This window comes from Tasmannia lanceolata, unplaced genomic scaffold, assembly GCF_043159265.1.
Source record: "Tasmannia lanceolata isolate RefF3 unplaced genomic scaffold, GAP_Taslan_0.1 ptg000003l, whole genome shotgun sequence".
Classification (NCBI taxonomy): Eukaryota; Viridiplantae; Streptophyta; class Magnoliopsida; order Canellales; family Winteraceae; genus Tasmannia; species Tasmannia lanceolata.
In genome coordinates this window covers 37,106,010-37,250,188 of record NW_027518680.1, presented here as the reverse complement: position 1 = coordinate 37,250,188, position 144,179 = coordinate 37,106,010, and the positions used below count along the sequence as shown (strand labels likewise).

Genomic DNA, 144,179 nt, shown 5'->3' with positions numbered 1-144,179 from the left:
ACTCATAACCTAGCTATCCTTAGGTGTCATATCTTTCATTTCTTTTGTGTGTGCTTCTTATTCATCTCCGAGATATGCATGATTAGCTAGACGTTATCTCGGGGATATTCGTTCCCATTTCACATGATTTTTGCCCAAAACTCCTCAAAGTTAATAATAAATGGCATAAGAGACCAGGTGCTCGCACTTGGGCGAATCGGGGGCGCCTAATCCCTTCCCCATTCGTCATCAGGCACGGACCTTTTATATCTCTGGTTATCTGTTGCGACAGAGCACAGCATGGGATCCAGGGCCCACTTCCTTGGATGGCGACTCTTTCTTTGATTAAGGTGCGTCTCGAATCCGGGCTAGTCCCCGAATCGAGAGGTATCTCACTTGACATCGCCGCTCATGCTGTGAGGGGCACTCTTTCGAGAGTTCCTTGGCGGAGCTCTCCTTCACGTGGATGATCCCGAGACTCGCGTGGGGGCACGTCCCCCCGCCTCTCTCGGATCGGGTTCCACAGATTGGCGACTCTGCTGGGGAGTTTTTGAAACATTGCCTAACTCTGTAAAAATGCCATTTTTATTAATTTTGAAGAAATTTGGGTCAAAACCAAGTTAAATGAGAACTTTATCGTTAGAAATCCAGGGGCACCAAGTAGGTGCGTAAATAAAACAAGGGATTCACACACTGCACATCATACATTGTCATATTCTTTACTTCTTTCATTATTTTCATTATTGGCATCAGGGAATAGATATGACGCGCACCAGATGGGAGCCGTTGTATCTATTTCCGAGCTATGCGCCGGAGCTGCAGCCGTAGACACTGGGTGTGCTGGTGTTCTACAGCAGCCGATGAGCAATGAACATACTTTGTATAATGCTGGGTGTGCTGGCGTTATACATCAAGGGTATGGTCATAAGCATAGTACCCTGCAGAGATGCCTGGGCCCTACTTTTATTTCATTATATTATGTATGTATATATTAGTTGCTCCCTTTAGAACCAAAATTAGGAAACCCTTGCTAGGACACTATATATATGTACTCATATAGGACGAACATGTGCGACCAGCATATGTGAGCCTAAGATAGAAGTCAGCCTACTCATGTAGTGTAGAAGGGTAAGTCACACCGTGGTTACCCGCCGCGTTTTCTAGTACACTCACAAGCACTTTTGAGTCAAGATTATCTTGGCTCCGCTAGATCAGGTTAGGGCTGGTGCCCCTGGTTAGGATATGTATGTATATATGTACGTGTATGTGTTATATTTATTCTCAGATTAGGACCTGTATCCTAGATTAGGTTTCTGTATCTGTCGCAGTCGTGCATTCCTTCAGACCTGATCGATGACCCTTACTCTTGCTCGGTTGTCAGCTAGATCGTGATTTACCCTGTGATCTCTTATCATACGGTCACCCCGGTGTCTTGGGTTCATGTGTTTGAGTTGTTCTGTTCTATTATCATCGGGTAGAGTCTATTCCTTCTTTCAGTTTGGGTATGGCCGACGGTTTTGTTCACCACCTTTCATGGTCATGGTCCAGTCCTTGATTCCTTATTTTCCTGATCGGTCTTTGTGCTAACCTGTTAGACCAGGGTCTGTCTGCCAATAGAATTTTCTGGTCTAACTATCAGCTACATAGTTTCATTCTCCAGTCTTCAAAATGGTTAATCGTTTTCCCTGGTCTTTATCCTGATCATGGTCTATGTTTTGTCCCCCGAGTGTACAGTGGTGTTGTCCCTTCGTACATATATTACTCGCTGAGCCGATGTACGGTTTCGCCATCCTCTTGCATATACCCTATTTGTCAAGTCGATCGTTCAGACCAGGACTTCTTTTGCAGTAGGTATTCTAGGTCTGATTCATCCTATTTGCACTCCTTCGATGCAGTCGATAGTATTTCTTTTACCTTTGTTGAGACTATATCTGTCGTTTTGTCTTCAGATTGTACAAATCTCTTTGGTATGTCCTGTTTTGTCGATTGGTTAGATCAGAACCCTCTTTTCCAGTGAGGGATTCCTGGTTCAATCAATCATATGTACATTCTTTCAGAGTCACCTGGTTAGTGGTCTATACTCGTCACTCTCATAGCCATGGTCTATTCATGTGTCATAGATCCGTGTTGTGTGTGGATATTACTCATTGGTTAGATTTTCGCTACTTGCATGCTCTGTCTTAGATATGGTTGATGGCTTGTCCGCTGTCTCTATGACCATGATCTATCATTATCGATCCTCTTGATCATACAGTTGTCAATGTCCATCATCAGATTTGAGATCCAGTCTATGACCTACTTCTGTCATTTTGTGGCCGTGGTCTACCTTTCTGATCTATTCGAAAGTCTATGATTATTGATGAACAAAATCATTGTCACCAGTTGTATCCTTCCCATATGATCGGTCAAAATTATCCCTATTATTTCGTTATTCAGGGTTATCTTCCCTCTCTTCTGATCTTATCCTATCTGTGATTAGGTTAAATCATGTCGAACAAAGTGATGAGGGTTTGGATAAGTGAGTCAATTCGAGCTCTCCCGCGCGAGCGTGCACAGTGGAGTACGGCCGACAGGTTCATCAGCACGTTTAATAATTTGAGCGCATCCGGTGTGAATTGGCAATTTCTTCAAGCAGCTGCAAGACTCTGGGATCCTATTCTTCATGTTTTTCAATTTGGTCCCTTTGAAATCTGTCCTATATTCGAGGATTGGTGCGCCTTATTAGAACTCCCACCTGAGGGACTCTGGATCCAACCTTCGAGTATAGCGTCTCCTCGTTCCCTTTTCTGTAAGCTTTTTGAGAACCAAACTGTTGATGCTATGCCCTATTTCAAAGACACGTACGTGCAATTCGATGACCTCATTGAGCGTTTTTCTAAAAACGTTGACCCTATCGATTCCCGTTTTCAAAATTGTAGACGCAGTGCCTTAATCTTTGGTGTCCTTGCACGTCACGTTGTCCGTGAAGACTCCAGTATTGCCCCTGTGACCTTACTGAGTGTGGTCGATCAAATTAGTGAAGGAAGGAATCCTGTCCCACTCATGCTAGCAGAAACCTTCTCTGGGCTGGATCTTATCGCCCGGCAAGAGGTGAAGGATAATTTCCATGGGTGCGTCAAGTTACTTTATTTATGGCTCTGTGAAAAACTCACCATCCTTCGGCCACAGAGTTCCCTTCAGTACACCCTCAAGGATCATCTTTCGTGGCAACCAATGGCCAATAAACCCCAATCCATTGATGAGTGGCGTAATTGGTTGCAACACGTGGAGAAGGATCAATTTCACTGGGTGAGTCATTCATGCTTACATGTTATCACTAGCACCTGCCCACACCCATTTGTGTATCTTATGGGTTTGGAAAAGTCAACCTTTTATGCTCCCACTCGTCTGCTTTACCAGATCACGGGAAGTCCATGTCCTCCCGGATTTGTAACCCCTCCTCCTTGCGAAAAGCTTACTCCCGATCTCATAAAGTCTATTGTAGCTGCTTGGGGAAACAAGGTTACCGCTAGGAGATTTGCTCTATCATCTAAAGTCCATCGAAAGGAGTTACCAGAAGAGCCTGCGGGAAAGAGAGCTCGGATCATGGAGCATTGAAGACCATTTTCCTACAATTGTCATTTTAATTTCAAGTTTCATTATACTCATTTTGTTCCATCTACTTGTAATTAAAAGTGACATGTTTTATCAATCGTAACTACAGTTTGATTTGTGATCAATGAAAATGTGTTCTTTTCTATTTTTCTCGTCTTGAATTTATGTAAAGTGTTCCATCTCAATTATCAAATGTGCAATCTAACTTATTAACTTCCATTTAGGAGTCTTAGCGGGACATCATCGCTCCTAAGAAAGCCAATTCAAAATCGGCCTGGTCCCGTCAGTCTTCAGATTCCAGGCTGAATAGACTTTCTCTTTCCCCAGAATCCTTTACTTCTCCTGCGCCGCTTCTCCTTGGTCGTCCAGAAATTCTTTCACCCATTTCACTTGCATCTGAATCAATGGAAGGGACCGGTAACAACAGTCCTGATACGAATGAGATGATGAAGGCTATTCTTCTTCAGCTGAGTGCCATGAAGGATGATATAGCCCTCCTGAAAAATGATCGTCTTTCTACCTCTAAAGACCCGGCCAATCAGCAGCCTTCAGTTATACCTTCCGTTCCTCTTGTTTCTCCCAGGCCAGCTGTATTGCCTGAAATCGAAGACTTTGATGAGGGCCAGTACGCAGCAGAGAACTGTCTTCCTAACCTGGGAAATCCTGATAAAGCACAGGAGTTGGCTGACCAAATTGAGAAGCTGACTCGGGATATGGAAACCATGAAGTGCCAAGGTCCCAAAAATTTGGATATGTCTGAATTCATGATAGCTCCAGGGGTCGTACTTCCGCCCAAGTTCAAAATGCCAGACTTTGACAAATACGACGGAATGGGGTGCCCTCGTAGCCATCTTAAGTCAGTCATTCCTCTGTTGCAGCAGCACGGTTTATCCCCAGAGCAGATTGCTTTGGTGTTCCCTAGAACTTTGACTGGGACAGCGAAGAAGTGGTTTTTGCATCTGAAACCAGAAGAAAGCAGGACCCTTGAAGGTGTAGCCAACAAATTTGTCCAGCAATTCTCCATGGAAGAGGGGATTGACGTGACAAAAAGGGATCTGAAATCGCTGAAGCAGGGGCCCAATGAGACCTTTACTTCCTTCATTCGGCGATGGAGGAGAAAGGCAGCACAAATGACCCACAAGTTGCCAGATGACGATCTTATCAAGATTGCCGTCAAGAATCTTTCCCCCTTTTACTTTCCTCACATGTCAATCCAGTACTTCAATGACTTCGATCACCTGATCAAGACCGGGACAAGAATCGAAGATATATTAGCTAAGGGCGGCCTGAGAACTAGGACCTCCACCTCAGATGTCAGAGAGGGAAAAAGGCCTATGGCGCCTCCGAAGGAAGTCAACAACGTGAATACTGCTCGTCCAGTTAGGAGAGAAGGTCCCGGAGGAGTTCGTCCGGAAAGAACTGAGCCCAGACAATTCACCCCTCTACCCTATTCCCTATCTGTGGCTCTCAAAAAGCTGTTGAGGGACAAGAAGATCACTCTGCTGGAACCCCGAGAAGCCCCAAATCCTCTCCCGAAATATTGGAGAAGGGATCAGTATTGCGAATTTCACCAGAGTGTTGGGCATTTGACTGACAGATGTATGGCACTAAGGCATAGGATCCAGGATAAGATCGAGGCAAAAGAAATTGCGGTGGAAGCTCTTCCTAATGTCACCAGGAATCCATTGCCGACGCATGCTATGCCTCCTCCGAACGTCTTTGCCATTCTTACTGAAGAGGTTGTCCTGGACTATTCCCGTATATGTGCCGTTATTTCTGATGAGCCGTATATCTTGGGATGGGAATCCGATGATGAAGAAGTTAAACGCGAAGAGCCTTATGTCTTGTCCTCTACGCAAGAAGTTGGGGAATCCTCTGGATGCCCTTATGTCCTCAGATTCGAGGGGGAGGAAGAGAAGAGCGAAGTCCCATACGTCCTCAAGCTTGAGGATGAGGATTTGCTTCTGTTGAATGATCCCTGTGATGAGGTTCGCCATGTTACCCGTGGTGGACGTTTCTTTAAGCCCCCTGAGTTGAGAGCAGAGAACCCTGCTGAGATCGCCAGAGCAGTTGTAAACCAGAATCAGAGGCTGAGTCCTGAGGAAGATGAGGACATTCTGTTGAAGCAGCTTAGGAAGACCCAAGCTAATGTTTCTATCTGGGGTCTGTTGATGTCATCGCCTAAGCATCGTCAGGTTATACTTCGTGAATTGAATACAGCACAGGTGTCTGTGAATATAACCCCTGATGAGCTGGTTGGGCTCGTATCTATGGCCAGATCAGCTATGACCGTGTCCTTTTCTGACGAAGATCTGACTCCAGAAGGTAAGAATCATACGAAATCCCTCAGAATCACCGTCGTGTGCAACAAGAAGAAGGTGCCAGAGGTTTTGGTTGACAACGGGTCAGCTCTGAATGTGTGTCCTTTGAGCACCGCTACTGCCTTGGGGTTTGGGCCAAATGACTACATTCCGTCAGAGCAGGGGATATTGGCTTACGATGGGACCAGAAGGGATGTCATTGGAACTTTGGTCACCGAAATCGAGATTGGAGGTGAAATGTTTGACATAGAATTCCAAGTTCTGGATATCAAGACCTCTTTCTTTCTCCTTCTCGGCCGACCTTGGCTTCACAAAGTCGGAGTGGTTCCTTCCACTGTCCATCAGAAGCTCAAGTTCGTCAAAAATAACAGAATTATCACAGTTAGAGGGGACCCAGAACCAGAGGTTGGGCAGATTTCCCAAGAGCAGATCGGTTCAAGCACCATAGATGTCAGTCTGACTGGGTTTTCACTTGAAGTTTCAACCATTACTATGGAAGAAGCTATGAACGAGGAAATTTTGTTTATGTCCAGTGCAAATGCGCAGGTAGCCCGAATAATGCGCAAATATGGGTATATTCCTGGAACTGGTCTGGGGAGAAGTCTGCAGGGTTTAACTGAGTGGCCCGAGCTGAAGGTCGCAAACAATCTGTTTGGGTTAGGATATGAACCCACCAAGAAAGAGATCAGAGAAAGGAAGCAGTACATGCTGAAGTGGGCAGAGCTGCGTCGTCGGGGCCTAGAGCTGCCTATGGGACCATTCAGCCTGTTGATGAATGGTAGGTTCAGGAAAGAAGGAGCTGATCGCCCATTCTGTGGTTTCCCTGAGCCGTGGTTTGATGAGTCTGGGAAAGAGTTACCAGGTTTTGAAATCTTCTCCGCTGACGAATTGCCAGACGAGTACTTCCATGGACAGATTGTAGCTGTCGAAAAGCAGGAATCTGATTGGGCTAAGAACTTAGAGCCGCAGCTTCTAGACTCCCTCTTCGAGGTTGAGGCACCGGTCATTGCTATGATCGGAGAAGATGCGCGCTTCCTGAACCCTAAGGGCCGAATTACCCCAGCTGAGGTACCCCTCGATAACTGGACTTCTCAGGTCATTCCTCAATTAGTTCTTCAGTGTGGTCATGTTTCTCCAAAAGAGTCTAAAGTTTCTGAGTATGTGTCTGTTTCCGAGTCAAGTATAAAGTCTGTTATTTCTAACAATTCTTTGGATGCAGGTACCTTAGGAAGCTTAGACATTCCTGGTGTGGGTGGCGAGTCCTCCGGTATAGATGCTGTCTATGAAGATGAGTCCGTCATAGAATATACTGCAAAGTCCATACATAGTCCAGTTGAGTCAGGTGTCAACATTTCAGTTGACGATACAAACTTTCTTTTTGAGCATACTGTAAAGCCTGCTGTGGGCCAATTGATCAATGATGTAAATTTTGATTCTATGAATGAAATGAAAGACTCGTTTCAGTATCTTCCTGTCTCTGACTCTGTTTCTGCTTCTCAAATTGATAAAACTAATAACAATGATCAAGACTCCCCCTCTTATGAGGACGCCGACGAAACTCCCCCTGAGATCAAACACATGATCACTCAGGAGGAGCAGCGTCGGGCTAAACCACTTGAAGAAGAAATTGAAATCGTCAACATAGGTGATGAAACCTTAATCCGGGAAATACGGATTGGCAAAACGTTATCCCCGGAGGAGCGTGAAGAATTAATCACTTTGCTTAAGGAATACAAAGAAGTTTTTGCTTGGTCCTATGATGACATGCCGGGATTAAGCGAAGACATTGTCCAGCATCGTCTTCCCCTAATCCCAGGTGCCAAGCCGAAAAAGCAAAAACTTCGAAAATTAAAACCAGAATGGGAATTGAAAGTCCATGATGAAGTCAAGAAGCTGTTAGATGCAGGCTTCATTCAAGTGGTTGAGTATCCGGAATGGCTGGCTAACATAGTACCGGTGCCCAAGAAGGACGGAAAGGTCAGAATGTGCGTGGATTTCAGAGATTTAAACAAGGCGAGTCCCAAGGATGACTTTCCTTTGCCGAGCATCGATCTCCTGGTGGATAATACAGCTGGTCATGCTTTGCTATCCTTTATGGATGGGTTTTCCGGATATAATCAGATCAAGATGGCCCCTGAGGACATGATAAAAACTGCGTTCACCACTCCGTGGGGAACATATTGCTACAAAGTGATGCCGTTTGGGCTGAAGAATGCAGGAGCAACCTATCAGAGGGCGGCTACCACCTTATTGCATGACATGATTCACAAAGAGGTCGAGGTTTACGTCGATGACATGATCGTTAAATCCAAGACTCGACCAGAGCACGCCGTAGTCCTGAGGAAGTTTTTCGAAAGGATCCGGAAGTATAAGCTTCGCTTGAACCCGAGCAAGTGTGTATTTGGGGTCACTTCAGGGAAGTTGTTGGGGTTCATGGTTAGCGAGAGAGGGATCGAGGTAGATCCTCAAAAGATCAAAGCAATCCAAGAGATGGAACCGCCGAGGACCGAGAGGCAGATCCGTAGTTTCCTGGGAAAGGTTCAGTACCTAAGGAGGTTCATAAATCAGTTGACAATGACGTGTGAACCCATCTTCAAGCTGCTAAAGAAAAATTCTCCGAAGAAGTGGAATGATGAGTGTCAGGAAGCATTTGAGAAAGTCAAGCAGTGTCTAACTTTGCCTCCTGTCTTGTCGCCAGTTATTCCGGGTCAGCCACTGTTGCTGTACCTATCTGTCACCGACACAGCTATGGGTTGCATGTTAGCCCAGCAAGATCCTGAGTCGAAGAAAGAAAAGCCTATCTACTATATCAGCAAGAAGATGCTGGAGTACGAAATCAAATATTCTATCTTGGAAAAGACTTGTCTGGCACTAGTTTGGGCAACTCAGAGGCTTAGGCATTACCTGTTATCAAACAAGGTTCTCTTACTCTCACGGATGGATCCGTTGAAGTACTTGTTCGAGAAGCCCGCTCTCACCGGGCGAACATCCAGATGGTTGCTGCTATTGTCTGAATTTGATATTGCCTATGTGACCCAGAAATCAGTTAAAGGGCGTGTGATAGCTGAGCAGTTGGCTGATGCGCCTATAGATGAGAATGCCGTTCTGACGGCAGATTTTCCTGATGAAGAGATCATGGCTGTAGAAGAGGAGGTCCAAAGCACCAGATGGTTGATGTATTTTGATGGCGCTGTGAACAACCGAGGTCAAGGAGTTGGGGCAGTGTTGATATCTCCGAAGAAAGAGTACATCCCCGTGTCCATCAAATTGCAGTTCAAGTGTACCAACAATGAGGCCGAGTATGAGGCTTGCATTGCTGGTCTTGAAGCAGCCTTGGCTCTGCATATTCAAGAGATAGATGTTTTCGGGGACTCGATCTTGATCATTTGTCAGATCAATGGTCAATGGAAAACAAAGGAGGATAGATTGATCCCGTATCACACGCACCTGGATTCCCTGGTCAGGAGGTTCAAGAATGTTACATTTACTCATCTGTCGAGGACGAGAAATCATTTCGCGGACGCTTTGGCTACACTAGCCTCAATGTTGGATATCTCTGCATCAATGGAAGTTCAGCCTCTGGCAGTGCGGTTACAATGGGCTCCAGCGCATGTGAACGCTATAGAGATAGCAGCTCGATGTCCAGATGGAAAGCCCTGGTACATTGATATAAAGAATCTCATTTTAGGCCAAGGGCACCCCCCGGAAGCGTCAGGAAAAGAGCGGAGGTCTCTCCAGAAGTTGGCGGCTAACTTCATTATCTGCGGCAATGAGCTCTTCAGGAGGTCGTTTGATGGAATCCAGCTTCTTTGTGTAGATGAAGATCGAGCAGCTAATCTGATAGAGCAGACGCATGAAGGAGTCTGTGGGCCTCACATGAACGGAAAGATGTTGTCAAGAAAGATCCTGAGACTTGGGTACTACTGGCCAACTATGGAAGCTGACTGCTTCGCATTTGTGAAGAAGTGTCATAAATGTCAGGTTTACGCCAACCTCATTCATGTGCCGCCTTCTGAGTTACATTCTCTGACTTCGCCGTGGCCGTTTTCAGTCTGGGGAATCGATATTATCGGAAAGGTGTTTCCGAAATCTTCAAGTGGGCATGAGTACATCCTGGTAGCCATCGATTACTTCACTAAGTGGATCGAAGCCGCATCGTTCGCATCGCTGACTTCAGCCTCAGTTGCCAAATTCATCTGAACAAACATCATCTGCAGATATGGGGTACCGCATGAGCTGATCTCAGACAATGGATCGCACTTCAAGAAAGAAGTGGTACGACTATGTGAGGAGTTCAAGATTAAGCATCACAAGTCCTCACCATACAGGCCCCAGACAAATGGAGCCGTCGAAGCTGCAAACAAGAACATCAAAACCATCATCAGCAAGATGACAGAGACGTACAGAGACTGGTCAAATAAGCTACCATATGCTTTGTGGGCTTACAGAACGTCGATCAGGGCCTCTACGGGAGCTACGCCATATTCCCTAGTGTATGGGATGGAAGCGGTCCTACCAGTTGAGCTGAGAATTCCTTCGTTAAGGGTAATGATGGAAGCTGGTTTGCCAGAATCAGAATGGGCAAGGGCCCGGTATCAGGAGTTGCAGATGATTGATGAGAAGAGGCTCAGGGCTCTGTATCATGTCCAGGGATATCAGCGTCGAATTGAGAAAGCCTTTAACAAGAAGGTGAAGATCAGAGATCTCCAGAAAGGTGACCTCGTTTTGAAATCCTACAGGGCACCGGTCCATGATCCCCGAGGGAAGTTCAGACCAAACTGGTCGGGTCCTTACATTGTCGATGAAGTCCTGCCTGGAAAAGCCGTCAGACTCCTTGATCAAAATGGTGAAAAACTAACAGAACCCACAAACCTTGATCAACTTAAAAAGTATTATGCCTAAGACACCAGAGGCCGCCCTTGGTCGATCTGAGCTTCAAGTCCAAAAATCCAATTGAAAAAAAGAGAAAAGTCAAAGACCGTTTGCAAACCCTTTGAGCCAATAAGCAAAATCAAAATTTCTTTGTCACCCTCAAACCAGGGGCATCTTTTATGACTTACGCCATAAAAGACGCAAAGCCTGAACTACGCCATGACCTGATCCCTTTCCACAGGGTACGTAGGCAACTTGACAACGTCGGGTTCGGTCAAATCTTTCAAAATTGCTGAAAGGAAAGAAAAGAAAAGCAGAAAGCAAATCTTTCAAAGCGGTTGAAAAAAAAAAACAAGGGAGAGAACTTTCAAAAAGAAAAAAAAAAGAAGTCAAATCAAAACAATCTCAACCCAAAGTCCCCAATAGGCGAACTACGCGGACCTGATCCTCACTCTTTGGAGGTACGTAGGCTATCTGGAAGGGTCCAGATTCGGTCCAGTCAATGCAAACACCCTGATCCAGTTCTTTCAAACCCTAACCCACCTAAAAGTCCTCCTGGTGTGATAAGGCAAAGTTTTGTGGAGAAACAGAAAAAAAAAAAATAATAATAATGGAGTCTTAGACCTGTTAGACTGAAAACCCGAAAGGGCGGTCTAGGCAAAAGTTAGGGTCATTCGCCCGCTAAGCTGAAAACCCGAAAGGGCGGCTTAGGCAAAAATCAGGGTGCGGAGCCTGCTGGACGGAAAACCTGCAAGGGTAGGCAGTCCAGGCAAAAATTAAGGCAAGCGGTCCGCCAGATTGAAAACCCAAAAGGGCAATCTGGTCATGGCAGTGACTTCTCGTAAGGGACTAAATTTCAAAAGCTAGCAAGACTTTCATACCTGTATCGGCATCACTTCAAGGTCTGAATAGTGCCGGCAAGGCTTCCTTTGATATTCCTCTAAGCTAGGGGTTAAAACCGAGCAACCCAAAGGGTATAATAACCATGATGTAATACCAGAAAGAGGCGGAATCACCTTAAAACGCGGTATTCAAAGAGTTCTAAGAGTGGTAAGCTGTACCATCTTAAAACAATTATCAAATTGAGAAGCAGATTCAGTCTTTCCTGAAAGTCAGTCTTATAACTCGGTCGCGTATTCACCAAAAAGTCCTTTGTCAAGCAGTTGTCAAGGTCATTCTTTGTCAAGTCAAAGTCATGTACTCAATCGAGTCAAGCGTGTCCCAAAATGACCTGTTTGGTCCAGTATCCTTTCAAAAGCTGGGGTATCAGATACCAGAAAATGAAGTCGCATCTCCAGATGGCGAGATGACCTACATGGTCTAGAAGCGCGGCAAGCTCTCAGGCCCATTTGAAATTCCTGCAGCAAGCAGGAGGTTGAAGATGTGTCAAGCAGAATCAGTCTGCTTGGAAGTTGAAAACCATTGCAACCTGAAGTTCTGATAGCTGGCAGAAAATTGAAAGTATTTCAGGCAGAATCAGTCTCTTGTGCATTTTGAAAGCCTTTGAGGCCCGGAGCCCCTGCAATTGGCATAAAAGTGGTAGACCTTTCAGCAAGGGTCAGTCTCTTGCACCTTCAAAATCTTTGTAACCCAAGTTTCATAAAAGAAAGCTTGAATCTGTTTGAGTTTTGTTAAGACTCCCGAGCTGGAAGCGAAATTTTACTAGGGGCATCTTTTATGTCCTGATGAAAGTCAGACCATAAAAGATACCCAGCATGCATTGATGTTTGAGATATCAGCTTTAACAAATCAAGATTTGAGAAACTTGAACACGTCGTTCAAATCAAATTTTCAAATTGGGAATGATCCCCCTGTTGATCTGTCAAGATGCTGTCTTCTCAGATCCAAATTCAGGAATGATCATGATGCTGTCTAATCACTCCGCTGTGTTCATCTGTTAAGATGCTGTCTTCTCAGATCCTACTATAGGTTTGATCATGATGTTGTCTAATCATTCCGCTGTGTTCATCTGTCAAGATGCTGTCTTCTCAGATCCTAATTCAGGTTTGATCATGATGCTGTCTAATCATTCCGCCTTGTCGATCTGTTAAGATGCTGTCTTCTCAGATCCCAATTCAGGTTTGATCATGATGCTGTCTAATCATTCCGCTTTGTTCATCTGTCAAGATGCTGTCTTCTCAGATCCTAATTCAGGTTTGATCATGATGCTGTCTAATCATTCCGATTTGTTCATCTGTCAAGATGCTGTCTTCTCAGATCCTAATTCAGGTTTGATCATGATGCTGTCTAATCATTCCGCCTTGTTCATCTGTCAAGTGCTGTCTTCTCAGATCCCAATTCAGGTTTGATCATGAGGCTGTCTAATCATTCCGCTGTGTTTATCTGTTAAGATGCTGTCTTCTCAGATCCCAATTCAGGAATGATCAAGATGCCGTCTAATCATTTCGCTTGTCCCAGATCCTAATTTCGGTTTGATCATGATGCTGTCTAATCATTCCGCTTTGCAATCTTCAAATCCCTGAGTGGCTTAATTAGATGCTGTCTAATCATTCCATTTTGCAATTTGTGAGAGTCTGTCTCACTCCCCCTTTGAGAGTCCATCTCAGTTTTCTTTTCGAGATTCTGTCTCGTCAATCCATCTTATCATTCCCTCTCGATGAGAATCCGTCTCGTCGCGTCAATCCATCTTATCATTCCCTCTCGATGAGAATCTGTCTCGTCGCGTCAATCCATCTTATCATTTCCTCTCGACGAGAATCTGTCTCATCGATCCATCTCGTCACCCCCTTGCATCCCTTCCGTTCGAAATCTTGGGCCAGTCAAAATGTGTTGTCTGCTCGGCTTTGGCTTCCGTGCGACAAGCACACTCTGCCAAAGAGGGGCATCTGTAGACACCCCATTTTGACAAGGCCTTAAATTCCCAAAAATTAAATAAGAACTTCAAAATCTAGCGAAATTCCCAAATTCCTGAAGGCCTGGGCCCAGAATGAGGGGAAGGCCTGAGTCTTTGAGTATCTTATGGCGCATATTTCTGGGTAGAAATCCCCAGGAGGTTGTTAGTATTCTCGAGAATCCCCCTGCAAAATTTCAGGGCAATCGGGCGAAAAATGAAGAACAAGACGGGCGAGTGTGTGCCATCATCCAAACTGGCTGTGCTCATATCATTCCCCTCGTCCAATACAAAATGAGGGTGCGCCCATGTCGGCCCATTGGTCAATCGGTGTAAAAATTCGGAACAGGTTAGCGCGGCTATCGAAGCAGGGTAGTATTGGTGCTATCTCTCTTTATTACGAAAGAGGGGGTTGAAAACAACCAAGTGAGGGTGCTCATTGATGGAAATAAAAGCAAGTAGGGCATAATGGCAATAGGGTAAAATCACCTTGTCCTAGGGGTATTTTAATAAAATGGGCATTACTTTCTTTGCAAGCAACATGCATGGGCCATTGGATTAAGAGATGAGGTGTAGGGTCTAGATTAGTTAGAACATTTTAGGGTTTTAGGGTTTCTAGAAAGGAATGCTTGTGGATGAAGTAGATCAAGGGTGGAGATCACCCAAGGGAAGGAAGATGCCACATAGATGGTTGGGATTAGAGCTAAAGATTCAACCCTAAGTATAAAACAAAGAGATTTCTTGCATGAAGGGAGGAGATTCAAAAAAAAAAAGAAGAAAAAAAGGAGGGAGGGAGAAGAACCCACAGCCACCATCTTCTTCTCCGGCAAGCCCGCCGGAATCCGGCAAGCCTACAACCCATTCCATCTCCACCCTCCAACCTCCGGCCCAAACCACCGAAACCCATCTCACTCTTCAACCTCTGTAATCTCCCTCATCCCTAAAAAAAGAAAGGAGGGAAAGAAGCAGAGGGGAAAACAGAGAGAAAGAAGCAGAGAGAGAGAGAGAGAAGCAGAGAGAGAGGAGCAGGGAGAAGAAAATCTTTCTTCTCCGGCGAGTGGTGCCGGAATCCGGCCCCCATTCCATCTCCGGCCGTCCACCATCTTCTTCTTCTTTTCTCCACCACCGAACCCCACCCAAACCATCCTCCTCCACAGCCGCAACCTCCACCCTCAACCACCACAACCACCAAACCCACACCCAGCAAGCTACCCATCTTCTCCGGCAAGCTTGCCGGAATTCGGCAAGCCTACCGTCGGCCGGCAAGCCTACCGTCGGCCCTCACCTTCCTCTTCTCACCCATCTTCTTCCACCTCTCCCTACTCCGGCCACCCTCCACCTCCTCCTTTTTCTACATCTTCACCCTCCACCTCCAGCCGCCCACCGATTCTAGCCACCTCCACCTCTGCAAACCAGAGCCACTACCAAAACCCATTTAAACAAAAAAAAAAACCAGTAGCCCATCTTCTTCCACCTCCAGCCGAGCCTCCTCTACAGCCACCCACTTTCTTCCCTAACCCTCCACCTTCTTCTCCTTCTCCAACCTCTAACCTCCATTACATCCCTCACAAAACCCGAAATCCATTTTCGAAAAACCCACCTCCTCCTCCATCTTCTCCGGCAAACCGCCCCCGCTGCCACCACCATCAAACCCCCAGCCACCCATCATCATCTCGAAAATCTACCTCAACCCCCATTAAAACCGCCCATCACCCCCACAATCTCTACCATTTCACATTCTTTCTGCAAATCCAAAACCCAAAGAAAAAACTGAGAAACAGAGGAGAGAAAAAAGAAGAAGAAGAAGAAGAGGACCCACTCCGGCCGTGCCTCCCCCCCTTTTTTTGTCTCCATCAGCCACCACCACAACCCTCCCCGTTTCCTCCCTTCCACCACCCTCGGCACCACCACCACCATTTTTATTTTCTTTATTTTTTTTTAAAAAAAAAACCCAAACCCACGAATCCGACCCACCGGCCCTCCTCTCCTCCCTCATCCCCATCGGCCACCATCACTACCGGCCACCCTCTGCCCTTTTCCCCAACCCATTTCAAAAACCCAAATTTCGTCTACCTCCCCCACAGCCGCCGCACCTCCCTCTCTGCTGTTGGCGATTTTTATCAAAAAAAAAAAAAAAAGAGAGAGAGAAAGAGAGAGAGAGAGAGAGAGAGAGAGAGAGAGAAAGAGAGAGAGAGGAGCTCGTTTTTTTTTTAATATATATAAATATAATAAAAAAAAAGAAAAAAAAAAGGGGCTTTTTCCGAAAGGGAGCTCGAGCTCCACTTTCCGGGCGCTATCCGATCAACCCCGAGGCCCCATCTCCCCATTTCGTTGTCCGCCATCTGCTCTTCGCTTAGGTAACTCAAATATCTCATCTATTCATTTATTTTGTGTTTATTTATTTATTTATTCTATTCTTTTTGTCTCTCTAATATTGCATTGCACCTGTGACGATTGGTTTGGCTTGCCTGCTTTGGTTTTGGGTTCTAATAAATATGCCATGAGAAAGATTAGATAAGGATGAGTGAATATTCTTGGAAATGGATTTTGTGATAAGGCCAGTCTTTGAAAAGGGTTTTTGTATGGAGTTATAATGCCAGTTTTCTTCATTTAGATTTAACATTACTCCTGCAATTTCATCTATTTTATCAAGTCCTTAGTCCCTTATAGGTTAGCACTGGCTTGTCTGGTGTACAAGTTGCATATTCATGTACCTGAAAGATTGTGTAGAATTACTAGGCTTTTGGGTAACTGTCTCCTGAGAGAGTGATTTCAAAGGGGCTGGTATCCTGATTAGGTCCATAGCGCAGCCTTGTGGTCGCTTAATGATATGAATTCAAAGGTGCATGTGATAACGGTGGTATCAAAAATAGCAACTGCCATGATACTGAAATTTGCATGAACTGACTTGTTGCATTGGCATTTAATTAATCTTTTCCAATTATTTGGCAAATGCTCGGTGGAGTGATGGAAATATTATAACTGATTAGAGCATCCCTCGGGTAATTAAACAGTCAGGATAGGTAAAATATCCTTCATTTCATCCTTGCATTGGCATCTCCTCGTCTTAGGATCCCTTTGACCTTCATCTATAACTCTAATTCTATTGCCCTATGCCGAGGCGTTAATCATTCCTTAAGATTTACCCTGCTTCCAGCATTATCCCCCAGAGTGTTCCGTTTCCTTCTTCGAGTCTTAGAATTCAGCTGATTCCAAGAAGTTTCCGTCGATTCGGCAATGACAGAATGCTTCTTGAGCCAACCCCTTCCCTTCCTGCCTTAGAGTTTTCGCAGGTTAAGGGATTTCTTCCTTTTTTAGAGTCTGTCATAGAGAGTTTAGGAGTCTGTCCTTCCATCTTTCAGAGTCAGTCTTCAGCATAGAAGTCAGTCCTTCAGCCTTTCAGGAGTCTGTCCTATCATCATGGGGGTTAAGATTATGTCCATCCTCTCATCAATTCAAGCGATTTTTATCCGCTCTTGCAAGGTATAGGATGCTGTCCAACCCTTGCAGAGTCGTGTTTCTGTCATTTTCCCCGCAAAGCATAGGATGCTGTCCGACCTTTGCGGGATATCGGGAGTCTGTCGTACCCTTATGATAATAGAGTTGTGTCCTCTCGTGTCAAAAAAAATCCAAAAAAAAAAAAACATTTTTAAAATACTTGAAAATTCAAAAACATCTAAAAATCAAAAATCTCAAAATCTCGAGTCATTAGGAGTAGTCAATTCCGAACTACGGATGGCTTGATCCCTAGCTGAGGGGTACGTAGGCAGCTCAGGCGTGCTGCTGGCATCCTGAGTGCAGTCACCATTTTGCAAATATTTCCCCCAACTTCATAACTTTCACAACTTCAAAACCTTCCAAAACTACAAAAATTCTTCAAAATAACATTACCAACAATTTTCAAAAGATCTTCCCATAGAGTTAGGAGTCAGTCCTAGACTTTTGGGGTGTCTTAGAGTTAGGAGTCTGTCCTGATTTGTTGCTTTGTCATGTCCGGTCGTGTGAGTGTCCCTAGAGTTAGGAGGCCTCAGGTCGTGGTCGGTTAGACACTTAGTCGAGCCGATGGCTAGACTAGAACGCGCTTAGATAGCCCACGGTTTTCCTTAGGACACACAGCCTAGTCACACCTAGGGTGTAGGGTTCACTGGCATTAGTTAGGGCATACAGGGAGTCCTAAAAATTACCATTCACTTGAACTTAAGTAATGTCGCAAGAAGCTTTAAAAACTAGTCGGGTCTAGTTAATCGAGTCTAGGATAGCGGTTCTAGAAGGTTAGGCATTGTAGTTTAGCATAGGTCGCCGAACTACGTTGGCTCTGATTCTTCCCGAGGCCGGGATACGTAGTGCAGCTAAGATGGATGGCCATCTTGGTCCGAGTCAATTATCGCATTAGAGTTTAGAGTTTGTCGTGTGGAGTCGTGTTGTGTTGTGTGTTTTGCTATGTTTTCTTACTTTCATGTACAGATCCTATACTTTTAGCTGTAGCATGCATGTGTTTGTCCACCAGAACATAGACACCAATTAGGTATGACACTCATAACCTAGCTATCCTTAGGTGTCATATCTTTCATTTCTTTTGTGTGTGCTTCTTATTCATCTCCGAGATATGCATGATTAGCTAGACGTTATCTCGGGGATATTCGTTCCCATTTCACATGATTTTTGCCCAAAACTCCTCAAAGTTAATAATAAATGGCATAAGAGACCAGGTGCTCGCACTTGGGCGAATCGGGGGCGCCTAATCCCTTCCCCATTCGTCATCAGGCACGGACCTTTTATATCTCTGGTTATCTGTTGCGACAGAGCACAGCATGGGATCCAGGGCCCACTTCCTTGGATGGCGACTCTTTCTTTGATTAAGGTGCGTCTCGAATCCGGGCTAGTCCCCGAATCGAGAGGTATCTCACTTGACATCGCCGCTCATGCTGTGAGGGGCACTCTTTCGAGAGTTCCTTGGCGGAGCTCTCCTTCACGTGGATGATCCCGAGACTCGCGTGGGGGCACGTCCCCCCGCCTCTCTCGGATCGGGTTCCACAACCACAATCCCTAATCTTAGATGCACAATGGAATTGGTAATGACCATTGATTCCACAATAATGGCATCTAATATGAGGGTTAGATAGACTAGTCCTATCATAAAATGTATGATTAGGTCTATGACTACTCTTCTTCAAGATTATGTCAATAATTTTGTCACCATTTAGGAATCCATGGAGACATAATCTTAACCTTTCATTTTCATTATGAAGATATGTTATTTGATTTAAAAAATCATTAAATTCATCTTCATAAGATTTGGAAGAGCTTGCCACATTTTGAAGTTTAACAATTTGGCAAGTTTTCTCATCCAAACTACCCTTAAGGGTTTCAATCTCAAGTTTAAAATTTTTAATTTTTACTTTAGCTTGTGATATGGAAGAAGAAGATTCATTTTTCAAAAGATCAAGTTTTTTTTCTAATTTTGAAATAGATTTTTTTTTAACTTTATTTTTTGAAATTTGAGAATGCAAGGTAGTGCACAATTCATCATAAGATATTCTTTCACTATCACTACTTGATGAATGACAAGAGGGGTTAGAATTTACCTCAACTTCATGGGAGAATGCCATGAGGCAAAGATCATCCTTATTAGCTTCCCCTTCACTTGAGCTCTTTCCCGAGGTGCTAGAAGCATCCCAAGCGGCTACAAGACCCTTGTTCTTCTTCCAATCCTTTTTTCCCTTGTACTTCGAGGAAGATGACTTGAGAAGTGGACACTCCGGTCTCTTGTGTCCCGTCTTCTTACAATTGTAACACCTTAATCCTCATTCTCCTTCATTTTCTTCTTTCTTCTTCTTTTTATCCTTTTTGTGTTTCTTTCTCCATAAGCTTTTAAATTTTCTTAACGCTTCTTCCTCATCACTATCCGCTTCACTTGATGATGAGTCCGTCTTGGAGGCCTTTAGAGCTAGAGATCGACTTTCTCTTTCTTTCTCTTCGGCTTCTTCTCTTCTTGACGGCTAGTGAGGAGCATCTCATGAGTGATAAGAGATCCTACAATCTCCTCCATAGTTAGCATCTTGAGATTTTTTGATTCTTGGATGGCGGTGACCTTTGGATCCCAATAAGGAGGAAGTGACCTAAGCAACTTACTCACAAGCTCATCAGTAGGATAAGATTTACCAAGATTAGCTAATTCATTAGAAATTTTAGAAAATCGGGTATACATATCGGAAATACTTTCATTTTGATCCATTCTAAACATTTCATATTTACTCTTTAACAAGTTTATTTTGGAATCCTTGACTTGTGATGTTCCCTCATGGGTAACGGCAAGAGTATTCCAAATAATCTTGGCCGAATAAAAAAGAGCTACTCTATTAAACTCCTCCGTAGATAAGGCGCAAAATAAAGAGTTTATAGCTTTGTAATTTAAATTTGCATGCCTTTTCTCTACACCATTCCATTCTTCAAATGGCTTGGAAGGCAAAATGTAACCATTTTCTACAATGTGCCAAAGCTCCACATCTATCGAAAGAAGTTAGATGCGCATCCTTATCTTCCAATGTCCATAGTTGGACCCATCAAAGAAAAGAGGTCTAGTTGTGGAATGGCCTTCCGGAAGTCCGGTTCCATTTTTGTTTGCCATTTCACAAATAGAAAGTTGCCAAAGATCTTATGATTTTTCCCTTGTGAAAATTTAAAAAAAATTTACCAAAAAATTTAAGAAAAGAAAATCTTTTAAGAGCCAAGGCTCTAATACCAAGTGAAATTCCAAGGGTGGTCCCTAGTATGGCAACTTATGAGGAGGTAAAATTTAGGTTGCTAACAAGTTTTAGACTTTTGAAAACTCTAACCTAAATTTTGAAGATTAAGAGATCAAGAATGAGAATTAAGCACACAAGTTAAATCTAAAGTGCAATGCAAATAAAGAGCATGAGAAAAGAGATAGTGCACCCGAGATTTAAAGTGGTTCGGTCCTCAAAATGCGAGGCCTACTCCACTCCACCAACCAAACCCGTTGATGGCTTCACTATATGATCTTCTTAACTTCGGCGAAGATCGGTGCCGAATACAATTCCAATTGCTTTAACCTTGGTGGCAATCCTCACCACAGAGAGTGGGCTCTGCCTCTCCGAACACTTGCCCAAATACAATCTTGAGAATAAGAAAGAAAGAACAAAAAAAAAATCCCTCACAAGGGTACACAATGTTTGTAGAAGATGTACAATTTGAGCCTAATGATCTAAATCCTAATCTTAGAGGATGAGAGGCATAAACAAGCTTGAATCACTCTTAAGATGTTCAAATAGAGTTTTAGAGTGTTAGGATGGAAAATTGGGAAGGTGGGAATACCCATATATATAGAAAAACCAAATATGACCGTTTGAGGGGCATAGTCCTAATTCTGGCAAAGTTCCCAACGGTCACAAATTTCTTCCGGTTATAGTGTTCTCGGAGTTCCGAGAAATTCCTCAGAGTTTCGAGAATTTATCTCGGAGTTCCGGGAATACACACAGAAGTTGGAAAAAAGCTACTGGACCAAATCTCGGAACTCCGAGGATTTCTCGGAGTTTCGAGAAGCCTATGTCAAGCAGATTTTCAATTCTTGTTTTTAGGCTTCCAACTTTACACCAAGTTGGGATTGTTATGAGGGTTCCAAAGAGTTGGAACACCACAAGGACAATCACTTAAACATATAGGGTGTGTGTTTATTTACTTAATTTATGCCTCTTAAAATCTAAAGCTAGGATTGGATCTTATACATTCTAAAAAAGACTTAAAATGGTCTTCACTTGCAATGCTTCAAGTCTTCATGCGTCTTGGATCTCCGATGTCTTTGGCCTTCACAATGTGGTCCAATGAGAGCTTCTTGGCCTCAATCCAAGCAATCTTGTCTTAGCACAATTAAGATTTACAACTTAGACAAGCAAACACATTAGTGATCTTAAATCACTTGTGTATTGGAATCATCAAAATAAGATAGGAATGCCAAGGTGGGAACCATTGGGCTTACAAGTACTTATACTATAAATGAAACCGTACAACATATACATCAGTAGCACTAGAGATTTTAGTAACAACTCTACCTTCTTCTTGTCGGACACATAGTATTATCTTCATATGAAAATCATGCTCTAAGACAAAAATTTGCCTCTATCACATAACTGAATGAAGTCTCCGTGTAATAAACAAAATTAAAAAAAAAAAAAAACTGAACTAGTTCTCCAAATAATCACTTAGTTAGCATTGATAAACAAACAGGTCATTCAATAGGATGTATATTCTGATAATCAAAATAATTTTTTCTACTTATAAAAGTTGATTATCTTCATATTGCCTTCAAAAGTACCTCATTAAGACCAAATAACCTGAAAACATCATCATTATCCAAGTATCATCTAGCAAGGCAATAAAATTAGAAAATAAGCTAACCTCTTAGCATTTGCCCTTTTTTTTTAATTAGCACCAATCTACTGCTCGATTGAGCCTAGTTTCACATGCCGAGAATCCATAAAGGTTTTGAAATCCATCAAGGCAGCTCAAATAGAAATTCAGATGTCATGATCTTCAATGAATAGAATTTTAAACCATACAATTCTGGATTTTAGGTTTTCCATACGAAAGAAACAGACTAGTGAAGTAGACTAGCCAGATCAGCAAAATGGTTCCTATTCATTTTCACTCTAACAAGTTTACAACCGTCTAAAATAAAGATGATTCAAACAGATCGATTCTATTGTGAACTATTTTCCAAATCATAACAGTAATGAACTAATCAAAAGCTTAACACTATCATAATTAGCAAAATTCTCATTTAAACTATGATTTGCAGAGAAATAAAGAGGAAAAATACCTGATGAAGAGATCATTTGGATGCTATTGATGGAGGCTTTACTCGAGCAAAGTATGATTAGAACTCCAAAGCTCACTGAGTTTTAGCTGAATCATCTGACATTTACTAAGGCTTACACAAACTTGCCGATCTCTTGATTTACTCGATCCACTCCTTTGATGCTCAAGGAAGAAGATCAGATTTTCTCACTCCTCTCTTTTCCTTTTTTATTCTTAAAAATCCTTTCTTCTTAAAAATCCGAAGCTTTCCTCTCTGTTGAAGATGTGCATTCCTCTTTCTTTCAGCTCGATTTGGAGTATGTTCAGATTTTCACTCTTCCTTCTATTATTCTCCTTATGCTTCAATCACCCTTAGCAGATCTTTGATTTGAAGCTAAATTGGCTGAGATTTATGACTTGATATTTTAGATAAAATGCTAAGGTTTAAATGACAGATTTTGAGTCTTATAAAGCCTGAATTAGTGGTGGATAGATGAAAGAATGAAACTGTGAGAAGAATAGCAAGAAAATCGAGCAAAGATCCAGCCGGAATCCTATAAGAGTAGCTGGAGAAGATGAAGAAGATCGGAGAATCGAGAGTTAGGGTTTTGAGGAAGAAGAAAAGGGAAAATGGGATTTTATCAAGCTCTCTCTCTCTCTCTCTCTTGATTAGGAAAATAAGAAAACTTAGATTAATGAGAAAGGAAGCCCGATTTTGTATTTATAGATGATATGAGTGTTGATATTGGCACTCCAAGTGGATGAGGCGCGCGGTTTGCACGGAAAAAATGATGGGCGCACGACCGAATCGTGTCCCATTCAGATTTCGGATTTGCACTATACAGCATAATTCACCCCCCTTCTAGTTGCACTGTGTTTCCCATCTCCGCTCGTTCGCTAGGCAAACGTGCTCGGATTTTGACAAAATTTTGCAGGGACCTTAGTGAGACCCTAACCTATTCTAAGAAGAAATTTGGGACACTAGATCCTTAATTTGGAAGGTTTTTAATCAAATCAAGTGTATAAGGGTTCGGTCAAAATGGGGTGTCTACAGATGCCCCTCTTTGGCAGAGCGTGCTTGTCGCATGAATGCCAAAGCTGAACAGACAACACATTTTGATCGACCCGAAAATAAGGTAAAACAAATCTCTTAGGTTTTCAGTTATAAGAATGATATTCATAAAGGTACACAACAAAGCAACTCTGCAACAAGACCCTAAGACTGAAAACAATAGGGAAAACACCTCTCACTAACTCTCAAAGTAGTAACCATAACATCTTAAAGAGATAGCCTCTCACTAACACTTACGACTCAACTATCTAAACCAGTCCACAAGGACTAATATTAAAAACAAACAAACACAAAACACAAACACTTTTTTATTCTTAACTAAGGCTTTACCAAAGCAAACACAAAGCAATCACTCAAAGAGTACAAATCAAACAAGTACAAACCGAATCACTCCATACAAGTACAAACTAATCATTCAAAGAGTCTTTTTTTTAAATCACTGTACGAAAACTAAACACTCAAAGAGTTTTGTTTTTATGAGATGTTAAAACTTTTTCCAAAACAAATATGGTGCCGCATAAACCAGTTCCATATAAATCTAGATTCGTATGGTTCTGCACAAACCAGATCCATATGAACCTCCTCTCAGATATACCAAAATAAGCATAAAACCAAACACTCAAAGAGTTTTTTTTATATGTGGTACCAAAACCTTTTTCCAAAACAAATATGGTGCCGCATAAACCAGCTCCATGCAAATCCAGATTCGTATGATTCTGTAGAAACCAGTTTCATATGAACCTCTTCGCAGATATGCCTGACTCATAACCAGTTAGGTAGCGACACATTGCGAATCATCTTTGACTTATATGGTGCTGCATAAACCAGCTCCATACAAGTACAAAATCAAACACTCAAAGAGTTTTTATTTTTTATTATATATGAGATTGCAAAACCTTTTTCAAAACAAAATATGGTACCACATAAACCAGCTCCATCCAAATCCAGATTCATATGGTTCTGCATAAACCAGATTTGAATGAACCTCTTCTCAGATATACCAAAACAAGCATAAAACCAAACACTCAAAGAGTTTTTTTTTTTACTGAAACTTTCCAAAACATGCACAAACCAAACACTCAAAGAGTCCTTTCATTATTATATTGAAAAACTTTTCAAAACGTTTGACAGAAAAGATCAACTCTTACCGATTTAATGATGGACCAGTCATCTCTCACATAGAGTAATTGAGAGTTCATGATTTTGGTCAAAGACCGGACTCAAGTAACTTGAAGAAATTTTCGGGTTTCAACCCTTTTTCAAAGGTGAGAAACATTCAGCGAAGGTTTAAAGATTGCCAGAATGAATTCTAGATTCCGCTGGGGAAAAGAATATTTAAATATCCCCTCTTGTGTTGAATAAAAACTCAAAATAGGGGAGTTTTATGTTTGTCTTTTTCCTTGAAAAAGGGGGAGCTTAAAATTGTAAATTTCATCCCTTTGATTTTCTTTTATCCCCATCTTTTTTATAGATGCGAAAGGGGGAGAAAAATCTAGTGTAAGGAAATATATGTGTGCTTTTATTGGAAAATCTCTTGTGCTTGTCATCATAAAAAAGGGGGAGATTGTAAGCCCAATGGTTCCCACCTTGGCATTCCCATCTTATTTTGATGATTCCAATACACAAGTGATTTATATCACTAATGTGTTTGTTGTCTAAGTTGTAGATCAAGAATGTGTAAAGACAAGATTGCTTGGATTGAGGCCAAGAAGCACTCATTTGACCACATTCGGAAGGCAAAAGTCGTTGGAAATCCAAGACTCTAGAAGACTTGAAGCATTGCAAGTGAAGACCATTTTAAGTCTTTTTTAGTTTGTATTGATCCAATCTTAACTTAAGTTTAAGAGTCATAAATTAAGTTAAACTCACACACCTTAAAAATGTTTAAGTGATTGTCCTTGTGGTGTTCCAACACTTTGGAACCCTCATAACAATCCCAACTTGGTGTAGAGTTGGAAACCCAAACAAATAAGAAACAGAATTGAAAACCTGCTGCATATAGGCTTCTCGGAGCTCCGAGCTCGGAACTCCGAGAAATTCCTCGGAGCTCCAAGATTTGGTCCAGTAGCTTTTTTCCAACTTCTGTTTGTATTCCCGGAACTCCGAGAGAAATTCTCGGAACTCCGAGAACACTATAATGGGAAGAAATATAGCCGTTTGGAAGTTTGCCAGATTTACCACTATGCCCCTCAAACGGTCATATTTGGTTTTTCTATATATATATGGGCATTCTCTACTTCCCAATAATCAATCCTAACACTCTAAAATCCTATTGGAATATCTTAAGAGTGAATCAAGCTTGTTTATGCCTCTCATCCTCTAAGATTAGGATTTGGATCATTAGGCTCAAAATTTGTACATCTTCTACAAAGTTTGTAAACCCTTGTGAGAGATTTTTTGTTCTTTCTTTCTTTATTCAAAAGATTGAATTTGGGCGAGTGCGAAGGGACGCGGAGCCATCCCAAGAGGGCGAGTGCGAAGGTACGCGGAGCCATCCCAAGAGCGAGTGCAAGGAGACGCAGAGCTTTCTCCGATTCGTGGCAAGTCTTGCGAGGCGGAGCCGAACCAAATTGTAATTGGGTTGATTCCTTGCCATTAAAGGAATCCATAGTGAAGCCATCAACGGATTTGGTTGGTGGAGTGGAGTAGGCCTCACGTTGGAGGACCGAACCACTTTAAATCTCGGGTGCACTTTTTCTTATCTCTTGCTTTAAATTTGCACTGCACTTAGGATTTAATCTTCAAATTTGGGTTTGAGTTTTGAGTTTTCAAAAGATTAAAACTTGTTAGTAACCTAAATTTTACCTCCTCATAAGTTGCCACTTGGGCCTACCCTTAGAATTTCACTTGGTATATTTGGGTGTCCATTGAGCACCTCTTCTACCCATTCAGGCCCTGTTAGTTTCCCATTTCTACAAGGTTGTTTATTGATGTAACAGAGTGCATCTTTGGTTGTTAAACGAGTTAAAAAAAATCCATGTTATCGTTGTCGTCGTCATCATGGTCATCTACGAACCTTTCCAACTCCATTTGGCCTGTAAATCTCATTTGAGATGTTGCAAAAAATCAATAGAATCATTATATTAATATGACATGATGATTATTAATACAAACCATGACTAAATAAAATTGAAATAAATGAATCATAGTCGAAATCATAGTCAAATCATATTACAACCCAATATAGATTAAAATCACATTTAAATATTGATCACAAAAAGAAACATAAACTAATAAAATGTAGTAACCAGAATCAATGTCAATTTATTAATCTAATCAAAATTAACTAACTACAAAATGAACAATAGACAAATAAAGTAAATGTTAGTTCAACATCCGAAAATAGAACAACATCTTCAACTAAAATAAGATAGCAAATAAAAGAAGCCTAAAATTGTTAGAGCCTAAGATCATTGCTTTAGAAACAATATCCTCCTCTCTGGTGGAGTCATAATGAAAATCTCTCGTTGAATCGCATCCTTAAACATATCTGTCCCCCTCTTGAACTCCTCATCTGATACTTCCATTGTATTCAGGATTTCCATGCATTTGGTGACAGAAAAGAGCTCCTCTATGCGTTTTGTACCGGCCATAGAAGAACATTTCACGCTATAGTATTCAGATCTAGATTTGGAGCAATCTGCAAATGACTTATATGCATCATCCATATGATTGATTGTTGACTTTCCCCTATGAATAGATGACGGCGTCCTATCACGCCTGTGATGGGGAGACTCCAAATCATTATGTGCTTCTCCGTCGTTATTATGTGGTTCTTCGTCATGTGTGCAGGGTACATGTCATCAATATCAGCTCCAAGGTCTGCATAAACATTAGTTTCCTCATCATCACTAGTAGGTGGGTCCTCTGCATTTCCCATGGCTCCTGTGCACCCGTGGCAGTAGTATCACCAAATACAAGCTGCAGCTCCGGCCAACGAGGACATCCATTCTTTTTAAACTTTGAAGCAACAGGGTTTGCCTGTAGTAAGTAATCAATTAATTATTTACGTACAAAATTAACAAGGAGTTTAGACTATCATTTATAAATTTAAAAGTCAAACTTACCAAAAGATATGTGTCCCAAACAAATTCCTCTGCGGTCACCGTCTCTGTCACTGGATGCCAACCAAAACCAGTTACTTCAAGTAGCTTTTTGAATTCTCTATAATCCTGCCGTAATTTATTAAATTTATTTCTAAACTGTTATTGATTATAGCTGTGTCCAGTCCTCTGTTGAAATTTTTGCTTTATCTCATTCCAGCCCCTCTTATTAAACGTTGAGGTATTTCTAGTCCCTTTCTTCACCTGATCTGCCATAATCTCTATTAATATATCTTTCTCTCTTTCTCTGTCCACCTGGCTGTCTCTTGTTCTTGAGTATTTTCCTTCTGAGTCATACCAACACTGCTTTGGGTTCCCGCCATTTAAATAATCTAAGTAATAACAACAAAAATACAATAACTATAGAAACGGACAAGGTTCTATCATTACGAACCCGACGATTTTGCGATTCAATTTTATTTAGAAACGAACTTTTTTCGCTCCAATTTAAGCGATTTTGAAACAGAAAAGGAAACAATAAATCTGATTCCGATTTCGTCAGATTTTACTTGTCAAACATGATTTTTTTATTTTTCTGATTTTATAAACACTAAAAACGGAAAAAACGTTTTAAAAGAACGGCGCCAAACACACCCTTAGTTTCTAATTTGGTTTGTTTCCTCTTTCACAGTCTCTCTCTTTCCAATTTCACATGTGTTGCTTTAATTAAAAAAAAAACAAATCAAACAATAATATTCTAAATATTATTTGAATTCCAAATTGATAATGGCACACCACATGGGGCGTGTGGCAATGGGTCCCACCCAAATTCTTCCTGTGTGGGTCCACTTATCCAATTCAAATTCCCATTGCATTTCACATGCAATCCAATCCTATGCAATAGGATTAAAGCTCCAATATAATTTATGATATTTCTAAAATACCCTTATGGTTAATACTTAACCATTTTGGTATTCCCAATGTATCACATAGTGCATATACACTATATACATTGTATATATCCTTTCAATGCATCCAATGCCACGAAACTAGTTCGTGTAAGCAACTAAATAAATGCGGGACCTCTATCTAATAGATTATAATAGGTCAACCAAGTAGTGAGCGGGATCGTAGCAGGGATTCAACGGTAAATCCTGTAGAACCCACAAGTGGCCCCACTACGATTATTGCTCCGTAGGTAATGCTACAATCGCATTGAGTCAGTGGCCTCCATCGAGACGTAATCTTGAAGATAACCGTCAAATCATCATACCCGTAATCACATCAAATGTGCAAGTCTTTTCTCCAAGTCCACATCTACTGACTTGAGTCCTACAGAGGGTGGACATCAATCCCCTAAGCTCACTCATGGTATACCTTTTAGTCAAACAGTGTTGGCCTGCAAATGCATTTGCTAAAACCATTTCAAAACTTATTTTATGAAATCCTTTTGATATACACTTTATCAAATCCACCTGGCCAGGTATTTTTCTAGGCCTACTGCTCGAACCGAAACAGTAGATGTTATCCTATAAAATAGGAGGAGAATTCCATGTCGAATATCACTATTGACCTCGAAGGTTTGTCCAATACACCAGTATTACCCTCTGGTGACTCCAAGAGAATCACAGTTAGATAGACCAAAAATGAGACTCGCCAATAGACCAATATCCCTTAGGTCAAAGGACATGTAAAGGGTCATGTCTGGTAGAATAGCTCAACTGTCTCCTGTTCACAAGCTATTCTAATGTGATCATGTTCAGTACACAATCTCATTGTCGTACCCATTCTATCTTGCTTAGGGTCCACTACCCGAGCGATTGAGATAAGTTACTCCACATCTCGTGCATGTTGGCAAGATAGATGTTAGTCGTATAGAGGAGGAGGAGGTGTCCAACCTCAACCCCAACTAGGAACTATTAAGGTCTGCAAAGAACCGAAATCACATATCTCTTTGCTCCCTAGGATCTGTGAATCCATGAGCATGGGTTTCCTACTTTGCTACCTAAGGACAAATACGTGTCAATAACAAGTAGCATGTCACACATATTTTACTTTTAGTACCCATAAATTGTCATGAAATAAAAATTTTATTGATTAAAATGCGAAATATACTGGACTTTAGGGCACCAACTCTAGCACAAAGAACTTTTAAAGACCTACAACTTTATAGTTTACGACTTTTCCAAATTTGCCCATCTAATAGTCCAAAAATGAAGTCGAATTTTGGCCACTAGCTTTGTGGAGGAAATGCACCTGCATCAAAGTGGGCCCCACATGCAAAAAGCCCAGCCTAAGCAAACTACGTTTTTAAAAGGTTGGGAACATTCGCAATGATAGTAGGAAACCTCTATAGCTTCCCACTTTGTGTTAGTTTCCAATATTCAAATTCTACTTAACTAGTTTTTCCAATTTGAGTCAAATTGAGGGAGAAACTTTAGGAATTTATTAAAGTAGGAAACCAATTCTATACAAATCATCATAGCAGAGTTTTGGAGGCTAAAAAATGGCTAAAGAATTCGTACTTCCTCGGAGAAACATCCGGACTATCTCTCTCTTCTCCTGTCAAGTTTTCTCTCTTTATCTCCTAGTTTTTCAATTCTAAGATGTCTTCAGAAAACCTAAAGCTCCATCAAGAAAATTCAAATTCCCATCCAAAGGTACTGATATATATCAGTATATATGTTTAAAGAAAAGTTCTTCAACTATCCTTCGCGCAATTTGAAGGAATCCATCGGTTCAACTTGCGAGTATGCGGTAATCGGATCGTTCGTGGTCATTCGAGGAGTAGATCCAGCAAAGGCTGATATTACGGTCATTCACAAACGTAATAATTCTAACTCTTTGTTTTATTTAAATCACTATTAGATCATCTAAACCCTAGGATCCTGGGTTAAAAGGCGAAATCGACGAGAAAATTTTTGTTCTACGCGAGTCGTAGTTCCGCTGAGCGTAGCGATTTAGCCTGGGGGTGTAAACCTTTATAACAACATGGCCTACAATTTCTTCTATTGGATAGTAAGACAACAATTTTTCTAGCAGATAACAAGACCAGATCGGGAAATCCTTAATCATTTTTTTTCAGGAAATATGCCCGATCCGACACTTGCGTATCTGTTTTTTGTGATCCCTACTCTGTTTTATCATACAACTGGTTTTTTTTCTACTGAACTAAAGCGGAATTTAAAGAATTCACTGCCAATGAATACTTTCAGAAGAATGGAAATATTGAATTCGAATGACAAATGATAGTCAAGATACGGAAATGTGTTTTTCAGTTCTTGTGTTTTTATCACCATGAAAATGTTCAGATGTGAAGGATTTATACAATCCTCTTTACTTCAGAGGCCTCGTTGATACTTTGAATTCACAAGAATTAATGTGGTTTGTTAAACTGTATGGGAAATTTTACATGCTTTTTATTTCCTTTTTGATTTCCTAGTTTTAGTTGAAAATGGAAAACTAGTTTAATTAAAGTACGAGACTTCCATGAAAGTCTATAAATGTACCCAAATGTAATGAAAATCCAAGCTTTGAATTATGGATCAATGATTTGAATTAGGTTTGGAGAAGAGTCTCCCTTACCCTTTTTTCGTTTTGGAGGAATGATATTCATGATTTTTGCTTGAAAATCAAGAGTCTTTCTTGTTTTATGCATGTTTATTCAACATCTTGTTGAAAGCAAGATTGACCTTGTGATAATGAAATCTCTTTTAGGTTTTTTTTTAATGAAAACCTCATCATCATCCACCAAGTTGCCACTTTAACTCCTTCAAACTCCCATGATCACCTCTTACAAGCAGCCGCAAACTTCACCACATGCAGGGTTTGTTTTCCTCAGCCACTATCCATGTTTTATGTTAGCCGAAGCCTGAGAATAACAACCCTGAAATAACCTCTATTTCAGCCTCTATTTCCAGCCCCAGGTTGCTTTTGGCTTTCACACAAAAAACCCAACCCCGCAGCCTTTCCTGCCAAACAGCTGGCCATCCCAACACCATCTTTCACCCTTTTTTATCAACCGCAACACACCCCTCGCCTCCGTATCTTTTAAAATCCCCAAATGTCGCCAAAATACACCGACCTTTGGTGATTTGCACCATTCTCCCATCTTGATTCTCAGCCATCCTTCTAATAGCCTCCTTCCTTCCTTTTCAACCTCACCCAAAATACCACCATATTTATGGGAAAGATCTATAATATTTAGGGGAGACAAACTTGCATAGAAGAAAGCCCACCTTCATACTTTGTTTCAGCCTTTGAATGTTAGCCAAAATACTTCGCATAAATCCTTGCCTATTTCAGCCAATTTTTATCACCTAATATTAGCCAACCGAGACACAACTATTAACACCCGCTTGAATCTTAGCAACCACCTAAGAATCCTTGCCAAACCACCTTCTTGTTCTTGTAAACGGATTACGACCACCCTTCTTGTCCCCATTAACAAGCCAACCAAATTTTGAAAACCACCCAAGAGACCTATTTATGCTAACCAATTTTCCTTCAAAACTTCGATTCAAGAACCTTTCCTGAATAAAACCATACCCCTCTTCAACAATTCCAACTGCTCTCCCAACAATTCCCCATGTCTTTTTTCAAAATTTCCATAGCCCTTCTCCTTCCCTTTCTCTACAATACCATCCTTCCCTTTCTCTCTAGACAATAAAAGCTTCCACTACATCAATTCGGTATCAGAGCGCGCACCTGATTTTTTAGCATTAAAGTGGTCATTTATATAATCGAAGGGTTCTGATGACCATCGTTTTGAAGAGCTTTGTAACAGAAGAGTCCATCTACAGATGAATGGATTAGATAGATATCCACAATCATAAACTTTGAAAAGCCCAAAGGCCCGACTCCCTATTCAAGTTTCTATGGGTGAAATCAGGTCGTTCAAATCCAAACCATAGCCAAGTTGTTTAGAGTTGGTTTGCAGTTGAGCAATTAACAATCAGAATAAAAGATAGGGAAACAGGATTTGTTGTGAATTATTCAATATGATATTTCACCAACCCTATTTAGATTGACTTTAATAAGAAAATATACCAGCTGGGTATTGTAACTTTGTGCTTGCCATGTTTAGAGTTTGATGACTAGATCGGTTGATGCACCAGATCCTGGTCGTCTATAGCACAGAAAGGAGAATGAAATAGAGAAATAGAATAACATTTGAGATAAAGGTTCCACAACTTCATAAACAACACAATGACAGTACCCATTTCATATATAGAAGTTGCATTAAGTACAGTTACAACAGCAGCCTGTAAAACTAGGGCTTGGTGAGAAAAAAACAACCCAAGAGGATCGTCATGGCAGGGTGAAAAGAACCTACTGCCATTGCCAAAGCCCATAAATCACCAGGCACCAAACGAACTGCCTAAAGCAACAAAATACGGAGGAGGCAACCCCCTTTATAAAACCAACATCCAGGACGACACACAACAGCACTACTTCACTGAAAGAGAACAAGGCTCAATCACATGGGAAGTAAGACTCCATTGACTACAAGACAGCAAAAGCTTAAACCTACGCATAGTGGCATACGTCCACAGTGAGGCTTGGCTAAAACATCAAGTAAAGCACGACTAGTACTCAACCAGAAAAATAAAATAAAAGAAACCTTCAAATCCATGACTTGGTAGCTCTATTCTCAAGAACATTGGCAATCAAAGGAAGCTCTCATCAATGAGAGCCAAAAACCAAACAGGTTTCCCTAAATAAGGAACCCTGCAAAAAAAGGGAGAGACGCCAAAGTCCCTGAAAAACCAACCAAGCCATGGGAAAAGGAAAAGGCCCATTACTGAGATGAGTCCAAAAAACCTAACTGAAATGCTAACCAAGTAAGCTGACTGTATAGGATATTGATACTTCTTCTGCTACTACTTTCATCTCCATCACCACTTTTTAGTTCCTCTAGATCAATAAAGGATGTCACACCTCCAGAGCTGCTCCTCGAGCAATCCCACTGTGTTCCTGCTGATTAAATTGCAGTGTTGGATATTCAACCCTGCCAGGGATCGGCCCATATTGCGCAAAAAAGGAATGCTTTGGTCTGACAAAAGAGAGCAACCCGAGAGGGAGAGGGTCTGCATGTTGAGCTGCTTAGCGCAGGCCAGATAAGCAATACCCATATCAGTGATGGCAGACGTTGATACATCAAGATCAACGAGCGAACCACAGCTATGTGCAACAGCCGCCAAACTCTTGTCAGTGATCTTCCTGCAACCATCAAGATTCAGAAGTTGGAGCGTCTCCCCATGTAATGTGGCCATAGCCAAAACCACTGCGTCCGAGATATTGATGCATCCAGCAAGGTTAACCCTCTCAAGCTCTGACTCACAGCTCTCAAGCAGGGAGAGGAGCCCGGAATCTGTGGCCCTGCAAAGACCACCAAGGTCTACATGCTGTAAATTTGGGCACATTTTCCCCACAATCGCTATGCCAGCGCTACCAAAACCAGGGCAGCTACGAATGGTCAGTGATCGGAGAGAATTGCAACGAGGGAGGGCAGTGAAACCCAAAACTGTATCTATAACTCCGGTGCATTTTACCAAAGCAAGCGCCTTCAATTTCATGCCACAGTTTGAAAGTGCATTAAGAACACCACACTGGGTGATCCTATTGCATTCCTCCAGATGTAGGTTTTCGAGGGATATGGCCAATTTAGTAAAAACATTCAGCCCATTGTCAGAGAAGAAGGAACACCTGCGAAGAACAAGGTGTTTCAGGTTTGGACAACCATATCCCAAAGCTTGGAGTGCGAGATCCGTCACACCCTGGAATGAGGTCACTGTAAGGGACTTCAGCATTTGCAAACCAACTCCAGTGCCCAGCGCCCAGAAACCTCGTTCACTCACGTTCTGTAGGCCAATGAGAGAAAGATCAGTAACAACCAATCCATAATGTCCTATGACAGCAAGAGAGACATCGGTGATGTTTGTGGCCTCAAGGTTGATCTTTTTCAGGACAGTAGAGGCAGATGATACCAGACTACAAACTCCTTGGTCCCCCACAAGAGGGCAGTCCTTGATGGAAACAGATTGTAGATTTGGGCAACCGGCGCCAATAGACTGCAGACCTTCATTCCCAATCATTGAGCAAGATTCTATTGATATATCAGTCAAATTTGGACACTTCTCCGCAATAGCAAGCAGAACCTTATCAGATATCGAAGGACATTCGCATAGGTCAAGCTTCTCTAACAAAGGGCACCCATTTGCGATTTCTGATAGACCTTCATCGCTGATAGAAGCAACATTCCACAGTGAAAGAACCCTAAGAGATGGACACCCACGAGCGATTGCAGAAAGACCAAAATTGGTGACTCCGCGAGTGGAATTGCTTCCTCTGATCAGAAGATTTCCCAATCCACCAAGGCTACAAGTGCCAACAGAAATAGCAGCAAGTCTCATATCTGTTGCTTTGTTCCCTTCCAAGCACCTAGTAAGATACCCATCATTCTCAAATTCCTGTTTTTCATTCCCCAAGGCAGAATTGATCTCTTCAATGGCAGTAAAATCCTGCTTCAAAGAAAGGGTTGGTTTTTCACTACAGATTTCAGCCCTGCGAAGGCTGCACTGAAGCAAAAGCCAACGCTTGGAAACACAGGCACAAGCACTCCTCTCTTGGCCTCCAGGCAAGCATTTGAAAATCTCAAAGAGGCATTCATCTGGAAGAACTTCAATGGAGCATTGTTTCTCTTGCTCAACCCTTTCTCGGAAAACAAATGGGGCATGGATGCGGGATTTCTTGCGAGGAGGGCAGTAAACATCAACGCGAGGACTGCGAGACAAAATGATGCTTGAATCTTTGATATTTGAGTATAATGCACCAGCAGGGAGGAGATCCTCATCACCTGAAAAGAAATATACAAAACCCAATTCAGCTCCAACCCATTTGCCTCTGAAACTCTCAGTAAGGGGAAAAGGCAACACTAATAATCTTTTACCACGGCAACAGCAAAGCGTTAAGGCCCTGTTCATTTGGTCCCTCATTGTTTGAGATTATGCTAACAGATTGTGAGTCCAAAACCAATTATTGGACTCAAAATTAATCGTAAATTTGAGTCCAATAATGGGTTTTGGACTCACAATTAGTTAGCATAATCTTAAACGAACAGAGCCTTAGGATTATGAAAACCGATTGTAAGTGCCAAGCCAATTATTGGAGTCAAAATTAAGTTTAAATTTGACTCCAATAATCGGTGTAGCACTCCAAATCAGTTGGCATAATCTTAAATAAACAGCTCCTAAAAGGGTCTCCTATTCGCCTCACACAGACCTGATCTAAAAAATCAACCCTAATCTGGCAAAAATACTCAATAAAAAGGCTCATGAATACAGTCAAGCAAACTAGATGAGCAAACCTCTCTCTGAGAACCAGGGTAAACCAAATAACCGGTCCACAAATAAAAGCAGGAAAAAAAAAAAAAAACAAAAACAAAAACAACAGCCAGCCAAATATCAGATGCCTATAAAAATCTTCAATACAAAAAAAAGAAAACCAATAACACCCGATCCACAAATAAACCATGGACTTACAAATATAAGATAAATAAGACGATATGATCCAAATCCATGAACATCAAATCAACCACTCAAACCGCCCCAATCTAAACACACGGATATTGAACCCGAAAATCCAAATAAGAAACAAGAGGTATATAAACGAGGACCATAATAATCATTAAAAAAATTAATCCAACCAGATATACATATAAGGCGCTAACGGAAAGAAGATCTGCATAAGCAAAAAAATAAAATAAAATAAAAATAAAACCACAAAATTCAAAACACGAATATAGGAAGAACTAAAATCCGAAATCCAAACAATCACCAAAACCCTAAAAACCAATCTACAATCTCAAATACCGTTCCGATCAACAAACAACACCAAAACACCACAACTTCCATAAAAAAAACCCATAGAATCAACAAATAAAAACCACTAACCATCATACAAACCCTAATTCCATAAAGAAAAGCACTCTTATCCAAAATCCTGACAATCACCAAAACCCTAAAAACCAACCTACAATCTCAAATACGGTTCCGATCTACAAACAAAGCCCAAACTCCACAAGATCCATAAAACCAAATCATAGAAACAAAAACCAAAACCTAATACAAACCCTAAATCCATAAAGAAAAACACAAAGATAAAAACCTTACCACCATAGTTGACGAGCGTAGACATGTATAAAGATGAAGAAAAGCCTTGGATTCGAAACAGTAAAGATCCTCAACAAAAAACCCTCGTTCGAGAGCAAAAAAAGTGAGAAGGAGCAAAACCGATATTAGATCCAAAACTACAGAAGCCAAAAGCATCACAGAATTAGATCTCTGGTGTTCATAAGAAACCCTAAAGAAGGGAAAAAAAAGAACCCAGAGAGGAGAGAAAAGGGGAAGAATCTGTTTCTATCCTCTCTATTCTTCGCTTTTGCCCTTTAAAAAGCTGTCCTCTTCTGACGCATTACGCCCACTCTTCTAAAGTGCAATGTATCCGTCCCAAAACCGCTTTCCCTTCCTCCAATACCAGATACCGGATACGGCTTTTGTTTTGGTACACTCGCCTCTTAAGTAGTGGTTTTGTTTATATGCAATTAATCGTATTTAGTCAGTAATTACTAGCAATTTATCGTGTCCTAATCCTATTCCCATTTTTGAAGAGGAATGCTAAACAGAAGAACGACTTTGTAAAAACCTGCAGCAAGGGTGGGTTTATAGGATCCAGGCCTTTGTAAAGACGCATTCTTTGGCTGGTTTTTGCGGATAAGAGAATAACTACAAATAAAGTCACTTTCATGATCAATATTTTGGGCGGTATAGGGTGACATGTATGTGAATCAAGACCTTTGATCTTGTTGAGCAGAAAATAAATCAAAGGTATAGATTTACTTTGAAGATTTCTAAACAAAATCAACGTTTTAGATTCTATTTGTAGCATTCTAAATATAAGCAGAGTAAAAAATCTTTCTTTGGCTCAGATTTTGTCTTATTCATTTAATTCATATGTGGTGGCTCCTCTCACATGCAACAGCCAAATCACGAAATGCCTTCCACTGTGCCCCTAGCAAATCCCATTTTAACAATAGTGAAAATTTAATACTCATGCTTCTGGGCGTGCTGTATATTTTATGGCATTCGGGATTATTTTGAGGATTTGTTGAGGATTTTGGGGGATTTTGTGGGCCAAGGATTTGTTGAGGATTTTTGGGGCACGGGGAGAAATGTATGTAAAATCAAGGCCATTGATCTTCTAGAGCATCATTAGACGATCCTTATTGTCTTGGTAGCTATCCCAAACGGGCATCCTATGGATAAGACAAAGGACTAGAAAATCAACGGTTTAGATTATCTTTGCAGAAACCCTAACAAAATCAGTGGTTAGATTTTTCTGGACGCAATCTAAATATGGGTTGATGGATCAAGAGCCTAAGATCATCCAAGTAAGGTGTTCTTCATAGAATTCCCCATATCAACGGATCTGATTTGGTACAATAGGCCGAAGACTAAGCCTCTTTTAGGAAAAGGAGGGTAAAAGTGACTTTCATTTTAGCATTTTATTTTTATTTTAACAATAGTGGGATTTGAATATGCATGCGTATGGGCTTGATGCATATTTTATGGATTTTGGGATTTTTTTATGGATTTGTTGAGGATTTTAGGGAGATTGAGGGAATCGTCAAAGGGGTTTTAGACTAGGTTACCATTTACGTACATGGATGCTGCTGGACAATTGAATTATGATGCATGCACCCTTGTCTTGAACTTGGAATGAATGTTAGACTCAATGGATCTTAAATAAGCTGTTGAACACCATCCCATTTCTCTATTATTCTACAGGTACCCACACAAGTCCACTTGCATTTATTTATTTTGAGTGGGAGAGAGAGATTGTCTCTATACTAAAATAAAAAAATAGAGGTATTTGCTAGACAATTTTGCGGAAAGACATTTCCCAGTTCACTTTGCAGGAGACAACAGCCAGCATAGATGAATTAAATGAAGAAGACAAAATCTGCTATAAAGTAAGAATGTGTGGCTGTTGTCTCCTGCAAAAGTGAGCCGCGAAATGGCAAATCCCAAACATATACCCACTTTGGATTAAACGCAAAAAACACCCATTTGAATTCCTTTGTCTTTTTATTTTCAGTGGGGTTTTTACAAGATAAAAACTACACATCAATTTGGGTCTTTTTCCTACCTCACTATAGAGGATCAGCAAACCCCTTTGTTTATCTCCATTTGGGTGTTTTTGTAATAGAAAAACAGCTCATCAATTTGGATATTTCTCTGATACATTTATCTGTTTTTTATTTTTTTTTTAAATAAATTGTTCTAATACATTTATCTGTGGTAAAACACAAACACGCCTATTTCAGTTCCTTTGACTCTTTCTATCTCCATTTGGCTGTTTTTTAAGAGAAAAACAACTCATGTTTTTGGATCTTTAGCTTATATTTATCCATTTGAAGATAAAAACACACCCATTTGTGATGGCGTCTGAATCCGGGTCTGCGATCGCGCGGTCGGTAGAGGGCCTCCGCGGGGTCTGCAATCACAAACAAAGGGGGTCAGGGGGTCCGGGGTGGGTCCCGGACGACCACTTCGACACCCAAGTCAGATCCTTCGACCAATCAATATAAAGAACAGCGAGAGGGGGAAGGGAGTTTCAATCAGGGTTACCAGGGGCAGCACGCGGGCTCTTTTCTGGGTGTGTGAGTGAGTGGGTCGGAGGGGACTAGCAGGGAGAGTAGGATTGGGTTCCTAGCCTCCTCTGTTGTTGCCTCGCCTCTTTTTCCGGTGTCCGGAGTGGAGAATGGGTAAAGTCCTCTTTTCAGCGAAAGGGCCTCTCACTGTTCTTCCTTTTCCTCCCTTTTAAAGGGAGGCGCGCGGCCCCTTTCATCATTATGTAGAGAAAACCTTCTTTCGCAGGATTGGGCTGTCCTCCTGCTTTGCCGGCGCGCATGGCTTTGGCGGTCATTTCCTTCCATAATTTGTGATGATGAGGCTTGGGCGGCGAAAGGGCGACACGTGTCGTGAATGTGTGGTCTTTGCCGTTTTCCAACGCCATTCTTCATGATGGTTGGGCTCTGCTCGTGCATGGATGACACGTGGCGATACCTGGGAGCGTAGCCGTATTTGTGTCCATCATAACTCCCCCTTACTCCTTTGGTCCATTGAATGGGCCAAGGGAGTAACGTTTTGTTTGAGCGAAGTCATGATGAGGATATTAACGAGGGCTCCGGGGTACGAGGAGACGTGCCGTTTTCTCCGGCGGCTGTCCTCGGGAAGCGGCAGCGTCGTTAGGGAGGTTGCGTTGTCTCGAGGCACCAGGATTTCGTACCCGAGTTTTTAAAAGAAGGGAATTATCCTGGTGCCTTTTTTCGTGGCTCTGCGTCGTTCTTCTTCTCTCCTTCTCAGTAGGGGTTTTTTTCGTATCTTCTTTAGCAACATGTCCGGTTCTTCTTCACGAGTTAGGGGCAAGGCCCGTGTCCTCCAGGAGTCGTCGAGTGACCCTGACTTGTCCTCCAATTTTTTTTTTTTGCTTTCTTCCGGCCTTTCTTTGCCAGAGATGTCGTCGTCTTTCCAGGGTCTATCCATCAGTGGTGGGGGGAGAGTCGCTACCGAGGGGAGTCCTCCCAGCAGTCCCGAGGGTAACCCCGATGGGTTGGGGCCCCTGCAGGCATTTCCTGAGAGGAATCCGCCTCCAGGGTTTTCCCCGCGTTCTCCTCTTCTTCCGTTTCACGAGGGGGAGTCACATGAAGCTTTTGTCAATCGCCACCGGTCTTTTTTCTCCCATGTCTATCGTAGGGAGATGGCGGTTTGCAGTCGGATGATTGACATGGAGCGGGAGATTGCGGCCTTGCGGGTGGAGAATGAGCTGTTGAGGAATCGGGTACGCTGGTTAAATGACCAGGCCCGGTTCGCTGAGAATCGCCGCTGGGGGAGCTCTTCGGAGGGAGTTTCTTCCTTTCTTTTTTTTTGTTAGGGGCCTTGGGAGTTCAGGCCTGCGTGCCTTATGTCTTTATTCCCCCCCTCTCTTGTAGGCCCGTGAGCCAGAAGGAAGTAGTTTATGAATGGCTCTCTTTATTTTTGTTTCCTTTGTCCATCTGTTACAATCTTATATCTTATGTTTGCCTTCTTCTTGCGTGTTTTTATCATCGAACGTGGTTTTTTCCATCTTGTGGAGATGTATGCCGGACCCTTGTGATGGGATCCGAGCCCTTTCCTTATGAACGTGGTTTTTTCCATCTTGTGGAGATGTATGCCGGACCCTTGTGACGGGTTCCGAGCCTTTTGCCATTGAACGTGGCGAGGGTCTATGGATGGCTTGCTGGGGAAGTTACTTCGTGGGTAGGGGTAGATACGTCCTTTCCGTATGGCGCTTCGACTTATGGTGGTTCCCCTGGGGTTTCCCAATCGGTGCCACGTGTTCGTGTCCCATCGGATTTAGAAAGGGCGGGAGTTGAAACGACGTGTGTCTAAACCCTAGCCCTTTTAAAGCCTTTTTGGGGATTTCATTCTTTACTTTATTGCTTCGTCTTCCTCGGGTGAACAGGTTTTCCTCCGCGGCGATTTTTTTTTTTACGCGTTGCTTATCCACCAAACTTCTTCCGGTGGGTTCCGTATCTTTTATTTCATCTGCGATTTGATAGTTTACGATGTCTGTTGTGACTGTTTCTCAGAGCCCTTCTTCTGAGTCGGTGGAGGTGGTGGAGAGGGCTCTGCCAAGAAAAAGGAGGCGGTTATCTTTAGAGGGTGGGGGCGTCGCCTTTGAGGATGTACAGCAGCCCACGGAGTTGAGAGATAGCTCCGGGGCCTCTGGGTCATCGGTGGGGGCCGCTCCCTCGGAATCTCTGGCTCGAGTTTTTTCTGCTCGTGAGGCGGAGGTTGGGGATAGTCGGTCTGGTGCTGTTATTTGCCCCGGTCGGGTGGCGTGTTTCAGGAACACTTTGGGAGAAGGGGCGGCAGAGAAAATTAGGAGGGAGTTCCACATTCCCGATGATTATGGGATTAGGGTTCCTTCCTTTGTAGAGAGTGTTTGTGGGGGTACCACTGAGGAAGAGGTAGCTTTCTACGTGGAGGCTTTTCGGGCGGGGGTTAGGTTCCCGCTCTTGGGTATTATAGTAGAGGCCCTTGAGTTTTACCGGGTGGCTCCCTCCCAACTGGCGCCTAATAGTTGGCGTACTCTCTTGGCCTTTGTGGCTAAGGCGGGCCTTCACAGCGTTCAACCTACCCTTCCGCTGCTCAAGGCCTGTGTTGCCCTTAGCCCGTTGGTGAAGGGGGAGGACAGCTGGCTATATCTGACCCAGCGTCCTCGGGTGACAATGGCGGCGAATTTGCCTTCCTCCATCAAAGGGTGGAAGGAGGAGTATGTGTTCATCACCCCTCCGTTGGACACTGGCTGGGGCTTTCCTCGCTCTTGGAGGCGCTCCGTTGAGTGGCGAAGGAAGTCCCTCCCTGACGAGTCTGACTATAACAAGTTTGACTTGGGGAAGCTCGCCTCCGGGGAGGCTATCGATGTTTCCGAGTTCAAATGGGAGAGGAGCCTGAAGAGGCTTGGCTTGCTGGGAGCTGTGGAGAAGAGGGCCCATTGTACGGGCGAGGGAATGGGGGAGAGTTTCGCCAGTCCTCGTGGTGAGCCCCTCCCCTCTTTCTCTCTCTCTGTTTCGCCATTTTTTTTTGGTTGCTTTCCCTCGTTCTGAGCAGTTGTTGTTTTCCCTTTTTTTTTTGTTGGCAGGAGGTATGTCTTCTTCCGGTGACGCTGGGAAGGGAAAAGGGGTAGCGGTGGTGACGAAGGGTCTGACGAGTCAGAAGAAGATCCCTTCCGATTTCATGGCCGCGGCCAGGTTGGGCCGGTCACAGGCAAAACTTGCGGCATCCGTGCCTTCTAGCCCCCCTGTTCGAGCGGTCGGAGAAAAGGGGGCGGCTAGGCTTTTTCCTTCGGAGTCGGAGCCGTCCGCCAAGAGGGCGGCCTCTTTTGGCGCTCGACAGGGGGATGTCGTTCGTGTGGCGCGTCCTCCTGTCTTTGCGGAGGACGTGCCAAGTCGAATGGAGGGGGCGGTTATGACCAAACTTCTTCTGGAACGAGTGGTGCTTCCTCCGCAGAGCTTCCAGGTGCGAGGAGAGCTATTTAAGCCTGACTGGAAGATCGGTGTTGAGGATAGCGTTCTTGCAAATCCCCGGGTTGGGGTGGAGCTGGGGGTGACGACCGCCCTTCCTGGCGACGAGGCTGAGTTGGAGGGCTATGATCGCAGGGCCCTTGGGGCTCAGTATTTTCAATCAACATCTTGCGTAAGTACCGGGCGGCCAGTTTTCTGTTTGTACGTTTCTCTTTTTGTCATTTGGCGAACGCACGTCTGAAATTTTCTGATAGGTTGCTTTTGCAGTCCCAGAGCTACGCCAGGAGGATGGTGCAGTGCCTACTCGAGGATGAGGCTGAGATAAGTGCCTTTGCGGAGCGAAACCGGTGGCTAAGTGAGGATTTGGACAGAGCCCGGGCGGAGAGAGCGACCTTTGATGATACTGTCGCTCAGCTTCGGGAAGACCTCCGGAAAACCATGGAGGGGAGAAGTCGTGCGTCGGACAAATTGGCGGTGGCCTGGCGAACGCACACCCGGGAGCTGGCGAAGGTGTGGGAGGAGTGGCGTGGCTCAGAGGAGTTTCTTAAGGCTGCGGCTGCGTTCAGCGTGGATGTTGAGATTGATGCTTTTGCTGAATGCCGGCGGCGTGTCCACGAGGTTGATCCTTCGTTTCCCCTGGACAAACTGATGCACGAGGCTGAGGCCGATCCTCCGTCGGTACCAGCAGAAGCACCGGAGTTGGTCGATGAGGAGGTGGCTGCTCTGGTGGATCCTGTAGTTACCGAGACCTCTGAGGGGGCTTAGTGATGCCAGGATGTCTTTTTGGGTCTTATATTTTACCTTTTCTTGTGGGTCTGTAATAACTTTTGAATTCTCCTTCTTCTTCTCTTCTTTTCTGCTTTCTTCTTTTTTTTTCTTTATATACACGGTGCGCTCTGGGTTATTCGAGCCTTTGGAATTTTAATCTGATCGTCGAGAATGTTCCTGGTGCACCCCGTGGGGTGTCTTTTTTTGCGGAAGGACTATCTTCCCCTCGAGTGATCAGTTCGGGGTTAATGGGTCCCGCCTGCCCTTTTAGGGGGAGGTCTTTTCTTCATGGGGAGTGTTTTAGGGTATTCTCGGGGCATCGGCCCCGATGCTACCTCTGTCTCGCTCCCTGTCTTCTTTCGGGTCCCTCGTTTATCATGGGCCGGAAAGTGGAGATACGTATGCTTTAAGTAGAAACGCTATTCCATTGATTCGTTTAAGGAGAAAAGATACATCTTTGCCTATAAAGACACAAAAAGAAACAAACAAACATTCGTCATGCTTTTAAAGAAAAACACGGAGCTTACCCTGTTCTTTTACTGGTAAAATTCTCGGAGGTTGTCCATGCTCCAACTTCGAGGGACTGGGGTCCCGTCGAGACGTTCTAGCTGGTAGGCCCCGGGGCGGAGTGCTCGAACGAACCTGTAGGGTCCTTCCCATTTAGGTGCGAGTTTTCTGGTGTTGCGGGGGTCGGATCCGTTCGGGCCTTTTTGGAAGGCATATCCATGGAGAATATTCGTTCCGCGTATGCCCGCTGGCCGGCGGTTGTCGGCCCTCCCGCTGCTGGCCCGCCCGTGATGATATTGATTTTCCCGATAATGGTGGACGGCTGTTCGTGGGCCTGCGGTTGCTCGGGGGGCTCCTCTTTCCGGGGGCGCTGGTGGCGGTGCGTGTCGCGTCTGCTTCGGGATCGGCGTCTGCTTCTTGAGCGATGCCTGCTAGGGGATCGATGTCGGCTTGTGGATCAGCGACGGTTGTTGGACCGGCGTCCATTGGGTGATCGGTGCCTACCTCTGGGCTCGTTGGAGGGATGCTGGACCTCGCGCAAGCTTTCGTCAGGACTCCTGAGATATTGATTTAGGTGCCCTTCTTCGGCCAACTTTTCCAGTTGGAGGCGGAGGTGGAAGCAATGGTCAGTTTCGTGGCCGTGGTCCTCGTGGAATTCGCAGAATTTTCGGGCGGACCTCTTCTTTGGGTCTGTGGCCATTCTCTTAGGGGGGGGGTCAGGAGACCCTGATCCCTGATGGCCAGTAGAACGTGGGAGAGTGGGAACTTTAGCGGGGCGGTTCCCAGTCTCTCGAAGACGGGGACGGGGTTTCTGCCCGCCTGCCTTTCGTCGGCACGTGGCCTTATGGCCCTTCAGCAGTCGTTTTTCCTTTCATCGGGGCCGGGCTGATTCTGTTCTCGAGCGCAGGCTTCTTCTGCTCGTACGAACTTATCAGCCTTGGATTCAAGTTCCTGTAGGTCCCGTGGTGGCTTGAGGGTGAGATGCAGCTTGAGATTCGGATCGGTAGTGGCATGCTTTAGTGTGGCGACCGCTATTTGGACGTCCATGTTAAAAAGTTGGGCTAATTCGGCGTTGAACTTCAACATGAAGTCTCTCATGGTCTCGTTTCTTCCTTGTCGGAGGGCTAAGAGGGCATCCGCTGGATCATGGTGGAGGCGGTTGTTGGCGAACCTTACGTTGAACTTCCTCCCAAATTCGTGGAAGGATGCGATGGAGTCGGGCTCCAATCTCATGTACCAGTTGTTGGCGGTTTTTCTCAGTAGGGACGCGAAGGCTCTGCACATGAATCCGTCCGATGCGCCTCGGAGCGTCATTACCCTTTTGTAGGTTTGGAGGAACTCGAGGGGGTCTGTGCTTCCATCGTACAGATTGAAGCAGGAGAGGTCTATGCCTGCTTCTGCAGGGGTTTTTAAGACCTCCGAGGTGAATGGGGATGCCGTCTCCCTTTCCCACTCATCGAGGATGCCGTGGGCATAGGGTTTTTTCATTTCTAGTTTTACCTCCCGGATCTGTATTTGTAGGTCAGCTATCGGGTCCACTCCGGGCGGTTGTGCTGAGGTTGCCACTTCTTCTGCCCGAGCCAGGGGCGGTTCCTGGAGGCGGGTAGCTTGGATAGGGGGAGCGCGGCTGTTTGTAGTGAAATACTCAAGAGGGGGGGTGAATTGAATTTAACTCAATATTAGGCCTTTTGAAAATTATCTATAAACCCTAATTGGAATTTTTCTTCACTTAATTAAATATTTGGTTAGTGCAAATATAATTGAAAGAACAAAGTGAAATGCCAAACCAAAACAATAATGGAAATGCAAGAGTGAGAAATGACACACCGATATATAGTGGTTCGGCCAACGGCCTACTCCACTCTACTCAAGGTCGCACTTGAGGGATTCCACTATTGGAGACCTCCACGATGCCCGGCTCCGAGGCGGTTACAATTCCAAGGGATATTAAACAAGGATGCCCTTACACCTTTACAAAGACTCTCCTTCTCCGCCGAGTTCTAAGCGGTTGCTCTCTAGGGAATTAAAAAGGGAATGCCCTAGCCACCTATACAAGATATGGAAGATTTGATAGCTTGGCTTCTTCTTGAAAGCTTGATGCCCTTTGTAGTTCCTTGATTGCTCTTCAACAAAGATTGCAAGTGATAGCTCTAAATCCAAACTCAATAGGTTCACAAGTGAAAGGCAAGTTTGGGAAAAACCAAAAATCTTAAGCTTGAAAGGGTTGCAAGTTTGCTTGAGTGCTTAAGAGGGTTTTTCAAAAATCAAGAGAGAGGAAATAATCCTCTAGATATTGTATAAATAGTCTCTCCTCAAAATATGACCGTTTGGGGGTGTAGATAACAAAAATCAAATTTTAATTCAAAACCCAACGGCTCTTTTTTGAGCTGTCGCAAGGTTCTCGGAGTTCCGAGAACCATTCTCGGAGTTCCGAGAATTCTCGGAGTTCCGAGAAATATTCTCGGAGTTCCGAGACAACGGCCAGAAGAAATAAAATTTCTACTGGACCATTTCTCGGAGTTCCGAGAAAATGTCCAGATGCTACTGGACCTTTTCTCGGAGTTCCGAGGGAACTCTCGGAGTTCCGAGAAGCCTAAAAATCCGCAGTTTTTGATTTTTATTGCTTGTTTGATTTTTAGCTTTTGGAACTCAACTCCTATGGTTATTTTGGAATGTTTATGAGGGTCCCAACATGTTGGTCCACCACATAACCATTCACTAATGCATTTTAAGTTCTTAAGTGTTCTTTGAAAACCAAGTTGAAAACACTTTGAAAAACGTTTTGCCTTGACTTGAAAATCTAAAGAGAAAGGATGTACAATGATACCTATGTAGCTTTCAACTTCTCTTTAGTCTTGGTCTTCAATTGATCTTCCATCTTGTGTATGCTTGCTTGAGAGATGAGGTGAGCTTCACTTAGCTCCTTTGACTCTTGTATGGGATATCTCCAAGCATGACCATGTTGTGTGTTGGTTTCTTCAATGATCAATCCTATCTCAAACACAACACTTCAAAGCAAATTGATTAGTATTCAAAAACACAATCAATTATGTTTAGAATCATCAAAACAAGATAGGAGAGTAGACCCTTGGGCTTACAATCTCCCCCTTTTTGATGATGACAAACAAAATTGATTATGAGGTGTGTGTGGAGTGACATAGTAGGCAAGTGAATACTAGAACTCCCCCTCAATATATGCACACATATAAATGATACAAGTTATAAGCATGAGGTGCATATAGTAAATTTGAATAGATAATCAATTTCAAACCTTCTCCCCCTTTTGTCATCGACAGAAAGGGTGTAAAAAAAAATTTAGGAGTAGATAACTCCCCCTAAATCAATGCTTATGGTATAAAAATATTTAACCAAGTAATGCACATATACCTGTTCATGATCGAGATGTTGACATATGTCAAGATGTTAGGTATTTTAATTAAAGTGAAGATACCTCTCCAACTTAGAAAAACTAAGAAGGCTAAGAATATCAATTGAGTGATTTTTAAGATTAAAAGTTTGACATCTCATTCATGCAGATACTACCAAACAAAGATTATATATATAAATACTATATAAATAAGCTGGTTAAAGGCACAAAGTATTTATTTGGCAATTTCTTTAATTTGATCCGCACTCCAAATGTTTAAGGCACTTCGGATATAACAAATTCTATCATCACTAAGGGGTTTTGTAAAGATATCCGCTAATTGATCTTCAGTGTTGATATATTTTAAGCAAATATCCCCTTTTTGTGAGTGATCTCTGATGAAGTGGTGCCTAATCTCAATGTGTTTTGTTCTTGAGTGTTGTATGGGGTTTTTTGTTAAGCATATAGCACTAGTATTGTCACATTGGATGAGAATATTTTCCATTTTGATTGCATAGTCCATCAATGTGCTTTTCATCCATAGGACTTGAGCACAGCAAGCTCCAGCTGCCACATATTCTGCTTCTGTTGTGGACAGAGCTACTGAATTTTGCTTCTTACTAAACCATGAAACAAGTGATTTACCCAAGAATTGGCAAGTCCCACTAGTGCTTTTCCTATCTACTCTACATCCAGCAAAGTCTGCATCTGAATATCCGATGAGAGTGAAGGAAGATGATCTTTCATACCACAGTCCTAGACTTTGGGTTCCTCTTAAGTACTTGAAGATCTTCTTAACTGCTGATAGGTGAGATTCTTTAGGATCCGATTGAAATCGAGCACAGAGACAGACAGTAAACATAATGTCTGGTCTGCTGGCTGTCAAATAGAGCAAACTACCTATCATACCCCTATACAATTTCTGATCCACAGATTTGCCAAATTCATCTTTTTCTAGCTTAGCAGTAGTACTCATGGGAATTCTTGATGTCTTACTGCTATCCATGCCATACTTCTTTAATAACTCCTTTGTATATTTTTCTTGATTTAAAAATATTCCATTTTTGTATTGTTTAATTTGGAGTCCTAAGAAGTAGGTTAACTCTCCCATCATGCTCATTTCAAATTCATTTTTCATTAAGGTTGCAAATTCATCACACAATTTTTGATTAGTTGAGCCACAGATGGTATCATCCACATAGATTTGGACAAGGAGGATATCATGATTTTCTCTTTTGATAAATAAGGTTTTATCCACCTTTCCCATCTCGAATCCCTTTTCAACTAAGAAAGTGCAAAGCCTCTCATACCAAGCTCTAGGAGCTTGCTTTAATCCATATAAAGCTTTATCAAGCCTGAAGACATGATTTGGATGTTTGAAGTCTTCAAAACCTGGAGGTTGCTCAACATACACTTCCTCTTGGATATAGCCATTTAGGAAGGCACTTTTGACATCCATTTGATATAGTTTAAATCCTTTATGAGATGCATATGCCAAAAGTATCCTAATAGCCTCCATACGGGCAACAGGAGCAAATGTCTCATCATAATCTATCCCTTCCTCCTGATTGTACCCTTGGGCTACAAGCCTAGCTTTATTCCTAGTGATAATTCCATTTTCATCCAATTTATTTCTATACACCCATCTCGTGCCAATGACTGGATGATCACTAGGTCTAGGTACTAGCCTCCACACTTTGTTCCTTTCGAATTGACTTAGCTCTTCTTGCATGGCCATCAACCAATATTCATCCTTTTCAGCTTCCTTGATGGATTTTGGTTCTAATTCGGATAGGAACGCCAAATTGTTACTCACACTACGATAGTATGATCTAGTTCTTACTGGCAATGTGGCATCACCTAAAATTTGGGATTCAGGATGATCTACCAATGTTCTCCTATCCCTAGGCAATGAGTCATCAATTTCATTTTCTACTTCCTCACTAGGTAATGTATGACTTGTTGATGCATGAGGAGGAGCACTCAATTTTGGAAAAAGATGTTCAATGGGTTCATCCTCATCATGTGGCATTTCTTGTGGTGTTGGCTCTCTTTCATCAAATGTCACATGCATGGATTCTTCTACTACTAGGGTTCTCCTATTAAATACTCTATATGCCTTGCTATGAGAAGAATACCCTAAGAATATTCCATCATCCGATTTCCTATCAAATTTGTGTAGATTATCTTTGATGTTTAAAATAAAGCATTTACATCCAAACACTCTAAAGTAGCTTATATTTGGTTTCAAGTTTTTCCAAAGCTCATAAGGTGTTTTCTTAGAAATTGGCCTTAGATATACCCTGTTTATGATATAGCAAGCGGTGCTAACCGCTTCCGCCCAAAAATATCTAGGGAGATCATTTTCATGCAACATAGTTCTAGCCATTTCTTGGAGAGTTCGATTCTTTCTTTCTACTACTCCATTTTGTTGAGGTGTTCTAGGTGCGGAAAAATTATGTTTTATGCCATGTTCATTACAATAAGTGTCAAAATGTACATTTTCAAATTCAGTTCCATGATCACTTCTAATGTGGGAGATGGCAATACCTTTTTCATTTTGAATTTGATTGCACAATGTAAGAAAGTTTTCATAAGTTTCATCTTTATGTCCTAGAAATATGACCCATGTGAATCGTGAGTAGTCATCAACAACTACAAACACGTACCTCTTTCCACCTAGGCTACTAGTCTTCATTGATCCAAAAAAATCCATATGAAGTAGCTCCAAGGGGTAGGAAGTTGAAATCATATTTTTAGGTGCAAAAGAGCTTTTCAATTGTTTTCCTAATTGACAAGTTCTACAAATGTGATCCTTGATGAATTTGAACTTAGGCAATCCTCTAACACTTTCTTTTGAGGAGAGGGTCGAAATGAGATCCATTCCGGCATGACCCAACCTCCTATGCCATAGCCAAGAATCCTCACTAATGGCATTTAGACAAGTCACATTTTGGAGTCTAAGATCATCTAGTCTAATTGTATAAATGTTATTGTCTCTAGACCCTATGAATTTTACTTCTCCATTTATCTTATTTTTAACAATGCATTTATCGGGATTGAAGACAACTTCAAAACCATTATCACATAATTGACTAATGCTAATAAGATTATGGGACAAGCCATCAACAAATAGTACATCATGTATGGGAGAGGTAGAGTTACCTATGGTGCCTTCACCTTTGACTTTTCCTTTCTTATCATCTCCAAAGGTAACGTCTCCACCATCCTTGAGCGATAGGGATGCGAATTGAGTAAGGTCTCCGGTCATATGTCTAGAGCATCCACTATCAAGGTACCATGTGTTCTTCTTGTTATGGCTTTTAAGGCATACCTACATATGAATAGGCAAGTGAGATCCCTTAGGTACCCAAATCTTCCTAATCTTGCTATGTTCATTTGTTTTCACATTAGAGTTCAACTTAATCTTATCTTGTTTAGCATGTAAGCAAGCAACCTTGTAATGACCTTCTAGACCACAATAAAAGCAAATTTTGGTACCGCTAGAAGAAACCTTTTCAAGTTTAGTTTTATAGTTGGATATTGTAGTGTTCCATTTATGTCCAAGTCCACTTTTGTCACTTGACATTCTTTGAAGATTTACAAGCCTATCCAATTTTAACGAACTATTTTCAAATTTTTCAAAAAGTTTCTTTAGTTCATCATACTCAAAAGATAATCTACCATTTTCATGCTTTAGATTGTTGTTTTCATTTGAGAGTTCTTGTCGGTTTTTATTTAAGATTTTGATAGAAGCATTTAACTCATGAATTTCTACTTTGTATTTTTCATTCTTATCATCTAAAAATTCATGATCCTTTTTCAACCAACCAAATTCTTTTGTCATGTTAGCAAGAGAATTTTCAAGAGATGCAATTTTATCAAATTGAATTTCAAGTTCATCATTTGCATTTTGTAGGGAATCAAGAACTTCTTTTAATACAATAACATCATTTAAAGTGTTTACCTCATTGTTGTCGTTTGTTGAGGCCATGAAGCATACGTTCCTTGCTATCAAGCAATCTTCGCCATCATTTTGTTCGCCTTCGCTTTCAATTTCTTCATCCCACGTGGCGGTCATTCCTTTCTTGCCTTCTCTTCTCTTGAAGCGGTTGTTTGAAGTGGGTTCATTGTTGAGTGGACAATCCGGGCGAATGTGTCCAAGCTTCTTGCAACCGTAACATCGTGGTTGAGAAGATCCATCACCGAGTTCTTCTTTCTTCTTGAATGGAGGGTTTGTCCTTCTATTTCTCATCCCTCCCATGTTCCTTTGCAAGAATTTGATCCTTCTTGTTAGGAGGGCAACTTCATCTTCCATGTCTTCTTTTGCATCTTCATTTTCACCTATATTACAAGCAAAAGCAATTCATTTTCCTTTTTCGATTTTAGTTTCAATTTCGGGTGCTTTTGTTTTGAAAATCATTTCATGGGTGATCAAGGACCCTATTAGTTCATCTAGGTTCAATGTGTTCATGTCCTTGGCTTCGGTGATTGCGGAGGTTTTGGATTCCCAAGACAAAGGTAAGGACCTAAGGATTTTAGTCACTAAATCTCTATTGGAAAATTGTTTTCCAAGACCCCTTAATCCATTTACAAGATTGGTGAATCTAGTGTACATGTCGGCAATTGTTTCATCGGATGTCATTTGAAAGAGTTCGTATTGCCGAAAGAGATGGTTCATTTTAGATTCTTTTACTTGATTGGTTCCCTCATGGGTGACTTCTAAAGTGTCCCAAATTTCCTTAGCCGAATTCAAATTTGATACTCTATTGAATTCTCCGGGAGATAGAGCACAAATAAGAGAATTCATGGCTTTGGCATTATAATTCGAAGCTTGTTGTTCGGCTTCGGTCCAATCATTTAAATTTCTTGTGGGTAAGATGTATTCATTATTAATTGCTCTCCACATTTGATAGTCTTGGGTTAAAAAGATTTTCATTTTGGTTTTCCAAAAACCATAGTTTGTTCCATCAAAATAGGGTGGCCTAGTGTTTGAATAACCTTCATGGTGTTGAGGGTAGTTTGCCATTTTAGAATCTTTACTCTAGACCGGTTAGGGTTTTCTAAAAATTAGAGACGAGGCTCTGATACCAATTGAAATACTCAAGAGGGGGGGTGAATTGAATTTAACTCAATATTAGGCCTTTTGAAAATTATCTATAAACCCTAATTGGAATTTTTCTTCACTTAATTAAATATTTGGTTAGTGCAAATATAATTGAAAGAACAAAGTGAAATGCCAAACCAAAACAATAATGGAAATGCAAGAGTGAGAAATGACACACCGATATATAGTGGTTCGGCCAACGGCCTACTCCACTCTACTCAAGGTCGCACTTGAGGGATTCCACTATTGGAGACCTCCACGATGCCCGGCTCCGAGGCGGTTACAATTCCAAGGGATATTAAACAAGGATGCCCTTACACCTTTACAAAGACTCTCCTTCTCCGCCGAGTTCTAAGCGGTTGCTCTCTAGAGAATTAAAAAGGGAATGCCCTAGCCACCTATACAAGATATGGAAGATTTGATAGCTTGGCTTCTTCTTGAAAGCTTGATGCCCTTTGTAGTTCCTTGATTGCTCTTCAACAAAGATTGCAAGTGATAGCTCTAAATCCAAACTCAATAGGTTCACAAGTGAAAGGCAAGTTTGGGAAAAACCAAAAATCTTAAGCTTGAAAGGGTTGCAAGTTTGCTTGAGTGCTTAAGAGGGTTTTTCAAAAATCAAGAGAGAGGAAATAATCCTTTAGATATTGTATAAATAGTCTCTCCTCAAAATATGACCGTTTGGGGGTGTAGATAACAAAAATCAAATTTTAATTCAAAACCCAACGGCTCTTTTTTGAGCTGTCGCAAGGTTCTCGGAGTTCCGAGAACCATTCTCGGAGTTCCGAGAAATATTCTCGGAGTTCCGAGACAACGGCCAGAAGAAATAAAATTTCTACTGGACCATTTCTTGGAGTTCCGAGAAATTTTCTCGGAGTTCCGAGAAAATGTCCAGATGCTACTGGACCTTTTCTCGGAGTTCCGAGGGAACTCTCGGAGTTCCGAGCTCGGAGCTCCGAGAAAAATTCTCGGAGTTCCGAGAAGCCTAAAAATCCGCAGTTTTTGATTTTTATTGCTTGTTTGATTTTTAGCTTTTGGAACTCAACTCCTATGGTTATTTTGGAATGTTTATGAGGGTCCCAACATGTTGGTCCACCACATAACCATTCACTAATGCATTTTAAGTTCTTAAGTGTTCTTTGAAAACCAAGTTGAAAACACTTTGAAAAACGTTTTGCCTTGACTTGAAAATCTAAAGAGAAAGGATGTACAATGATACCTATGTAGCTTTCAACTTCTCTTTAGTCTTGGTCTTCAATTGATCTTCCATCTTGTGTATGCTTGCTTGAGAGATGAGGTGAGCTTCACTTAGCTCCTTTGACTCTTGTATGGGATATCTCCAAGCATGGCCATGTTGTGTGTTGGTTTCTTCAATGATCAATCCTATCTCAAACACAACACTTCAAAGCAAATTGATTAGTATTCAAAAACACAATCAATTATGTTTAGAATCATCAAAACAAGATAGGAGAGTAGACCCTTGGGCTTACATGTAGCCTGCCTCCCGCTGTCCCGTTGGTATCCCCTAGTTGCGGGGGGCAGAGGGCTATTTGCTGACGGGGACGGCGTCCGGCGAGTCGGTGCTCGCTTTCACCGGGGACGGCATTCCCCTGGTTGTTCCTCGTTGCCTTCGTCATAGTCCTCTGTCTGGTCCTGAGTTATCGGGGGCCTCTCCGAGGCCGGAGGAGGCAAGCGTTGGAGTAGTTCTCGGCGAAGTTCGTTGAACATCTCCATGGTGGGGACCATCTGCGGGGTGCTAGAGGAGGGTTGGTGTTGGCCCGAGGGCGGTGAGTTGGGTTCTTGGGAGGTTGAGGTGCTGGTTTGTGCGCGTTGAGCCTGGCTTCGGGTCATTACCCCTATTTCTTGCTGTTGGGTGTGGTTTCTCATCGCCATAAGGCGTTCAGTACTCGACGAGTCCCACGGATGGCGCCAATATGATGGCGTCTGAATCCGGGTCTGCGATCGCGCGGTCGGTAGAGGGCCTCCGCGGGGTCTGCAATCACAAACAAAGGGGATCAGGGGGTCCGGGGTGGGTCCCGGACGACCACTTCGACACCCAAGTCAGATCCTTCAACCAATCCATATAAAGAACAGCGAGAGGGGGAAGGGAGTTTCGATCAGGGTTACCAGGGGCAGCACGCGGGCTCTTTTCTGGGTGTGTGAGTGAGTGGGTCGGAGGGGACTAGCAGGGAGAGTAGGATTGGGTTCCTAGCCTCCTCTGTTGTTGCCTCGCCTCTTTTTCCGGTGTCCGGAGTGGAGAATGGGTAAAGTCCTCTTTTCAGCGAAAGGGCCTCTCACTGTTCTTCCTTTTCCTCCCTTTTAAAGGGAGGCGCGCGGCCCCTTTCATCATTATGGAGAGAAAACCTTCTTTCGCAGGATTGGGCTGTCCCCCTGCTTTGCCGGCGCGCATGGCTTTGGCGGTCATTTCCTTCCATAACTTGTGATGATGAGGCTTGGGCGGCGAGAGGGCGACACGTGTCGTGAATGTGTGGTCTTTGCCGTTTTCCAACGCCATTCTTCATGATGGTTGGGCTCTGCTCATGCATGGATGACACGTGGCGATACCTGGGAGCGTAGCCGTATTTGTGCCCCATCAATTTGCATTCCTTTTAGTCTTTTTTTAATCACCATTTGTGTTTTTTAAGATAAAAATAACTCGTCATTTTGGATTCTTGGTAAAACACAAACACAACCATTTGAATTCCCTTTTGCTCTTTTTTATCAACATTTGGGTGTTTTTAATATAATAAAGCAGAGAATAATTGTGGGTGGTTTCCTTGAAAAGCAAGGAAACCAAAAGCAAACCACACAGCAGAGACAACATATTTATGTGGTTCGGCAATGGCCTATGTCCACGGGAATGAGCTTCTTCTTCTTTAATAACGGCAACAACAAGAAGTTACAAGCGATAACACAAAGATGAGAGAATAGCTCCTCCAAAGAGAAGGGAAGTCGAAGCTTCCTTCGTTTTCCACCGAAACCCTTACTTTTTGCATTGAATTTCTCTACTTTTCCTTTTCCATTTTAGAGCAACCATTTCCCTTTACGTCATTTCTATTTTAGATGTAAAAGGGGTGCGTACTTACAAGGTTTTCCATCGTTGAGGCAGGAGCATCCCCTTTGGCACTTTCACAGCAGCCTGTGTTTGCTCTGTAGTGTAGTTTACCCTTTTGTTTCGTGAGCCTTAGACATGTATGATGGGACACAAATACAGCGTCGCTCTCAGATATCGCCACGTGTCGCCCATGCACAAATAAAGTCTAACCATCATGAAGAAAGGCGTGGGAAAACGGCAAAGACTACACAATCATGACACGTGTTGCCCTCTCACCGTCCAGGCCTCATCATCACAAGTTATGGAAGGAAACACCCGGCAAAGCCACGCGCGCCGGCGGAGCAGGGGGACGGCCCAATCCTGCAAAGGAAGGTTTTCTCTCCATAATGATGAAAAGGCCCGCACACCTGCATTTAAAAGGAAGGGAAAGGAAGAAGAGAGGGGATCCACGTCTTTAGGAAGACTTCCCCCATTCTCAGCTCCCGCAGAACAACGGGAGAAAGAGGCGAGGCAACAACAGAGGAGATTAGGAACTCAATCCTATTCTCCCTGCTAGTCCCCTCCGACCCACTCATTCACACACCCAGAAAAGAACCCGCATTTTGGTCCTTGTAACCCTGATCAAACCCCTTCCTCTTCTCGCTGTCCTTTATATTGATTGGTCGAAGGATCTGACTTGGGTGTCGAAGTGGTCGTCCGGGACCCACCCCGGACCCCCTGACCCCCTTTGTTTGTGATTGCAGACCCCGCGGAGGCCCTCTACCGACCGCGCGATCGCAGACCCGGATTCAGACGCCATCATATTGGCGCCATCCGTTGGACTCGTCGAGTACTGAACGCCTTATGGCGATGAGAAACCACACCCAACAGCAAGAAATAAGGGTGATGACCAGGAGCCAGGCTCAACATGCACAAACCAACACCTCAAGCTCCCGGGAGCCCAATTCACCGCCCTCGGGCCGACACCAGCCCTCCTCCAGCGCACCGCAGATGGTCCCCACCATGGAAATGTTCAACGAACTCCGCCGAGAACTACTCCAACGATTGCCTCCGCCGGACCCTCCGGCCCCTGGGAGGCCCCTGACAACGCAGGACCTGACGGAAGCCTATGACGAAGGCGGCGAGGAACAGCCCGGGGAGCGTCGTCCCCGGCGAAAGCGAGCACCGACTCACCGGACACCGTTCCCATCGGCGAATAGCCCTTTGCCCCCCGCAGCTAGGGGACACCAGCGAAATGACGAGAAGCAAGCTACGCTAAGCCGCGCTCTCCCTGCCCGGACCGCTTGTTTCCAGGAACCGCCCCCAGCACGGGCAGACGAGGTAGCAACCTCAGCGCAACCACCCAGCATGGATCCCATAGCCGACCTGCAAAGGCAAATCCGAGAAGTAAAACTGGAAATGAAGAAGCCTTATACCCACGGCATCATCGACGAATGGGAGAGGGAAACGGCATCCCCGTTCACCTCGGAGGTCTTGAAGACCCCAGCAGAAGCAGGAATAGACCTCTCCCATTTCGGTCTATACGATGGAAGTACAGACCCCCTCGAGTTCCTCCAAACTTTCAAAAGGGTGATGACACTCCGGGGCGCGTCGGACGGATTCATGTGCAGGGCCTTCGCCTCCCTGTTGAGAAAAATCGCTAATGACTGGTACATGAGATTAGAGCCCGACTCGATTGCATCCTTCCACGAATTCAGAAGGAAGTTCAGCACAAGGTTCGCCAACAACCGCCTCCGCCACGATCCACCGGACACCCTCTTAGCCCTCCGGCAAGGAAGAAACGAGACCCTAAGAGACTTCATGTTAAAATTCAACGCCGAATTGGCCCAGCTTTCTAACATGGGCGTCCAAATAGCGATCGCCACACTGAAGCATGCCACCACCGACCCGAATCTCAAGCTGCATCTCACCCTCAAGCCACCACGGGACCTGCAGGAACTCGAATCCAAGGCTGACAAGTTCGTGCGAGCAGAAGAAGCCTGCGCCCGAGAGCAGAATCAGCTTGGCCCCGATGAAAGAAAAAACAACGACGGCCGAAGGGCCATGAGGCCACGAGCCGAGGAAAGACAGGCGGGCTGGAACCCCGTCCCCGTCTTTGAAAGACTGGGAAGCGCCCCACTGAAGGTTCCCCTCTCCCATGTCCTACTAGCTATCAGAGATCAGGGTCTCCTGATCCCCCCCAAGAGAATGGCCACGGACCTAAAGAAGCGGTCCGCCAAAAAGTTCTGCGAATTCCACGGGGACCACGGCCACGAAACTGACCATTGTTTCCACCTCTGCCTCCAGCTGGAAAAACTGGCCGAGGAAGGGCAACTGAATCAATATCTCAGGAGCCCTGGCAAAAACTCGCGCGAGGTCCAACATCCGCCCGACGACCCCAGAGGCAGGCGTCAGTCACCCAGTAGGCGCCGGTCCAGCAGCTGCCGCCGATCCACAAGCTAACACTGATCCCCGGGCAGGCATTGCTCCCGAAGCAGACGTCGATCCCACAGCAGACACGACACGCGCCGCCACCAGCGCCCCCGGAAAGAAGAGCCCCCCGAGCAACCGCAGGCCCGCGAACAGCCGCCTACCATTATAGGAAAAATCAATATCATCACGGGCGGGCCGGCGGCGGGAGGGCCGACAACAGCTGGTCGGCGGGTGTATGTAGAGCGGGTGTTCTCCATGGAAATGCCATCCAAAAAGGCCCGGGCGGATCCGCCCCATCAAGATCAGGTCATCACTTTCTCCCACGAAGACCACGACGGACTACAAACCCCGCACGACGACGCGCTGGTCGTCAGGCTAGTTGTCGCCAACTTCGACATAGGAAAGATCCTGGTTGACACGGGAAGCTCCGTCAACATGTTACACCTCGGAACCTTCGAAGAAATGAAACTTGGCCAAGAGAGGCTGGGACCCGCAGAGTATTCCATCTACGAGTTCTCCGGGGCATCGGTGCGGGTCAATGGTAAAATCAACTTACCCTTGACTTTCGGGACATACCCCCTCCAAAAGACCATCCTGACCACCTTCATGGTTGTGGACATACCTTTCACCTACAGCACCATCATAGGGCGCTCCGCTCTAAGAGACTTGGGAGAGGTAGTCTCTACCCCCCCACCTAAAGATGAAATTCCCCACCCCAACCGGAGTAGGGGAAGTCCGGGGCAGCAGATGATAGCACGCCAATGCTACGCAGCAAGCCTAAGAGGAACCAACGCGCCGGCCGAGAACTTCACAATCGATAGTGAAGACCCCCGGCAGCGGGCCCCGCACAATCAGAGGAGAGCCCGCCGAGGAGCTAGACTCCATCCCCATAACCCAAGATCAGCCGGAGAGACAAGTCCGGATCAGTTCCTTGCTAAAAGGCACCTTGCGAGGCCAGATGATCGACTTCCTCAGAGCCAACAAAGACATGTTCGCATGGTCCGCTAAGGACATGCCCGAGATACTTAAGGAGTTGGCCGTTCACAAGTTAAACGTGAACCCGACCCTTAAACCCGTCCGGCAGAAAAGAGGAACTTCGCGGTAGAATGTTAAACTCACATAAAGGCCGAAGTAGAGAAGCTACTACAAGCCGGGTTTATCAGAGAAATCCAGTACCCCGAGTGGCTGTCCAACGTTGTCATGGACAAAAAAGCTAGTGGAGGCTGGCGGGCCTGTATAGATTTCACAGACCTAAACCGGGCTTGCCCGAAGGACCCCTACCCCCTCCCGTGTATAGACCAGCTCATCGACGCCACATCCGGGCACTAGCTCCTCACCTTTTTGGATGCCTTCTCGGGTTACAATCAGGCAAAAATGCAAGAACCAGACATCCCGAAAACAGCGTTCATTACCGATCAGGGCGTCTACTGTTACACCGTTATGCCCTTCGGGTTAAAAAACGCGGGCGCCACCTACCAGCGGCTCGTAAATAAGCTATTCCGGGCGCAAATCAGAAGGAACGTAGAAGTGTATGTTGACGACATACTGGTGAAAAGTTTGGAAGCCTCCAAACACATCTCCGACCTTCAGGAAACCTTCAACACCTGTGGGACCCGATCCCGTGAGAGGGGTGGGGCGCGAGCCGCCATGCCTTCTCTTTTGGTCTCTCGTACCCACGCGATTGGCGTGTGCATTTTTATTGTTGATTTTAATTCATCTTTTATGTGAACTTGGGATCTCTAAGACAATCCGGATTCCACACAAAAGAGACTGACAGAGTCGCCACCTAGATGTGAGATCTAGGACCCATAATTAACCAAAAATCTAGACTCGCTACCTGGTTACGAGAATGGAAGGTGTGGGGAGTTATCCACCACATGCACCATTCCTGCCCGATAATCGGTCTTCAATTCCAGTAGTTAACTCTTTTGAATTTCTTTTAAATGGCTCATTTAACTCTATGTTAGTGTGCGAACTATGTGACATGCATCCTAAAATCTAATTTCAATGTGAATCCTAATTGTGTATCTTGATTTCTTAATTTGTCTGGATTCAATCTAAGTGAAAGTTCTCCTAAAATTCTAATTTCATGGAAAGTCCTAAGTGATTTAATTAAGAATTTAGAAGAAAATTAATATACAAAACCCCACAATTTGTTGTGGAGCCGACTCGCGGTTGGTATGCCATCAGACATCCAAGCTACCTACGTACCCAAGCCTCACTGGGATCAGAGTCGACGTAGTTCAGTGCACTTAAGCTAAGCTACTTATGCCTAACTCGACTAAGACACCGACCTAGACGGGATTGACTGTTTCAACAGTTTTAGGAGAAGTTATTTAATTCAAGTTGAGGATTTTATTATCCTAGGATTTCATCTAAGATGCTATATGATTCTTATCTAAATGCAAGTTATTCCTTAGACTAATGCAGGTTAGCCTACATCCTAGTTTACTAGGCTTGTCCTAGGGAAAGATTGGGCGACTAGTGTAACTAGACCTATGGTACGGTTGCTATCCATAGCAAGCGTCCGTGATGAGGCTGGACTCCTAACTCTAGGACTCCTTAAAACCTAAGACTCCCTAAAACCTAGGACACGACCTGACACCAGTGTTCCTAAATTGGGCTCTAATGGTTCTTATATCGGAAACCATTATCCAATGGTTCTGAAAGACTCGAGACAAATCGATTCAAGTTCTTGAAGTTAATGAATTTCATATTTCAAAGATTTTCAGTTTCTGGACATTTAAGGATTACTAATGGCTCTAGGGTTCACCAATTTCCGCCTAGAATAACATCCAAGGAAGGGAATCGTGCGCTCTTTCCTTGTGCAATTTAATACTTAAGTTATAGCATCTTATTGCCTGGCATATCTCAGGATTTCCGTGGACAGTAACCTCGGAGCCAACAACATGCTATAGCTTAAATGTTCAAATTGTCAAAAATCGAGTGCAATAGGGATATGATTATGGATGCACTGGCCATTTTTCCAGGGAAATCTAAAGATCCTAAAATTTCTGTTTTAATGGATTTAGGAATTAATATATGACAAAAATTCAAGGTTCTTTAGAAACTTTATGATGATTTTTAATTAATTTCGAATTTTCAATGGATTTTATCAATTTTAAACTATATGAGTGATTTTACAAGTGAAATTATTGAAAATCAATTTGAAATGAATTGAAACTTCTACAGCAGCAAGACATGATGGGATGTAGCTTACTGGAATATTTTTACAGATTTTTACATTCAGCTCATATTTAATTTTGATTTAACAATAACGAGACCAGATTACAAAAATAACACAGAAACTACTAGAAATAGAAATCTAAATTCATTGAAATTTCTAGAGTAGTAAGATATAAGTAAAAATAGCATGCTGTGAGATTTTCATGAACTTTAGAAACTATTTACTATCAATTTCGGATTTTTCAATTTTCAGACCAGATTATGAATTAACACTACATCCCATAGGAAACAAGATCCAAATAAATTGAAATTTTTACAGCAGCAAGAAATATGAAATATAAGACTACTGTAAAATTTTGTGAATTTTAATGGGGATCTGATGTCAGTAAAAATTCTCACAAAATCTGATAATTTTCAAAGAAAGCATTAAATAATATATCAAACAGAATCCAAAAATTCTTTAAAATTCATGGTAGAATGTATTAGTACCATATTAGTTTCCCACGAAATTTCATAAATTTTGGAATCCATTTAGTATATATTTTATTTTTCTTCGTCGAAAAGATATTTTTGAAGAGTTTTTCATTTTTAAAACACGATTTTCGAGGAAATTAAGACTCCGGAAAACATCCTTTAATCTTGTTCTGATATTGTGAACACAAGAAAAATTTAAAATTCCAAAAAATAGATCATCCTGAGATGGCTATTTTTTCGAATTTTGTAATTTCTCAGCCATTATTTTAAATAAAATTCCACTCATCACTCAAATTTTTGAAATCCTTTGCTTCAATGTCCGATCCAATCCGATGGTTATTTTAGTCTATTTAAATAGATCAGCGTATTAAATTTCAGGACGAATCGGAATTGAAACCCTCATGTAGATCGTGATTTTGAGCACACACATATAATATTGAATTAAATTCAATTAAATGCTAAAAATCGTGCAAAAATACATAAAAAAATATCAAATAATCCTGGAAAAATCTGAGAATAGTGCACCTACCTGTGATGGAGATTTTGGGTATCCTTTGCATAGGACAAGATTTGAAGGCGGGGATATGGAGGATTTCTCTAGTAGTTTTCTTTGAGTCTTCTTCCTCTTTTTTTTCTCCTTTTTTGAAAGAAGAGAGCATGGGTATTTATAGGTGAGGGATGAGCCAGGTTGCCATCTTTAGGGCTTAGAGGTGTAGGGTGGAGATTGAGTGATGGAAAAATGAAGGGGAAAGAATGGCCAAGATCGGATTTTTCTAGAATATTCTCCCTCTTATTTGGCATCTTCCATTTAAGCCATGGCTATGTTAAAAATGGCAGGCACTTATGCGGCCAGGATCAAGTACTAAAGATTTAGAAATAATTCAAGGTCCAAGATGATGCCATTGTCCTTGGAATCTTTGTAGATTTTGGAAGCAAATTTCAAGGTAAGGGAAATGTCCAATTTGGTTGCCTTTGTAGAGAATGGCAACGATTTGGATGGTTGCGATTAACTGCAATCTCCATGTGATCGAAAGAACGGACGAGATCGGGTCTCCAAATATCCTGAAATCTTTGCAATGATATGGAATAAGATTGGGTGGTTGAGATCAATGTCGATCGAAAGAATGGACGAGATGATGCCTCCAAATCTCCTAGAATCTTGTAAAAGATTTTTCAAATATTTTGAATGTAAAAATCAAAAAACGCGGTTTTCAGGAGATTTTGAAGTCCGATTTCGATAATTCTTTCGCCATTAAAATCGTTGATTTTTCCTCTTTCATTTAAGCCCAATGTTGCCATAGAAATATTATTTTCAGAATTTTTGACCAATGCGAGCCGTCGGTTTTTAACAGCGAATCGTTTTTCCAACCGTTGATCAAATTGACGATTCGATTGATCCAACCAACTTAATCAATTTTTGATGAATGATCCTAACCTTTGAAATATGAATTTTGACAACAATTAAAGTACTGAAAGCACCGTTGTTGATAATTTGGTTAAATTATTTCGACGGCTCTTGTTCACCCACATTGATCTGTGATTTTTCACTGGATTTTTGCTCAATTAAGTGACACAATGTTTAATCTGAATTTGAGATTAACCTTGATCGATCATATTTTGACTAAATGATCACAAATTCTTAGTAAGGAAAGACACCCAGGTTAAGATCTGCCCTTGATCTAATGATTTACGGAAATCGGGTCTCGGAATGGAATTAGGTCCCGGGCTGTGAAGTGACCGTAGCTTATTTTGTCCCGATTGATGATCCGTAAAGTCAGATCGAGATATTAATGACCTAAAACATATAAATCCATGATAGAGGAGCTCTCACATGGATTTAACGCACTAAATTCACCAATCAGGGTATTTTTCAATTTTTTGGATCTAATCATCTCACCAGGTACATCTCTTTATCATTTCGGTTTTCTGAAAATTTGAGGATGCATACTTTACCAATGAAATTCCACGGATCAATATATTAGGTTATTGTTGGTTAAAGTGTAGCAAAATGAGGGTGTCTACAACACCCTGCGACGAGCCCGGATGAAGCTGAACCCCGCAAAATGCGCCTTCGGGGTAACTTTCGGAAAGTTCTTAGGGTTCATGGTTAGCTAGAGAGGGATCGAGGCCAACCCCGAAAAGATTCAGGCCATCCTAGACATGGAGCCCCCGACAACAACGGTGGAAGTACAGAGGCTCGCCGGGCGAATCACCGCTCTCGGCCGATTCATGCCCAAGTCGGCGGAAAAATGCCAGCCCTTCTTCAAACAACTGAAAAATATAAGAGAGTTTGAATGGACCCCGGCCTGCTAAGAAGCATTCGACGCCTTGAAACAGTACCTCCAGACACCGCCCGTACTCGCCAAACCTGAGCCGGGAGAAGAACTATTCCTGTATCTGGCCATCAGCCCCCCAACGGTAAGTGCGGTAGTAGCCAAACAAAGCAACAAAGAGGAATACCCGGTGTACTATGTGAGCAAGACTCTCCACGGTGCGGAGGTCCGATACCTAAACATAGAGAAATTTGCCCTCACAGTCGTCAGCGTCGCCCGAAAGCTCCGCCCCTACTTCCAAGCCCACCCCATAGTGCTTCTGACTGACCAGCCCCTGAGGAAAATTCTCCAAAAACCAGAGACCTCGGGCAGGATGGTAAGTTGGGCCGTCGAGTTGGGAGAGTTCGACATACAGGTCCGACCGAGGCCGGCTATTAAATCCCAAGCCCTCGCTGACTTCATAGTAGAATCTACGGCCCCAGCCACGGAACCAGCAATTGTGGCGAGGGCCCCACCGAACAGACGACTCGCGAAGACATGGCCCCAGACTCAGCGGAACAGAGCGACGAGATGCACTGGACCCTGCACGTTGACGGCTCAGCAGGCCAAACAGGGCGCGGGGCGGGAGTGGTCCTCCATGGCCCTGAAGGATTCACGCTAGAATACGCCCTCCGGCTCGATTTCAAAGCCTCCAACAACGAGGTTGAATACGAAGCCTTGCTAGCAGGGCTAAGTCTAGCCACGGAGCTCAGCGCGGGAAAGTTGAAAGTCTATAGCGACTCCTAGCTCGTCGTCAACCAAGTGAACGAAATATACGAAGCCAAGGGCCCCAAGATGAAGCGATACCTCTAGAAGGTAAAAGAAAAGCTACAAAGAATGAGGGAAATTGAGATCCTCCAGGTACCACGAGGCATAAACAACCGAGCAGATACGTTGTCAAAAATGGCCTCGGAAGAAACCTATGACTTCGGCACCGTGCTCACAGAGATACTGCCCCACCCCAGCATCGACGAGGTACAAGTCTTAGAAATTCCACCAGGACCAAACTGGATGGACCCCATCATGCGATACCTGAAAGATGGAATACTACCCGAAGACAAGCTGGAAGCCCGGTGCCTAACCGCAAGAGCTGCCCACTACGTGGTCCACGAACCCAGGCTGTACAAACGGTCCTACACCTGGCCGTACCTCCGATGCCTGGTACCCTCGAATCGGAGTACGCACTACGGGAAGTACACGAAGGAATATGCGGAGACCACGGAGGCAGCAGGATTCTAGCTCAGAAAATCGTGAGACACGGCTACTTTTGGCCTGACGCCAAGGAATTCATCAAGAAATGCAGCCCGTGCCAGAGGTATGTAACCACCCCCCATCAGCCGGCCACCCCATACACTGCAATGGCAGGGCCCCTGCCCTTCGCCATGTGGGGTATGGACCTGCTCGGGCCATTCCCAAAAGCCCCTGGGGGACACACGATGTTGTACGTCGCCATCGACTACTTCACCAAATGGGTCGAAGTTAAAGCCGTAGCCAAGCCCAATTCCAAAGCAACAGAGAAGTTTTTCTATCACGACGTGGTCTGCCGCTTCGGCATTCCAAGAATGCTCGTAACGGACAACGGACCCCAATTCGCCAGCGCAGAGTTCGGCAAATTCTGCGATAACCTAAGCATCGAACACCGTTTCGCCTCCGTAGCGCACCCGGAGGCCAACGACCAGGTGGAGGTAACTAACCGGACCCTGCTCCATAGCCTCAAGAAACGACTAGGAGAAGCTGGAAAAAACTGGGTAGAAGCACTCCCTAGCGTCCTCTGGGCCTACCGAACAATGCCACGGACCGCAACTGGGGAATCCCCTTTTAGCTTAAACTTTGGGGCCGAAGCGGTCATTCCGCTAGAAATCGGCCTCTCCAGCTTCCGCACGGAGAACTATGACGAGTAAGGAAATTCCGAACTCCTCTGGAACACCCTTGATCTCGTACTCGAGAAAAGAGAGCAAGCCCTCCTCCGAACCGCCTCTTACCAGCAAAGGGTGGCACGGTACTACAACGCCCGAGTAAAAAAGCGCTCGGTAAAGCCCGGAGACCTAGTACTACAACGGGCGGAGGTATCCGACCCCCGCAACGCCAGGAAACTCGCACCTAAATGGGAAGGACCTTACAGGGTCGTGCGAGCGCTCCGCCCCGGGGCCTACCAGCTAGAGCACCTCGACGGGACCCCAGTCCCTCGAAGTTGGAGCATGGATAACCTCCGAGAATTTTACCAGTGAAAAGGTAGGGTAAGGTCCGTGTTTTCTGTTAAGATATGACAAATGTTTTGTTTCTTTCCTTTTTGTGGTTACTAGAAGCAAGGCTGTGCATTTCCTTTTACAAAATCAATGGAATAACGTTTCCACTTGATCCATGTGCATCTCACTTTCCGGCCCCCGATAAATAAGGGGTCCGAAAGAAGACAGGGAGTGAGACAGAGGTAGCATCGGGGTCAACCACCTCGAGAATACCCTAAAACGCTCCCCATGAAAAAGACAGGGAGTGAGACAGAGGTAGCATTGGGGCCGATCCCCCCGAAAATACCCTAAAACGCTCCCCATGAAAAAAAGACCTCCCCTTTAAGGGCAGGCGGGACCCATTAACCCCGAACCGATCACTCGAGGGGAAGATAGTCCTTCCACAAACAAGACGCCCCACGGGGTGCACCAGAAATATTCTCGGCGATCAAATTGAAGTTCAAATACCAAAAGGGCTCGAATAACCCGGAGCACATTGTATATGTAAAAAAAAAAACAAAAAAAAGGGGAGAAAGAAGGAGAGAAGAAAAAAAGGAGAATTCAAAAAGTTATTACAGACCCAACGTAGAAAAGAAGAAACATAAAATCCAAAAGGCATCCTAGCATCACTGAGCCCCCTTAGAAGCCTCAGTGACTACAGGATCTACCAAGGCAGCCACCTGCTCCTCGACTAGCTCCGGTGCTTCGACTGGTACCGGATCCTCCGGAACGCCTCCCTCGGCCTCCTGCATCAGCTTGTTGAGAGGGAAGGAAGGATCGACCTCTTGAACCCGCCGCCGGCATTCAGCAAAAGCATCAATCTCAATATCCACGCTGAACGCGGCCGCAGCCTTGAGAAACTCCTCGGAGTCGCGCCATTCCTCCCGCACCTTCGCCAGTTCCCTGGCATGCGTTCGGCGAGCCACCGCCAATTTGTCCTCCGCATGGCTTCTCCCTTCTATGGTTATTCGGAGGTCCGCCCGAAGTCGAGCAACAGTATCATCAAACACCGCTTTCTCCGCCCGGGCGTTGTCGAAGTCCCCACTCAGCTGCCAGACTCGCTCCTCAAAAGCACCTATCTCAGCCTCATCCTCGAGCAGGCACTGCACCATCCTCCCGGCATAGCTTTGAGACTGCAAAAGCAAGCCATCGAAAAATTTCCAACTTACGATCTCAAAAACAACAAAAGAAAAAAGCACAATCAGAAAAACCTGCCACCCGGTACTTACGCAAGATGTCGACTGAAAATACTGAGCCCCCAGGGCCCTACGATCGAAGCTCTCTAACTCAGCCTCGTCGCCAGGAAGGGTGGTTGTCACCCCTAGCTCCACCCCAACCCGGGGATTCGCAAGAACGCTATCCTCGACGACAGTCTTCCAGTCAGGTTTAAACAACTCTCCTCGCGCCTGGAAGCACTGCGAAGGAAGCTCCACCCGCTCTAGAAGAAGCTTGGTCATAACCGCCCCCTCCATCCGACTTGGCACGTCCTTCGTAAAGGCAAAAGGACGCGCCGCACGGCCAGCATCCCCCTGTCGAGCACCAGAAGGGACAACCCTCTTGGCGGAAGGCTCCGACTCCGGGGGAGAAGACCTAGCCGTCCCCTTTTCTCTGACCGTTCGACCAGAAGAGCTGGACGGCACGGATGCCGGAAGCCTCGTTTGCGACCGGCCCAACCTGGCCGCGGCCATAAAATCAGAAGGAATCTTCTTGCGGCTCACCATACCCTTCGTCACCGCCGCGATCCCCTTCCCCTTACCAGCATCACCGGAAGAAGACATACCTCCTGCAAAAAACAGGAGAACAACAACCACTCAGAGCGAAGGAAGACAACAACTCAAAAAAAATATATGCCTAAGGGGCATATGGACAAACACAGGAAAAAAGGCTCACCGCGATGGCTGGCGGAACTCTCCCCCATTCCCTCGCCCGTACAGCGGGGCCTCCTCTCCGTGGCTCCCAGCAAGGCGAGCCTCTTCAGACCCCTCTCCCACTGGAACTCGGAAACATCGATAGCCTCCCCTGAGACGAGTTTCTCCAAGTCAAACTTACTACAATCGGACTCGTCAGGGAGGGACTTCCTTCGCCACTCAACGGAGTGTCTCCATGAACGAGGAAAGCCCCAACTAGCGTCCAACGGAGGGACAATGAACACATACTCCTCCTTCCACTTCTTAATGGAAGAAGGCAAGTTCGCCGCAATCTTTACCTGCAGACGCTGGGTCAGATACAACCAGCTGTCCTCCCCCTTCACCAAAGGGCTAAGGGCAACACAGGCCCGGAGCAGTGGGAGGGTAGGCTGCACCTTGTGAAGACCCGCCTTGGCCACAAAGGCCAAAAGAGTGCGCAAACTATTAGGTGCCAGTTGGGAGGGGGTCACCCGGTAAAACTCAAGGGCCTCTGCTATAATACCCAAGAGCGGGAACCTAACCCCTGCCCGAAAAACCTCCACGTAGAAAGCTACCTCTTCCTCCGTGGTACCTTCACACACCCCCTCTGCAAAGGAAGGAACCCTAATCCCATAATCATCGGGAATGTGGAACTCCCTCCTAATCTTCTCCGCCGTCCCTTCTCCCAAAGTGCTCCTAAAGCACGCCACCCTACTAGGACGAATAACGGCACCAGACCGAATGTCCCTAATCTCCGCTTCATGAGCAGAAGAAACTCAAGCAAAAGATTCCGAAGGAGCGGCCCCCACAGATGACAGAGGCCCCGGAGCTATCTTTCAACTCCGTAGGCTGCTGTACATCTCGAGAGTCACCGCCCCCTCCCTCTACGAACAACCGCCTCCTTTTTCTTGGCGGAGCCCTCTCCACGACTTCTACCGACTCAGAAGAGGGACTCTGAGGAACAGTCACGGCAGACATCGTAAACTATCAAATGTCGGATGAAATAAAAGACACAGAACTCACCAGAAGAAGGTTGGTGAAGAGCAATACGTAGAAAAATCGCCGCGGAAGAAGGCCCGTTTCACCCGAGATTAATCAACACACGTCGATTAATCTCCCTTCCTTTCTAATCCGATGGGACGCGCACATGTGGCACCGATTGGGAAACTCAAGGGAACCGCCAAAATCGAAGCGCCATACTGAAAAGACATCGCTACCCCTACCGCTAAGTAACTTCCCCAGCAAGCCATCCCTAAACCCTCCCCACGTACGATGGCAAAAGGTTCGGGACCCATCACAAGGGCCCGGCATACAAATCCACAAGATGAAAAATACCGCGTACGGTCGGGAAAGGCTCGGGACCCCATCACAAGGGCCCAGCATACAAATCCACAAGATGGAAAATACCGCGTACGGTCGGGAAAGGCTCGGGGCACGTCACAAGGGTCCAACGTACAATACCACCAAGCAAAAAAATACCAAGCACAGCGACAAGGGCTCGCGTCGCGCAAGAAAGCAAACATGCGAAGGGAAAGCAAACATAAGATACAACTCGTAAAAAGTCGAAAAAAAAGCCATTCATAACTATTTCCTTCTGGCCCACAGGCCTACAAAAAGGGGAAAGTGAAAACAAAAAGATAAGGGCACGCAGGCCCGGGCCCCCAAGGCCCCCAACAACAAAAAAGGAGGGGAAAAGCCTCCTCCTAAATCCCGCTCACCCACCGCCCCCAGCTCAGAGCGACTGGCCGCTGAAAGAGTTCTCCGCATCGGAAAGCTCCTTATCACTGTGCTCCTCCTCCGAAGAGCTCCCTCAACGCCAATTCTCAGCAAACCGGGTCTGGTCATTTAACCACCGCACCCGGTTCCTCAACAAATCATTCTCCGCACGCAAGGCCGCTATCTCTCGATCCATGTTGATCATCCGGCTACAAACCTCCATTTTCCTATGATGGACATAAGAGAAGAACGAGCGGTGGCGATGAGCAAAAGCTTCATGGGACTCCCTCTCATAAAGGGGAGGAAGATGAGAGCGCGGGGAAAGCCCTTGAGGCGGGTTCCTCTCAGGAATCGTTTACCTAGGCCCCAACCCGTCAGGGTTAATCTCGGGGCTACTGGGAGGACTCCCCTCGATAGCAACTCTCCCCTCGCTACTTATAGAAAGACCCTGGAAAGACGACGACATCTCCAACGAGCCCGAAGAAAGGTCGAAAGAAAGCAAAGAAGGGGAAAGGAACGGAAGGGTAATCTGCATACAAAGCAGAAGAACTCGCTCCTTATAAACCCTATGGATGACTCTCGGGCAGGAGAGCGAAGCGACTCGCCTACGCGTGTCCATTGCCCATTGGATGGCCAACCGGCACCGCATAATGACACCGTAGTTCCGCGGGAAGGAGCCACCGGACGAAACGGCACGTCCTCTCGTACCCCAAGGCTCCCATACATGCTTTCGTCACGATATTCCTTAAACTAGGTAAACAAGCCTGCTCCCTTGGACCAGTCAAGGGACCAAAGGTAGTATTATGATGAGACATAAAAAACGGCGCCGCTCTCAGCTTTCGCCAGGTGTCGCCCGTACACCCATACAGCCAAACCTTCGTAAAGGGAGCCGATGGAAAACGGCAAGATCGTATGAATTCGACACGTGTCACTTCCTCGCCGCCCAAATCCCACCATCACAAAGCACTTCCGATTCCTCCCCACCGAATGAGAGGGAGGGCCCCGGAGGTAGGAAACCAAGCAGAGGGGCCCGACCTCAGTCCCACCAAAGAAAAACGCGAGCTCAGGCCCGAGGCCCCGGCGCAAGGCCACGGCGCACGAACACAGCAGGCGAAGGAAGTTAAAAGCGCTAGGAAAAGGCTCGGAATCCCGCGCAAGTTCGGACAGAGCGTCACAATTCCTCACAACAAAGATAATCTATACCAAACAGATGGAAAAAGCAACACAAAGAGACACAGCACGAATTCATAAAGATCATCCATTCACACCCTCCTGGCCCACAGGCCTACAAAAAGAAAGGGAAACAAGGAACAGAAGCAAGGGCACGCAGGCCCCAAAATCCCCGATAGGAAAGGGGCAGAAAGAAAAACACGTAGAAAAACAAGAAAGGTCAGGGACTAATCGGAAGAAGACTCCTCTCTTGAAGGGTTCCCCTCCTCCTCCCAGGAGCTCTCCAGCAGGGGGTCCACCTCATATTCAAACAGCTGCTCATTGAGGAAGCGAACCTTTTTCTGCAAAGCCTCGTTCTCCCTCTTCAGATCCTCGATTTCCTTACCCATCTTCGAAACACGGCCACGCAGTTCCGTTCCCTGACGATAGGCTCGGGAGAAAAATGACCACTCCCTGGCGACACGGGAACGAGACGACTTGTCTTCCCTAGCCAGGGAGGAAAGGCGAAGGGGAGGGAAGCCCGAGGAAGGGCTCGAGGTCCTCCTAGCCTTCTTCCGACTAGCCGCAAGGTCCTCCTCCGGATCAAAAGACAAGTCGGGGTCACTCGACGATTCCTGGGGAAGACAGGCCTTGCCCTGACTCGCGAAGAAGAACTAGACATGTTGTTAAAGAAGGCACGAAATAACGCCTACTACAACAGAGCGCCAGGGTAATTTTCCTTTTTAAGCTCAAGAAAGGAATCCTGGTGCCTCGAAACAAGGCAACCCAGCTAACGATTCCACCGCTTCCCGGGGGCGGCCACCGGATAAAACGGCACGTCTCCTTGTACTCCGAGGGCCCCATAAATGCCCTCATCATGACGTCGCTCGAACGAAACGTTACTCCCTTGGCCCATCCAAATGAACCAAAGGAGTAAGGGGGAGTTATGATGGGACACAAATACGGCGTCGCTCTCAGATATCGCCACGTGTCGCCCCTGCACAAATAAAGTCTAACCATCATGAAGAAAGGCGTGGGAAAACGGCAAAGACCACACAATCATGACACGTGTTGCCCTCTCACCGTCCATGCCTCATCATCACGAGTTATGGAAGGAAACACTCGGTAAAGCCACGCGCGCCGGCAGAGCAGGGGGACGGCCCAATCCTGCAAAGGAAGGTTTTCTCTCCATAATGATGAAAAGGCCCGCACACCTCCCTTTAAAAGGAAGGGAAAGGAAGAAGAGAGGGGATCCACGTCTTTAGGAAGACTTCCCCCATTCTCAGCTCCCGCAGAACAACCGGAGAAAGAGGCGAGGCAACAACATAGGAGATTAGGAACTCAATCCTATTCTCCCTGCTAGTCCCCTCCGACCCACTCATTCACACACCCAGAAAAGAATCCGCGTTTTGGTCCTGGTAACCCTAATCAAACCCCTTCCTCTTCTCGCTGTCCTTTATATTGATTGGTCGAAGGATTCGACTTGAAGTGGTCGTCCGGGACCCACCCTGGACCCCCTGGCCCCCTTTGTTTGTGATTGCAGACCCCGCGGAGGCCCTCTACCGACCGCGCGATCGCAGACCCGGATTCATACGCCATCAATGTAGGCGTAGTTTAGGCAATCTATGTTGTTATATTTTCTTTTTAGTGTTTTAGCTTATGTAGGGGTCATTTTGTCATTTCCTTCAGTATGGCTATATAAGGTCCTTTCCCTCTCATTTATATATATTTTTTTCTTTTTGTTATAATTTGATTTGAAATTGAATTTGGATCTAATACATTTCTGTAGATACCCCATTTTGTCAGGATCGGACTAATGAAAGGTTACCGCGTTGATGATTCCTATGATGAGTCCCGAAACTTCTCTGGTCTTTCTCTCGATGCTTCTCTCGATATTTCTCTAGGTTTACAAAACTACCGAAAAACTAGTAACCCCCGCAGCCAATTCCGCATTCAAAACCATCCGAATTCACCAAAACCTTTCCACCAAGTCTTGAGTTGGTCAAACCGAGATCCCGGAGATCCATCCCCTTAGCCTGTTAGCACACGACACCCTCCCTTTTACAGCAACCCTAGATCCCAAAGATCCGACCCAAAACTCTAAGAAAACTCCACCCAGAACCACTCTTTGGGAACCTAGATAAGCTTTCTGGGAGCCAAGAACCTATCTCTGGGAACCCAAGAACTACAATTGGGAACCCCGAACCAATTTCTGGGAACCCAAGAACCACAATTGGGAACCCAATAACTCTCTCCAGGAACCTAAGAACCATAATCGGGAACCCAAAACCACTTCTAGGAACCCAAGACCGCAAACCGGGAACCCATAACCACAACCCCACCTCCCCCCCGCTGTAGACACCCCCATTTTGCTACGCTTTAAAAAGTGAAAGATTCGGTAGTATCATCGAGTCTTGAGTCCGTATTCAGCATTAGATTAGGCATCTATGCATTTTAGGGTAGATTTCACCTCATTATGGGAGTTTGAAGTTGATTCGCGATCCTGAAGGTCTCTAGGGGGTTCCTTTGGCCTCTGGAAGATGAAAGTTTAAGTTTCCAAGCAAATGAAAAAAACCTGCTATTTTTAGAATTTTCAGGGTTTCCCTCATTTTTGCCTATTTTGAACTGCAGGGGTATGTTGGTCATTCCCGATGTGTCTCATTTGACCCCCGAGTTATATTTGAGAAATCTTGAGTGATTTTACAAATTTTGAAAAAGCTGCTATTTTTAGAAACTCATGGGGCTTCCACATTTTCATCATCTTATGGATATTTCAATCATTTCTCATATGTCCAAAACCATCTCGAGGGTACGGCTGATTGATTAAGAGTAATTTCGTAAGATTTGGGAAACCTGCTAAATTTAGATCTCTCATGATTTTCTCTTAGTCTTGCACTTCGGGGGTATTTTAGACATTTCCAAACATATCATATTTAGTCCCTAAGTTGTGAGTCCATTCATAAATTTTCGAAAATCTGCTATTTTTAGAATTTCTCAAGGTTTTCCCTAATCTCGCCAAATTCTAGCACCTCGGGGTAATTTGGTCTTTTCCTGTGTAATTCTTTTAATCCCCGAAATATGTCTGAGAGATTATGAATGATTTCCTCAATTTTGGAAAACCTGCTAAATTTAGAATTTCTCAGGAGTTTCGCTTAATTTGGAAATTCTAAGTGTTGAGGGCATTTTGGGTATTTTCAGGGGGTACTAAATGATCCTGTTTGATATTGCTCATCAAAAGGACCCAACTTTAAAAGTTTCTATTTTTGAAGTTTGATCACAAAGACTTTCCATTTTTAACATTTCCCTTTAGGGGTGAACCAATTTAAGGTTATTTTGGTCACATTTGGATGTGTAATTGTCAAACAGGGGCATTTTGGTCCGAAAAATTATTTTCCCAAAAAAGATGGTTCGATCATGTGTGAGGGATGCAACATAAATGTCAAATAGGTTGGGTCCATATATAGAATGTTGAATTTAGAAAGATTTTATTGAATTTTTACGGAAAAACCCGAAACCCGTGTGAAATGGCCCATTGGGCTAAAGCCCGTAAAGATGGAGCTCATGTGGGTTCACCCATATGGGTCGACCACCATGGTGGGCGCCCCACATGGCTAACCCACATGAATTGAGCATCCAACATTGATGATGTCACAATGGTGACATTATATTTGTTAAAAGAAAAATAAAAAGAATAAAAAAAAGAAAAGAAGGAAAGAAGGAAAAGAGGAATGATTGCTTAAAAAAGGTTTTCTTCCAAAGAAGCAATGTGGAATAGAGAATAGCATGTCTTGATTGACAATAAATTAAGATTGGAATCAAATCCAATTTTGAAATAAGAAAGAAAGCAAGCAAGAGGGGAAAATTGGAAACAAACCAAAAATGAGAGCTCTCACATTGAGAACTACAATTTCTCTCTTAACCCTAGCTTTTTTGTATAAAAATCAAAGCAAACAATCCTAAAACAGATTGGAAAAAGATCAAAATTCATTTTTTTCTCTCTCCTCCCAAGAAGAAGAAAAAAAAATCTCTTTTCTCTTGAAGTGTGATCTCTCTCTCAAGGGCTTTTCATAAAAGGAATTCTTGAATTCCTTCTTCTTCTCCAAGGCATCACACAATCAAGAATTATTGGAGTGTTCTTTGGGTCTTCTTTATCATATAAAAGGGTGCGACAAAGCGTATACCTCGGATCTACGCACCCTAGAGACAAGGAGCGCGATCAACGGTAGGATCTTTATCTTTGTAATATCAAAAGTAGAAAAGCATGCTAGGGTTTTACTTTTGATAAATCAAATCAATGATTTTTTTCTTGAAATTCCATTATGTTATAATATAGATTATGAGTTTTCAAAATCCAAAATTTGATCCAAAAATTAAATTTCCTCCATGTAATAATGATTTTCTTTCGTTTTTTATTCAGTATGGATTTAAATCGGATTATCAAAGCAAGTGTTAGAAAACGTGGGTTTCTTTAAAAAATGATATTTTTTGGGATTTCTATAAAATAAAATACTACTGGAAACTTAATTTTCAATCACGATTTGGCCGTTTTAATTTTCATTCTAATTTTCAAACAATAACTCCGAAAGGGGTTATTTCTTGATGAACGAATCCAAAAGTATATCAAACCATGTCCAAAATTTATAAAATATTATTTCCAAACTAATGTTTTGATTTCCAGAATACCCAAAAATTTTCAGATATTTATGAAATTTTCTAATCCGATTTTAAATTATTTTAAATTTCGGCCATTTTTAATAAATATCAAAATATTTTAAAAATTAATGAAACTCTCCAGAATTAATTTTCAATAATAAATTGAATTTTTCATGAGATTTGTTTTTTGGAAAAAGCTTTTTTTATTTGTTTTCTAATCGCTTTTTCGTTTTACGTGCCGTAATTCGTTTTCGTATTAAATTAGTAAATTTTTGAAATTTTTCTTTACAAACCAGTAACTTAGGTTACTGGAATGTTAGATAAAAATTTTGAATTGGTCTTGCAAAGTTTTAATATGGTTTTGTAATTTATTTTAATAAATGGGTTTCAATTTCTAGGAAACAAATTCCCCTTTTCTATTTAAAAATTGATTTTATGGAGGAGATTTAATTTTTGAGTTTTGAAATTTTGATAGAAAATTTTATAATCTATTATATATCTATTGGAATTTTTATTTTATTTTAGGATACTATTAGGTTTGCTTTTTAAGTAATTCTTTGGTTTCATCCGATTTTTGTGTGAATTTCAATTGGCATCAAATCCTAATAAACGTTCGTGAAAGTCATACAGTATTCGAATCTCATGATTATCTTTATTCTGTGAAAGTTTGGATTAATTTGAAATTGATATGCTACAAGTTGTTGTGTTAATCTATAATCTGATTTAAATTTTGGAAAATCAGAAATTGATATCAAATTTTAATGATAATTCAGGAAATATTTCCAGTAAGCTACAATTATCCATATCTTGTTACTGGAAAAGTTTTAACTGATTTGGAGTTTGATTGCTTAGGGTTACTGTATATTCCTAATAATCTGGTCTTAATGATATTAAATCACAATTTAATAGCAAATCAATACAAAAGTCAGTAAAAATATCCAAAAAACCTTAAATTTTCATCATAAATTCAATCCCTAACTTTTTGAAACAGAAACCTTAGGGTTCATAGATTGCCTTTGTAAATTGGCTATGCTGTGACAATTTAACTGCCGAGATCGTAACCATAATCGTATACTAATTGCGATCGATCCAGCATAATTGGAGTGCGTAAATTATAGTATGATATTGGCTCCGAGGTCCAGTGTCCACGGAAATCCTGAGAAATATGCCCGGCAATAAGATACTATAATTTACGTGCTAAATTATACAAGGGTTGAGAGCACGATTCCCTTCCATGGTTGTGATTCGATGTCGAAATTTGTGAACCATAGAGCCTTTGGTATTCCTTAAATATTTAGGAATCGAAAATCCTTGAAATCTGAAATTCATTAACTACAAGAACTTGAATCAATTCATCTCATGTCTTTCGGAACCGTTGGATTACGGTTTCCATCGTAAGAACCATTAGAGCCCTATTTAGGAACATTTGCGTCATGTCGTGTCCTAGGTTTTAGGGAGTCCTAGAGTTAGGAGTCCAGCCTCATCACGGGCGTTTGCTATGGATAGCAACCGTGCCATAGATCTAGTTACACCAGTCACCTCACTTTTCTCATAGGACAAGCCTAGTTAGGATGTAGGTTCACCTGCATTAGTCAAAGGGATGTCTTGCACTTAGATAGGACCATATAGCATCTTAGATGAAGTCCTAGGATAATAAAATCTTCAACTTGAATTAAATAATTTCTCTTAAAACTGTTGAAACAGTCAATCCAGTCTAGATCGGTGTCCTAGATGAGTTAGGCATAAGTAGCGTAGTTCAGGTGCACCGAACTACGTTGACTCTGATCCCAGTAAGGCTTTGGTACGTAGGCAGCTTGGATGTCTGATGGCATACCAATCACGAGTCGGCTCCACAACAAATTGTGGGGTTTTGTATATTAATTTTCTTGTAAATTCTTAATTAAATCACTTAGGACTTTCCATGAAATTAGAATTTTAGGAGAACATTCACTTAGATTGAATTCAAACAAATTAAGAAATCAAGATACACATTTAGGATCTACATTAAAATTAGATCATAGGATGCATGTCACATAGTTAGCACATTAACATAGAGTTAAATGAGCCATTTAAAAGAAATTCAAAAGAGTTAACTTTTGGAATTGAAGACCGATTATCGGGCAGGAATGGTGCATGTGGTGGATAACTCCCCATACCTTCCATTCTTGTAACCAGGTAACGAGTCTAGATTTCTGGTTAATTATGGGTCCTAGATCCCACATCTAGGTGGCGACTCTGTCACTCTCTTTTGTGTGGAATTCGGATTACCTTAGTGATCCCAAGTTCACATAAAAGACGAATTAAAATCAATAATAATAAAGAGCACACGCTAATCGCGTGGGTACGAGAGACCAAGAGAGAGCATGGCGGCTCGCGCCCCACCCCTCTCGCGGGATCGGGTTCCACACCCGCCCCCCCGATTTTCAGAATCCACAAAATCGAAGCCTGCGATTTTGGATCCTAAAATCTATAAATAGGGGTCCACCCCCTTTAGTTTTTAAAATTTTCCTCTGGTATCCCCCCTTTTTTTTATAAAGACACACCCTTTGGTTTTTTTTAAGTTTTCTCTGATGTCCCCCTTTTTGATAAAGAGACCCCCTTTTACCCCTTTTTCACCCCCTTTGCCTTTTCACTTGTTTTAGGGTTTTAGTCCTGAAACCCTAGAAAAGGAAAGAGAGAAGATAGAAAGAGAGAAGATAGAAAGAGAAACTTGGGAAGCTAGTCGAGGTTCTGCAGAAACTAGGAATAGTCACACTCGACTACCCAGTTTCTGTCGGAATCCCTTCCAAATCATGGGACGTCGGCACTCTGCCGAAATTCTGAGGAATCAGAGTGGCACCCAATTACAAATCGGTAGGCACTAGGTTAGATTTACCGCTTTCCTTACAGCTTTCTGTATTTCAATTACAAACCAGTAGAGGTAGCTACGGGGTTTGGACATACTTTTGGCCCCAAGGCTTATAGCCTTAATCCCCTCCTTTTTCACACCTCCTTTTTCACAAACATGGTTCTTTTCTCTGTCCTTGTCCACCCACTCTATCTCAGGCCCCACCATAGGTCATGAGAGCTAGAGAAGTGAGCTTGTGTTCCTACGGCGATGGAAAAGTGGAGAGAATAGAACACATTTCTTTACATTTATGTCATTTATAGCTTTCCGTATTTCAATTACAAACCGGTATTGGGTAGCTACGGGGTTTGGGGATCCTTTCGGCCCAAAGTCCTATAGTCTAAATTCCCTCCTTTTTCACAAAAAAGTACTTTTCTCTCTCCTTATCCAGCCACTCTATCTCAGACCCCACCTAGGTCATGAGAGCAAGTGAAGTGAGCTTTACGCTCCTACGGTATTGGACAGACAGAGAAAATTGAACCCATTTCTTTACTTTTTGTCATTTACAGCTTTCTGTATTTCAATTACAATACAAGTAGTGGGTTACTACGAGGTTTGGGGATCCTTTTGGCCCCAAGCCCGATAGCCTAAATCCCTTCATTTTTCACAAAAGGGGTTCTTCTCTCTCTCCCTTTTTCCCGCCACTCTATTTCAGGACCCACCATAGGTCGTGAGAGCTAGAGAAGTGAGCCTTGCGCTCCTACGGCGATCGAAAAGCGGAGAGAATTGAACTTGTTTCTTTACTTTCTGTCATTGAAATTCCATCATTTACATTTTGTTCAAGCTAGATTGAGGGTAGCTATAAGATTAGGAGATCCTGTAGCCCCAAGTCATATAGCAAAGCTCCCAATTTCTAGGTACTTCGTTTCTTTACCGCTTTCCGCAATACGTTTATATTCAGGTAATGGTAGCTATAAGATTTAGGGATCCAATACCCCCGACTCATATAGTGGAAATCCTCTTTCCCTTTGCAGCAAAAAACCATTTTCCAAACTCTTCACTATAAACACCTCATTTTGTCAAGGTCGTGCTAATGATAGGTTGTCGCAACGACGTTTCCTATGATGAGTCCCGGAGCTTCTCTGGTCTCTCTAGTTTTCAGAGCGAAAATATTTCATTAAAACGAATTTATGTTTCAAAAAAATTGTTAAAACTAAAGTTCGTCTTTGCACGGCACCCGCCCTTCATGGCATCACCAAAAACCCCATTTTTACATGGCACTGAACCAAAAACTAACTTTTGGAACAAAGAAACTGATTTTCTGAGACCGAGAATCTCTCTCGAAAATTGATAATCGTTTTTCAGGAACCAAGAATCACCCTCCCAGAAACCAAAAAACATGGTTTTTATATTAGAAATAACCCCATGCAATTTTCCAAATCGTAGGTTGCAATATGGGAATCCACAACCTACGATTTGGAAAGACAAAATTGCAGGCTGCTATTCCAAATCACAACCTGCGATTTTTCCTGCCGACTTGACATGGAGTTGGGGCAAAATCGCAGGGTGCGATTTGAAATCATACCTACGATTTTCCCTAAAAAACGTATATATACAGGTTTGGGATTTTGTTTTCAATCATATCAGAATCAGAATTTCAAACATGATCAAAACCAGATCAAATCCAGAAACAGTTTTCCCTTTTATATTTCAGTTTCTAAACTTTAGATTTCTTAGAAATTAGTTTCTGTAAGCTCAAGGGTTCCCAAGGGTTCATACATTCACCTTTTTCTTGTTGTTTTGATGCTAGCAAACCTAAATTGATTAGTCTTTATGGACTAATGTTTTGTCTTTGAGTGTTGCGTCTTAGACAGGAACTTGACATGTCATCGCCATTACACAACTCAACACAACACACGGCTTGAGAATCAACATGCACAATGGACCAAAGAGCTTGCACATACATTGGAGACATCATCCGTGGAAGATGTTCAAGTCAAAGAGCTAAAGTTGAAGATCCCACAAGTTGCCTAGCAATGTGCCAGTAGAAGCTTGGAGATGAACCAGCCTTGGTGACCACCTCATGGAACATAGAAGATGTTCGAAGAATGGAGGAAGTCACAAGAGCCAAACCAAGTCAATGAGTTCACTCACAAGTCAGAGATGTCCAAGAAAGTGCAGAGGAGCCAAGCAATCCAAGAAGACTCAAGGTTTTATCTTTTTAGATTGTATTTGGAGTCCTCTTGTTTTAAATGTATTTGCACTTTCAAAGATTTTCAAATGGTTTTCATAATTAAATTTAACATCTTTGAAAACCATCAACACTCCCCAAAATATGTTACAAAACCTTGGACAAAAGCCCAAAGACCATGGCCCAAAGTCCCTTGGATTTTATATTTAAAACTCAATTTTCAAACAGGGCCGGTCGACCCGGGTTCCCTGGGTGACCACGGTAAGGTGGCTGGAAATTCAGCACCTACCGAATTTTAGTGGGCCGGTCGACCGAGGCTTCCTGGGTGACCGCGGATGTGTTTCTGGAAAGCCAGAAACAATCCATCATGGTCGGTCCGGTCGACCGCCATAGGGCCGGGCGACCGCGGATAGGGATCTGGACAAAAATAAAAATGTCCAGGTTGCTCTCGGCGGGTGACCGTGATAAGTTTGATCGACAACGGTGATAAGAAATTCAAAATAAAAGAGAGAGCGCCCGATAGAGCGGGCAACCGCAACACCTCGGTCGACCGCGCCAGTATTGAAAAGTAGCCGTTGGGACTCAAACGACTAGATTTTTCTAAGCTTGTTTATTACAGTTTTACCCCAAATGGTCATATCTTTTAATGTGCTATTTTTACCCTATCCTAGACCAACTAATCAACCTTTTGGAAGATCATATAACATCTTTGTGAGCTTACACCTTCAAATCTAAGGGTTTTTAGTTTTCCTCTATATTCTTTGATTTTGCAATTTACAATCAATCAAGAGGAACTCCATAGGGCTTTGATTTGCTTATCTCTTGGAGAGTTTGTGAGAGAAATCATCTTTGTATTTGTCTATCTAGAGGCTTTGAGAGTTTTTCATTATTTGTTCTTCATTTGTAAGAGGGTCTCCGATTCAGCCCGGTAAGAAAGGTGAATCACTTTGTGAAGAGGGATTTTTGCTTCGGCCTTAAGGAGAACCTTGATTATAAGAGAGTCTCCGATTCGGTTCGTTAAGAAAGGAGAATCCGGAGCGAAGAGAGTTTTTTCCCTCAGAGGTAGAGAAGGCGTTTGTAACTGAGGTCTCATTGATCCGGCCCGTTAAGATGGAGGATTGCTTAGTGAACCTCAAGGATGTCTTGAAGAGTGGATGTAGGGCTTAGTCCTGAGCCACTATAAACTCATTGTATACCTTTATTGTCTCTTCATCACTCTATCTCTCTCTCCTTTGGTGATTGCTAAACGCTAACCCTAACTAGTGTTTATGTTTCATTGAACAAGGGTTAGTAAATATAAACAGTTGTAATATCTAAACCCTAACTTTATCATCTTGATTATTTGAACAAGGGTTTGACAACATTATCTTAAAATTGGCAAATTGTTTTTAATACCACACCTAATTAAAGCCAAATTTTTAATTGACCAATTCACCCCCCTCTTTGGTTGCCACACTTGTATTTCATTTGGTATCAAAGCTATAGGCTCTTAAAGAGGTTTTTAAATTTAAAATCTACAAGAGAAAAGATCCATGGCAACCCAAATGGATTTTGAGCTAGGCCGATCCACTCTAATTCCTCCATTTTTTTATGGAACAGATTTTAGAGCTTAGAAAGTCCAAACATTAGCCTATCTCAAATCCATAGATTGTGACATCTTAAATGTCATTGAAAAAGGCTATACTTTACTAAGGGAATGTAATAAAAGTGATACAAAATTATTTTCCTTAAACTCAAATAGCATGATTATATTATGTTGAGGACTATTTCCAAACGCTTTTGAGAAAATCTCCTCGTGCACAAATGCAAAAGATATTTGGCCTACACTTGAAAATATTTATGAGAAAAATTCTTGTCTCTTTACATCAATTGATAAAAATGTTGCCATTGGACAAACTGAGACATCTCAAAAATCTTTTGCAGATGGAGATGGAGTTAAAAATTCAATTTCCAATTTGAAAAATCAAATTGATAATTTGAAAATGGAAATTGATGAAAGCTTAAAAATGAATGAAAAATTAAGTCAATTAAGCAAAGTTTTGATAAGCAAAAATAATGACTTAATACAAAAGTGTAATGCCTTTAAAAAAGAAAACGAACTTCTATGTAAAAATGAAGAACAACTAAGAACTAATTCATCTCATCAAACAGATCATCTTGAAAACAAAATAGAAGAGATGAAATTAGAAAATGAAAAACTCATGTTGGAATATAAGAGACTATAAGATGAAAATACTAAACATGTTTGCAATTGCTCTTGTAGTTCATCTTAATTTTCTTTTAGTCCATCGACTTGCTCTTCAATTTCATGTAATTATTGTGGTAGGATTGGAGATTAGAAATCTAAATGCAAATTTAGACTTATAAATAGTTCTAAGTTTGTGTGGGTTAGAAAAGACTCATTAAATCACACAAACTTAGTTGGGCTGAAGGTGGGTTGGTTCCAAAACTCGCTACTTCAGGCATTTTATATGCTTCGTAGATTTAGGGGTTGTGCTCATATTGTCAAATCTTCTGAAAAATGTTGAAAATACACATGTATGTGAAGTTTATCACCTTGTATCTTTTTTGCACTTAATAGTTATATCTATTGAAAAGGGTTACCTAGATGTCCCATGTTGAATCTAGTTTATGTATGTGCTTAAATGATAAAAAAAATTTGGGTTCAAAGTCTATCTGCTAAAAATTATTTACAATTAGACTTTGATATATTACATTCAATTGACTATCATTATAGAATATTTAGTCTAAGTGCACACATTGTGTTTTAAGTCTTCTTGCACTTAGTACTCATCCATAATAGAAAATTCAATGTGAAAACCATATTGATGCTTACATGAAAATAAACCATCCATTAGCCCATGAGTTTAACTTAAACTAGCAACTACATTTCTGTCATATTTGAATTCCCTCTTGGACAAATTTGGCATTTGCTAGATCTTAGAGTATTTAACTTATTTAAGATATCATTTCTAGCAAAATTAAGGAGAAAAAAGTTATGACTAAGAAAATCCACTCAAATTCTTTCTTAGACATCTCTTATGTCATAGGTGGGTAAATATATCTATTACTATGCACCTAGTTGTCCTTCATACCCACTCTTGTGTGCTTATTTGTTATCATTAAATGTATAAGAAACTGTAGATGGGTTAAAGTATATATGTTCCAAAAGCTTGAAATGGATATCCTCTCATGACTAATATGAACCTTGAAATTTAGATGAAATTATCTAGTCAAGGTAGTTCATTTTGGAATACATGTGTTCTCACTTGATGAATATTTTCTAAGTCCTTGGATCATTATCTAAATTCATATAAGAATATATTATGTAGGAAAGTAAAAATGAGTCTAGATTCAATGTATGAAACTCATTTGAGTAAAATTAAAAATATCATAGGAATCTAGTATCATTGTTGGACATTTACCCATTATGGTGGTTGGCATGCAATGCGTTGTGATGAGAACCTGTGTCTCCCACACATTTTCGTTTTTTATGGGCTTATGCACTTTGTGCTTAATGCCTTACCATTATATATGTGGTTTGTGGATGTGAATGCAAATGTTTGGACCATACACCCTATGCGTCATGTTCCTTGTATCCAAACATGGTAGACTATCCATGAATGCTTTAAAATATCATATCTTGCTCACGATTACCCATAGTGATATTCTCTCACTTGCATGAGCCATGGATGTCTCTCTCAGACATAGTCCTCTATAGTCTATTTTTCTTTTGTTTGAGTCTTATAGATTTGAGCTAAATTGGCATATTTGTATAATCTATAGTTTTAACCCCTTATATGGTATTAGCTCGATAAAGATGGTAAACTTAAATTTAAAAGCTACTTAATTGGTGTTTTTAGCCTTCTTACTTGTTGAGAAGGAGATGTACCCTCACATTTAATTAAAACATCTAATCTCTTTGGCTTCTAGCCAACATCTTAACCATGATAAGCCATATGTGCTTTGAAGTGTTACTTATATATATATATATATATATATACCATATATGCACATAGTTAGGGTGGAGCATGGTCTGCCAGGTTATCGTCTCATTTGGTATTATTTGATTACCCCTAGCAATCATGCATTAGTAGCCCAAGGGTTGTTAGTCAATATTCACCTCTTAAACCCTTGATGACTCTGTGTTGGACAGCCCTTTGGATTCATACTTTGTATGAGTCTCTAACAAAGGGGGAGCTATATATGTCATATCTGTCATTTTTTTGTCTTATCATATGTTGCTTGATAGGTATATGTAGACACCCCATTTTGACCGGACCCAAGTTCGCTATGCTTGGGCGAAATCCCGTTCAATCATTTCCGCCATGTTTCGCACTTTTCCGTTAAGTGTTGAGAGAGATTATTCCCAAGAATCCGAACAAGAGAGAATTTGGATCCGATTGATGGGCCCGTCTTGAGCATTTGTTTAGATTTGGATCAAACAGGGTGGCCCGCACATTGTTTTAGTGAAAAATGAGTTTTGAACCTACTTCGATCCAACACCTAAAGATGATCATCAAGAGAACGGTCAAGATCTCAGAGAAGTCGTTTTAACAACCAATTTTGTTTCGATCATCAGGTTGAGTTACTCGGATCAGCCCATTGAAATGATTTAGGAGGACACAACCTACTTAGGTAGGGGACCCATCAATTGGATGGTCTGGATCGTCATAGAGGAATGATTTAAGGGGGCACAACCAATTTACATTGCGACCCACCATTTGAACGGTCAAGATCATCAATTGTCGCCCATCAAATGGACGGTTCGGATCATCAAATGGGAGTGATTTAAAAAATGGGGTAACATATTCACATTTTGATCTATTGGATGGTTTGGATCAGCCCATAGGATTGATTAGTGGAGCACAAATTAAATCACATCGCAGCCCACTATTTGAACGGTCAAGATCATCAATTGTCACCCATCAAATGGACGGTTCGGATCATCAAATAGGAGTGATTTAAAAATGGGGTAACATATTCACATTTTGATCTATTGGATGGCTTGGATCAGCCCATAGGATTGATTAGCGGAGCACAAATTAAATCACATTGTCGCCCATCAAATGAACGGTTCCGATCATACTTTGGAGTGGGGCATATGATTTTATGCACAATTGGGAATTTGGTCACATAGGGGACCCATTTGGGTTATCTTTTACCTACTCAAAAGAACTTTAAAAAACATGCATGGGGCCACACACATGTCAAAATTCAATGTCCACAATGGTGGCCACCTACCATGGAATATGTCCACAATGGTGGCCACCTACCATGGAATAAGTCCACAATGGTGGCCACCACCCTCCCATTCCTTTGCTATAAATGGTTCAATGAGGGTGAGTAAGAGAGAGGAAGAACTCATTTCTCTTCTATCATGTGTTCTAACAAAGTTGCTATGAGGGGTTGAAAAGAAAAAAAAGAAAAGAAACAAGAAAAGAAGAAAAAGAAACAAAAAAGAAGCAAAAAGAGAAAGAAAGCGGAAGCGATCGCACGGAGGCGGAATTTTCGAGTTTTTCGGCTCTCGGATTCGGCGAGGATTTCGATCACAGGTAGGTACACCGTTCTCGGAATTGTTTAGAATTATTTGGTATATTTTCGGATTTTTGTATGATTTTTAACGAAGAAAACTAAAAGATATACTAAACAGATTCCAAAAATAATGAAATTTCGTGGGAAAATAATATGATAATGATACATTCTACCATGAATTTGTGAGCATTTTTGGATTTTGTTTGGTATATTATTTTACGCATTCTTTGAAAATTATCAGATTTTGGGAGAATTGTTACTGATGTCAAATCACAGATTCAATTCTCCAAATTTTTACAGTAGTCTTAAATTATATACTTCTTGCTTCTGTAAAAGTTTCAAGTGATTTTGATCTTGTTTCATATGAGCTGTAGTCTTAATTCATAATCTGGTTTGACATTTGAAAAATCCGAAACTGATAGTAAATAGTTTTCTAAATTCATGAAAATCTCACAGCATGCTATTTTCACTTATATCTTACTACTGTAGAAATTTCATGGAATTTAGATTTCTATTTCTAGTAGTTTCTGTGTTATTTTTGCAATCTGGTCAATTAATTTTTAAATCCAAATTAAATATGAGTTTAATGTAATAATCTATAAAAATATTCCAGTAAGTTACATCTCATCATATCTTGTTGCTGGAGAAGTTTCAACTCATTTTGAGTTCGTTTGCAACAACTTCACTTGTAAAATCACTCATATGATTAAAATTGATAAAATTCATTGAAAATCCGAAATTAATTGAAAATCATCTTAAAATCTCTAAAGGACCTTAAATTCTGTCACATCTTAATTCCTTAAGAAGGTCTGCTTTGCCTCATTTGTAGAATCCTCTCTGAGGTTGCACCTCAATTTGTGCCTCTGTTAATTAGAGACCAATTTGGTCAATTAGTTGTCTTAGCCTTGCTTCCCCCTTGCAAGGGCAATGATAAGGTTACTTGGAGCCCATCTTTGTGTTTGTTTGGGAGACCCGCCCGGTCTCATTCTCTCGTTAGTCCTCTTTGTGCGCCGTTTGGTTTTGGGAGAACACCATACTCGGCTTGGCTTCATACCCCTACCCTTATGGGTATTGGGTTGCACATTTGTTGCACCCTAGGGCTAGGTAGCTGTCCGGCCCGGCTGGGTGTTTTACCTCTGCCAAATGTGCAAATTCGTGTTTCCTTTTCTTTTAGAGAGTCTTTGACTCATCTATCCTTTAGTTGGTGTTATTGGAGTCTTTGACTCATGTTTCCATTTCTTTTAGAGAGTCTTTGACTCATTCGTTCTTTTGTTGTACTACTAGGAAGTCTTTGACTCATTGGTTCTTCTGTTGGCGTTATTTGGGAGTCTTTGACTCATTCCTCCTCTAAGTTGTAGTATTAGAGAGTCTCTGACTCATTTGTTCCCCTCTTTAGTGTTGTTAGTTCGGAGTTTCTCCTTTAGAGTTGTTGATTACTTCGCTTTTGATTAGAGGCTAACTCAGTCTTATTAGAGCTTTGCTTGCTTAGGATCTTGGACCATTTTCTCTCTTCTTGGGACGCTATCTTTCTTGTTGTGGTTTGTCTCTTTGAGACGCTAGTTGCTTATTCGGGGTTTCCCCTTTTGCTTTAGGGCTTTGCCCTAGTTTGTGGTATTACTTGCGTGTTCCCTTTAAGATTAAAAATATTTTAAGGTCCTGAGCATTGGAAAAGCTATAAAATCCAAAAACATTAGAAATTTAAAACTCAAAAAAACATTTGAAAACATCAAAAACCTTAAAAAAAATCTAAAGTGTTGAGTGTTTCTTTTAGAAGCGTATTAGGCGAGTTCGATTTTCGAACTACGTTGGCTTGATCCTCTTCCGAGGTACGTAGTGCAGCTTGGGATTTACATCCCAAGTCCAGCCAAACCTTTTTTGTAAATAATATCAAAAACTTTCTTCAAAAACCTTTAAAATCTTATTTTCAAAAGATCTTCCTCTAGAGTTAGGAGTTTCTCCTAGATAGAGAGTTTTAGAGTTAGGATTTTTCTTTTGATAGGTTGTTTGATTGTTTGTTTGTTGTGTGCTTGTTTTTAGAGTTAGGGGTCTGTCCTAGAGTTATAGGAGCGCCTCCGTCCGGTCAGTCGGCGATCCATATCGCCGAGTGATGACTAGAGTAGGATACGCTAGTCCACCCTTGGTTTTCCTTAGGAAATACAGCCTAGTCACACATAGGTTGTAAGAACCACCTGCATTAGCTTAGGGCTAATCTGCATTTAGTTAGGGCATATAGGGTGTCATAAAATCCACAATTCACTGAAATTTAAATAATCGTACAAGAAACTTTAATAACCGGTTCGGTCTTTTAGATCGAGTCTAGGATAGAAGTCTAGGTGTCTTAGGCATCCTAGCTTAGAATAGGCGCGAAGAACTACGTTGCCTTGATTCTCGTGGAGGCGGGGATACGTAGGCTTCTTTGGATGAATACCAGACCATCTGAGGACTCGGGCTAATCACTTTTAAAACTGTTGAAACAATCAAATCACTTAGGATTTTCCATGAAATTAGAATTTTAGGAGAACTTTCACTTAGATTGAATCCAAACCAATTAAGAAATCAAGATACACATTTAGGATTCACATTGAAATTAGATCATAGGATGCATGTCACATAGATAGCACATTAACAAGAGAGTTGAATGAGCCATTAAAAATGAATTTAAAAAGAGTTAACTTTTGGAATTGAAGACCGATTATCGGGCAGGAATGGTGCATGTGGTGGATAAATCCCCATACCTTCCATTCTTGTAACCAGGTAGCGAGTCTAGATTTCTGGTTAATTATGGGTCCTAGATCACACATCTAGGTGGCGACTCTGTCAGTCTCTTTTGTGTGGAATTCGGATTGCCTTAGTGATCCCAAGTTCACATAAAAGACGAATTAAAATCAATAATGAAAGGCACACGCCAATCGCGTGGGTACGAGAGACCAAGGGATAGTGCGTGGCGGCTCGCGCCACCACCCCTCTCGCGGGATCGGGTCCCACAGACTGGCGACTCTGCTGGGGACAACCTAACTTCATTACAATTCCAAAGGATAACTCATTTGAATCTATTTCAACCGGCTCATGAAAACTCTATCTCTTTTATGCTTGTTAGATTACTTTGTATGCTTTATTTTCTCATCACATTTACTCAAACTTAATCTAACAAAACCTGAAGGCATCATAGATTGCGCGAACTTATTGCACACACTTACATCACTTTCATCTAAACCCCTGCATCTCACATGCACACACGTCCTATTTTAGGAACCCGGAGTGTTATCTAGCATGGTTGACTGGGATTTCATCACCTGGTGCCTCTGTGCTAGAGAAGCATTCCACCCTTAGCCTAGTACCTTTATGGTACGTAAACGGATCTCTTGTTCACGTACTGATACACCGGACACTGGTACAGTATATCGAACATGGATTCGCGCTAAGGGAACTCTCGGCCTTACCCCTAGATTAACCCACACATGCATGTAGTATACGAACACATGTGCATCACGTGTGTGAGCCTAGTTTAGGATATCCAACCCATTTGTGTCTAGATTAAGCCGTAGTCCATCTTCCAATGGCTACGATCGGTCCTAGGTACACAAACAAAGTCATGAGTCGAGATCCTCTCTCCACTCCGCTAGATTAGGGTTAGGATTGATGCCTTCAGGTAACACTGATAAAATGTGCGAAGATTAAAAAAACTTTTCCTTTGGGGTTAGGATGTAAATCCCATTCATTTCCAAAGATCTCATAGGATTAGTCATTCATGATCCATCCGTTGAAAGCAATCTTATGCTATCTCATCTCATCTTGATCTAATCATATTGATCTACAGTTGTTGATATCCATCATTCAGATTTTAGATCTGGCCCTGGACTCTACTTTTGTCATTCTTATGGCCATGGTCTATTATCTGAGCCATTGATTTTTCATTGATCAATGTTTACCTATCATATATCTTTTACCTTTGGATCATATCGAAATCATTGATGGAAAAGTTTGATCTTACCTGTATTCTTTGAGTGCATGATCGTTGCTGAGATCGAAACTTATTCTGATTAGGGATGTTTATCGTTCCTGACTCTTTCATTCCCAAAAGAAGAACGGTTATACCCAAAGAACATCTTAAGGAATAGATTGAGGATTCTTTCCAAATTAACATACCCGTTGATGTATTTCAAGATTACTCTTTTCTCTATTTGTTTAGAATTTTTATCCCATGACTATTGAGATAGTGTGATTGCTTCTAAGTCAAAAGTCTGTGTTCAACAAAAAGCCCCTCTTCCAAAAGACTGACCATTTCTGAATTCATTCGATACATCAGTCTATTGCTTTACCCACATTGTCAGCATAAGCCTTTTGTTGCCCCATTTAACCTAGACCTTGTGGAGTTGCCTTTTCTGGGATTCCTACTTCGGGATCGAACTTTGTAATTATCATTATCATGAAGAAAGGTGTATCACCTATAAACTTTCAGTGCCGGTTCACTACCTTTGAAGAAGTGTCCTGTGTCTTTAGATTTGTCTTTCATTGAGTGTACATCAACTTTCTTCTCTCGAAGTTGGAAAAGTTCAGTTATGTTGATGTTAAAAAAAGAAAAGAAAATGTGTCATGTCAATCAGTCTTTCTCGTTCAGAGTCGGTGTTTAGCTTTTTGATTAAATTCAATGTAGAGCCTACTGAAGCGCGTTCAAAGTCATCTATGTACTTCAAAGTATTTCAATTCAATAAAGCATTTGAGTCTGTATCTTCAATTTTTTATGATTCACTCTTGGATTAAATGTTTAAAACAACTACAAGACCCCCTTCTCGGATGAGAATGCAGACGAAATTCCCCTTGAGATTTGAAAGATGGTCAAACGAGAGGAAGAGCGTCGAGCATAGCCACTTGAAGAAGAAATCGAAGCCATTGATAGTGGTATCGAAATTCGAAACTCGGGAGAAATGGATTGGAAAAACTTTATCTCCTAAGGAGCGCAAAGAATTGATAAACCTGTTTAGAGGGGTTTGAGGTAGTCTTGCTTGATCCTATAAGGATAAACCAGGGGAATGCCCTGTCGTTGAGCAAAGCAAGACTTCATCTGCTTTAGGCATCCAGTTGAAGAGTACAATTTTAAAGAGATAAGTCTCAGACATCCTGTGGAGCTGATGAAATACTGAGAGAAGATTTTTGGACAAGGAGTTGTGGAATCTTGAGCATAAATCCAAGATCTTTGAGATGAGAGTGGAGCACAGTGGTTGAAGTTTTGCCAGAAAACCGCCAGACTCCTCGATAAAAAAAAAAATTCTAAGTCTTTGAACCTCAGCATTCAAGAGCTTGTACATCATATACATCAGGAGGCCATCATTGGACATTTGAGCCTTAATAGCCAAAATCCTAAAATCCTTTTGAGAACCCTTTGGGCCAACAATTTAAAGCCAATGTTTCTTTTCAAACACATTATAAATCCGGGGCATTTATGCACCCGAACTACGTCGGACCTGATCCCCATTTCTTCAGGGGTACGTAGGCAACTTGATTAATTCAGGTTCGGTCAAACCTTGGGATAAAATCCCTTTTCAAAATTTTGAAGCTAAATGCTAAACCATTCTTTGAAAAATCCTTAAGCGAACTACGCGGACCTGATCCTCCATTTTTGGGGTACGTAGGTAGTCTGGCTAGACCAGATTCGGTCTAAATCCTTAGAAACTTAGGTATTCAACCCTTTTGAACCCAAGCCCACCTAGAAAGTCCTTCTGGTGAAACAAGTAAAGGTTCGAGGCGAATGAAAAGAAAAACAGAAAGAAAAGAATGAGAGTCTGAAGACCCGCTAGGTTGAAAACCCGAAAGGGCGGCCTAGAGAAAGGTGAAAGTCGTTTTTCTTGCTAAGTCAACAAGCAAAATGATTGACTTATCAGAAGGTAAGGGTAGTGGTATGCTGGATTGAAAACTTGAAGAGACAATCTAGTCAGAGGCAAATACTTCCCATGAAAAGTTGAGTTGAATAGAAGCAGAAGGAGTTCCTCAGTTACGTAGAATTCCTAAGTTTGAGTACAAGCAAAAATTGAGATAAGTAGTCTTTTAGACTGAAAGCTTGGAAAGCAAAAGTTGAGATAAGTGGTCTTTTAGACTGAAAACTTGGAAGACATTAATTTTGACTTCTTCCGAAAAGACAAATCAAGGAGACCGAGAAGCAACCTCTATAGGGCAGGATCCTGGAATCCGAATAGTGTCAGCAAGGCTTACTTTGACACCTTTTTAAACTAGGGGCATTAAAACCGAGCAATCCGAAGGGGTATAACCATGACGGATGTCCTGATGGAGGAAACTAGAGCCTTTTGGCATGGTTTTTGAGACTACTCTAAGAGTGGCTGACCTTACCATTTAAAAATAACACATTTGATTTAAGAGTGAATCAAAATTTAGTCAAGTCCCATGAATATTGTAAGTCTTCTTTGAAAGAGTCCTCAGGAGTCTGTTCCTTGTTTCTCATTGTTTTCTTTTAGAATCAAAAGTGTTTGGCACTGGAGAGAATGGGTGTACACCTTCCGAAATGTAAAGAAAAATCTAGAGTAGATCCTGGTTTAAGAATCAAAGAAGGGCAAGAGATTTGTTATTCAGACCTGCCTGAAACATCAAAGCCTCAAGCACTGAGCAAAATGAAGAACTCTTACGTTCAGCCTTTGTGAAGGTGGTCTTACCATTATACCAAAGAAAGAACCCATGCAAACTCAAATTTTTCCTACTTACCTTGGTTCTGCTTTCTTAAAACCTTGTCATGGAAGCACATCATACTAGGGGCATCTTTTATGACTTGCGTCATAAAAGATATTACACAATGATAACTGGGATATCTATTCTTAGCAAATAGAAACCAGAGAAGCTTGAACATACTCTTTGAGTTGAATTCCTTGATCAAGTTGTTTCTTTTGGAGTCAAAGTTTCATAAACTTCAATTTCCAGCGGGGTATATAATCTACTCCTACATCCTTCAAACCTCATTAGAATGCTTTTCATCTGTTAAAGAGAGTCAGCACCTAAAAATCTCATCAATCTACTTGAGTTTTGCTTTCAGCAAAGATCATGCACTCCAATTTATTCTCAGCAGGAGATAGCTATGCTATCAATGAACTCGATATAAGATCGATAAATATTTTCGTGTTGATTTGAGACTCTTTGAGTATAAAGGTTTTTTGTGTGCGTTTGAGACTCTTTGAGTAGTTGAGACCCTTTGAGTGTTACAAACTCTTCGGGTAGTTGAGACTCTTTGAGTATAAATGTTTTGTGTTGATTTGAGACTCTTTGAGTAGTTGAGACCCTTCGAGTGCTGCAGACTCTTCGGGTAGTTGAGGCTCTTTGAGTATAAATGTTTTTTGTGTTGATTTGAGACTCTTTGAGTAGTTGAGACCCTTCGAGTGTTACAGACTCTTCGGGTAGTTGAGACTCTTTGAGTATAAATGTTTTTGCGTTAATTTGAGACTCTTTGAGTAGTTGAGACCCTTCGAGTGTTACAGACTCTTCGGGTAGTTGAGACTCTTTGAGTATAAATGTTTTTGTGATTTATTTGAGACTCTTTGAGTAGTTGAGACCCTTTGAGTGTTACAGACTCTTCGGGTAGTTGAGGCTCTTTGAGTATAAAGGTTTCTCTATGTAGTTGAGACTTTTTGAGTATAAAGGTTTTTTGTGTGTATTTGAGACTCTTTGAGTAGTTGAGACCCTTTGAGTGTTACAGACTCTTCGGGTAGTTGAGACTCTTTGAGTATAAATGTTTTTGTGTTGATTTGAGACTCTTTGAGTAGTTGAGACCCTTTGAGTGTTATAGACTCTTCGGGTAGTTGAGACTCCTTGAGTATAAATGTTTTATGTTGGTTTGAGACTCTTTGAGTAGTTGAGACCCTTTGAGTGTTACAGACTCTTCGGGTAGTTGAGACTCTTTGAGTATAAATAGTTTCTTTGATGTGTTTGAGACTCTTTGAGTAGTTGAGACCCTTTGAGTGTTACAGACTCTTCGGGTAGTTGAGGCTCTTTGAGTATAAAGGTTTCTCTATGTAGTTGAGACTCTTTCGAGTATAAAGGTTTTTGCATGTGTTTGAGACTCTTTGAGTAGTTGAGACCCTTTGAGTGTTACAGACTCTTCGGGTGGTTGAGGCTCTTTGAGTATAAAGATTTCTATGTGTTTGAAGCTCTCTGAGTGTTTGATTTGAGACTCTATGAGTGTTACATACTCTTTGAGTAATTTGATTTGATATTCTTTGAAGGATTGATTTACGTCTGCATTGATAGTGGTCTGCTTTCTTTGAGGTAATTTTATTGGGTTCGTTTTCTTAAAAGCTTTGTTTTAACAGAGTATGTTTGTGTTTGCTTTAATAGAGTCTTTGCGTATTGATTTAAACAGTTGAGTCATGAGTATTAGGGAGAGACTATCTCTTTGAGTTGTCGTTGCCGAGTTAAGAGTCGGTGAGAGGCTATCTCCCTATTGTTGGTAGAGTTTTATCTCTGTGAATATCGTTTTAAAACTGAAAACCCAAAAATTTGCTTTGCTTTCGGGTCAGTCAAAATGTGTCGTCTGTTCAGCTTTGCCATTCGCGTGTTACACACGCTTTGCCAAAGAGGGGCATCTGTAGACACCCCATTTTGACCGGACCCAAGTTCGCTATGCTTGGGCGAAATCCCGTTCAATCATTTCCGCCATGTTTCGCACTTTTCCGTTAAGTGTTGAGAGAGATTATTCCCAAGAATCCGAACAAGAGAGAATTTGGATCCGATTGATGGGCCCGTCTTGAGCATTTGTTTAGATTTGGATCAAACAGGGTGGCCCGCACATTGTTTTAGTGAAAAATGAGTTTTGAACCTACTTCGATCCAACACCTAAAGATGATCATCAAGAGAACGGTCAAGATCTCAGAGAAGTCGTTTTAACAACCAATTTTGTTTCGATCATCAGGTTGAGTTACTCGGATCAGCCCATTGAAATGATTTAGGAGGACACAACCTACTTAGGTAGGGGACCCATCAATTGGATGGTCTGGATCGTCATAGAGGAATGATTTAAGGGGGCACAACCAATTTACATTGCGACCCACCATTTGAACGGTCAAGATCATCAATTGTCGCCCATCAAATGGACGGTTCGGATCATCAAATGGGAGTGATTTAAAAAATGGGGTAACATATTCACATTTTGATCTATTGGATGGTTTGGATCAGCCCATAGGATTGATTAGTGGAGCACAAATTAAATCACATCGCAGCCCACTATTTGAACGGTCAAGATCATCAATTGTCACCCATCAAATGGACGGTTCGGATCATCAAATAGGAGTGATTTAAAAATGGGGTAACATATTCACATTTTGATCTATTGGATGGCTTGGATCAGCCCATAGGATTGATTAGCGGAGCACAAATTAAATCACATTGTCGCCCATCAAATGAACGGTTCCGATCATACTTTGGAGTGGGGCATATGATTTTATGCACAATTGGGAATTTGGTCACATAGGGGACCCATTTGGGTTATCTTTTACCTACTCAAAAGAACTTTAAAAAACATGCATGGGGCCACACACATGTCAAAATTCAATGTCCACAATGGTGGCCACCTACCATGGAATATGTCCACAATGGTGGCCACCTACCATGGAATAAGTCCACAATGGTGGCCACCACCCTCCCATTCCTTTGCTATAAATGGTTCAATGAGGGTGAGTAAGAGAGAGGAAGAACTCATTTCTCTTCTATCATGTGTTCTAACAAAGTTGCTATGAGGGGTTGAAAAGAAAAAAAAGAAAAGAAACAAGAAAAGAAGAAAAAGAAACAAAAAAGAAGCAAAAAGAGAAAGAAAGCGGAAGCGATCGCACGGAGGCGGAATTTTCGAGTTTTTCGGCTCTCGGATTCGGCGAGGATTTCGATCACAGGTAGGTACACCGTTCTCGGAATTGTTTAGAATTATTTGGTATATTTTCGGATTTTTGTATGATTTTTAACGAAGAAAACTAAAAGATATACTAAACAGATTCCAAAAATAATGAAATTTCGTGGGAAAATAATATGATAATGATACATTCTACCATGAATTTGTGAGCATTTTTGGATTTTGTTTGGTATATTATTTTACGCATTCTTTGAAAATTATCAGATTTTGGGAGAATTGTTACTGATGTCAAATCACAGATTCAATTCTCCAAATTTTTACAGTAGTCTTAAATTATATACTTCTTGCTTCTGTAAAAGTTTCAAGTGATTTTGATCTTGTTTCATATGAGCTGTAGTCTTAATTCATAATCTGGTTTGACATTTGAAAAATCCGAAACTGATAGTAAATAGTTTTCTAAATTCATGAAAATCTCACAGCATGCTATTTTCACTTATATCTTACTACTGTAGAAATTTCATGGAATTTAGATTTCTATTTCTAGTAGTTTCTGTGTTATTTTTGCAATCTGGTCAATTAATTTTTAAATCCAAATTAAATATGAGTTTAATGTAATAATCTATAAAAATATTCCAGTAAGTTACATCTCATCATATCTTGTTGCTGGAGAAGTTTCAACTCATTTTGAGTTCGTTTGCAACAACTTCACTTGTAAAATCACTCATATGATTAAAATTGATAAAATTCATTGAAAATCCGAAATTAATTGAAAATCATCTTAAAATCTCTAAAGGACCTTAAATTCTGTCACATCTTAATTCCTTAAGAAGGTCTGCTTTGCCTCATTTGTAGAATCCTCTCTGAGGTTGCACCTCAATTTGTGCCTCTGTTAATTAGAGACCAATTTGGTCAATTAGTTGTCTTAGCCTTGCTTCCCCCTTGCAAGGGCAATGATAAGGTTACTTGGAGCCCATCTTTGTGTTTGTTTGGGAGACCCGCCCGGTCTCATTCTCTCGTTAGTCCTCTTTGTGCGCCGTTTGGTTTTGGGAGAACACCATACTCGGCTTGGCTTCATACCCCTACCCTTATGGGTATTGGGTTGCACATTTGTTGCACCCTAGGGCTAGGTAGCTGTCCGGCCCGGCTGGGTGTTTTACCTCTGCCAAATGTGCAAATTCGTGTTTCCTTTTCTTTTAGAGAGTCTTTGACTCATCTATCCTTTAGTTGGTGTTATTGGAGTCTTTGACTCATGTTTCCATTTCTTTTAGAGAGTCTTTGACTCATTCGTTCTTTTGTTGTACTACTAGGAAGTCTTTGACTCATTGGTTCTTCTGTTGGCGTTATTTGGGAGTCTTTGACTCATTCCTCCTCTAAGTTGTAGTATTAGAGAGTCTCTGACTCATTTGTTCCCCTCTTTAGTGTTGTTAGTTCGGAGTTTCTCCTTTAGAGTTGTTGATTACTTCGCTTTTGATTAGAGGCTAACTCAGTCTTATTAGAGCTTTGCTTGCTTAGGATCTTGGACCATTTTCTCTCTTCTTGGGACGCTATCTTTCTTGTTGTGGTTTGTCTCTTTGAGACGCTAGTTGCTTATTCGGGGTTTCCCCTTTTGCTTTAGGGCTTTGCCCTAGTTTGTGGTATTACTTGCGTGTTCCCTTTAAGATTAAAAATATTTTAAGGTCCTGAGCATTGGAAAAGCTATAAAATCCAAAAACATTAGAAATTTAAAACTCAAAAAAACATTTGAAAACATCAAAAACCTTAAAAAAAATCTAAAGTGTTGAGTGTTTCTTTTAGAAGCGTATTAGGCGAGTTCGATTTTCGAACTACGTTGGCTTGATCCTCTTCCGAGGTACGTAGTGCAGCTTGGGATTTACATCCCAAGTCCAGCCAAACCTTTTTTGTAAATAATATCAAAAACTTTCTTCAAAAACCTTTAAAATCTTATTTTCAAAAGATCTTCCTCTAGAGTTAGGAGTTTCTCCTAGATAGAGAGTTTTAGAGTTAGGATTTTTCTTTTGATAGGTTGTTTGATTGTTTGTTTGTTGTGTGCTTGTTTTTAGAGTTAGGGGTCTGTCCTAGAGTTATAGGAGCGCCTCCGTCCGGTCAGTCGGCGATCCATATCGCCGAGTGATGACTAGAGTAGGATACGCTAGTCCACCCTTGGTTTTCCTTAGGAAATACAGCCTAGTCACACATAGGTTGTAAGAACCACCTGCATTAGCTTAGGGCTAATCTGCATTTAGTTAGGGCATATAGGGTGTCATAAAATCCACAATTCACTGAAATTTAAATAATCGTACAAGAAACTTTAATAACCGGTTCGGTCTTTTAGATCGAGTCTAGGATAGAAGTCTAGGTGTCTTAGGCATCCTAGCTTAGAATAGGCGCGAAGAACTACGTTGCCTTGATTCTCGTGGAGGCGGGGATACGTAGGCTTCTTTGGATGAATACCAGACCATCTGAGGACTCGGGCTAATCACTTTTAAAACTGTTGAAACAATCAAATCACTTAGGATTTTCCATGAAATTAGAATTTTAGGAGAACTTTCACTTAGATTGAATCCAAACCAATTAAGAAATCAAGATACACATTTAGGATTCACATTGAAATTAGATCATAGGATGCATGTCACATAGATAGCACATTAACAAGAGAGTTGAATGAGCCATTAAAAATGAATTTAAAAAGAGTTAACTTTTGGAATTGAAGACCGATTATCGGGCAGGAATGGTGCATGTGGTGGATAAATCCCCATACCTTCCATTCTTGTAACCAGGTAGCGAGTCTAGATTTCTGGTTAATTATGGGTCCTAGATCACACATCTAGGTGGCGACTCTGTCAGTCTCTTTTGTGTGGAATTCGGATTGCCTTAGTGATCCCAAGTTCACATAAAAGACGAATTAAAATCAATAATGAAAGGCACACGCCAATCGCGTGGGTACGAGAGACCAAGGGATAGTGCGTGGCGGCTCGCGCCACCACCCCTCTCGCGGGATCGGGTCCCACAGTATATTACATTACATATGTAAGTACACTCATTTGGAGCTTCATTGCTCCATATGTGTTGTAGTTAGGGCTTATCTCATGCTTTCACTTTGAGATCAATTCTCATTTATGACAAGTACCTTTAGCCTATGCCTTAATGTCATATCCTCATAAGCTTTAGACTTATCTAGGATGAACTCATATGGTATCATCATCTCCAATGATATCTTGTTCTAGAGTTCAATTTTGAAAACTCTCTAGAACTCCTCTTCATAGGATTATGCTCAAATCGATCATCTAGTTTCCTATGAATTCTCACTTATCATGTGCTTTATAAGTCATTTGCACTCAAATTCCATGATAAGTTTCCTTATCTATACTCTCACTGTCATATCCCTATCCATTTTATATTGTCATGCCTTTCCTTATCAGTTTCATCTAAGGCCAATGACAAATACTTAAGGGGAGAGCCAAATGGTCATATTCTTATCTTTATATGGACCATAGTGATATGCTCACAATGTCCATTGCCCCATTCATTGTGCTTTACATGTAATTCTTTTCGATTAAATTTAAAAAATCTGCTTATCAAGCACTGTACTTGATTTTTTATGCTTCTCAAATCTTTTGATAAGCATTAGATGAGCTTAAATGTCATATCTTCATTAGTTTCATGGGTCATAGAAATATTTTGTAGTACATACCCTTTGCCTATGCCCGTCCACAAATATAGAAGTGTTTCACACTGTCAGTTATTTCTATGTTTGGTTGTTCTTATCATGTATGTTTCACTTTAATCATCTCATATTCATGATAAGTAGATATGGTGAGTAATCATGGCACTATAGAGTTTTGAACTTTAACAGCTAAAATTCTTCCTTTTTGCTGCTGCCAAAAGGGGGGAGAATTTAGGAATTGATATATGCATCACTTGCTTTACAATTATATATTACACTTGGACATATAGTGAGGGGGAGCTATGCTCTATTGTTATATATATTGATGCGTATTTGTCTATGTTTTAGATATCTCCATATCTTATATGCATCACTTGCTTTACATTTATATATTACACTTGTGCATATATTGAGGGAGAGCTATGCTCTATCGTTATATCAATTGATGCGTATTTGTCTATTTTTTTTATATCTCCTACCTCCATAATCAATTTGGTTTGCCATCATAAAAAAGGGGGAGAATGTAAGCCCAAGGGTTCCCAAGGGTTCATACATTCACCTTTTCTTTGTTGTTTTGATGCTAGCAAACCTAAATTGATTAGTCTTTATGGACTAATGTGTTGTCTTTGAGTCTTGCATCTTAGACAGGAACTTGACATGTCATATCGCCATTACACAACTCAACACAACACATGGCTTGAGGATCAACATGCACAATGGACCAAAGAGCTTGCACATACATTGGAGACATCATCCGTGGAAGATGTTCAAGTCAAAGAGCTCAAGTTGAAGATCCCACAAGTTGCCTAGCAAAGTGCCAGCAGAAGCTTGGAGATGAACCAGCCTTGGTGACCACCTCATGCAACATAGAAGATATTCGAAGAATGGAGGAAGTCACAAGAGCTAAACCAAGTCAATGAGTTCACTCACAAGTCAGAGATGTCCAAGAAACTGCGGAGGAGCCAAGCAATCCAAGAAGACTCAAGGTTTTATCTTTTTAGATTGTATTTGGAGTCCCCTTGTTTTAAATGTATTTGCACTTTCAAAGGTTTTCAAATGGTTTTCATAATTAAATTTAACATCTTTGAAAACCATCAACACTCCCCAAAATATGTTAAAAAACCTTGGACAAAAGCCCAAATACCATGGCCTAAAGTCCCTTGGATTTTATATTTAAAACTCAATTTTCAAACAGGGCAAGTCGACCTGGGTTCCCGGGGCGACCGCGGTAAGGTGGCTGGAAATCCAGCACCTACCCGATTTTAGTGGTCCGGTCGACCGAGGCTTCCCGAGCGACCGCGGATGTGTTTCTGGAAAGCCAGAAGCAATCCATCATGGTCGGTCAGGTCGACCGCCATAGGGCCGGGCGACTGCGGATAGGGATCTGGACAAAAATAAAAATGTTCAGGTTGCTCTCGGAGGGCGACCGCGACAAGCTAGGTCAACCGTGGCGATAAGAAATTTAAAATAGAAAAAATAACGCCTGATAGGATGGGAGGCCGCAACACCACGGTCGACCGCGCTAGTGTCGAAAAGTAGCCGTGGGGCTCAAACGGCTAGATTTTTCTAAGCCTGTTTATTACAGTTTTACCCCCAAACGGTTATATCTTTTAATGGGCTATTTAGACCCTATCCTAGACCAACTAATCAACATTTTGGAAGATCATATAACATCTTTGTGACCTTACACCTTCAAATCTAAAGGTTTTTAGTTTTCCTCTTTATGCTTTGATTTTGCAATTTACATTTAATCAAGAGGAACTCCATAGGGCTTTGATTTGCTTATCTTTTGGAGAGTTTGTGAGAGCTATCATATTTGTATTAGCCTATCTAAAGGCTTTGAGAGTTTTTCATTATTTGTTCTTCATTTGTAAGAGGGTCTACGATTCGGCCCGGTAAGAAAGGTGAATCACTTTGTGCAGAGGATTTTCGCTTCGGCCTTAAGGAGAAGCTTGATTGTAAGAGGGTCTCCGATTCGGCCCGTTAAGAAAGGAGAATCCGGAGCGAAGAGGGTTTTTTCCCTCGGAGGTGGAGAAGGCGTTTGTAACTGAGGGCTCATTGATCCGACCGGTTAAGAGTGTAGGATCGCTTAGTGAAGCTCGAAGGAGGTCTTGAAGAGTGGACATAGGGCTTAGTCCTGAACCACTATAAAATCATTGTGTACCTCTATTGTCTCTTCCTCACTCTATCTCTCTCTCCCTTTGTGATTGGTAAACTCTAACCCTAACTTATGTTTATGTTTTATTGAACAAGGGTTAGTAAATATAAACAGTTGTAATATCTAAACCCTAACTTTATCATCTTGATTATTTGAAGAAGGGTTTGACAACATTATCTTAAAATTAGCAAATTATTTTTAATACCACACCTAATTAATGCCAAAATTTTAATTGACCAATTCACCCCCCTCTAGGGTTTCCACACTTGTATTTCATTTGGTATCAAAGTTATATGCTCTTAAAGAGGTTTTTAAATTTAAAATCTACAAGAGAAAAGATCCATGGCAACCTAAATGGATTTTGAGTTAGGCCAATCTGCTCTTATTCCTTCATTTCTTGATGGAAGGAATTTTAGAGCTTGGAAAGTTCAAATGTTACCCTATCTCAAATCGATAGATTGTGACATCTTAAATGTCATTGAAAAAGCCTATACTCTACTAAGGAAATGTATTAAAAGTGATACAAAATTATTTTCCTTAAACTCAAAAGCCATGGTTATATTATGCTGTGGACTATTTCCAAATGCATTTGAGAAAATCTCCTCATGTACAAATGCAAAAGATATTTGGACTACACTTGAAAATATTTATGAGAAAAATTCTTCTCTCTTTACATCAATTGATAAAAATGTTGTCATTGGACAAAATGGGACATCTCAAATTTTTTTTACAAATGGAGATGGAGTTAAAAATTCAATTTCCAATTTGAAAAATCAAATTGATAACTTGAAAATGAAAATTGATGTAAGTTTAAAAATGAATGAAAAATTAAGTCAATTAAGCAAAGTTTTGATAAGCAAAAATGATGACTTAATACAAAAGCGTAATGCCTTTAAAAATGAAAATAAACTTTTATGTAAAAATGAAGAACAACTAACAACTAATTCATCTCATCAAATAGATCATTTTGAAAATAAAATAGAAGAGATGAAATTAGAAAATGAAAAAATCATGTTGGAATATGAGAGACTACAAGATGAAAATACTAAATATGTTTGTAAATGCTCTTGTAGTTCATCTTTATATTCTTTTAGTCCATCTACTTGCTCTTCAATTTCATGTAATTATTATGGTAGGATTGGACATTACAAATCTAAATGTAAATTTAGACTAGCAAATAGTTCTAAGTTTGTGTAGGTTATAAAAGACTCATTACATCAGACAAACTTAGTTGGGCTCAAGATGGTTTGGTTCTAAAACCCCCTACTTCAGGCATTTTATATGCTTAGTAGATTTAGGAGTTATGCTCATATTGTCAAATCTTTTCAAAAATGTTGAGAAGATACATGTACTTGAAGTTTATCACCTTGTATCTTATTTGCACTAAATAGTTATTTCTATTAGAAAAGGTTCTCTAGATGTCTCATGTCAATATCTAGTCTATGTATGTGCTTAAATGATAAAAAAAATTTAGGTTCAAAGTCTATATACTAAAAATTATTTACAATTAGACTTTGATATATTGCACTCAATTGAATATCATTCTAGAATATTTAGTCTAAGTGCACACATTGTGTTTTAAGTCTTCTTGCACTTAGTACTCATCCACAATAGAATATTCAATGTGAAAACCATATTGATGCTAACATGAAAATCAACCACCCATTAGCCCATGAGATTAACTTAAACTAACAACTACATTTCTGTCATATTTGAACTCCTTCTTGAACAAATTTGGCATTTGCTAGATCTTAGAGTATTTAACTTGTTTAGGATATCATTTCTAGCAAAATTAAGGAGTAAAAAGTCATGTCTAAGAAAATATGCTCAAATCCTTTCTTACACATCTCTTGTGCCTAGGTGAATAATTATATCTATTACTATGCACCTAGTTGTCCTTCATACCCACTCTTGTGTGCTTAATGCTTATCATTAAATGTATATATAGACACCCCATTTTGACCGGGCCCTATAATCCTGAAATTCAACAAAATTCCCGAAATTTGAGTTTCGAAATTGAACAAAATCCCCGAATCCCAGGAAATTTAACCCGAGTTGTACCCCAATCTGTGGGACCCGATCCCGCGAGAGGGGTGGGGCGCAAGCCGCCACGCTCCCTCTCTTGGTCTCTCGTACCCACGCGATTGGCGTGTGCATTTTAATATTGATTTTAATTCGTCTTTTATGTGAACTTGGAATCACTAAGGCAATCCGAATTCCACACAAAAGAGACTGACAGAGTCGCCACCTAGATGTGGGATCTAGGACCCATGATTAACCAGAAATCTAGACTCGCTACCTGGTTGCAAGAATGGAAGGTATGGGGATTTATCCACCACATGCACCATTCCTGCCCGATAATCGGTCTTCAATTCCAAAAGCTAACTCTTTTAAATTTATTTTAAATGGCTCATTCAACTCTCTATTAATGTGCTAACTACGGGACATGCATCCTATGATCTAATTTCAATGCATTTCCTAAATGGGGTGAATGTGAACTTTATTAACCTAAATGCATTCTAATTCTTTTAGCCGTTCACAGTTTAGACTCATGCGGGCCAGGAGTGCATCCTACATGCAACTACATGGCTATGTGCCTACGTGATTGTTTTAAGATTGATGAGATTTGATTTGAGTTGAATTAGGTTGGTTGATTTGAAGTGGAGTGACCTATGCTATATGAACCTAGATTTAATGCAATGGACCTAAGTTACATTCTTAGTATATTTGTGAACTTTGGATTCTAAGAATTCTATTTTGAAAATCTAGAGTGCGGTCTCTAAGTTTAGAGCCTAGAATTTTATGATTGGGATTTTTCATCTTAGACGATTATAAGTTCTTAGATTCTTTTAAGATTTTTGAATTCTTTTGAGTTCCAAATTTAACAAACACAACTAATCATGCAAAGAAAGCAACTAGCATACTAAAAAGCAAAACAACTAGCATGTGATTCTAATCTTACGATAAGAATAATTTAAAGAGTTCTAAACATGCAACTAATCAAGCAACTAAGTAAAAGAAAATATCTAACATGCAAAAAGGGTTTAAAGGGTGAATAGGGGAATGGAAGGGATAAAGAAGGGTGTAGGGGAACGAGAAGGATGGAGAAAGGTGCTGTTTGGTTGCTGGAAATGGTTCCTGAGTGCTGTTTGGTTGCTGGAAATGGTTCCTGAGTGCTGTTTGGTTGCAGGGAAGGTATTTGGGTACTATTTGGATGCAGGGGTGGGGAGTAAGCTGCTGTTTGGTTGCTGGAAATGGTTCCTGAGTGCTGTTTGGTTGCAGGGAAGGTAAATGGGTACGGTTTGGATGCAGGGGGTGGGGAGTAAGCTGTTGTTTGGATGTAGGGATGCGACTCGGTGAGACTTGGTTTGGTTTATAAGGGTGAGTCAACTTGGTTTAGGTGACTATGGGCGGCCGAATGTGTGCAAGTGATTGGATTTGTGTAAGTGGTCAGATGGGTATGGGTTATGGATGGGTAATCTGAACATGGGATGTATGGTGATTAGATAGATATATGGGTGTTGAGATCTAATATGGGTTCGGGTATGCTGTTGCAATAAGACAGTGTATAGGGGTTGTGATATGGGGTATGGATATGGGCTATGGTGATGGGCATCAAGAGGGTATAACTATGAGGTCTGATGGGGTATGAATGAATTAGGAGGAGGAGAGGTATTGTGGCCGAATGGGTTACACACTTGGGATGGGAAGCATGGAGAGGTGCAACTAGCTTGGGTTGGGCTTGGGTGCGGCTAGGGATGCGGCTTACATTGGGCTTGGGCGCAGCTTGGGTTGGGCTCAGGGTATTGGGCAAGGCCGAATAGGGTGGGGTTAAGGCCAAGGGAGCCATCGGGTTTGGGTCAAAACCAGAAGGGCTTGGGTTTGGGTCAAGGCCAAGTTGGCCATGGGTTCAGGTCTAATCGGATTGAGCCTAATGGGATGGGGGTTTGGATTAAGGTTATGTAGGCTGCGAGTTTGGGTTACAGCCAAGTAGGCCGAGAGGTTTGGGTCAACTTGGGTTCGGGTTAGGTCCGGGGTGGACCGATCGGATTGAGCTGGACCGGCTTGGTCCGGGTTGGCTTGATTCGGGTTGAACCTGGGTCGACTTGGGTTGGCTTGGGCTGATTCGGGTCGACTCGGATTGAGCTCGGGTTAGCTTGGGCTGGACCCGGGTTGACACGGGTTGGGTCAAGTTGACTCGACTTTTGGACTGGGCTGACTCGGTTTGACTCGGATCGACTCGGGTTGAACTTGGGTAAGGCGGGTTGGATTTGGGTTAGGGGTCGGTTGGGTTGGGTTTGGTTAGGTTAGGTTGGGTGGGGTTTGGAATCGGATATGGCTTGGGGTCAGATTAGACTGGAGGTGAGGGTAAGTTTTGGTTGGATTTTATATTCTAGTAGTTGTTTGGGGATGGATCTTAAAATCCAATAGGCTGTTTGGGAGATGGATTCCAAAATCCAGTGGGCTGTTTGGGAGATGGATTCTAAAATCCAGTGGGCTGTTTGGGGATGGATTCCAAAATCCAGAGGGCTGTTTGGGAGATGGATTCTAAAATCCAGTGGGCTGTTTGGGGATGGAATCCAAAATCCAGTGAGCTGTTTGGGCTGATAAAACAAGGGACAAGAGAGGCTGTTTTGGTCGGTAAAACAAGGGAGGGGCTGTTTTGGGTTGGTTTATGGTTGAGTGGTATGGGGTGTGGTCATGATTCGGGTTCAGGTTTAGTTAGGTTGGATCCGGTTTGACTCGGGTTGGACATGGGTTAGGTCCGGGTTGGATCCAGTTTGACTCGGGTTGGACATGGGTAGGCTTGAGTTAGGTTGCCGAATGAGCCGGGGTTTTGGGTCAAGGCCAAGCAGGCCGCAGGTTTTGGGTACGGCTTAGGACATGGGTTGGGGTGCGGCTTAAGGGTGTGGCTTAGGTTAGGTTAGGGGTGCGGCTTAGGGGTGTGGCTTAGGGCATGGATTGGAGTGCGGCTTTATGGTGCAGCTTAGGGATATCCGAATGCGGATTTAGAGTAGAGAGGGATCGGGAACAACAAGAGAAAAGAAAAGATATGGAAAGAAAAAGAAAAAATGTAAATTTCAGTATGATAACTTGAAAAATACATGTAAATTGGCCTACCTCTTTCCGGAGGTTGATGTCGAACCTTTGTTGCCTTGGATCCCTTTAATGATATCCCACCAATAATGAGTAGATTCCTTCGTTGATATTGATTTCCAATTTGAGATAATAATCGAAATGGCCAAAACGAAGTATCGAGCAATTGAAGAATGGAGAAGGCTGATGGGTTTCGGCAATGGAGAGGGTGAACGAATGTTTTTTTTTTTTTTTTCTCTCCTTTTCTCCCTTTAGATGGAGCAATAAAGGGGGTATTTATAGGTGAAGGTTACCTTGAGTTGCTATGTTGGAGCAATGGTTGAGATTAAAAAGATGGCAATTTAGAAAGGATTAAAGGGATGAGATCAAAGTATCTAGAGAATTCCTTTCCCAAACTTGTGAAACGTATGGGTTAGATGCCCAAAATACATCCCCTTCTATAATAGAAGGAGCTTGTGTGGTGGAGATTGTTTGCACAAATTAGGAAGCAAAGGGAAGTAAATAAGATGAGGCCTGTCCCAACAAAATTTTGCAAATAAAGAATTAAATCAAGAACAATTAGAAACGTCCAAAAGAGGAGTGCATGCTGGAAATTTGTCATAATTCCCTACTCAATTAGAATATGACGCTTGCCTCTTTTAGTTTTAGGCAATCCTTTTGACCAATAAGCTTGAAACACCATGCCTCTTTTCCAAAGTTTGTAAAATTAGCCCAAAATCATTTCAAATCTCTAAGCAATAGGGGAGGAGGAAACAAGCCACGTTTTCCCAAGCTTGGGATGGGAAAACGTGTGGTGAGAGGAGAGAGAGGGTGAGGAAAGAGAACTCTCTCGAAAACGGAAAAATGTCGTTTTCCGGAGATTTTGGCATCCGACTCCGATAATTCTTTCGCCTTTGGAATCCCTAATTTTTTCTCGTTCATTTAAACCCAATATTGCCATAGAAAACTGTTTTCAGAATTTTTGACCAATGCGAGCCTTCGATCTCTGTCGGTAGATCATTTTTTCAAAGATCGAGCAAATTGGTGGTCCGAACGAACCAACTGATTCGATCAACTTTGGGCCAACGGTTAAAACTATTAAACCATGATATTGACAATAGTTGAGACATTAGAAAGTTTTGATATTGATGATTTAACGGGACAATTTCGACGGATCTCTCTTATCCCGCCTTGATCCGTGACTTTTCACTGGGTTTTTGCTCAATTAAGTGACACAATGTTTAATCTGAATTTGAGATTAACCTTGATCGATCCTATTTTGACTAAATGATCACAAATTCTTAGTAAGGAAAGACACCCAGGTTAAGATCTGCCCTTGATCTAACGATTTACGGAAATCGGGTCTCGGAATGGAATCAGGTCCCGGGCTGTGAAGTGACCCTAGCTTATTTTGTCCCGATTGATGATCCGTAAAGTCAGATCGAGATATTAATGACCTAAAACAAATAAATCCATGATAGATGGGCTCTCACATGGATTTAACACACTAAATTCACCAATCAGGATATTTTTTAATTTTTCGGATCTAATCATCTCACCAGGTACATCTCTTTATCATTTCGGTTTTTAGAAATTTGAGGATGCATACTTTACCAATGAAATTCCACAGATTAATATATTATGCTATTGTTGGTTAAAGTGTAGCAAAATGAGGGTGTCTACAGATGCCCCTCTTTGGTAGAGATGACGTAGTCATCGAATACCAAAGTCAAAATGACAGAACCATTTTGCGCAGCTTTAATCAACAAAGGACTCTACACAAAACAGAACCTAGACGCAAACATTTACTACCTAATGCAAGACCCTAAACGAAGTCTTAGAATTGGAATGCAATAAAAAAATCCCGCTGCGGTGCCGCTCACAAACGGGCAACGAGAGAATGAGATATCATTTTCGAATGGATATTCGGAGGGAAAATGAGACATCATATTTATATGATGCTTCAAGGAGAATACGAGATCATAGTTGTATGGACTCGAAGAGAATGAAATACCGTATTTGTACGGATTCCAAGGAAATGAGACATCATAGTTGTATGATGTTCAAAGAGAATAAGAGACCATAGTTGTATGGACTCGAAAAGAATGAAATACCGTATTTGTACGGATTGCAAGGAAATGAGACATCATAGTTGTATGATGTTCAAAGGGGATAAGAGACCATAGTTGTATGGACTCGAAGAGAATGAAATACCGTATTTGTACGGATTCCAAGGAAATGAGACATCATAGTTGTATGATGTTCAAAGGGGATAAGAGACCATAGTTGTATGGACTCGAAGAGAATGAAATACCGTATTTGTACGGATTCCAAGGAAATGAGACATCATAGTTGGATGATGTTCAAAGGGGATAAGAGACCATAGTTGTATGGACTCGAAGAGAATGCAATACCGTATTTGTACGGATTTCAAGGAAATGAGACATCATAGTTGTATGATGTTCAAAGGGGATAAGAGACCATAGTTGTATGGACTCGAAGAGAATGAAATACCGTATTTGTACGGATTCCAAGGAAATGAGACATCATAGTTGTATGATGTTCAAAGGGGATAAGAGACCATAGTTGTATGGACTCGAAGAGAATGAAATACCGTATTTGTACGGATTCCAAGGAAATGAGACATCATAGTTGTATGATGTTCAAAGGGGATAAGAGACCATAGTTGTATGGACTCGAAGAAAAGAGGCACCGTTCTCAAACGGGCTCAAGGAGAAGACGAGACCATTCACAAATGGACTCGAGAAATGAGGCACCGTTCACAAACGGGCTCGAAGAGGACATGAGACCATTCACAAATGAACTCAGAAAATGAGGCACCGTTCACAAACAGGCTCAAGGAGAAGACGAGATTTTTCATGAACTTGAATTTGACGTAGGATTGGATTTTTCTGAATTAAGGATTTGGATTTGATGAATTTTTATTTTTGGGAAATGAGGTACCGTCCGCAAACAGGCTCAAGGAGAAGACGAGACCATTCACAAAAAGAGGCACCGTTCACAAACGGGCTCAAAGAATTTAGAGATTTTTCATGAGCTTGAATTTGACGAAGGATTGGATTTTTGAATTAAGGATTTGGATTTGATGAATTTTTATTTTTGGGAAATGAGGTACCGTCCGCAAACGGGCTCAAGGAGAAGACGAGACCATTCACAAATGGCCTCGAGAAAAAAGGCACCGTTCACAAACGGGCTCAAAGAATTTAGAGATTTTTCATGAATTTGAATTTGACGTAGAATTGGATTTGAATCGGGGATTGGATTTGATGGAGAGGACGAGACCATTCACAAATGGCCTCGAGAAAAGAGGCACCGTTCACAAACGGGCTCGAAGAATTTAGAGATTTTTCATGAATTTGAATTTGACGTAGGATTGGATTTTTTGAATTTTTGATTTTTGAACTCAATGAAATCGGAGATATTATAGATCGTGCCCGACAAAGATGTTGGAAACTACGATTTTGACGAATGATGAAACGGCAAACCTTAGGAACAAAGAACCATTACTAACAAGAATGGATTAGGGACACTTTTATGAAACTTCAACAAGATCTTTCTCAAAGAGACTGTTGGTCTTGTCTTCTGGGGATTTTGATAACTGAAACCTTGAACAAGATACATGAAATTGGTAATCTAGAACAACGGCTCTCTTGGATATAATCATGGACAAGTGGGATTTGCCTCTTGACAGGTGTTTAGATAAACATTTCTTGACCAGGATAGTATTTAACTAACTAGAAGGGAATTCTAAATTTTAATGGTTCATCTTTCTGAGAAACTGGCTCAACCACCATTGCATCTGAGGCTCTTCCAAGCTCAAGGCGCCTTCCTGGGGTATGATCTTTTTATGAAAACTGGGCTTTCTGATGTTTCTACTTCTGAATTTTTCTGAGCTGATCTTCTTTGAAATGAAGCTGCTTGACTAGATTACCGAGCTTTTTCATACGATCGCAGGGAGCTGCCGAGGCCGGGCCTCCTTCACCAAGACAATTGCATCATTTGGACATAAGAATAACGATTGACTCTTTCTAAAGAGAAAACTTAGATAAAAGGCACTACTCAACGGCTTGAGCAACTCTGAATGAGTGAATATAGAATGACAAAGACTAACTACACTGACAGACACAGGAATGCTTCTGACTTAGTTAACGTTTTATTTGGTAAGTCTATCCTTTCAAGGAATGTTTTTTTTTTTTTTTCAATCGGTAAACACTGGACTTCTTCCTTAAAACAGTAATGCCTCAAGGATTTAATTACGACCCCTAAGATTGCTTAGCTTCAATGCCCCCAGTTTTGAGGATGTCATTTGAGTTTTCTTGACTTCAGTTGATCTTCAGTCTTGATACCGGCTGTAGCCTTCTTGTAATAGTTCTCTTACCGTGACCAAGTCTCCTCTTCGAGGTTTTTAACTCGGCGGACCGTGCTAGCCTTAACTTTTGCCTGAACCGCCTTTCTAGGTTTTCGATCCAGCAGGCTATCCCCTTTGCTTTTGCCTAAGCCGCCCTTTCGGATTTTCAACTTAGCAGGGGAATGATCTTAAATTTTGCCTAGACCGCCCTTTCAGGTTTTCAGTCTAGCAGATCTTCAAACTCCGCTCTTTTTCTTATTCATCTCTTCTTTTCTTTTTTTTTTATATTGTGTCTCGGGACCTAGCTCATTAGTTCTGAACACCGGAAGGACTTTATAGGTAAGATAGGGCTTTTCAAAGAATGGCTTAAGGCTCAACAAAGATTTCGACCGAACCTGTGAACATGTTGCCTACATATCCCAAGATAGGAATCCGGTCGTGTGTAGTTCAGGGCGAATGCCCCTAGTTTGAAGATAAATTGTTTGAAGGTTAATTGATTTTTCTTTTTTTTGCTTTTCTTTATGAAATAATTGACTTCTCTTCTTTTGGAACTTGTCCCTCTTTTTTTTTTGAAAGGATTGAATTTTTTTTTTTTTTTGAATCGACCGAACTCGGTTTAACCGAGCTGCCTACGTACCCCAGTATAGGGATCAGGTCTCGCGTAGTTCGGGGTGAATGCCCCGAGTTTGATAGGTTTTCAAGAAAATTTCATTCAGGCTCAAAGGGTTTGCAAACCGGTATTCTTTTGACGTTGGGTTATGATTTTGGGATTTATTCGGCCAAAGGAGGCCTTCCGATGTTCAGATTGGGAATCGATCTAGGTTATTAGAGTCCCTCTGGTACTGATTATTTATTATATTTCTTTTTCTTTTTCTTCACGGAGTTTGACGGCATTTCCAGGTAAGAGATAATGGATCTTCTTCTTTCAAGATTCTAATACGTGCTTTCGACTTTCATAGAGCGAAACCTGTTCTTTGACATCCTCCATCTATGGATTTGTAACTCTTGATATCTGATGGTCACTTTTCAATGCTTGCTCTTGAACTTCTTATCTTGAATTTGTTGGCTTCATGTTATGAATTTGAGAACCAAGGACATTGATTGGAAATATGAAAGTTGTTTCTACTCTATGCCCCTTGTATAGCATATATCTTCTCACTTTCTTCTTTGAGAATTCTATCTATGTCTTGCCCCTGGTATCGGTTGTAGCTTTTCTAGACAATCTTCTTATTCTTGAAATAAGTTTATCAATTCTTCACACTCTTCAGAGGGTAATGTACTTTTAATCGGCATTTACTGAATCAAAGTTTCAGTGCCAGTGCTTACCACTTCAATTTCATCTTTGAAAGGCTGGGATTGGCGCTCCTCTTGTTCAAGTAGTTGCTGTAACTCAAGTGAAGTTTCGTCAATTTTGTCCTCATTTGAGGAGGGAGTCTTATTTTAAGATCAGAAGCACACTTAAGAAACAGACACAAGTGAACTATTGGAATTGAAATTTTTATTTAAAGAAAAAGCTATTACATCTGCCGACCTATCTTGAACATGCTCAGGATTCACAACTTTGAATAAAGAGAAAAGCAAAAGATAACTTGCCTGGACTAGGCATTATCCTTGAACTGTAAAACCGGACTCAACAATTGTACTGACCATGATGACTGACTCAATCATAAAATAGTGACTAAAACTTTAACTGCTGCAACTGTTTGGCGTTGAAGGCTCGGCGAAGGCTGGTTCGTTCTGAATCATCATCATGGTTGATACTTTCAATTTTGGATTCCTCCTGTTCTACTGCAGCTAGACCTGAGCTTCTCAAACTTCGATGCGTCTAAGCCTTATCCGGTGATGGTGTGGCATGGTTCCACACAACATTTGGCGTTTGCTGGAATGATAGCTTGCGCTCATCAATCAACTTCTGGATCACATGCCTCAGAGTTATACACCGATCGGTGGTGTGCCCTGATCCTTGGTGAAAGTCGCAGTGTTCATCTGCCTTCCACGTCCTGGGGAGTGGATTGGGAGGATCCCTAATGCGAGGTAAATAGACATCACCTGAAGCCAACCCTTGTTGCAATATAACAGATGGTGGAAGCGGGAGGGGGGCGAATTGCCTACCTGGCTTTTGCTGAGGTATAGGTCTTGCTTGATCATATTCGATTACCATAGGCTCCTGTGACCAGTTAACTCCCTTTTCCTTTTCCCTAAACCCTTTCAGGATACCAGATCGTGGGGTAGGCAAATCAGTGAATTCTTTTTTAAGAGTTTCAGATGGTGGCTCTTGGTCATAATCAAGAATTAAGGGCCCAACAGAATCCTGCTGGTGCAGAGAGACAAAGTTTCTGGTAACAACATCTTGGGCTTTGGTATTTTTGTCAGCGAAATGTTCAGAGCCTTGGGACTGACAATACCAGGTTTGCATTTGTTATTTCATCTGATGAACTTCTTCTGTTAGCGCAGCTATTTGTCTAGAGAGGTTCACAATTAGTTCTTCCGAACCCATAACCATGGAGAGGCTCGAATTTTTGCCCTTAGAAACAACAGTGGTTGGACCAAATTTCTCAGTAAGTTGAGCTTTGACGAATTGATTTTCTTCCTTCAATTCCTTCATCTGTTGGACGAGCTGGGCCAGGGTTTCTGTGACATGAAAGAGTTGAAAATTTTCCATAGAATCTGCCATAGGTAGGAAAAAGCGGATAGAGAGACTTCCAAAGAAAATGGGGAATTAGCTTCTTCACTGGCCACGAATAGATTCGAACCCAAGAAGCTTTCCTGGATTTTCAGCTGTGAACAGTTCTTACATGGGAACAATAAGAACAGTATATGAGCTTGACATTCAGGGAATTTTTTTTTTCTATGATTGACATGATAATTATGATATGACTAGTTAAGGAATGAGAGGTAAAATGATGGTTCTTTAAAACAAATAAACACAACAATGATGACATGATAGCACGTGGGGAATGCCCCTAGCTCAAGGATTATGGGAGTGAACTCTGAAGGACTTAGCAAAATAATCTTGAAAAAGGTAGCCCCTAGAGGAGGAAGAGACCAAGGGTACAAGCAAGATTGGATCATCTGGACCAAGCATGATCAGATCATGAGATTGCATAATCGAAAGATTGTGAGATTCTGCTCCTGCCGCTTAGGGGATGGCATGAAGATACGATCGAATCGTATGACAGAAGAACGAAAGACGCACGATCAAGAGATTAGATGAGATAGCATAAGATTGCTTTCAACGGATAGATCATGAATGATTAATCCTATGAGATCTTTGGAAATGATGGGATTTATATCCTAACCCCAAAGGAAAAGTTTTTTAATCTTTGCACATTTTAACAGTGTTACCTGAAGGCATCAACCCTAATCCTAATCTATCAGAGTGGAGAGAGAATCTCGGCTCATGACTTTGTTCGTGTATCTAAGGACCGATCGTGACCATTGGAAGATGGACCACAGCTTAATCTAGACACAAATGGGCAAGATATCCTAAGCTAGGCTTACACACGTGATGCACATGTGTTCGTATTCTACATGCATGTGTGGGTTAATCTAGGGGTAAGGCCAAGAGTTCCCTTAGCGCGAATCCATGTTCGATATACTGTACCAGTGTCCGGCGTATCAGTACGTGAACAAGAGATCCGTTTACGCACCATAAGGTGCTAGGCTAAGGGTGGAATGCTTCTCTAGCACAGAGGCACCAGGTGATGAAATCCTAGTCAACCATGCTAGATAACACTCCGGGTTCCTAAAATAGGACGTGTGTGCATGTGAGATGCAAGGGTTTAGATGCAAGTGATGTAAGTGTGTGCAGTAAGTTTGCGCAATCTATGATGCCTTCAGGTTTTGTTAGATTAAGTTTGAGTGAATGTGATGAGAAAATAAAGCATACAAACTAATCTAACAAGTATACAAGAGATAGAGTTTTCATGAGCCAGTTAAAATAGATTCAAATGAGTTATCCTTTGGAATTGTAATGAAGTTAGGTGGTCCCCAGCAGAGTCGCCAAACTGTGGGACCCGATCCCGCGAGAGAGGTGGGGCGCGAGCCGCCATGCTCCCTCTCTTGGTCTCTCGTACCCACGCGATTGGCGTGTGCATTTTAATATTGATTTTAATTCGTCTTTTATGTGAACTTGGAATACCTAAGGCAATCCGAATTCCACACAAAAGAGACTGACAGAGTCGCCACCTAGATGTGGGATCTAGGACCCATGATTAACCAGAAATCTAGACTCGCTACCTGGTTGCAAGAATGGAAGGTATGGGGATTTATCCACCACATGCACCATTCCTGCCCGATAATCGGTCTTCAATTCCAAAAGCTAACTCTTTTAAATTTATTTTAAATGGCTCATTCAACTCTCTATTAATGTGCTAACTACGGGACATGCATCCTATGATCTAATTTCAATGCATTTCCTAAATGGGGTGAATGTGAACTTTATTAACCTAAATGCATTCTAATTCTTTTAGCCGTTCACAGTTTAGACTCATGCGGGCCAGGAGTGCATCCTACATGCAACTACATGCCTATGTGCCTACGTGATTGTTTTAAGATTGATGAGATTTGATTTGAGTTGAATTAGGTTGGTTGATTTGAAGTGGAGTGACCTATGCTATATGAACCTAGATTTAATGCAATGGACCTAAGTTACATTCTTAGTATATTTGTGAACTTTGGATTCTAAGAATTCTATTTTGAAAATCTAGAGTGCGGTCTCTAAGTTTAGAGCCTAGAATTTTATGATTGGGATTTTTCATCTTAGACGATTATAAGTTCTTAGATTCTTTTAAGATTTTTGAATTCTTTTGAGTTCCAAATTTAACAAACACAACTAATCATGCAAAGAAAGCAACTAGCATACTAAAAAGCAAAACAACTAGCATGTGATTCTAAGCTTACGATAAGAATAATTTAAAGAGTTCTAAACATGCAACTAATCAAGCAACTAAGTAAAAGAAAATATCTAACATGCAAAAAGGGTTTAAAGGGTGAATAGGGGAATGGAAGGGATAAAGAAGGGTGTAGGGGAACGAGAAGGATGGAGAAAGGTGCTGTTTGGTTGCTGGAAATGGTTCCTGAGTGCTGTTTGGTTGCTGGAAATGGTTCCTGAGTGCTGTTTGGTTGCAGGGAAGGTATTTGGGTACTATTTGGATGCAGGGGTGGGGAGTAAGCTGCTGTTTGGTTGCTGGAAATGGTTCCTGAGTGCTGTTTGGTTGCAGGGAAGGTAAATGGGTACGGTTTGGATGCAGGGGGTGGGGAGTAAGCTGTTGTTTGGATGTAGGGATGCGACTCGGTGAGACTTGGTTTGGTTTATAAGGGTGAGTCAACTTGGTTTAGGTGACTATGGGCGGCCGAATGTGTGCAAGTGATTGGATTTGTGTAAGTGGTCAGATGGGTATGGGTTATGGATGGGTAATCTGAACATGGGATGTATGGTGATTAGATAGATATATGGGTGTTGAGATCTAATATGGGTTCGGGTATGCTGTTGCAATAAGACAGTGTATAGGGGTTGTGATATGGGGTATGGATATGGGCTATGGTGATGGGCATCAAGAGGGTATAACTATGAGGTCTGATGGGGTATGAATGAATTAGGAGGAGGAGAGGTATTGTGGCCGAATGGGTTACACACTTGGGATGGGAAGCATGGAGAGGTGCAACTAGCTTGGGTTGGGCTTGGGTGCGGCTAGGGATGCGGCTTACATTGGGCTTGGGTGCGGCTAGGGATGCGGCTTACATTGGGCTTGGGCGCAGCTTGGGTTGGGCTCAGGGTATTGGGCAAGGCCGAATAGGGTGGGGTTAAGGCCAAGGGAGCCATCGGGTTTGGGTCAAAACCAGAAGGGCTTGGGTTTGGGTCAAGGCCAAGTTGGCCATGGGTTCAGGTCTAATCGGATTGAGCCTAATGGGATGGGGGTTTGGATTAAGGTTATGTAGGCTGTGAGTTTGGGTTACAGCCAAGTAGGCTGAGAGGTTTGGGTCAACTTGGGTTCGGGTTAGGTCCGGGGTGGACCGATCGGATTGAGCTGGACCGGCTTGGTCCGGGTTGGCTTGATTCGGGTTGAACCTGGGTCGACTTGGGTTGGCTTGGGCTGATTCGGGTCGACTCGGATTGAGCTCGGGTTAGCTTGGGCTGGACCCGGGTTGACACGGGTTGGGTCAAGTTGACTCGACTTTTGGACTGGGCTGACTCGGTTTGACTCGGATCGACTCGGGTTGAACTTGGGTAAGGCGGGTTGGATTTGGGTTAGGGGTCGGTTGGGTTGGGTTTGGTTAGGTTGGGTGGGGTTTGGAATCGGATATGGCTTGGGGTCAGATTAGACTGGAGGTGAGGGTAAGTTTTGGTTGGATTTTATATTTTAGTAGTTGTTTGGGGATGGATCTTAAAATCCAATAGGCTGTTTGGGAGATGGATTCCAAAATCCAGTGGGCTGTTTGGGAGATGGATTCTAAAATCCAGTGGGCTGTTTGGGGATGGATTCCAAAATCCAGAGGGCTGTTTGGGGATGGAATCCAAAATCCAGTGAGCTGTTTGGGCTGATAAAACAAGGGACAAGAGAGGCTGTTTTGGTCGGTAAAACAAGGGAGGGGCTGTTTTGGGTTGGTTTATGGCTGAGTGGTATGGGGTGTGGTCATGATTCGGGTTCGGGTTTAGTTAGGTTGGATCCGGTTTGACTCGGGTTGGACATGGGTTAGGTCCGGGTTGGATCCAGTTTGACTCGGGTTGGACATGGGTAGGCTTGAGTTAGGTTGCCGAATGAGCCGGGGTTTTGGGTCAAGGCCAAGCAGGCCACAGGTTTTGGGTACGGCTTAGGACATGGGTTGGGGTGCGGCTTAAGGGTGTGGCTTAGGTTAGGTTAGGGGTGCGGCTTAGGGGTGTGGCTTAGGGCATGGATTGGAGTGCGGCTTTATGGTGCAGCTTAGGGATATCCGAATGCGGATTTAGAGTAGAGAGGGATCGGGAACAACAAGAGAAAAGAAAAGATATGGAAAGAAAAAGAAGAAATGTAAATTTCAGTATGATAACTTGAAAAATACATGTAAATTGGCCTACCTCTTTCCGGAGGTTGATGTCGAACCTTTGTTGCCTTGGATCCCTTTAATGATATCCCACCAATAATGAGTAGATTCCTTCGTTGATATTGATTTCCAATTTGAGATAATAATCGAAATGGCCAAAACGAAGTATCGAGCAATTGAAGAATGGAGAAGGCTGATGGGTTTCGGCAATGGAGAGGGTGAATGAATGTTTTTCTTTTTTTTTCTCTCCTTTTCTCCCTTTAGATGGAGCAATAAAGGGGGTATTTATAGGTGAAGGTTACCTTGAGTTGCTTTGTTGGAGCAATGGTTGAGATTAAAAAGATGGCAATTTAGAAAGGATTAAAGGGATGAGATCAAAGTATCTAGATAATTCCTTTCCCAAACTTGTGAAACGTATGGGTTAGATGCCCAAAATACATCCCCTTCTATAATAGAAGGAGCTTGTGTGGTGGAGATTGTTTGCACAAATTAGGAAGCAAAGGGAAGTAAATAAGATGAGCCCAAGTGTCCCAACAAAATTTTGCAAATAAAGAATTAAATCAAGAACAATTAGAAACGTCCAAAAGAGGAGTGCATGCTGGAAATTTGTCATGATTCCCTACTCAATTAGAATATGACACTTGCCTCTTTTAGTTTTAGGCAATCCTTTTGACCAATAAGCTTGAAACACATGCCTCTTTTCCAAAGTTTGTAAAATTAGCCCAAAATCATTTCAAATCTCTAAGCAATAGGGGAGGAGGAAACAAGCCACGTTTTCCCAAGCTTGGGATGGGAAAACGTGTGGTGAGAGGAGAGAGAGGGTGAGGAAAGAGAACTCTCTCGAAAACGGAAAAATGTCGTTTTCCGGAGATTTTGGCATCCGACTCCGATAATTCTTTCGCCTTTGGAATCCCTGATTTTTTCTCGTTCATTTAAGCCCAATATTGCCATAGAAAACTGTTTTCAGAATTTTTGACCAATGCGAGCCTTCGATCTCTGTCGGTAGATCATTTTTTCAAAGATCGAGCAAATTGGTGGTCCGAACGAACCAACTGATTCGATCAACTTTGGGCCAACGGTTAAAACTATTAAACCATGATATTGACAATAGTTGAGACATTAGAAAGTTTTGATATTGATGATTTAACGGGACAATTTCGACGGATCTCTCTTATCCCGCCTTGATCCGTGACTTTTCACTGGGTTTTTGCTCAATTAAGTGACACAATGTTTAATCTGAATTTGAGATTAACCTTGATCGATCCTATTTTGACTAAATGATCACAAATTCTTAGTAAGGAAAGACACCCAGGTTAAGATCTGCCCTTGATCTAACGATTTACGGAAATCGGGTCTCGGAATGGAATCAGGTCCCGGGCTGTGAAGTGACCCTAGCTTATTTTGTCCCGATTGATGATCCGTAAAGTCAAATCGAGATATTAATGACCTAAAACAAATAAATCCATGATAGATGGGCTCTCACATGGATTTAACACACTAAATTCACCAATCAGGGTATTTTTTAATTTTTCGGATCTAATCATCTCACCAGGTACATCCCTTTATCATTTCGGTTTTTAGAAAATTTGAGGATGCATACTTTACCAATGAAATTCCACAGATTAATATATTATGCTATTGTTGGTTAAAGTGTAGCAAAATGAGGGTGTCTACACAATCCTTATTATTTTAAAATCAATGAAAAAGGGTATGAAATATCAGGACAAGGTGTGCCCATATCAATCCAATAAGGAAAGGGAAAAGAGAATTTATCCCACCCCTTTTCTTAACCGAGCCATCCCTTGGCTGAAAAGAGTAGTCATAAATACACCCAAAAGGGGCTGGCAAGGAAGAAAAGGGGGGGCCGAAATATCATTTTCCTTTATTTTGACCCCATCGAGTTAGGGCGTGAGGGGGGGGGAGTTTTTCTCAACAGAGATTTGAGAACAGACGGAGAAATTGAGAAAGAGGGAGAGGAACTCCCATTGCCAACACCATCTCCACCTATAAATATGCATCTAGGGCTCTCATTTTTGGATTTTCGTTTTGGGGGAAAACAAATTAGAGAAGAGAGAGAGAGAGAGAGAGAGAGAGAGAGAGATCCCCAAATATAAAAAACCCAAACCCTTTTTCTCCGATCGGAATTCCATCTTCTCCGGCAAACTTAACCGGATTCCGGCCACAATCCGACTGGCCATCGGTCAACATCATCCTTGCAGATCTCTTTTCTTCATTCTAACCTCTACATTTGTCATTTTCTTAGCTTGAAATCTTAGATTTTCACTCAAAACCCTAACTCATTTTTCATCTTCTTCGGTGGGATTCTCGCCGGAATCCAGCCAGACCTCCATTGATTCAGTTATTTCCATCATCATCTTCACCTTTTCCACCATTAAAACCATATCTTTTCATTAGATCTTGGAGATCATTCTCCAAACCCATTATTTATCAAATTCCACTGGAATCTGGTGAAGAATCCTCATTACAATTAGCTACAAACCTTTCTTTTCTATTCTCTCCTATCGATACTCTGGTGTTCTCTTTTGCCATTGATTCTTACCATAGTAGCATAGAATGAGATCTAAGAAAATAAAATCTCAGATCTGAAATTGAGCAAGCTGATAGAAAATTAGAAATCTAGAGAAGAATCTCATTTTCAGATTTGAATTTGCAGCAGAAAAAGGAAAGAGAGCGGAAGATCTCTGTTTTAGGGTTTCAAAGTAGCAGAAAATTAGAGGTATAAGAGAGAGATCCAGAGACATCGATCATAAAGAGTAGAGAAGAGAATCTGTGAGCGAAATTTGCGGAGAAAGAAGATCAATTGAAGAGGAGGAAGATAGCTACTACATCCGAAGCATTGGATCAGAGAGCAGAGAAGAAGATTGTGAGTAAAATTCAACATAGCAGGTGCTAATTTCATCATCTCTGGTGTCCTTGAGTTAGTTCTTTGCTCCATCACTCTAAAAGAGAAGGTAAGGACTTCTTCCTCTTCTTAAATTCCATTCCATTCTTATGATTTGTAGCAATTTTTCTGTGAGGGTTATTTGATAGTAGTCGTTTGTAGTATTGATGATGGTTGAACATAATTTGTGCTAATATGCCATTGAAATGATTATCTGATGCTGTGTGGATGAGATTATGTATAGGTCTAGTAGAAATACTTCATGAGGTTGTGTCTAAATTGTGTATATTCTATTTTAGTCAAATTCAGTTCAGGAATTGTGGTAGTTCTTCGTGGTTATAACATATCTTTCCTAATAATTACTGAATAGTGTGTGATAGTGATTTCCTTAAAATCTTGTTGTAATTCTTTAAGTTAGCTTCAGGGTGTATAGGTTGCCCCTATACATTTTTATTTTATTTTATTGTCAAAGAAAATGTATTTAAAAAACATAGAACTATGAACTTTTGGAAAAGGCGGCGTCAATATTCTCAGGTTCACAGTATATGCAACTCAAGCTTTACTCTGATTTTTGGTTTTTATAATATAGATTCATTGAATGATGGTTTAATTCACAAACTGATTTTGGTATTCATGTCCTGTACCTATGAATGGAGTTCAGTTGAGCTTGTTTACACAATCCCCTTATAGTGGTAATCTAGTGGTTAACAATTTACCTGTTCATGTAAGATTTGAATCAATATAAAATAATTCATTGACTTCGTGAGTTTGAAGGCAAGTTGAGATTAATTCATTGTGGAGGTGTGGTGTTGAAAGTGTCAGTAGTTACATCTATCATTCAGAGCAGTTTACACTAAACAAGTGACTGGCAAGGGGAAAATCTCAGAAGCTTTCTTTCAGTGTGCCGATATTTGAACCACATCCACCCAGGTATTAAATCTGTGCTATTTCTGATTTTTGGTTGAGTGCATAGTCTTTTCACATTATTTCTTTCCAAAATCTCACCTTGCCTGAGAAGCATATGTCACACACATAACTTCTTAACTAGAAAGCTCTTCCTGTGACTTTATTTGGCAAAAAGGTCTTTTGATAGCAACACCTTCAAACAGAACCATTTCGATTGCAATCATCTCTAACCTCCCCATTCATTTGCATCTCAACAGATTCAGACCCTGTTTTTTACTCCCATTTCACTCACCTTCGTTCTAATAGATCCTTCACTTCCTCCATCATCTCCCCTTCACCATTTTCTAACCCCAAACCCACATCTGTCGTCATCTTCTCCACTAAAATTCTCCACCATTACATCTTCAAACCTTATCTTCCTCACCCTTACCTGCCAAGCCCCCTTAGAGGGACTTACCGGATTATGGTAGTACCCTCTCTTTTTTCTTTCCTATTCTTTAGGTAGAGACTTCACATCCTTATAGGTGCCTTTAAAACTTTGGTTCTCCATTCATTGTCAAGGCTATGATGGCGCAAGCTGGAGCCTCCCTTTTTAGGAGACATGTTGTGTATCAATAGATAGTTTTTCCTTTAGGAGGCCACCTTGGTCTCATTAGAGAGGCACCCATAGGAGGCTTGCCTAGTCTCAAGTAGAACACCCCTCTAGTAGAGGACTAACTTAGTCCATTAGACACCTCATCCTATATATCATTGCAGGGGCAATGATAAGGTTACTTGGAGCCCACCTTGGTATTTAAGAAACTTGCCTAGTCTCACTAGCACCCTTCTTTATCTCCTCTTCTTTTAGGAGACTAACCTAGTCTCATTAGCACTCCCCCCTTAGGGTTGTGCATTAAGAGTTAGTCCTTTCGTCCATGAGTTTGTCCTTAGCTCGAGAGTCCATTTTTAGTTAGAGAGTCAGTCTTAGAGGAGTATGTCCTATCATCATAGAGAGCTAGGATTCTATCCACCCTTTCATAAAGCCATAGGATTCTGTCCAACCCCTGTAAGGTATAGGATGCTGTCCAACACTTTCAGAGTTAGGATTTTGTCTTACCTCTCACCAAATCATGAAATTTTGTCCAACCCCTACAAAGTATAGGATTTAGTCCTGCAAAGTATAGGATTTAATCCAACCTTTGCATCATATAGGAGTCTGTCCGCTACCCTTATGATGATAGGATTCTGTCATCTTGAGTCGTAACTCAAAAACCACTTAGAAACTTGAAAATAAAAAAAACATCTAAAATGTAAATGAGTCATTAGGAGTGTAGTTAGGAAAGTCTGTTCCGAATTACGTTGGCTTGATCTCTTTCCACAGGGTACGTAGGCAGCTTGGGATTCTTATCCCAAGTTCAGTCAAATGTTTCAAAATAAACATTTCAAACCTTCCAAAAATGTAAAAAATCTTCAAAACATTTTCAAAAAGATCTGTCCCTAGAGTTAGGAGTCTATCCTAGATGTTTGGAGTGTTTTAGAATTAGGAGTCTGTCCTGATTGTGTTTATTCTAGAGTTAGGAGTCTGTCCTAGCTAGGAGTAGGTTACGCTTCCGTCCGGTCAGTTGGCAATTCACATCGCCGATTGGTAACTAGGTCTAGGGTGCGTTAGTGATCCCATTGTTTTTTCTTAGGACACACAGCCTAGTTACACATAGGTTGTAGGAACCACCTACATTAGTTTAAGGCTAACCTGCATTTTGTTAGGGCATATAGGGTGTCCTAAAATCCACAATCTACTAGAATTTAAATAATCGCACAAGAAGCTTTAATAATTAGTCCGGTCTTTTAGGTCGAGTCTAGGATAGAGGTCTAGATGTCTTAGGCATCATAGCTTAGAATAAGTGCAAAGAACTACGTGACTCTGATTCTTGTGGAGGCGGGATTATGTAGGCTTCTTAGGCTTTAGTGTCTTAGGGTCTGTTGTTAGCACTTTAGGGCTTGTGTTTGTATATTGATTATGATTTCTTACATATGATTATGATAGTGTGTGATCATTTCTTTACTTATTCGCATGTTTAGCTGTAGCATTTACCTTCTTATTTACCTTGATCATATGCTTAGCTGTAACTCATTTATCTTTCTAGCTTATCATATTTGTTATATCGTGTGCAAACCTTATACCTTTAGCTGTAGCATGCATGTGTTTGCCCATCAGAACGTAGACACCAATTAGGCATGACACTCATAACCTAGTTATTCTTAGGTGGCATTCCTTTCATTTCTTTTGTGTGTGTTTATTATTCATCTCCGAGACATGCATGATTAGATAAACGTCTTCTCAGAGATATATGTTCCCATTTCACATGATTTTTGCCCAAAGCTCTTCAAAATCAATAAATAAATGGCATAAGAGATCAGGTGCTTGCACTTGGGTGTGGGACCCAATCCCGCGAGAGGGGAATGGCCGGCGAGCCGCCTTCCTCTCTTGGTCTCTCGTACCCACGCGGTTGGCATGTGCCATTTATTATTGATTTAATTCGTCTTTTTCGTGAACTTGGAATTACTAAAGCAATTCAGACTCCACGTAAAAGAGAATGATAGAGTTGCCACCTAGATGAGGGATCTAGGATCCGTAAATGATCGGAAATCTAGATTCGCTACCTGATTACGAGAATGGAAGGTATGGGGAGTTACCACCATAAGCACCATTCTTGCTGGATAATCCGGTCTTCAATTCCAAAAGTTAACTCTCTTGAATTGCTTTTAAATGGCTCATTTAACTATATATTAATGTGCGAACTAGGTGACATGCATCCTAAGATCTAATTTCAATGTATTTCTTATTGTATATCTTGATTTTTCTTGATTTATTTGGATTAAATCTGAGTAAATGTTCTCCTAAAATTCTAATTTGGGAGAAATCCTATATATTTAGTTAATTTATTAAGAATTTAGAAAAACTAATATACAAAACCCCACCATTTATGTGTGGGGCCGACTCGTGATTGGTATGCCATCAAGCATCCAAGCTGCCTACGTACCTAAGCCTCACTGGGATCAGAGTCGACGTAGTTCGGTGCACCTAAACTAAGCTATTTATGCCTAACTCATTTAGGACACCGATCTAGACTGGATTGACTGTTTCAACAGTTTAAGAGAGATTATTTAGTTCAAGTTTAAGATTTTATTATCCTATGACATCATCTAAGATGCTATATGGTCCTATCTAAGTGCAAGACATCTCTTAGACTAATGCAGGTGAACCGAAGTTAATGATTTTCAATTCTTCAAAAGTTTTTGATTCCTAAGATGTATGAAATACCAAAGGCTCTAGGGCTTGATTAGTTTCAGCCTTGGATTGTATCCATGGAAGGGAATATTGCTCTCATCTCTTGTATAATTTAACACATAAGTTATAGTATATTATTGCCTGGCATGTTTCTTAGGATTTTCATGGACTAGACCCGACCATTGGCTTTTACTTGCCCCTCTCATGGTCGTGGCCCATCTTTTGATCTATTCATAGAAAATTTGTCCATATATTTCTTGATTATAAGATTGGGACCTACTTTTTAGTGGGGATTCCTATTCTGAAGCAATCAATCATGCAAATTCATCCTTCAGATTTAAACTCGGTTGGTGACTTCTACTAGTCACACTTATCGCCGTGGTTTATTCCTTGATCTAGTGATGATAATTTCTGCTTGTTATTATCCTTCAAATTCAAACCTCATTCATCAATTCTTTTGTTGTGTCATAGATTCATATTACATATGTATTACTCTAATTTTTTACCTGTTTTGTCTAAGATATGGTCGATAACTTGTCCGCTGTCTCTATGGACATAGTCTATCATTGTCGATCTTTTGATCATACAGTTTGACGTCCATCTTCCAGATTTAGATCTGGTCTATGACCTACTTCTGTCATTATGTGGTTGTGGTCTTCTTTCTGATCTACTGATCATCTTTAATCATGGATGAAAAATTCAGTGTTGCCTATTGTATCCTTCTCATATGATTGTTCACGATCAGATTATGTTCCATATTTTTATTGTGAGTTTATCTTGCTGACATTTATTCGAGTGTATGTATTCTTGTGGAGAGCCTCGCTTTATCTTACCCTTTCTCCCTGCATAGCGTTATACTGCCTAATTTTCTCCAAATACCTTGGGTTTGGTCGTTATCCTTTTAGACTTGCTGACAAACTCTATGTGCTTATCTTACCATATCTCTTTGCATAGATATTATGCTGTCAGATTTTATCCATGGGAAAGATATATTCACATCATCTCTTGTCACAACTTGCATATGGCATTTTTATTTGATTACCGTATATTGAACTCTAGTGTTTGTCAATTCCATGGCAGGAGTCTGACCTTGTTGGCTTCACTCATTTGCAATACCTATTTCTATTCAACCCACCCTTAAACCAATGGCTGAGACTGAAAATATTACACCGGACATGAATGAGATGATGAAAGCCATCTTCTTGCAACTGAATACCATGAGTGAAGAAATAGCCCGTCTGAAAAGTGATAGAGGTTCTACTTCTAAGGAGCATGTTCTTCAGCAACCCCCAAGTATATCTCCTCCACCCCCGGTGATAGCTAGGCCTATTGTATTCCCAGTTGAGGATGACTTTGATGAGGAGCAATATGCAAAAGAAAATTGCCTCCCCCACCTTGACAGGCCTTAAAGAAAAATGGTTAGTTGACAAATTAGAGAAGCTAATTCAAGAAGTGAAAAGTAAGAAATTCCAAGGTCCGAAGAAGCTGAACATGGCCGATTTTATGATAGTCCCGGGAGTCGTTCTACCTCCGAAGTTCACAGTACCTGATCTTGATAAGTATGATGGGACGGGATGCCCCACAAGTCATTTGAAATCCGTCATTCCTCTTCTGCAGCAACATGGACTTTCTCCAGAGCAGATTGCCCTCATATTCCCTAGGTCTCTAATCCGAACTGCTAAGAAATGGTTCCTGAGCTTAAAGTCTGAAGAGATCAGAACCTTAGAAGATATTGCAAACAAGTTTGTGGAACAATTTTCCATGGAAGAGGGAATCGATGTAACCAAAAGGGATCTGAAAATGTTGAAACAAGGGCATGATGAAACTTTCACTTCCTTCATCCGAAGATAGAGAAGGAAAGCAGCTCAGATGACTCATAGATTGTCAGATGAGGATCAAATCAAGATTGTTGTAAAAAACTTATCTCCTCAGTACTATCATCACATGGCCATTCAGTATTTCATTGACTTCAATCACCTTATCAAAACTGGAACCCAAGTAGAGGATGCACTGACCAAAGGCCTAAAGACAAGGACCTCAACTGATGTTAGAGATGGAAAGAGGAGTATGGTAGCAGCTAAAGAGGTCAGCAATGTGGAGACCTCTTGTCAACCTTTCAAGAAGGTAGCCCAGAAAGGAAACAAGCCTATTCAGAAGCCAAATAAAGAGATTCCTCCATTACTAAAGAATCTTGAAAAAGCTTTGAGAGAATTGGTCGAAGTGGGTAAACTTGAACTTCCTGAACCTTCACCTCCTCCAAATCCTCTTCCTAGCAACCTTTATGAACAAGACTTGTGAATATCATCGAGTTCATGGACATTCAACCAACAGTTGCCAAGCCTTGATACATAAGATCCTAAAACTTATCAAGGATGGTACGGTAGTTGTTGGAGGACCCAGTGCTACTAGAAAACCAGTGCATAGGTCAGTTGGCCCTTTACCGATGGTAGGAGCTATCTCTATGGATGAACCAATAGAGGAATCTTTTGAAAGGTCAACCCTCATCAGAATGAAAAACTGGATGATTAAACTTTTTAGTCAGATGGCCATGCTAACTGAAGAAGTGAGGGAAATAAAGACTCATATACGATACCTGTCCACCGGATATGATTCAGCTCCTAAGCAGTTTCTCGATATGCGTACTATGACAGAAGAAACATCAGTTCAGAGTTTAATTCTTGACAGATATGTTGATTTGCATAGTGGGACAAAGCCTGTCATTGTTCCCAGTGAAGTTAAGAATGTTGGACCCTATCGTCAACCCTTTAAGAAGCCAATAATAGAAGTGGAAGAAAGGATGGGTCAGAGACTGAGGAGGGAATTCACTTACCTACCTTGTTCTCAGGAAGTTATCACGAAGAAATGGGTCAGTGAAGGTCGTTTGACACTTTTAGATCCGAAGCCTCTTCCTAACTCACTCCCCAAACACTGGAGAAGAGATCAGTATTGCGAGTACCACGGAGGTATTGGTCATACAACAGAAAAGTGCCTGGCATTGAAACACAAAATTCAGGACGAGATAGACGGAGACTCTTCCCTTCTTCCCGAACTCCATGCTTTCGTGAATCCTGTACCGGTTAGACCTATTCAACTTTTCAAATGTCCCACCACCTCTGCTTATGCCACCTCAGAGCAGAGAAATGAATCGAAAGGAAAAGAAAAGATGTCAGAATTTGAGCCTCCGAAGAATGTCAGGGCAGAGAGCATGATGCCACCAGCTGGTTTTCAAGGGTAGTTTGGGCCAGGTCGACATAACTATATTGGACCGCCTCTTCCAAGGTTCCTAAACCAGGGTCGAAATCCTTAGTTGACAACATCATGAAGGAAGGCATACTACTCGTGAACTCCAGTGCTAATTCCTTGCCCATGTCTAAGTGTCTCTGTTCAAGTATCATGTTCCAAATGTCATGTTATAAGATTTAGTTTCTGTCAAATGTATACCAACTCTTGTGTTGAAAGTTGGTGAGTCATAGTGTCAATGTCAAAAAAAAAGAAAAAGAAAAAGAAAATGTGTGTGTCTGTCGTGTTTGTCAGTCTTTTCAATGAGTCAGAGTCCAGTCTTCTGTCACAGCAGATGTAAAGTCCATAGAGGCATTCCAAGAGTCATTAATGTACTTGGCAATTCAATAAAGCATTTGATTATGTATCTTCAATATCTTATGATTCATTCTTAGATCTAATGTTTAAAAAAACTAAAGACACCCTCATCGGATGAGAATGCAGACGAAATTTCCCTCGAGATCTGAAAAATGATCAAAGGAGAGGAAGAGCGTTGAACATAGCCACTCAAAGAAGAAATTGAAGCTTTTGATAGTGGAATCAAAATCTGAAGCTCGGGAAAGATGGATTGGCAAAACTTTATCTCCAAAGGAGCGCAAAGAATTGATAAACCTATTTAGAAAGGTTTGAGGTAGTCCTGCTTGATCCTATAAGGATAAACCGGGTAAATGTCCTGTCGTGATGGAAAGCAAGACTCCATCAGCTTTAGACATTAAGTCTAAAAGAAAGAATTTGAGAGAAGTGAACATCAGGCATCCAATGGAGCTGATGAGAAATTGAGAGAAAACTCTTCGAAAAATGAAGTCATAGAGTGAGCCTCAAAAGAACACTTGGGTTGCATATCTTTGATGAGATTCCGAGTTGGAATATTTCATGATTACGGACAGTTCTTATGTCCCAAAGAAAGAAAATATTCAAAAGAAAAGAAAAGTATGAGAGAAAGAAAAAAGGAGAAGGGAATGTGTCCCTAAGATAGCTTCTTAAGAATATCAAAGACTCAGATGATGGAGTCAATAAGATAAATTGAATATGGAATTGTCTTCAGCATTTGGAGACTAATGATAATTCAAGAATCTTGAACATAAAATCCGAGATTTTCGAGATGAGAGTGGAGCGTCGTGGTTGAAGACTTGCCTGAAAATACCGCCAGACTCCTCGATAAAAAACATTCAAAGCCGTTGAATCTTATTTTTCAAAAGCTTACATGTTAAAACACCAGGAGGCCATCCTTGGACGTTTGACCCTTTATAGCCAAAATCCCAACGTTTAAAAAATCCTTTTGTGAGCCCTTTGAGCCAACACTTTAAAACCAAACAATTCTTTGAACCACATTATAAACCAGGGGCATTTTATGCACCTGAACTACGTCATGAACTGATCCCCAGCTCTTTAGGGGTACGCAGGCAACCTGATCAATTCAGGTTCGGTCAGCCTTTAGGAAAAAAGCTAAATCATCCCCCTTTCAAAATTTTAAAGCTAAAAAGCCAAACCATTCTATGATAAACCCCAAAACGAACTACGCGGACTTGATCCTCTATTTTTGAGGTACGTAGGAAGTCTGGCTAGACCAGATTCGGTCCAAATCGTTTGAATTAAAGAAACATCCTACCCCTTTGAACCTAAGCCTACCTAGAAAGCCCTTCTGGTAAAACAAACAAAGGTTCAAGGTAAAAAAAGAAAAAATATAACAGAAAGAAAAGAAAAGAATGAGAATCTGAAGACCCGCTAGGTTGAAAAGCTAAAAGGGTGGCCTAGAGAAAGAGATTCATGTAATTGCTAAGTCAAAGAGTTAGCTTATACAAAGAAAGGGTAGAGGTTTGCTACATTGAAAACTCAACAAGGTAATCTAGTCAGCAGCAAGACTTCCTGTAAGCCCAAGGGTCTACTCTCCTAGCTTGTTTTGATGATTCTAAACATAATTGATTATGTTCTTGAATACTAATCAATTTGCCTTGAAGTGTTGTGTTAAGATAGGTTGATCATTGAAGAAACCAACACTCCACATGGTCATGCTTGAAGATGTACCAAACAAGAGTCAAAGGAGATAAGTGGAGCTCACATCATCTCTCAAGCAAGCATACACAAGATGGAAGACCAATTGAAGACCAAGGCTAAAGAAAAGTTGAAGGTTACCTAGATTTCATTGTACATCTTTTCTCTTTAGATTTATAAGTCAAAGCAAGGGTTTTTCAAAAGAGTTTTCAAAAACACTTAAGAACTTAAAGGGTTTAGTGAATGGTTATGTGGTGGACCAACACGTTGGGACCCTCATAACATTCCAAATTATCTTAGGAATTGAGTTCCAAAAGCCCAAAATCAAATAGCAACAAAAAATATAAAAAGTCTGTTGATTTTAGGCTTCTCGGAACTCCGAGAAATGGTCTAGTAGTATTTTTCACTTCTTGCCATTTTCTCGGAACTCCAAGAATTTTTCTCGGAACTCCGAGAAATGGTCCAGTAGAATTTTTCCATTCTCTGGCCGTTCTCTCGGAACTCCGAGAAATTCTCTCGAAACTCCGAGAATTTCTCGGAGCTCCAAGAATTTCTCGGAGCTCCGAGAATGGTTCTCGGAACTCCGAGAACCTCGCGACAGCTCAAAATATAGCCGTTAGTTTTTGAATTAAAAATTGGTTTTTGATTTTTATAATCTTAAACGGTCATATTTTGTCAAGAGGCTATAAATGCTCATTCAAGAGGATTATTTTCCTCTCTTGAATATTTGGAAAATCATCCTTAAGCATTCAAACACTTGCAAATCCTTTGAGCTTGAGAATTTGTTTTCTTCTCCTCAAACTTGCCTTGCAACTTGCAAATCTTTTGAGTTTGGATTTAGGCCTTCACTTGCAACCTATATTGGAGAGCAATCAAAGGAACAACAATGTGCATCAAGCTTTCAAGAGAAGCCAAGCAAAATCTTCATCTTCTATTATTGCAAAGGTGGCTAGAGCATCCTATCTTAATACCCTACGGAGTAGCGCTTAGAACTCGACGGAAAAGGAGAGTCATTGTAAAGGTGGAATGGCATCCTTATTTAATTCCCTTGGATTGTAATTGCCTCGGAGCCGGGCATCGTGGAGGTCTCACAATAGTGAAAATCCTTAAGGACGATCTTAAGAAGAGTGGAGTAGGGCTTTGCCCGAACCACTATACATCGGTGAGTTCTTTCCTTGTCTTGCACTTTCATTCTTGATTTTGGTTTGGCAACTCATTTTGTTTTTTATTTTATTTTGAACTAACCAAAATTTAATCAAGAGAAGAAAAATCAAATTAGGTTTAATAATTAATTTAAGAAAGTTTTATAATTAGTGGTTAAACCAATTCACCCCCCCTCTTGTTTATTTCAATTGGTATCAAAGCCTCGTCTCTACTTTATTTAGAACCCTAACCGGTCTAGAGAAAAGATTCTAAATAAAATGGCAAACTACCCTCAATACCATGAAGGATACTCAAACACTAGGCCACCTTATTTTGATGGAACCAACTATGGATTTTGGAAAACAAAATAAAAATCTTTTTAACCCAAGATTACCAAATGTGGAGAGCCATTTTTAATGGATATACATTGCCCACTAGAAATCTAAATGATTGGACCGAAGCCGAACAATAAGCCTCAAACTACAATGCCAAAGCCATGAATTCCCTTATTTGTGCTTTGTCACCCGGAGAATTCAATAGAGTTTCAAATTTGAATTCGGCAAAGGAAATTTGGGACACCCTAGAAGTTACACATGAGGGAACTAACCAAGTTAAGGAATCTAAAATGAATCATATATTTAGGCAATATGAACTCTTTTAAATGACACCCAATGAAACTATTGCCGACATGTATACTAGTTTCACTAACCTAGTAAATGGACTAAGGGGACTTGGAAAACAATTTTCAAATAGAGATTTAGTGACCAAAATCCTTATCCCTACCTTTATCATGGGAATCCAAAACCTCCGCAATCACCAAAGCCAAGGACATGAACACATTGAACCTAGATGAACTAATAGGGTCCTTGATAACCCATGAGATGATTTTTAAAACAAAAGCACCCGAAATTGAAAATAAAATTGAAAAAGAAAAGGTGTTGCTTTTGCTTGCAATGTAGGTGATAATGAAGAGGCAAAGGAAGACATGGAAGATGAAGTAGCCCTCCTAATAGGGGTGGACATGGTTCGGTTCGGTTCGGTTTTGGGCTAAACCCAGAACCGAACCATATATATTCGGTTCCCTGAAATTGGAACCAGAACCGAACCATATATATATGGAACCGAACCGAACCAGAACCATATATAACCGGTTCGGTTCGGTTCGGTTCTGGGTTTACCCAACCTTCACCAATGGCCCTTCTCCCATCTCAATTTTTGTATTTATTTTTTGAACGATGCCCATTGCCCAGGACCAAAGTCTCAGAAAATTCTGTTTACATATATGATATATCTATTCAACCAATTGCTCCACTTGTGCATCATAGACAGTAGAAGAGTACTGTAATGCAATAACATTGCATGCATGAGCACATATTCAAGTCTCAACCTTATCACACAAGTCATTAAATTTGAAAGTCAAATAGGTAACATTGTAACAACATCCCTCCAGAAACACAAGATCCATTATTGAATATTCATAGGTCATCTGCAACAATTCCTTTTCAAGTTAATAAAACTCACGCTCGATGTGTCTAGTGAAGAGATCCTTTTCGAGTATTCTGACATCTCTAAGATGTAGAGTATTCTCAATCACCTACTAATTATATGCTAAAACAGTGACATGGATCCTGAATTCTATGGAAGTGGAAATTGGCAAAAAACCATGCTAAGGATATGAGGCTTGAATGATCTAGCAATTTGCAAATTTGAATACAAAGGCAAAATGATAGTGAATTTTAGAATAACATTTATATGCTGCAAAGCTAGGATCACAGAAATCATCAAATTTAGTAAATTTTGATAGCATGAAGGAAGACAAGATCTTGAAGCAGTAGGAAGTAGGAACCAATAATGAACCAGCCAGTGAAGATAAGCACGAAGGAAAACAGACCAGACAATAATATCCACAATAATATCCAGCCACCTAATATAAGCCCCATGAAGAGTACTATGAGAAATAGTAATAAAGATATCACAATAGATGTTTCATTCACCCAACGGCCGGTCAGGAAAATCAGAGCTACTAAGTTCACCATATTCAATTGGCCATGCCCACCATATAATAACTTGTAAATTCTCAATTTCAATGCTAATGCTATTTAGAGTAGCAAAATGAGCAACATACAGAGCAGCCATTCAACAAGCAGAAAGAGGGGGCAAGTTTGGGTCCTGCAAGTTCCATCAGGGCTTTGTCCACCTGCAATTTACATACAAGTAGCTTGGGTTTATCACCTTGTCATAAACAGCTAAGCAATAGTGGTGTTGCCTTATCACCTAGATCCATTGATGTCAAGTGAAATGTAGCTAGGCCAAGTAGGTTCACCCTGTAAACAGGGTCTTGGATTTACTACACCTCCAAATACATGGACTATGCTTGGATGATTGTGCAAGGTAAAGGTGGGCCCTGCAAAACAGTGAGTTAGGATCACAGTCATGTAGGCCCCACAACCTAGTATCGTGGAGCTAGGAATGAAAATAACTCTGGGTCCCACTCTGTTTGTTGGAAACCAGGAATAGAGATTCTGCTCACCCATATTTCTTTGCTTGATTCCAAAATTTAAGAATCATGGAATAAGCTTCATTGCAGGGGGCAAGAATTTTACAAAACCATCGATCATAATGACATATCATCATTGGCATTGGCAAAGAGATAAGAGTACTGGTGAAAAAACCTCTAAAGCTTTTAGTTCATAAGCAAGAATGATCCAATGATGTCATATGAATGTAAAAATTAAAAAAACCAGTAATAAAACTAGTGCTTCAGAAGGATCCAATGATGTCATATGAACGTAGTAGCTCCAAGTAGGTTCTCCCTGTAAAAACAGGGGCTTGAAGCCAGCTACACCTAAAAAACTTGGATGTATCGTCACCACTCACCAGGAGCTGAGAAAAAACTTGTTCTAAATCAATCTATGAAGATAAGAAATAACAATTACATTGAAAAAACAAATTTTTTTGAAAGGAAGGAAAAAAAAACAATTTTGGAACCAAGCAATAGAAGATAAAAGAAGAAAAGTGTATATGATATCACATATAAAATATGGGTTTTCCCCAAAAAATAGAAATAGGGTTTTTCCCAAACAACATAAATAAAAAAATTGGAGAAAATTGATGAAATTAAACTCACTCTGATGCCGAGATCTGGAAAAAAATTACTCGAAGCTCGATCGGAGAAATCCGGCCGCCGAAAAGCCAAAAACTCCTCTTCTCTCTCGCTCTTTCCTTTCTTTCTTTGAAAGTTCGAATCTTCTTTAACAAGGAAAGAGAGTGAAGAGAGAAAAAGGGTTAGAAAAAAGAAGAAAATAGAGATAGAGAGAGAGGAGAATCATACCTTGCGGGAGTGTCGGAGACTCGGAGCGAGAGAATCGGAGAGAAGGAGCGGCGGGAGATGGTGGGAGACAGCGAGAGAACGTGAGAGTCGAGAGACAGAGAGAAGGAGGGAGCGGCGGGAGTGGAGGCGGTGGTGTGGAGAAAAAAAAACTAGGGTTTCTTTTTGTTTGTGATTTGTGTGATTTGTGAATATATATATTTTGGTTTTTTTACTTTTTAGTTTTAAGTTAAAACTTATAACTTACAGGGGGTGAATTAAAATGGGAGAGGGGTGATTTTATCAAATGAGGAGTGGCAAAGGTGAGGGTCGGTTCTCGGTTCGGTTCTCGGTTCCGGAATCCCAAACCCAGAACCGAACCGATTTTCCGCCGGTTCCCGGATTTCTAAACCGGAACCGAACCATATACATATGGAACCGAACCGAACCATATGTGCCGGTTCGGTTCGGTTCCTCGGTTCGAACCGGAACCATGTCCACCCCTACCTCCTAACAAGAAGAATCAAGTTCTTGCAAAGGAATATGGGAGGCATGAGAAATAGAAGAACCAATCCTCCATTCAAGAAGAAAGAAGAGCTCGGTGACGGATCATATCAATCCCAATACTATGGATGCAAGAAACCTGGACACATTCGCCCGGATTGTCCACTCAACAATGAGCCTACCTCAAACAATCGTTTCAGGAAAAGAGAAGGCAAGAAAGGAATGACCGCCACATGGGATGAAGAAAATGAAAGTGAAGGCGAACCAAATGATGGAGAAGATTGTTTAATAGCAAAAAATGTGTGCTTCATGGCCTCAACAAATGACAATCAAGAGGTAAGTACCTTAAATGATGTTATTGTTTTAAAAGAAGTTCTTGATTCCTTACAAAATGCACATGATGAACTTGAAATTAAATTTGATAAAAATGCATCACTTGAAAATTCTCTTTCTAACATGACAAAGGAATTTGATTGGTTAAAGAAAGATCATGAATTTTTAGATGATGAAAATGAAAAATATAAAATTGAAATTCATAATCTAAATGCTTCCATCAAGATTTTAAATGAAAACCGACAGGAACTATCTATTGAAAACAACAAGCTAATGCATGAAAATAGTAAACTATCTCATGAATATAATGAGTTAAAGAAACTCTTTGAAAAATTTGAACATGGTTCACTAAAATTGGATAGGCTTGTTAGTATTCAAAGATTGTCACATGATAAAAGTGGACTTGGACATAAATGGAATACTACATTATCAAACTATAAAAATAAATTTGTAAAGACTTCTTCTAGTGGTACTAAAACTTGCTTTTACTGTGGTCTAGAAGGACATTATAAGGTTGCTTGCATGTATGCTAAACAAGATAAAATCAAGCTGAACACTAAAGTAAAAATAAATGAATTTAGCAAGATTAGGAAGATTTGGGTACCAAAGGGATCTCACTTGCCTATTCATATGTAGGTATGCCCTAAAAGCCATAATAAGAAGAACACATGGTACCTTGATAGTGGATGCTCTAGACACATGACATGAGATCTCACTCAATTTGCATCCCTATCACTCAAGGATGGTGGAGATGTTACCTTTGGAGATGATAAGAAAGGAAAAGTCAAAGGAGAAGGCACCATAGGTAACTCTACCCCTCCCATACATGATGTACTTTATGTTGATAGCTTATCTCATAATCTTATTAGCATTAGTCAATTGTGTGACAATGGTTTTGAAATAGTCTTCAATCCCGACAAATGCATTGTTAAAAATAAGATAGATGGAAAAGTAAAATTCATAGGTTCTAGAGACAATAACATTTACACTATTGGGCTAGATGATCTTAGACTCCAAAATGTAACTTGTCTTAATGCCATTAGTGAAGATTCTTAGTTATGACATAGGAGATTGGGTCATGCCGGAATGGATCTCATTTCAACCCTCTCCTCAAAAGACATTGTTAGAGGATTGCCTAAGTTCAAATACACCAAAGATCACATTTGTAGAACTTGTCAATTAGGCAAACAATTGAAGAGCTCATTTACCCCTAAAAATATGATCTCAACCACCTACCCCTTGCAACTACTTCATATGGATCTTTTTGGACCAATGAAGACAAGTAGCCTAGGTGGAAAGAGGTACGTGTTTGTCATTGTGGATGACTACTCACGATATACATGGGTCATATTTTTAGCACATAAAGATTAAATCTATGAAAATTTTCTTAAGTTGTGTAATCAAGTTCAAAATGAGAAAGGTATTTCCATATCTTACATTAGGAGTGATCATGGAACGGAATTTGAAAATGTATAATTTGACAATTACTGTAATGAATATGGCATCAAACACAATTTTTCTGCACCTAGGACACCTCAACAAAATGGGGTTGTAGAAAGGAAGAACCGAACCCTCCAAGAAATGGCTAGAACTATGTTGCATGAGAATGATCTCCCTAGATACTTTTGGGAGGAGGCGGTTGGCACCGCTTGCTATATCATAAATAGGGTATATATGAGGCCAATTTATAAGAAAACACCTTATGAGCTTTGGAAAAACTTGAAACCAAATATAAGCTATTTTAGAGTGTTTGGTTGTAAGTGCTACATCTTGAACATTAAAGATAACTTACACAAATTTGATAAAAAGTCGGATGATGGCATATTCTTAGGGTATTCTACACATAGCAAGGCATATAGAGTATTTAATAGAAGAACCCTAGTTGTAGAAGAATCCATGCATGTTACATTTGATGAAAGAGAGCCAACACCTCAAGAAATGCCAAATGATGAGGATGAACCTATTGAATACCTCTTACCTAAGACAAATGCTCCTCTCCATGCATCTACAAGTAATACATTACCTAGTGAGGAAGTTGAGAATGTAGATGATGACTCATTGCCTAGGGATAGGAGAATATTGGTAGATCCTCCTGAATCTCAAATCTTAGGTGATGCCACATCGCCGGTAAGAACTAGATCATACTATCGAAGTGTGAGTAATAACTTGGCATTCCTATCCGAATTAGAACCTAAGTCCATCAAGGAAGCCGAAAAGGATGAATATTGGTTGATGGCTATGCAAGAAGAGTTGAGTCAATTCGAAAGGAACAAGGTATGGAGGCTAGTGCCTAGGCCTAGTGATCATCCAGTCGTTGGCACGAGATGGGTGTATAGAAACAAAATGGATGAAAATGGAATTATCACTAGAAATAAAGCTAGGCTTGTAGCCCAAGGATACAATCAGAAGGAAGGAATAGACTATGATGAGACATTTGCTCCTGTTGCCCGTATGGAAGCTATTAGGATACTCTTGGCATACGCATCTCATAAAGGATTTAAACTATATCAAATGGATGTCAAAAGTGCCTTCCTAAATAGCTATATCCAAGAGGAAGTGTATGTTGAGCAACCTCCAGGTTTTGAAGACTACAAACATCCAAATCATGTCTTCAGGCTTGATAAAGCTTTATATGGATTAAAGCAAGCTCCTAGAGCTTAGTATGAGAGGCTTTGCACATTCCTAGTGGAAAAAGGTTTTCAGATGGAAAAGGTGGATAAAACATTATTTATCAAAAGAGAAAATCAAGATATCCTCCTTGTCCAGATTTATGTGGATGACACCATCTGTGGCTCAACAAATCAAAAAATGTGTGACGAATTTGCAACTCTAATGAAAAATGAATTTGAAATGAGCATGATGGGTGAGTTAACCTACTTCTTAGGACTCCAAATTAAACAATACCAAAATGGGATATTTATAAATCAAGAAAAATATACAAAGGAGTTATTAAAGAAGTATGGCATGGATAGCAGTAAGACATCAAGAATTCCCATGAGTACAACTGCTAAGCTAGAAAATGATGAATTTGGCAAATCTGTGGATCAAAAGATGTATAGGGGTATGATAGGTAGCCTACTCTATTTGACAGCCAGCAGACCAGACATTATGTTTACTGTCTGTCTCTGTGCTTGATTTCAATCGGATCCAAAGGAGTCTCACCTATCGGCAGTCAAGAAGATCTTCAAGTACTTAAGAGGAACCCAAAGTCTGGGACTATGGTATGAAAGATCTACTGCCTTTACTCTCATTGGATATTCAGATGCAGACTTCGCTGGATGTAGAGTGGATAGGTAAAGCACTAGTGGGACTTGTCAATTCTTGGGCAAATCACTTGTTTCTTGGTTTAGCAAGAAACAAAATTCAGTAGCTATGTCCACAACAGAAGCATAATATGTGGCAGCTGGAGCTTGCTGTGCACAAGTCCTATGAATGAAAAGCACATTGATGGACTATGAAATTAAAATGAAAAATATTCTCATCCAATGTGACAATACTAGTGCTATAAGCTTGACAAAGAACCCCATACAACACTCTAGAACAAAACATATTGAGATAATGCACCACTTCATTAGAGATCACTCACAAAAAGGGGATATTTGCTTAAAATATATCAACACTGAGGAACAATTGGCCGATATCTTTACAAAACCCCTTAGTGATGATAGAATATGTTATATCCAAAGTGCCTTAAACATTTGGAGTGCGGATCAAGTCAAAGAAATTGCCAAATAAATACTCTGTGCCTTTCACCAGCTTATCTATATAGTATATATATATCATCCTTGTTTGGTAGTATCTGCATGAATGAGATGTCAAACATTAATCTTAAAAATCACTCAATTGGTACTCTTAGCCTTCTTAGTTCTCTAAGATGGAGAGGTACCTTCACCCTAATTAAAATATCTAACAATTTGACAATGTGTCAACATCTCGATCATGAACAGGTATATGTGCATTACTTGGCTACATATTTTATACCATAAGCATTGATTTAGGGGGAGTACCTAACTCAATCCTCATTCACTCCTAAATTGCTATACGTTTTAGTTCGCCCTTTCTGTCGATGACAAAAGGGGGAGAAGTTTGAAATTGATTATCTATTCACTTGCCTATATGCACTATACGCTTTTAATTGTTATTGTTTATCATTGTGCATATATTGAGGGGGAGTTCTTGCATTCACTTGCCTATCATGTCACTCCACACACACCTCATAATCAATTTTGTTTGTCATCATAAAAAAGGGGGAGATTGTAAGCACAAGGGTTTACTCTCCTATCTTCTTTTGATGATTCTAAACATAATTGATTATGTTCTTGAATACTAATCAATTTGCCTTGAAGTGTTGTGTTAAGATAGGTTGATCATTGAAGAAACCAACACTCCACATGGTCATGCATGAAGATGTACCAAACAAGAGTCAAAGGAGCTAAGTGGAGCTCACATCATCTCTCAAGCAAGCATACACAAGATGGAAGACCAATTGAAAACCAAGGCTAAAGAGAAGTTGAAGGTTACCTAGATTTCATTGTACATCTTTTCTCTTTAGATCTATAAGTCAAGGCAAGGGTTTTTCAAAAGAGTTTTAAAAAACACTTAAAAACTTAAATGGTTTAGTGAATGGTTATGTGGTGGACCAACACGTTGGGACCCTCATAACATTCCAAATTATCATAGGAATTGAGTTCCAAAAGCCCAAAATCAAATAGCAACAAAAATATAAAAAGTCTGCTGATTTTAGGCTTCTCGGAACTCCGAGATTTTTCTCGGACCTCCGAGAGTTCCCTCAGAACTCCGAGAAATGGTCCAGTAGTATTTTTCACTTCTGGCCATTTTCTCGGAACTCCGAGAATTTTTCTCAGAACTCCGAGAAATGGTCCAGTAGAATTTTTCCATTCTCTGGCCGTTCTCTCGGAACTCCGAGAAATTTTCTCGGAGCTCCGAGAATGGTTCTCGGAACTCCGAAACCTCGCGACAGCTCAAAATATAGCCGTTGGTTTTTGAATTAAAAATTGGTTTTTGATTTCTATAATCCCAAACGGTCATATTTTGTCAAGAGGCTATAAATACTCATTCAAGAGGATTATTTTCCTCTCTTGAATATTTGGAAAATCATCCTTAAGCATTCAAACACTTGCAAATCCTTTGAGCTTGAGAATTTGTTTTCTTCTCCCCAAACTTGCCTTGCAACTTGCAAATCTTTTAAGTTTGGATTTAGGCCTTCACTTGTAACTTATATTGGAGAGCAATCAAAGGGACAACATTGTTCATCAAGCTTTCAAGAGAAGCCAAGCAAAATCTTCATCTTCTATTATTGTAAAGGTGGCTAGGGCATCTTATCTTAACATCCTACGGAGTAGCGCTTAGAACTCGGCGGAGAAGGAGAGTCATTGTAAAGGTGGAAGGGCATCCTTATTTAATTCCCTTGAAGTGTAATAGCCTCGGAGCCGGGCATCGTGGAGGTCTCACAATAGTGGAAATCCTTAAGGACGATCTTAAGAAGAGTGGAGTAGTGCTTTGCCCGAACCACTATACATCGGTGTGTTCTTTCCTTGTCTTGCACTTTCATTCTTGATTTTGGTTTGACAATTCATTTTGTTTTTTATTTTATTTTGAACTAACCAAAATCTAATCAAGAGAAGAAAAATCAAATTAGGTTTAATAATTAATTTAAGAAAGTTTTATAATTAGTTCACCCCCCTCCTATTTATTTCACTTCCCATGAAGAAAGAGCTGATGAGTTGTAGAAGGAGTTCCTCAGTCATGAAGAACTCAAGAATGCAAGCAGTGCAAACAAGAGTTGAGACAAGTGGTCTGCTAGACCGAAAACCAGGAAGAGCAATAGTCATGAGTGTTATGATTCCCTACAAAGAGAGAAGTTAATGAGATGGAGAAGCAGTCTCCAAACAGGGCAGGATCCCGGAATCCTAGTAGTGTCGGCGAGACTTACTTTGATACCCTTCTAAACTAGGGGCATTAAAATTAAACAATCTGAAGGGGGTAATAACCATAATAGAAATCTTGATGGAGGAAATTAGAACCTCTTGATATAGTCTTCGAGATTACTCTAAGAGCGACTAGCCTCACTAAAAAAAACAACACATCAGATCTAAGGGTGAATCAAAAGTGAGTCAATCCCTTGAATAATCTGAGTCTTCTTTGATCAAGTCATTAGAAGTCTGTTCCTCATTCGTATTCGTTTTCTTCTAAAGTCTAAATTGTCTGGCATTGGAAGAGCGAGAGTACACCTTCCAAAATGCGAAGAAAATTCAAAGTGAATCCTGGTTGGGAATCAAAGAAGGGGTAAGAGACATCTTGTTCATACCTATCAGAGACATCAAAGCCTCAAGCAGTGAGCAAATATAGAAGAGATCCTCAGACTTAGCCATCATGGCGATTGTCTTATTCCTTCCCATATCAAAGAAAAGAACCTGTGCGACCTTAAGCCTCCACAGAGCGAAGCACTTTTTCTTCAGCCACCAAGGTACCACTTCCTTAAGACTCTTGTCATGGAATCACAACACACTAGGGGCATCTTTTATGACTTGCGTCATAAAAGATATCAAGCACACGAAATGAAATTAGTGCCAATGTCTATAGCAAGTTGAAATAAGAGAGGCACAAGTATATCTCGAGCCAAACTTCCAAACTTCTCCGACGAGTCCACTCTCTTGAAAAGTCAACTTCCCAAGAAAATCAGTTTCCCCAGCGGAGTCTAGAATTTGCTCCCACAGCCTTTAATCCTTAGCAGAATACAGTTCTCTTAGTAAAAAAGAAAGAAAGTCAATACCCAAATCCTAACAAGTTATCTGAGTCCGGTTCTCAGCAAAGAACTTGCACTCCCATTGTTCTCGGCAAGAGGTAACTATTCCATCGAGAGTCTGTCTCGTCCTTAAATTTGAGAGTCTGTCTCATTATTCCATTGAGAGTCTGTCTCATCGTTTCATTAAGTTTTGACTCATTCGCAGTCTAGCTTGTATCTTCGACCTTTGGGTTCATTCGCAACCAGGTTAATCCTTTGAGCCTTTGACTCATTCGCAGTCTCACTCATATCCTCGACCTTTGGGTTCATTCGCAACCAGGTCAATCCTTTAAGCCTTTGACTCATTCAGAGTTTAGCTCATATCATCGACCTTTCGTTTCATTCGCAACTAGGTCAATCCTTTGAGAGTCTGTCTCATCATACCACCGAGAGTCTGTCTTATTATCCCATTGAGAGTCTGTCTCACCATTTCATTGAGAGTCTGTCTCATTATTCTATTGAGAGTCTGTTTCACCATTCCATTGAGAGTCTGTCTCAAAATTTCCTTGGAGCCTTTGATTCATTCGTAGTCTAGCTCGTATCTTCAACCTTTCGGTTCATTCGCAACCAGGTCAATCCTTGGAGCCTTTGACTCATTCACAGTCTCGCTCATATCCTCGACCTTTCGGTTCATTCGCAACCAGGTCAATCCTTTGAGCCTTTGACTCATTCCCAGTCTTGCTCATATCCTCGACCTTTCAGTTCACTCGCAACTAGGTCAATCCTTTGAGCTTTGACTCATTCGCAGTCTAGCTCATATCCTCGACCTTTCGGTTCATTTGCAATCGGGTCAATCCTTTGAGCCTTTGACTCATTCACAGTCTCGCTCGTATTATTGACCTTTCGGTTCATTCGCAACCAGGTTAATCCTTTGAGCTTTTGACTCATTCGCAGTCTCGCTCATATCCTCTACCTTTCGGTTCATTCGCAACCGGGTCAATCCTTTGAGTCTTTGACTCATTCGCAGTCTTGCTCATATCCTCGACCTTTCGGTTCATTCGCAACCGGGTTAATCCTTTGAGTTTTTAACTCATTCGCGGTCAAGCTTTTATCCCCCGACTTTTCAGTTAGTCTATAACCAAGTCGATCTCTGAACATCTGACTCATTCGCAGTCAAGCTAGTGTTCCCGACCTTTCGGTTAATCTGTAACCGAGTCAAATCTTTAACTTCTGATTCTATCAGGCTATTACCTTTCTGGTTCATTCGCAACCAAGTCACCGTTCATGCCTTTTTGGTTCATTCGCAACTAGGTCGATCCTTATAACCTTTAACTCGTTCGCACTTTAGCTAGTGTTCCCGACTTTTCGGTTAATCTGTAACCGAGTCAATCATTCAACTTCTTATTCTATCAGGCTATTATCTCTTTGGTTCATTCGCAACCAAATCAGCCTTTTTCTCATGTTTCTCCTGATTCATTCGCATTCAGGTTAATACCTTTCACTCTCCTGCTCATTCGCAGTCAAGGAAAGCTCACAAATACTCAGCTATTCAAATCAAAATCCCAATGACATCTGGTCAAATTCATATGAAAAGCACTCGGCTTTCCGCTCATTCGCAGCCAGGCCAAAATC

General features: G+C 41.5%; 2 protein-coding genes and 2 non-coding genes across 4 annotated transcripts; all 4 read right to left on the bottom strand.

Moving 5' to 3' along the window:
• Positions 1-32,745: 32,745 nt before the first annotated feature.
• Positions 32,746-37,015, bottom strand: LOC143854298 (EIN3-binding F-box protein 1-like). Its single transcript, XM_077364184.1, has 2 exons — positions 36,720-37,015; positions 32,746-35,404 (listed from the first exon to the last, which is right to left on the bottom strand). Exons 1-2 carry the CDS (start codon positions 36,742-36,744, stop codon positions 33,468-33,470), a joined length of 1,962 nt encoding a protein of 653 aa, XP_077220299.1. The 5' UTR covers positions 36,745-37,015; the 3' UTR covers positions 32,746-33,467.
• Positions 37,016-50,272: 13,257 nt separating this feature from the next.
• LOC143854306 (uncharacterized) lies at positions 50,273-106,938 on the bottom strand. The gene is made up of 2 exons (XM_077364193.1): positions 106,822-106,938; positions 50,273-51,662 (listed from the first exon to the last, which is right to left on the bottom strand). The coding sequence occupies exon 2, from the start codon at positions 51,634-51,636 to the stop codon at positions 50,653-50,655; it is 984 nt and encodes a 327-aa protein (XP_077220308.1). The 5' UTR covers positions 51,637-51,662; positions 106,822-106,938; the 3' UTR covers positions 50,273-50,652.
• A 26,989-nt stretch (positions 106,939-133,927) lies between these two features.
• On the bottom strand, positions 133,928-134,041 carry LOC143870183 (small nucleolar RNA Z278). Its single transcript, XR_013244975.1, has one exon. It is a non-coding gene; the product is annotated as a small nucleolar RNA Z278 (small nucleolar RNA).
• A 374-nt stretch (positions 134,042-134,415) lies between these two features.
• Positions 134,416-134,529, bottom strand: LOC143870182 (small nucleolar RNA Z278). The gene has a single exon (XR_013244974.1). It is a non-coding gene; the product is annotated as a small nucleolar RNA Z278 (small nucleolar RNA).
• Positions 134,530-144,179: the final 9,650 nt, after the last annotated feature.

Bases quoted from the DNA above. Each gene is read 5' to 3' on its own strand.
- LOC143854298 (XM_077364184.1), bottom strand. From the start codon at position 36,744: ATGTCTACGCTCGTCAACTATGGTG. The intron at 35,405-36,719 runs GTAAGGTTTTTA...ATTTCTTTTCAG, and splicing joins TACGCTCGTCAACTATGGTG to GTGATGAGGATCTCCTCCCT.
- LOC143854306 (XM_077364193.1), bottom strand. From the start codon at position 51,636: ATGGAAGATGAAGTTGCCCTCCTAACAAGAAGGATCAAATTCTTGCAA.